The 104,118-nt window shown below is 46.3% G+C and overlaps 11 protein-coding genes, 1 long non-coding RNA gene and 4 other non-coding genes across 29 annotated transcripts; 12 read left to right on the forward strand and 4 right to left on the reverse strand.

The window, feature by feature from the left end:
- Nucleotides 1–16,068: 16,068 nt before the first annotated feature.
- Tnfsf12 (TNF superfamily member 12) lies at nt 16,069–24,685 on the forward strand. Of its 2 annotated transcripts, none has more exons than XM_078042809.1 (7): nt 16,069–16,389; nt 16,550–16,600; nt 17,180–17,255; nt 17,996–18,049; nt 18,133–18,168; nt 23,592–23,716; nt 23,921–24,685. In XM_078042809.1, the coding sequence occupies exons 1-7, from the start codon at nt 16,231–16,233 to the stop codon at nt 24,170–24,172; spliced, it is 753 nt and encodes a 250-aa protein (XP_077898935.1). In that variant the 5' UTR covers nt 16,069–16,230; the 3' UTR covers nt 24,173–24,685. The 2 variants fall into 2 exon arrangements, with proteins under 2 accessions (XP_077898935.1, XP_005332858.1); XM_005332801.5 differs by having other exon boundaries at nt 16,075–16,389; nt 16,553–16,600.
- Nucleotides 24,686–24,724: 39 nt separating this feature from the next.
- On the forward strand, nt 24,725–27,895 carry Tnfsf13 (TNF superfamily member 13). Its single transcript, XM_078042810.1, has 7 exons — nt 24,725–24,950; nt 25,815–26,044; nt 26,378–26,456; nt 26,654–26,701; nt 26,860–26,978; nt 27,215–27,353; nt 27,574–27,895. The coding sequence occupies exons 1-7, from the start codon at nt 24,725–24,727 to the stop codon at nt 27,681–27,683; spliced, it is 951 nt and encodes a 316-aa protein (XP_077898936.1). The 3' UTR covers nt 27,684–27,895.
- A 1,399-nt stretch (nt 27,896–29,294) lies between these two features.
- Senp3 (SUMO specific peptidase 3) lies at nt 29,295–36,129 on the forward strand. Of its 2 annotated transcripts, XM_005332806.4 has the most exons (11): nt 29,296–29,525; nt 30,351–31,067; nt 31,861–32,097; nt 32,179–32,290; nt 32,655–32,802; nt 32,930–32,977; nt 33,381–33,458; nt 34,585–34,722; nt 34,905–34,988; nt 35,104–35,154; nt 35,594–36,129. In XM_005332806.4, the coding sequence occupies exons 2-11, from the start codon at nt 30,362–30,364 to the stop codon at nt 35,702–35,704; spliced, it is 1,713 nt and encodes a 570-aa protein (XP_005332863.2). In that variant the 5' UTR covers nt 29,296–29,525; nt 30,351–30,361; the 3' UTR covers nt 35,705–36,129. The 2 variants fall into 2 exon arrangements, with proteins under 2 accessions (XP_040125300.2, XP_005332863.2); XM_040269366.2 differs by lacking the exon at nt 35,104–35,154 and having other exon boundaries at nt 29,295–29,525.
- On the reverse strand, nt 31,474–37,600 carry LOC120884189 (uncharacterized). The gene is made up of 2 exons (XR_005726474.2): nt 37,097–37,600; nt 31,474–32,333 (listed from the first exon to the last, which is right to left on the reverse strand). It is a non-coding gene; the product is annotated as an uncharacterized LOC120884189 (long non-coding RNA).
- On the forward strand, nt 36,944–43,310 carry Eif4a1 (eukaryotic translation initiation factor 4A1). 2 transcript variants are annotated; one of them, XM_005332807.4, is made up of 11 exons: nt 36,944–37,060; nt 38,404–38,452; nt 38,877–39,009; nt 39,432–39,571; nt 40,740–40,908; nt 41,244–41,353; nt 41,653–41,796; nt 41,876–42,013; nt 42,119–42,208; nt 42,456–42,535; nt 42,659–43,310. In XM_005332807.4, the coding sequence occupies exons 1-11, from the start codon at nt 37,038–37,040 to the stop codon at nt 42,801–42,803; spliced, it is 1,221 nt and encodes a 406-aa protein (XP_005332864.1). In that variant the 5' UTR covers nt 36,944–37,037; the 3' UTR covers nt 42,804–43,310. The 2 variants fall into 2 exon arrangements, with proteins under 2 accessions (XP_005332864.1, XP_077898937.1); XM_078042811.1 differs by lacking the exon at nt 36,944–37,060 and adding an exon at nt 37,635–37,745.
- Nucleotides 39,042–39,178, forward strand: LOC120884659 (small nucleolar RNA SNORA48). Its single transcript, XR_005727080.2, has one exon. It is a non-coding gene; the product is annotated as a small nucleolar RNA SNORA48 (small nucleolar RNA).
- LOC120884658 (small nucleolar RNA SNORA48) lies at nt 39,842–39,984 on the forward strand. Its single transcript, XR_005727079.1, has one exon. It is a non-coding gene; the product is annotated as a small nucleolar RNA SNORA48 (small nucleolar RNA).
- On the forward strand, nt 41,012–41,154 carry LOC120884685 (small nucleolar RNA SNORD10). Its single transcript, XR_005727106.1, has one exon. It is a non-coding gene; the product is annotated as a small nucleolar RNA SNORD10 (small nucleolar RNA).
- On the forward strand, nt 42,246–42,385 carry LOC120884631 (small nucleolar RNA SNORA67). Its single transcript, XR_005727054.1, has one exon. It is a non-coding gene; the product is annotated as a small nucleolar RNA SNORA67 (small nucleolar RNA).
- A 514-nt stretch (nt 43,311–43,824) lies between the features above and the next one.
- On the forward strand, nt 43,825–46,218 carry Cd68 (CD68 molecule). The gene is made up of 6 exons (XM_005332809.5): nt 43,825–43,987; nt 44,071–44,606; nt 44,742–44,861; nt 44,978–45,056; nt 45,141–45,311; nt 45,827–46,218. Exons 1-6 carry the CDS (start codon nt 43,942–43,944, stop codon nt 45,958–45,960), a joined length of 1,086 nt encoding a protein of 361 aa, XP_005332866.1. The 5' UTR covers nt 43,825–43,941; the 3' UTR covers nt 45,961–46,218.
- Nucleotides 46,219–47,183: 965 nt separating this feature from the next.
- Nucleotides 47,184–50,589, forward strand: Mpdu1 (mannose-P-dolichol utilization defect 1). Of its 5 annotated transcripts, XM_078042812.1 has the most exons (8): nt 47,184–47,471; nt 48,805–48,870; nt 49,047–49,179; nt 49,471–49,556; nt 49,675–49,793; nt 49,949–50,059; nt 50,209–50,353; nt 50,459–50,589. In XM_078042812.1, exons 1-7 carry the CDS (start codon nt 47,369–47,371, stop codon nt 50,332–50,334), a joined length of 744 nt encoding a protein of 247 aa, XP_077898938.1. In that variant the 5' UTR covers nt 47,184–47,368; the 3' UTR covers nt 50,335–50,353; nt 50,459–50,589. The 5 variants fall into 5 exon arrangements, with proteins under 5 accessions (XP_077898938.1, XP_005332868.2, XP_013217226.2 ...); XM_005332811.5 differs by having other exon boundaries at nt 47,210–47,471; nt 50,209–50,589; XM_013361772.4 differs by lacking the exon at nt 49,047–49,179 and having other exon boundaries at nt 47,212–47,471; nt 50,209–50,589.
- Nucleotides 50,590–50,961: 372 nt separating this feature from the next.
- On the reverse strand, nt 50,962–52,588 carry Sox15 (SRY-box transcription factor 15). Its single transcript, XM_005332812.5, has 2 exons — nt 51,935–52,588; nt 50,962–51,296 (listed from the first exon to the last, which is right to left on the reverse strand). The coding sequence occupies exons 1-2, from the start codon at nt 52,525–52,527 to the stop codon at nt 51,140–51,142; spliced, it is 750 nt and encodes a 249-aa protein (XP_005332869.2). The 5' UTR covers nt 52,528–52,588; the 3' UTR covers nt 50,962–51,139.
- A 1,376-nt stretch (nt 52,589–53,964) lies between these two features.
- Fxr2 (FMR1 autosomal homolog 2) lies at nt 53,965–71,097 on the reverse strand. The gene is made up of 17 exons (XM_005332817.2): nt 70,864–71,097; nt 64,147–64,199; nt 63,703–63,796; nt 63,096–63,167; nt 62,834–62,982; nt 62,467–62,560; nt 61,577–61,693; nt 57,982–58,152; nt 57,716–57,794; nt 57,242–57,351; nt 56,944–57,030; nt 56,045–56,264; nt 55,684–55,881; nt 55,397–55,597; nt 55,219–55,314; nt 54,972–55,072; nt 53,965–54,657 (listed from the first exon to the last, which is right to left on the reverse strand). The coding sequence occupies exons 1-17, from the start codon at nt 70,942–70,944 to the stop codon at nt 54,562–54,564; spliced, it is 2,019 nt and encodes a 672-aa protein (XP_005332874.1). The 5' UTR covers nt 70,945–71,097; the 3' UTR covers nt 53,965–54,561.
- A 5,055-nt stretch (nt 71,098–76,152) lies between these two features.
- On the reverse strand, nt 76,153–77,710 carry Sat2 (spermidine/spermine N1-acetyltransferase family member 2). The gene is made up of 6 exons (XM_005332816.4): nt 77,430–77,710; nt 77,224–77,275; nt 77,004–77,087; nt 76,821–76,922; nt 76,639–76,679; nt 76,153–76,514 (listed from the first exon to the last, which is right to left on the reverse strand). Exons 1-6 carry the CDS (start codon nt 77,493–77,495, stop codon nt 76,347–76,349), a joined length of 513 nt encoding a protein of 170 aa, XP_005332873.1. The 5' UTR covers nt 77,496–77,710; the 3' UTR covers nt 76,153–76,346.
- Nucleotides 77,711–77,812: 102 nt separating this feature from the next.
- Nucleotides 77,813–82,216, forward strand: Shbg (sex hormone binding globulin). 5 transcript variants are annotated; one of them, XM_078042814.1, is made up of 8 exons: nt 77,813–78,456; nt 78,813–78,997; nt 79,116–79,547; nt 79,873–80,034; nt 80,245–80,404; nt 80,534–80,670; nt 81,416–81,623; nt 82,051–82,216. In XM_078042814.1, the coding sequence occupies exons 2-8, from the start codon at nt 78,848–78,850 to the stop codon at nt 82,197–82,199; spliced, it is 1,398 nt and encodes a 465-aa protein (XP_077898940.1). In that variant the 5' UTR covers nt 77,813–78,456; nt 78,813–78,847; the 3' UTR covers nt 82,200–82,216. The 5 variants fall into 5 exon arrangements, with proteins under 5 accessions (XP_077898940.1, XP_077898942.1, XP_005332870.2 ...); XM_078042816.1 differs by lacking the exon at nt 77,813–78,456 and having other exon boundaries at nt 79,116–79,207; nt 79,358–79,547; XM_005332813.4 differs by lacking the exon at nt 77,813–78,456 and having other exon boundaries at nt 78,813–78,967; nt 79,116–79,207; nt 79,358–79,547.
- Nucleotides 82,217–92,924: 10,708 nt separating this feature from the next.
- Nucleotides 92,925–99,351, forward strand: Atp1b2 (ATPase Na+/K+ transporting subunit beta 2). Of its 3 annotated transcripts, XM_021731360.3 has the most exons (9): nt 92,926–93,661; nt 95,410–95,538; nt 95,853–95,957; nt 96,063–96,268; nt 96,630–96,686; nt 96,780–96,806; nt 97,193–97,213; nt 97,466–97,564; nt 97,680–99,351. In XM_021731360.3, exons 1-9 carry the CDS (start codon nt 93,550–93,552, stop codon nt 97,842–97,844), a joined length of 921 nt encoding a protein of 306 aa, XP_021587035.1. In that variant the 5' UTR covers nt 92,926–93,549; the 3' UTR covers nt 97,845–99,351. The 3 variants fall into 3 exon arrangements, with proteins under 3 accessions (XP_077898943.1, XP_021587035.1, XP_005332875.1); XM_078042817.1 differs by lacking the exon at nt 97,193–97,213 and having other exon boundaries at nt 92,925–93,661; XM_005332818.4 differs by lacking the exons at nt 96,780–96,806; nt 97,193–97,213 and having other exon boundaries at nt 92,927–93,661.
- The last annotated feature ends 4,767 nt before the right edge of the window (nt 99,352–104,118 follow it).

The raw sequence follows: 104,118 nt of genomic DNA on the forward strand, positions 1-104,118 counted from the left end.
AAGGTTTTCATGTTTTAAAATTTAGTTCCTACTGTGAGATATTATGTAGGTGAGAATCTAATCCTGCTGTAGTGTTGGAAGTGGCCTTGAGAAGGTGATTAAAATTAGATAAATCCCTCATGATGGAATCTCAGAGATTTTATAAGAAGAAGGAGAGAGACATGGAGAGACACGTACATGTTCACACACGTGCACAGAAACTTGCACACGCCCTCTCTCACCATGTGAAGCCCTGCACCACCTCGGGACTCTGCTAGCAAGAAAGCCATCACCAGATGTAATGCCTCAATCCTGCATCTCCAGAACTGGAAGCCAAAATAAACTGTTAAAACAGTCTGAAAATAGAAAACAGACTAATAGAGGCCAAAGAAAGAGGGTTTCAGAATGAGAATGAGAAGCAAGGACAGAGGCTTTGAGGATGTAGTAAGATGGAGTCAGTATCTTAGGAGTATCCAGGAGTTAGTAAGAGGGAGGCCTTTGGAGGAGCACATTTTCAGTGCAGCAGTGGGGAGAAGAGGACAGGAGAGTCATCAGTGAGTAGATGGCAGGTAAAGTGTGCATAATGATCTGGTGACAGGTGGGAGTGAAGAGAGAAAGGGGTCCAGGACCAGGCTGTAAGCTGTTTGATTGACTGGTTAGTTGATTGCAGTTTAAATAAAACTTTTGAATTTGGGACTGGCTTTGTGGCTCAGTGGTGGAGCACTTGCCTAGCATGTGTGAGGTATTGGGTTTGATTCTCAGCACTGCATATAAATAAATGAACAAAACAAAGGTCCATCAAAACTTTTGAATTTTAACCAAAAGTGAGTGGGACAGTGGCTTGGAGGTGACAGGCAGTCCTCCTTTGGGCCTGAGACCAAGTGATCCTAAACTGTCTTGGAAAAGTATTTAAAGTTCCTCATCCTTCAGGAGATGGTGGTGCATACCTGTAAACCCAGCAGCTTGGGAGGATGAGGCAGGAGGATCTCGAGTTCAGAGCCAGTAATGGCAAGGTGCTAAGCAACACAGTGAGACTCTGTCTCTAAATGAATATAAAATAGGGCTTGGGATATGGCTCAGTGGTCAAGTGCCCCTAAATGAAATCCCCAGTAAACCCCGCCCCCCGCAAAAATTCCTCATCCTGCTGGCATGGTGGCACATACCTGTAATCCCAGCTACTTGAGAGTCTGAGGAGGGAGGATCACATATTTGAGGCCAGTTTGGGCAATTTAGTGAGATCTTGTCTTAAAATAAAAACTAAAAGGTCTGGGGTTGTAGCTTAGTGATAAAGTGCCCCTCCATTCAATTCCCATTACTGGGTGGGGGGAGAAAAAAAGAAATTTCCTTATCCTGAGGACCTCCTTGGTTCCTGGCAAGCTGTCCAGTCCCAGGCTGCAACCACCATTTAATATTCATTGGTCACTTCAGAGTGGGAGGATTAGTCTGTATTTATTCATTCAACAAACTTCAGCTGGTCCTGGGAATATAATGGTCAGCAAGGCACTCACAGTCCCTACTCTTATAGACTACAGAGATACTAAAAAAAAAAAAAAAAAAAAAAAGGGTCTCTAAAACTAAAAAAAAAAAAAAAAAAAAAAACAGAACAAAAAGTCTTATCTCCTCTCAGGATCATGGTAGAAAATCCAAAAACTAATAAAAATATAAGGCTAGAAAAAAATCATACTGGCAGATTTCCTCTCTGTATTTTTCCTACACATTTCCCAAGTCATTTACGATAAGTGTCCTAAAAAAAAAGGCAAGTCAATTTTAACTTTGGCTGCAAACCAAGAACAAAAAGGTTAAGTGTATTGAATTAATTTTTCAAGGCAAAGTTATGGAATCTGTGGATGATCTGCCGTCTCCAAGGGTCCAATCCCTGTTTTTTTCCATTAGCAGAAGGTGTGATCACAGGCCTGGTGAAGGCAGGTAAAAAAAGCAAGTCTTCCTGCTTTTCAAGTTTTTTCTTTATTCTAAATTAAAATGCTGCATTCACCTGATAACAAAAATCGAGTAGAGCAGTGGAGATATGAGGGCAAACACAGTGCCTCACCCCTGCCCATCCCATTCCACTCCACGCCTTCTCAGCACCTAAAGGCAACCAACCCCTTTAACTGTTTGTTTTTAGATCTTCTAAAAACAAACAGTTTGTTTCCAAATCCTCACTAAAATGTTCATCCTTCTATTTCTTTATCTATTGAGTTTAGTTAATATTGATTTTCCAACATAAAATATCAGGTATTTAACTCGCTCTGTCTTCCTCTCCTCTTCCCAAAGATGACTCTATTTGTATTAATGTTTTATATATATTTTTTAAATGTTGGTGCTTTTATTTTTTATTTTTTTATCTTAATTTAATTTATTTATTTATATGTGGTGCTGAGGATCAAACCCAGGGCCTCCCTCATGCTAGGCAAGTGCTCTACTGCTGAGCCACAAACCCAGCCCCAATGTTTTATTTAATTATTTGTGTCATATAAGCAAATTCTATAGTTATATAAGCAAAATCAATGTGTCTGGTGAAAGAGGCTGGTTGATAATTCCTCATTCTCTGCCCACATTCACATGCAACCTCTTCTTGGATTCACATTTACAAAAGTCAAGATTTCTGATCTTTTGTTACAACCATAACATGTCTTCTGGGTTTTTCTATAGGGTGACTCTAAAAGTTGAAATCAGGGCTGAGGTTGTGGCTCAGCAGTAAAGTGCTTGCCTAGCACATGCAAGGCCCTGGGTTCAATCCTCAGCATCTCATAAAAATAAATAAAATAAAGGTATTGTGTCCAACTACAACTAAAAAATAAATAAAATATATTTTTAAAAATTTGAAGTTGAGGGCTGGGGATGTGGCTCAAGCGGTAGCAAGCTCGCCTGGCATGCGTGCGGCCCGGGTTCGATCCTCAGCACCACATACCAACAAAGATGTTGTGTCCGCCGAGAACTAAAAAATAAATATTAAAAATTCTCTCTCTCTCTATCCTCTCATTCTCTCTTAAAAAAAAAAAAAAGAAAAAGAAACTTGACTAAAAATAAATAAATAAATAAATAAATATTAAAAATTCTCTCTATCTCCCTCTCTCTTTTTTTTTTTTAAAGAGAGAAAGGAGAGAGAGAGAGAGAATTTTTTTTAATATTTATTTTTTAGTTCTCGGCGGACACAACATCTTTGTTGGTATGTGGTGCTGAGGATCGAACCCGGGCCGCACGAATGCCAGGCGAGCGCGCTACGGCTTGAGCCACATCCCCAGCCCTCTCTCCCTCTCTCTTTAAAAAAAAATAAATAAAAATAAAAATAAAAAATTAAAGTTGAAATCTAATAGACCACATATGTTGTCATGGCTGTGTGAATATGGGTTCAGCTCAGGCCAAACAGTGGGCTGACCTAGACTTCTTTCTCCATGCGCTCAATCCCACAATCCCTGTGTCACTCCAAAGAGAATAAATATGTCAGTCATTAAGGTCTTTTTCATTTAAATCATAAGTTTATTCTTCAGTTTTGAACTTTTCTAAAGGCCATATTGCTTTTCTTTTCTATTTTCTTTTTCCAGTACTTGGAATTGAATCCAGAGGCACTTTACCACTGAGCTACATCCCCAGCTCTTTTTAATTATTTTTAAATTTTAAAACAAGCCCTGATTAAGTAGTTTAGGGCCTCACTAAGTTGCTGAGACTACCCTCAAACTTTTGATCCTCTTGCCTCAGCCTCCCAAATTGCTGGGATTAGAGGCATGGGGCACTGCACCCCAGTTTGTTTTTATTTCTTCTTACACTGTTTACCTGTAACATATTCTATGGTACGAATAAGAATTGTCCCTTCTGAAATTCATGATAAAATTTCATTCTTATTGTGATTTTTTTAAGAGGTGAGACCAGGTGGAAAAACTTTAAGACTTGATTAGTACTCTGCTCTGAGGAATGGATTGATTCATTCATGTGACTAATGGACTTCTAGATGAATGGATTATCCCCAGAGAGGATCTGGTATAAAAGCCAATTGGGCCAGGTACCTTGGTGCACGTTTATAATCCCAGCAGCTCAGGAAGCTGAGACAGGAGGATTTCAAGTTCAAAGCCAGCCTCATCAATGGCAAGGCACTAAGCAACTCAGTGTCTTTAAATAAACCCTGTCTCTAAATAAAATATAAAATAGGGCTGGGGAGATGGCTCAGTGTCAAGTGCCTCTGAGTTCAATCCCCAGTACCCAAGGTGGGAAAAAAAGCCAGTTTGGCTAGGTTTCTCACACCCTGCCTCTCACCATGTGATGTCCTGAACCTCTTGAAACTCTGCCAGCAAGAATGCCATTATTGTGGTCCTTTGACCTTCTACCAGAACCATGAGCCAAAATAAACCTCTTTTAAGTCATCCAGTCTGTGGTAGGCAATTATTAGCCACAGAAAATACACTAAGACATCACATCTTTAATTTTTTCAAATTATCTTTTATACTATTATTCAATTCAAGTCCTTTTTTTTCCTCCTCCAATCTATATCCCAAGCCATTTTCTTTTCTTTTCCGCTAGAAGAAATATGGATATTTTTAATTTATAATTGCATACTGGGGATGGTCTTCTGAGGTATGACTCCAGACTTAGAAGATCTAAACAAAGAGTTGTCATCCTAGCAACTCAGGAGGCTGAGGCAGGAGGATTCCAAGTTTGAGGCCATCCTTAGCAAATTAGTGAGACCCTGTCTCAAAGGAAAAACCAAACCAAAACAAGCAAAAAAGGAAGGGCATTAAAAAAATTTACTTTTTTTAAAAGTATTTTTTCTTTTAGATGTAGATTAACACAATGACTATTTATTTATTTATTTTTATGTGGTGCTGAGGCTCGAACCCAGTGCCTCACATGTGCTAGGTGAGTTGATAGATTTACACTTTTCAAAAGTTGCATTAAGAACACCATAAATGGGGCTGGGGTTGTGGCTCGGTTGTACAGCGCTTGCCTAGCATGCATGCGGCACTGGGTTCAATCCTCAGCACCATATAAACATAAAATATATTGTGTCCACTTAAAATTAAAAAATAAATATTAAAAAAAGACAGATCCTCCCCCCCAAAAAAGAACATCATAAATAACACTAAAACTTTGGGGAGTTATTTGGTGTGTTCTCAGTAGAAATAATACTAAAAATTGGGAGAGTTGTTTGGTGTGTATTGAGTTTCAGTTTTGCAAGATGAAAAAGTTCTAGAGATCTATTACCCAATAATGTGAACATAGTTGCACTACTAGATGATGCACTTAAAATGGTTTAGAGGGAAATTTTTATATTTTGCCTTTATCACAATTAAAAACATTTTTCAAGCCTTAAGTAAACTGAATAATGTTGAAGGTGAGCTGGGAAAATATTTTTTTCTTTCTTTTTTTTTTCTAATTAGTTATACATGACAGTAGAATGCATTCTGACACATTGTACACAAATAGAGCACAATTTCGCATTCTTCTGGCTGCACATGATGCCATGACATGAGTCACACAGTAGTGTAATCATACATGTATACAGTGTAATAATGTCCCTCTCATTCTACCATCCTTCCCATCCCCAATGCCCCCTCACCTTTCCCCTCACTCCCCTCTGCACAATCGAAAGTTCCTTCATTCTTCCTCCCACTCTACCCCCGACACACACTAAGGACCAGCATCCACTTACTAGAGAAAACATTTGGCTTTTGGGATTGGCTTATTTCACTCAGCTTGATACTCTCTTCTCTTTTTTTAAGAGAGAGAGAGGGAGAGAGAAAGAATTTTTTAAATATTTATTCTTTAGTTTTTGGCAGACACAACATCTTTGTTTGTATGTGGTGCTGAGGATCGAACCTGGGCCGCACGCATGTCAGGCGAGCGCACTACCACTTGAGCCACATTCCCCAGCCCTTGATACTCTCTAATTCCATCCATTTATCTGCAAATGCCATAATTTCATTCTTCTTTAAGGCTGAGTAATAGGGAAAATATTTTTAAATAATTGACTTTCCTTAAAATCCCATTCTTTTTTTAAAAAAGTATTTTTCTTTTAGTTGTAGATGGAAACAATGAACTTATTTTATTTACTTAGTTTTATGTGGTGCTGAGGATCAAACCCAGTGCCTCACATGCTCTAGGCAAGCACCCTACCACTGAGCCACAACCACAGTCCTAGAATCCCTTTTTTTTTTTTTTTTTACATTTTTAGTTGTAGATGGGCACAATACCTTTATTTAGAATTTTTTTATGTGGTCCTGGGGAACGAACCCGGTGCCTTATGCATGCTAGGCAAATGCTCTATCACTGAGCCGCAACCCCGGCCCTAGAATCCCATTCTTTTCCCCTTTACTTTGGTGTTTAAAGCTTTTATGCCAACAAATGCCTCTTCAAAACCTAACCTCTCCAACATAACTCCTTCCCTTGTGCCATTAGGAGGATGTACCTTTTCTTTTTTTGTTTTGTTGTTTTTCCTTTGAGACAGGGTCTACCTAAATTGTTAAGGATGTCCTCAAATTTGGATCCTCCTGCCTCAGCCTCCTGTGTAGCTAGGATTACAGGCATGTGCCACTATACCCCGCTGTTCTACATTTTCTGAAATACATCCTCTATTTTCTAGGAAACCTATGTGGAAGCCAACTTTGTATGTCAAAGATGTCATTATATTACCTTTGCATTGCAGGATGATTTAACTGGATCTAAAATTCTAGGCAAACTTTGTTTTCTCTTAAAAACAAGCAGGCACCATAATCAAAGGCATTTCTGTATATCAGTGACAAATCCTCTGAAAGGAAAATGGGAAAACTACCCCATTTACAATAGCCTCAAAAAAAATAAAAATAAAAATAGAATACTTGGGAAGCAACTTAACAAAAGAGGTCTATATAATGAAAACTGCAGAACCCTAAAGAAAGAAATCAAAGAAGACCTTATAATATGGAAAGATCTACCTTGCTCTTGGATAGGCAGAATTAATATTATCAAAATGACCATACTACCAAAAGCATTATACAGATTTAATAAAAATCGACCAAAATCCCAATAGCATTCCTCATAGAAATAGAAAAAGCAATCATGAAATTCATCTAGAAAAATAAGAGACCCAGAATAGCCAAAGCAATCCTTAGCAGGAAGAATGAAGCAGGTGGCATCACTATACCAGACCTTAAACTTTACTACAGAGCAATATTAACAAAAAAAAGTATGGTATTAGAACCAAAATAGACTGGTAGATCAATGGTACAGAATAGAGGACACAGAGAGTAACCCACATAATTACAGTTATTTCATACTAGACAAGGGTGCCAAAAACATACATAGGAGAAAAGATAGCCTCTTCAACAAATGGTGCTGGGAAAACTGGAAATCCATATGCAACAAAATGAAATTAAACCCCTATCTCTTGCCATGCACAAAATGCAACTCAAAGTGGATTAAGGACCTAGGAATTAAACCAGAGACCCAGCATCTAATAGAAGAAAAGGTAGGCCCTAATCTCTACCATGTCAGATTAGGCCCAAACTTCCTTAAAAGACTCCTATAGCACAAAAATTAAAATCTAGAAATCAATAAATGGGAGGGATTCAAATTAAAAAGTTTCTTCTCAGCAAAAGAAACAATCTGTGAGGTAAATAGAGAGCCTACATCTTGGGAGCAAATTTTTACCCCTCACACATCAGATAGAGCACTAATCTCTATGGGTATATTGTTATGCTCGAATTCAGGACCCCCAAAAGACCACCAGAGGCCAAGATCAATGTAAGCAGCAAAGAGGTGTTTATTGCGAGCTAGCTCTGTCCTCTGTGCGCACACACAGCAACTGGTGACGCTGAGAGGCTGTGAGCCCAGGGTTTGCAGCAGTTTCATACACTCTTTCGGGAAGGCAGGGACCTCACATACATCATAGCATCTCTTAGCAAATCATCATACACCTCGGGAAAGTCATAAAACAATTCTAAAACATGATTAGCACATTCACTGGCAGGAACAAGTTGGGTAAGGGTGATTGGTTAGTACAAGAGAGGGATTCCTTTGAACTGATTGGTTTAAGCCATGAGGGGATTACATGCTGAACTACATGGTTTCCCAACATGTTATCAACCACCATAAACTACTTGGGAGTCATTTGGCATTCCAGGTATTTTCCCTGTCTCATGATGATTGGTGGTTGCTAAGGGGTTGCTATGGGTTCTCACCTAGCCTGACTGAGTCAGGGACACCTGTCTCCACAGATCTCTCCAGTTGTTTATAGATACACAACTCAGCAGGGTGGGTATGTGCCTAGGAGTGCTCTGTGGGTCTTTCCAAGGACAAGGGTCACACCCACTTCCTTGGACAGGCTTTTCTCTGAGGTAGAGGCTGGTTTCTCATATAAAGAACTCAAAAAGCTAACCACCAAAAAAAGAAATAACCCAATCAATAAATGGGCCAAGGACTGGAACAGATACTTCTCAGAAGTGGATATACAATCAATCAACAAATATATGGAAAAATGTTCATCATCTCTAGCAATTAGAGAAATGCAAATCAAAACTACTCTAAGATTTCATCTCACTCCTGTCAGAATGGCAGCTATTATTTAGACAAACAACAATAAGTGTTGGTGAGGATGTGGGGAAAAAGGTACATTCATAAATTGCTGGTGGAACTGCAAATTTGGTGCAATCAATCTGGAAAACTGGGAATTGAACCACCATTTGACCCATCTGTCCCTCTCCTCAGTCTATGCCCCCAAAGACTTAAAAACAGCATACTACAGGGACACAGCCACATCAATGTTTGTAGCAGCACAATTCACAATAGCTAAACTGTGGAACCAACCTAGATGCCCTTCAGTAGATGAAAGGATTAAAAAAAAAACTGTGACATATATACACAATGGACTGTTACTCACAATAAAAGAGAATAAAATCATGGCATTTGCAAGTAAATGGATGGAGTTGGAGAAGATAATGCTAAGTAAGCCAATCCCCCCAAAAGAAATGCTGAATGTTTTCTCTGATATAAGGAGTCTGATTCATAGTGGGGTAGGGAGGGGGAGCATGGGAGGGGAAGGGAGGGCAGGGGGTTAGAAATGATGGTGGAATGTGATGAACATCATTATCCAAAGTACATGTATGAAGACACAATTGGTATGAATATATTTTATATACAACCGGAGATATGAAAAAATGTGCTCTATATGTGTAATATGGATTGTAATGGATTCTGCTGTCATATATTTTTAAAAAATCAATTAAAAAAACCAAGCAGGGGGCTGGGGTTGTGGCTCAGCCCTAGAGAGCTGGCTTAGCATGCGTGAGGCACTGGGTTCGATCCTCAGCACCACATTAAAAAAAAAAAAAAAACCAAGCAGGCATTTCTCTATTCAGTCTTCTAGGATTCGATATTACTGACGGGAAATTTGTACTTATTCTGACTCTTGTTTCTTTATTTTTTTGTTAATTTTTTTTTTTTTAGTTGTTGATGGACCTTTATTTTATTTATTTATATGTGGTGCTGAGAATCGAACCCAGTGCCTCACACGTGCTAGGCAAGCGCCATACCACTGAGCCAAAATCCTAACCCCTCTTGTTTCTTTAGAAATGATATTTTTTTCTCTTTAGAAACTTTGCAGATCTTTTCCTCATTCATGACATTCTGAAATTTCATGAAGAAGTGTCTAGGTATGGACGATTTCCCATTCATTATCTTGAGGTATCTTGAACACTGAAAGGAAAGTGAGGAACCAGGAGGGGAGAGAGAGAGAGAGAGAGAGAGAGAGAGAGAGAGAGAGAGAGAGAGAGAGAGAGGGGGGGGGGGAGATATGAATGACAGAGACCAGGCAGAGATACACACCAGAGTTTATTTGCCAGAGCTGACAAATGAAGGCCATCTCTCCATAGGTGGAGAAAGGCAAAACAGGCTGGGGGTTGGTACTTTTGGGGGGCAGGCTCTGGGGATTAGAGCCTAGGGGTCATAATGCGGGTTGTTAGGCTGGGGATGTGGCTCAAGCGGTAGCGCGCTCGCCTGGCATGCGTGCGGCCAGGGTTAGAGCCTCAGCACCACATACCAACAAAGATGTTGTGTCCGCCGAGAACTAAAAAGTAAATATTAAAAATTCTCTCTCTCTCTCTCACTCTCTCTTTAAAAAAAAAAAAATAATGCGGGTAGTTAAGGGTGGGGTTGGTACGAGGGAGTGGTGAGCCTTTCTCAGAACTGCCCTTGGGCAGGAAAAGGAAATTTTTCTTAAAAAGGAGGCTGTCACTTAAGATGGCCATCCAGATGCTAAGCAAGGACCTTACGAACACAAACTAAACTCATTCAGAATGAAGATATGTCTTTCAGTTCTGGAAATTATCTCATATTTTTCCCCAAGATATATTGCTTCCCTCTATTTTATTCATTCTCATGATCTGGGATTCCTAATAACCACACGGCCTTCTACATTAGTCCTCTCTGTTATTTTTTTCTCCATGATTTCCATCTTTTCACATTTTTGCCCTATGTTTTTAGAGTTTTTAAATCCTTCTATTGGACATTTTATTTTTGCAACCACATTTTTAGTCTCTGAGAAATATTTCTTGTTCTCTGAGTGTTCCTTTTATTATAGCATCCAATTCTTAATTTTATGAATGTTTTGTCTTCTTGAATTTCTTTATATTATGTGGTTCTCTCCACACACTGAATTATTTCTTTCCTGCAGTAACATATTTTTGTTTTTTAATCTTGGTCTTTCTTTTGCAAGCTGATGGCCCTCCTCATTTATATAGTGATTATTGGTAATGATGAGGTTCAGAACACAGAAAATGCTACTCCAAGCTAAGTCACCTTGGCCTATGAGTATTTTAGACTGAAGGAATTTGAGAAAACTGTAGGAGCAGGAAGATGTCCTTGACCTTCTCTGACCTTCTCTGTCTGAACCAGGTCTGCCCTTTTCCTGAAACAGGTATTAAGACCCTCACATGAGAGATGCCCCTCCTATACCCCAAGAAAGGAAGGTCTTTCCATTATATTAAGTGAAATAAGTCAAACTTAGAAGGTCAAGGGTTGTGTTTTCTCCCATTTGGGGAAGCAAAAGAGGAAAAAGGAGAAGAAAGGTGGGGAGTGGATCTCATGAAAATCAAAGGGAGGGCTGGGGTTGTGGCTCAGCGGTAGAGCGCTTGTCTGGTGCGGGCGAGGCCCTGGGTTCGATCCTCAGCAACACATAAAAATAAATAAATAAAAATAAATAAAGGCATGTGTACAACTAAAAGAAATAAATATTAAAAAAAAAAATCAAAGGGAGATGAGTAGAGTAAAGGGACCAAGGAGTGAGAGGAAAGGAGGGAAGGAGAAGAGTTGGAGAGTGATATTGGCCAAATTATAATGTTATTTATATTGCATGCATGAATGAATATATAACAACAAATCCCAAATCCCATCATTATGTTCAACTATAGTATATAAATAAAATAATGTGGAGGAAAAAGAAAAAAGAGAGGAAGCTCTTTTATCTCTGAAGACACAGGGACACAGAAGAATCTTGCAAATTTTTCCCCAGTATATTACCTTTAGATCATACCCATTTGTCCAATCATATTTCCTCAAAAAAAAACAATTTTTTTTTCAGTACTGGGGATTGAACCAGGGGTACATTATCACTGAGTTACACCTCTAACCCCTTTTAGTTTTTATTTTGAGAGAGGGTCTTGCTAAATTGCTAAGGCTATCCTGAAACTTGGGATCCTCCCATCTCAGCCTTTTATATTCTCTATTTTTATTTTAATGGAAACTAGGGAGGGTTTGAAGGCCAAGGAAAGGAATAGGCCTGATTTTGAATCAGAAATCTCTTCTAATTGTTCCACACAATCAATATGAAAATTGACAGATTCCTGTGGTAATGGTTCACTCATCAAGGTTAGTGGAAATCTAAGAATTATTTACTGAATATCAGGGTCCTGTCTCAAACACAGGGCTCTGGCTTCCAAATCTCGGCCTCAGAACTGAGGAAAGAGCTGAGGTACTGAGGAAGGAGACTGAATTACTTCAAGAAAGTGCTAGCATTGCTTTTACTTGGGTCAGGCTTTTCCAGCAGAGAAGTTTCTGGCAAACTGACAGGAAGCAGGTTTCTGGCAGGTACAGACTCCTGTGGGTGAAATAATCAAGACCTTCCTCAGTCTCAGGCATGGTGGAAGCTTGAGCCAGTCTTTCTTGAGACTGGGACCAACTTGGATCTCACTCTTCTTTTCTTGAATTCTTCCAATTTTTGCTTTTAATAACCTCAGAAGGGCCTGGGGATGTGGCTCAAGCGGTAGCAAGCTCGCCTGGCATGTGTGCGGCCCAGGTTCGATCCTCAGCACCACACACAAACAAAGATGTTGTGTCTGCCGAAAACTAAAAAATAAATATTAAAAAAAATTCTCTCTCTTAAAAAAAAATAAATAATAACCTCAGAAGTCCAACTTCCAAGGGTTAAAACTCAGGGATAGAGTGCTTATTAGCTTACACAAGAACCTGGATTCAATCCCTAGCTGAGGCAGGAAGATCCCTTAAGCCTAGGAATTTGAGGCCAGCCTGGGCAATATAGTGAGACCCTATTTAAAAAAAAAAAAAAAAAAGAAAAAAACCAAGGGAAAATCCCTTTATACTCCATCATCTCTTTCCTTTTCCTTCCTTCTTTCTTTCCATCCTTCTTTTTTTTTTTTTTTTGTAGTGAGAATCAAACTCAGGATGTTTTTACCACAGATCTAGCCCTTTTTACTTTTTGAGACAGGGTCTTATTTTTATGTGGTGCTGAGGATTGAACCCAGTGCCTCACACATGCTAGGCAAGCACTCTACCACCAAGCCACAACCCCAGCCCCTGGCCTCAAATTTTTGATCCTCCTTCCTCAGCCTTCCAAGTTGCTGGGATTACACGTGCATACCATGGCACCCAAGTTCCATCATCTTTTTCTTCATTTCATTTCTATGCACCTATATAATTCACCTATATAATCCTAACCGTAGCCTCTAGGCCCAGAACAATGCCAGAGAGAACTTGCATCAATGGAAGAAAGTCACAAGTTTAAATAAAAGGAAATTTAAATCAATTTCAATATATATAGATCCTGAAAATGACACTGAATTAGACATTGAGTATAAACAGTGAAGACATACATGGTCCTCATGTTACCAAAGAAGCACGCGGAGGCAAGGTCAGAGTAGAAATTAGAAGTTTATTAAAGGACAGCAGAAAAGACTTCTCCCGGAGGAAGAAGGGGACCCAAGAGGTGGAATCCGTGGAAGTAAGGTTGTCTCCCCTTTTTATAGTTTTGGTGATGGAATGTAAGGGGGAAGGGTTGGGACACAGGTGGGCCAAACAAGTAATCTGGGCAGGAAGGACTTCATTAGCATTTCTTTGGGATGGGCTATCTCCCAATCTGTTGGGGGCGGTTTCCTGGGTTCCATTAACATTCCTTTGGGGTGGACTTTGGCCTAGGGCCTTTCCATTCCATGAGTTGTCCTGCATTTCCCGGAATCTTTATCAGCATGGCCTCCATTTTGGATTTCACTGATATTAGACCCCATTTACCTAACTACACTGACTACCTAACTTTAAATCTGGCTTCACTCATCCTCTGGAATTTTCAGTTCAACCAACAAACAAATGTTTAGCTGGGCACAGAGGCACATGCCTGTAATCCCAGTGACTTGGGAAGGTGAGGCAGAAGGATCACAAGTTTGAGACCAGCCTCAACAACTTTGTGAGGCCTTAAGCAACTTAAATATGACCCTCTGGGCTGGGGATGTGGCTCAAGCGGTAGTGCATTCGCCTGGCATGCGTGCGGCCCAGGTTCAATCCTCAGCACCACATACAAACAAAGATGTTGTGTCCGCTGAGAACTAAAAAATAAATATTAAAAAATTCTCTCTCTCTCTAAAATAAATAAATAAATAAATATGACCCTCAAAATAAAAATTAAAAAGGATTGAAGATACAGCTCAGTGCCCTGGGTTCAATCCTCAATGCCAAAAAAAGGAACAAATGTTTATTAAATATCTATTATGTCCAAGGGATTGCTGCTGCTGTAGTTTGAGAACTGAAGCCACTTACCCACACAGCTAATGCCGATATGAGTCACATTGATATAACTATTCCACTATCTTCACTGGCATAATTATTAATATCAAGGGACCATTGCTCAGGAAGATAAACTGAACATTTCAAATTAACTTCATTATTTCTGAAAGACCTGTCAATTCTTTAATAGAATGACTATCAATTTGCCCCTAAGATTGAACTCCTCACCTCAAAACCTCCCCTTTGTTGTGCTCGTCCCAAAATACTATGGCATGATCCTTTCCCACCCCTAACCAATCCCTGCCCCTACCCAGCATTAAAAGACCCTATCCCTTAACCCAGGCTTTGATATCTCAATGAATACCACAGCCTTGCACTTTTTCCAAGGAGGCACAGTCAGACTGTTGAGGGGTCAGCAATGAACTTAGCTTTCAATAGGTGTGGTAGTGACAATGCAGGAGTCAACCTTTGACAAGGTAGTGGGGATATGGTGGTGAATAATGTCCTTGCAGAGTTTGCATTCCAGAGACAGACAATAAGCAGATAAACCAGGAGATAAGTACTTTAATAATATTTTACATTGTAGCTGGGGAAATAGACAATACCCAAGTCGCCAAACGTATCATTTCAAATCGCAATAACTAAGAAAGCAATAAAGCACACCAGAATAGAGACTGGGGGGAGTTGGAAGTCTCAATTTAATTTTATTGTTTATCTGTTTATTTTTTGTGGTATTGGGAATTGAACCCATTAGGGATTGCTTTACCACTGAGTTACATCTCCAGGTCTTTTTACTCTTTATTTTGAGATAAAAGTCTCGCTACATTGCTGTGGCTAGCCTTCAGGAAGTGGCTTTCCATCCTCCAGCCTCAGCCTCCCTAGTAGCTTGTATTTCAAGTACCAGTATCACCACACAGGGCACAGTGATCTCAATTTTATAGATGACCCTCAGAAGTGCCTTAAGCTGGGGATGGATGTGGTCTGAGTATTCCTAGTATAGGAATTACATATATTGAGACCCTGAAACACACATAAGCCCTTTAGCAGGTTCTGGAACAAAGAGGAAGTCTTCAAGACAGGAGTGAGTGAGGAAAAAGCCAGGACTGACCCTGGCAGATTTCCTATTCTTACCTTACTCAGAGGCTCAGCTTCACTATAGTGTTTGTTTGTTTGTTTGTTTGTTTATTCATTCATGCAGTGCTGGGGATTAAACCCAGGGCCTCCAGTGCTCTACTCCAGAGCTACACCCCTGTCCTCTAATTGCTCTTGCAACAGAATTTTTTCTAGTACGTTTCACTGCAAATATGCAGAAGTGAACATTACAGACTAAAGTGAACATTACAACTTTAAGAACCTTGTTGTTTGCATAACTGTTTTTGGCAAAAATGGCCCAGTTTTACCAAAGTCGTGTAGGGGGCTCTTGGAGCTTTGCCTTGAGCTCCATAAGCTGTGTCATCAGCTGAAAGGGCTCCCATGTCTCCAGAGAAGCGCGCTAAGGGAACATATTAAGGATGCACCATTTCTCTGTCTTGCATTCTCTAGCTGCAGGACGTTGAAGTTTAAATCTACTACCAACTGTTTTGCTGAAAGAAGTGAAAATATGACCCAAGTTAATGGATGTTCACAGGCTCTTTTCTAATTACTTCCTGGAGAAAAATGTCTTTAGGTGCCGCTGATAAATTAAAATGTGTCCAAACTGGTGAGGAGGATGGTGCATTGGCCCTCACCTAACAGGCTGAGGGAATAACAATCCCAGACATTCACTGGCTAGTGCTGGGCTCTTGGTCGCGAGCCCGCTGGGCAGGACTGTCCTGTAAGAGTTCCAGGGGGCCCCGGCCCCATCACAATGCACACAGGCCTGGGTGGGGTTCCTGGCTATTTCTGCTTTCGCTCCCTCTCATCGGCCTCTGCCTCAAGTGTCATAAGATGCACGGTCCCATTGCGGTCGCCCTCGCAAGCACACAAACCTCAACCCGCGTGTACACGCCCTGGTGCTGCGTGCCTCTGGCCCGGTGCTGTACTCCGTGCGCTGAAATCGCTGGGGCGCACACTTGCTGGGCGCACACTTGCTGCGTGCACGGTGCTCAGTTGGGAGGCTCGGAGTTTAATCACACACAAACAGTGTCCGGCTTCCTGTCCTCATCACACCCCTCCCTCCCCGTTTCCCTTGCCCCTCCCTCTCCCCGGCCCGATCCGGCCCGCCCGCTCCCCCTCCCTCGATCCCTCGGGTCCCGGGATGGGGGGGCGGTGAGGCAGGCACAGCCCCCCGCCCCCATGGCCGCCCGTCGGAGCCAGAGGCGGAGGGGGCGCCAGGGGGAGCCGGGCACCGCCCTGCTGGCCCCGTTTGTGCTGGGCCTGGGCCTGGCGCTGGCTTGCCTTGGCCTCCTGCTGGCCGTGGTCAGCCTGGGGAGCCGGGCATCGCTGTCTGTCCAGGTGAGGCCTGGCAGCACACCCCTTCCCTGGGCACATTAGGAGCAGAGACTACAGAAGAACCTATGGGGGTCGGGTGGGCAGAGGGCCAGGGGACCTGAGGATGGGTGGAGGGAGAGATGTCAGGTGAAGAAGAACAGGGTGACGGCTGCCTCCTTCCCAGCAGGAGCCTTCCCAGGGGGAGCTGTTGGCAGAGGAGGACCAGGAGCTGCTGGTGAGTAGGTGTGGGCACTGTGTGTGGGCTGCAAGGCAGGGGAAGCATGTCAGAGCTGAGGCTGCAGCTGTGCCAGCTGTGAGTGAGGTGTGTGCCCAGTATGTGTGCATGAAGACTCACATGCATGGGTGTGAGTCTGTGTGTGTGTGTGGAGGGGGGTGCAGCAGTATAAGTGGGTATGTCTGTGTGTGAGAGAGGGTGACCACCATGTATAAGAAGTTTGTGCCCCAGTTGCCAACTGAATGCAAGTGTTTATTGGCTGTAGGTGAAGTGAGGTTATGAGATATACCATTTTGCCATGGGACATGGATGCTGTTATGTGCAGTGTGTATTGCCTAGGCACACTGACCGAGTGTGGGCATTTGTGTAGTGTATCACTGGAGTGCAGGTGCTGTGCTGTGGAGGGGATGTGAGGGCAGGAAGGTGTGGCTGGTCTCCGGAAAGGGCCTGACCCCACGCTTAATCAGTCCCTAAGACTTCTGTGTCCATTGCTGGCTGGTTGCTCTTCTGACAGGCTCTGATCATCTTTGCTTATATCTTTGGGAGGTCCTAGTTGATGCCTGCCCTTAATTCTCCTAGGAACTGAACCCCCAGACTGAGGAAAGCCAGGGTGTTGTGCCTTTCCTGAAACAACTAGTCCGGCCTCGCAGAAATGGTGAGCATCCCTCTAAGAATGACAAGAGTGGCCAGTTTAAGGTGGCTTCTGAATTCATTATTAATTTTGTTCACGTAACAGCCCTGAGAAGTGGGCAGAGCAGAAATCATTATCCTTCAAGAGAAACTGAGGCACAAAGAGTGAAGGGGGATGTTCTGAGTCACACAGCTAAACAGTTGAGGCTCAAACTTAGGAATTATAACCTTTGCTCTGAAGCTCCTTTTGTCACATAGACCTGCTTTTCATTAACTCTACCCCAGATATGAAGAGGGGATAGTCAGGAGTTAGGAGGATCCCTGGAGTCATGATGAGGACCAGGTGGGAGGGTCAGAGGCCTGGGACCCAATTAGCAAAGACACTTATGAATGGGATGTCCACATGACCGTGGATCCAGGTTCCCATGGGTTACACCTGTTATCTCAATGTTATTTCCCCTGCTGCACTATAAGAGATAGAACCCAGGGCCTTGCGTATATTAGGCGAATACTCTACTTCAGAGCTACACCTCCAGCCATTGTGATTATTAATAGCACCCCCTTTTGCTCTCAGAAGCAACCTGATTTGGATGATAATTATATAATCACTCTATTTGTGGAAGAAGATGAGGCCTGAGGTTCTGAGGACAGGAGACTAGACAAGACCAAGGACACCAGGGTCCTGAGAGGAGAGCAGGGCTGCTAAGCGGCTCCTGGGCCTCCAGAGGGATCTACTCTGCTCATCTGTCTTTCCTTGATTCTCAGCACCGAAAGGCCGGAAAGCACGGACTCGCAAAGCAATTGCAGCCCACTATGAAGGTGGGTGATGGGTGAGTCATACTTGGAAGAAAGGTTGACAGAGGGGCAGGGCAGGTCTCAATAACCCTTTCTGTGTCTTACAGTTCACCCACAGCCGGGACAGGACGGAGCACAGGCGGGTGAGACCCCATCCCCATCTCTGAGATCTCCTCTTTCATCCTATAGCACTAGCCTCCTGGGAAAGGGATTCCTCAGATCCTTTGATTTCTCAACCCCTGCCCTTCCTTCAGCCTAAGAATCTGAGGAACTGGTTCATCGAAGTTCTCAGGGTTTGGTTCTCTTTATGACCCATGCCTGGGAACCTGGGAAGACCCTTGCCTTCTCCATAATCCAGGCTGGCTATTCTACCTCCTCAGTGGCCCCAGCTTTCTCTATCAGCCCTCAGTTTTCAAATACCTGGGATTCATTTGTCCCCCAATCCCCTGTATCCCAGGGGTTTTCATGCCCTGATCATTGTTCCTCTAAATGTTTCTATTCTCTGCTCTTTTCCCCCATCCCTTCCCCACCTCCCACCTCAGCACTACAACCTCAGAACCTCAAACCCGCTTCTGGCCCCTTCTCCCTTCCTCACCCTCCTATCCTTCCATTCTGCCCCATTTACCCTTCCAAGCTAAGTCCCCTGAAACTTCCATTTCATTATTCCATCACTTCTCTGCTTGGCTTCTGGCCTGCCTCTTAATGGCCTGGTCTCAACCTTATTTCTGAGCACTCCCTATGCATTCGCCATGCTTGTAGTGAGCAGATATGTCTGCATTCCAGTGTACCCTCTTCTGGACTTTGTACATGCTGTTCTCTCACCTGAAATATCCCTCCATTGGGAAGGCCAGGAGTCAAAACATGAGGACAGGTCCAGTCCAGGGTGTTTGCAGCAGAGATGGAGAGAAGTAGATGGATTCAGCATGTGGTTTGAAGATACAAGGAGGGATTGTTTGTAGGTCTACAAAGAATAAGAGAAACTGAGGAACCACGAATGACAAATATATTTTAAAAATATTTTGTGGTTCTGGGAATGGAATCCAGGGCCTCATGCATGCTAGGCAAAGCCACTACCTCTAAGCTACATTCTCAGTTCTGCAACGGTTATTTTTGAGGGATGGGCATGGAGTAGAGAGGAGAAAGGTTTTTATGTTCTCTTATCCCTCCATACTAATGAATCCATAACCCTGACCAAATGTTATTTTCACAATCAAAAAAAAACATTTTCCCAGGTACTAGGGATTGAATGTATGGATGCTCTATTATTAAACTACATCCCCAGCCCTTTTATATATATATATTTTTAATTTTGAGACAGAGTCTTGCTTAGTTGCCCAAGTGGTCCTTGAATTTGCAATCTTCCTGTCTCGGCCTCCCAGATAGCTGGGATTACAAGTGTGCACCGCTGCACTCAACTTTTGATTTCTCGATTTGTAACTTGGATATCTCTAGAAATGAAAAAGCCACTTGTAAGACAGGGTTTACAAGAAATAAGTTACCAGGGACGAAGTAAGTTGGAATGTGTACATTCTGTCTGATCTTCATAATAGCCCTCAAAGGATGTTCTGGTAACTTCTGTTTAATAATTAACTGAGGTGCTTAATAATAAACAAGTGGATAGGCAATACTAAAGGGAATTTCACAAATAGATGGCTGGACATAGTAGACTAGCTCAGGCTAGGTGAGGAACTATAAAGACAGAAGTATGTGGCTTGAAGATACAAGGAGGGATTGTTTGTGGGTCTCATGAGAGTTGAGTATATACCCACCATCCCAGTGATTCAAGAGGCTGAGACAGGAGGATTGTAAATTTGAGGTTAGTCTCAGCAATTTAGTGAGACCCTGCTTCAAAATAAAAAGTCAAAAGGGCTGGGAATATAACTCAGTGGTAAAGTGCCCCTGGATTAAAAAAAAAAAAAAAAAGGTAATGACCATATGGATGGTATTTAAAGCTACAGAACTGAATAAGACACCCAGGGAAAGAAAGAAGCCCTAAGGCCCCAGGCCATCTGGACATAGGGTGAAGGAGGGAAGCTGGGCTGAGATTGAGAAGCAGACATAGAGGAAGAAACTCAGGGAGGGTGGTGTCCTGTAATCTAAGAGAAGACTCTGATTTAAGAAGGAGGATGTGGCCGGCTGTACAGAAGCAGCTGATGCATCACATGAGATGAGAACAGAGGAATGACTGCTGGGTTTGGTAACATTAAAGACGACTGGTGACCTTGATGACGGAGGTTTTGGTGGTGGAATTAGAGGCCCGTATGGGTTGAGTCAAGAAAATAAAAAAATAATAGAGATAGTGGCAATAAAAAAATAATAGAGATAGTGGCAATCCTTTTTAGAAGTTTCTCTAGGACAAAGAGCAGAGAAATGAACCACTAGGTGCAGGGAAGTGTGCACCAGAAAAATTTAGTCCTTTTAAGCAATACTATATTCCTCTTGAGTGCTTTTGGACTATGACTAGCTCTCATGTATTTGATTCTGTCTGATCTTCAATAATAGCTCTAAAAGAAGGATGTTCTGGTAACCTCTGTTTAAAGATGGAGATTATACAGCTTGTCCAAGGTCACAATGATATTAGGAAGAAGCAGGCTGTGAAGTCAGCTAGAGTGTGCTCATAAGCTGGACATGGTCCATATGAGAGGTACACTTGCTGGGGTGGGGTTGGGGATCCTGCAGGGGTAATGTCCAAGAGACATTGGGAGGGTATGGTTTCCATCAGGAAGAGAGGACACATCTTTCATCATCACAAGGGGGTCTAAGGAGTCTGAGAGAACAGGTAGGTTTATAGATTTTGTTGGTATGGAGGGTGAGAGAGCCCTTGTCTGAGGACTTCTAGGTCCTCCAGAGAACTAGGGAGATAGGGACAGGGGGTTTGAGGAGAGACAGTATCAAATCATTGTCTTTGGGAAAATGAAAGCTTGCTTGGTGGGGGCAAGTGGGTGGCCAGGCAGCACAGAATATCCATTTGAAGTTTTTGTGTGACCATAGTATCAAACACACTCTGCCCTTTGGTTACAACCAGCCTTTGCTCAAGCTGGTTCCATAGCTGGGATTCCTTCCCTCCTTTTCTCCCCTCCCTCTTCTTCATGGCCCAGCCAGCCCTCCACCTCTCAGTATAGTTCACTTATTTTGGCAGTTACCCAAGACATCCATTCATTCATTGACTGAACACACACGCACTAAGAACCTGCTATTTGCTAGGGACCAGCCTAGGTGACCCTAGCAAATCACACCCACACCTGTGCTCAAGAAGTCACTGTCTAGGACAGGAGACAGCATATAAATATGTAATTACATATTTGTCCATGTGACAAGGACAACACTCAGAGTAGACAAAGATCCAAGACAGGATACAGGAAGACAAAACAACTTCAGAATGGACCCAGGGACTCCTTCCCTATGACAGTGAGGCATCACTGGGCTTTGAAACCTGAGTGTAAGGTGGCCAAGGGATCAGGGTGTGGCAGGTAAAGGAATCACCATGTGAAAGCCTGGAGTTTGCCAAGGGTCTGACAGGCTGGGGGCTGTGAGAAGTTCAGTGTCCTCAGCATCACATAAAAGATAAATAAATAAAATAGAGGTATTGTGTCTATCTACAACTAAAAAAAAGAAAAGAAAGAAAAAGAAAGGGTCAAGGATGTAGTTCAGTTCTAGAGCACTTGATTTATGGGCAGCCCTGGGTTTTATCACCCCAGTATTGCAGAAAAAGAAAAAAAAAGATAATCTCCCTTGCTCTCATGGGGTAATCAGATTCCAAACAAACACATGAATGAATATTGAATAAATGAGATATATTCTCTTGTTGATGACTGCTAGGAAAGAAAGAGAAGAGGGAAGAGATTAATGGAGGCAAGGATGGGGCTGACTTTTTTTTTTTTTTTTGGATACTGGGGATTGAATCCAGAGGCCATTTACCACTGAGCTACATCACCAGCCCTTTTTATTTTCCTTTTGAGGCAGGGTCTTACTAAGTTGCTTAGGGCCTTGTGAAGTTGCTGAGGTTGGCCTTGAATATGTGATCCTTCTGCCTCAGCCTCCCAATTTGCTGGGGTTGCAGGTGTGCGTCACCATACCCAGCAGGACTGATTTTTAAAAACTGGGTGACCCAGAAGGCAGAGGTGCCAGCCAGGGAGGAATCCTGGGAAGAGGGAAGAAGCCCTACAGGGAGGGAGAATGAGCTTGGTGCCTGGAAGGAACAGGATGAAGGCCAGATGGTGGGAGGGAGTGATTAGAGAGGAGTATGAGATTAGTTTGGGGAAACAGCAAGCTTGGGCTGGGTTGGTGACTTGGAAACCACCTGATACTCCATTATTATTTCTTTAGCAATTTGCAATTACCCTAGCCCTAGGGGTTTCTTTTTTTCCTTTGTTTGTTTCTGTGGTGCTGGAGATGATACTCAGGGCCTTGCCCATTCTAGGCAAGTGCCCTGTGACTGAACTATATCCCTAAACCCTCTAGAGTTTTGGTGGGTTTTTTTTGGTAAGGGGATTGAACTCAGGGACACTCGACCACTGAGTCACCTCTCCAGCCCTATTTTCTATTTTATTTAGAGACAGGATCTCACTGAGTTGCTAGCACCTCGCCATTGCTGAGGCTGGCTTTGAACTTGTGATCGTCTTGCCTCAGCCTCCCAATAGAGTTTGTTTTTTGATAATAGATTTTTTGAGATATAATGCATATCTCATATAATTCACCCATTTAAAATGTATAACCTAATGTTTTTTTTTTTTTTTTTCTGTTTGTTTTTGTTTTTGGTACTGGGGACAGAATCAAAAACCCATGCTAGGAAAGAACTGTATCCACTTAGCTACACCCCTAACCCAACCCAATAGTTTTTTAGTATATTCACAGAATTGTGCAACCATCAATCATCACAGTGATTTTAGGATATTTTGTTCACCTCCACAAGAGGCCCCTTAGACATTACCTCCTATTATCATTTCCTAGCCTTAAGCAACCAATAATCGACTTTCTATCTCTCTAGATTCATCTGTTATGGACACTTCCTATAAATGGGATCATAAAATATGTGGTCCTTTTGGGACTGGCTTCTTTCACTTATCATAATGTTTTCAATGTTCAGCCACATGATAGCATACACCAATATTTTATTCCTTTTATGGTTAAATAATATTCCATTGTATGGATAAACCACATTTTATTCATACAGGTTATGAACATTGGGATGTCATTCTTTCTTTTTAATTATAATGATTCAAGTAATGTATGTACACATATTCAACATAAAAGAGGCAAACAATGTAGACACAGGTGAAGAAAATGCAAAAGCCCTCATTTTTCCTTAAATCCTACTCTGCTCCCCAGAAACATTCTGGTGAAAATTTTGTCCTGAATCTTCCTGGTCATATGTGTTAGATTTCTTCACACAATGTCCAATTTTACTTTGGGCTACATAGGTCATGGCTCCTCCCATACCTTGGGCAGTTGATCTCTCTTCTGGATTAAGGTGGGCCCCAAGTGTTTATTAGCTTAATGGATCCTTGGGGAATGTGTGGGAGTCCTGTAAAGGGACTTTTCCTTATCTCTGAACGTCCATGTTCAGGTGTGGATGGGACAGTGAGTGGCTGGGAGGAAGCCAAAATCAACAGCTCCAACCCTCTGCGCTATGACCGTCAGATTGGGGAATTTAGAGTCACCAGGGCTGGGCTCTACTACCTATACTGTCAGGTAAGACCCACCTGGCTACATGGGTAAAGGAGAACCTGAGGGGAGAAGGGCTTGGTTTGCGGGGGAACAAAGAGGTCAAGATCAAGGCTGGGGAGGGAGAGTTTGGGGTTTTGAAAAAATGGGATACTTGGATCTCTAAGGATATTTGAAACTGAGGCGAGGGCAAGCAGAGGCCTAGACTCTGCCTGCCCTCTCCCACCCCAGGTGCACTTTGATGAGGGGAAGGCTGTCTACCTGAAGCTGGACTTGCTGGTGGATGACGTGCTGGCCCTGCGCTGCCTAGAGGAGTTCTCTGCCACAGCAACGAGTTCCCTTGGGCCCCAGCTTCATCTCTGCCAGGTGTCTGGGCTATTGCCCCTGCGGTCAGGGTCTTCCCTGCGGATCCGCACCCTACCCTGGGCCCATCTCAAGGCTGCCCCCTTCCTCACCTACTTTGGACTCTTCCAGGTTCACTGAGGGGCCCTGCAAATTTTCCAGCTGCCAGGTCCCATGCAGCTCTCTCAGTGCCCAGTCCCTTCTGCCCCACCTAAGCTCCAGACCTGCCTTTCCCTCCATAGGCTGCCAGGGCTTATTCACTTTATCCCTCATAAACATTCCCATTCCTCTCTTACAACGCCCCTCCCTGCTCTTCACCTCACTAGCTCCCAAAGCCCTTATCTTTTCACACTCCCATTCCCATTCATCCCTTGATTCCCCCCTAGCCACAGCCCCCCCAGGACACTGTGTTTTCTGGCAAGGATGGGCAAGTAGGGGTCCAGAAGACCCTGCTTTCAGGCACTAAGAGAGGCTGGACCTGGTGGCAGGAAGCAAAAAAACCTGGGATTAGGCCAGGAGTTCCCAAATGTGAGGGGTAAGAGCCCAAGAAAAGCTCCTCCCTTGATAATTCCCTGTGGATTTTGAAAACAGATATTATTTTTATTATTATTGTAACAAAATATTGATAAGTGGATATTAAAGAGAACAAGTCATGGTCTCTCTCTTTACTGGGACCCAGGGTAGTGGAGAGTCATGGGGAGGGAGTCTGAGCACTGGGGAGCAGGGACCTGCATTCCTCCAGCCTACAGTTGTCAGAAGAAAGCAGAAATGTGCACTGCTCAAGAAAAAAACCTGTCCTCTGCTCAGGTATTGCAGAAGCAGCCTCATTTCCCTAGGAGGCGGACTTCCTCCTGCGGGGGAATCCCTGGCAGGGAGGAGCAGGGGCCCTTCCTCTTGGCGGCCTTGGGACATACAGCAGGTGCTGGCACATGCCCTGGCTGGGAGATGGGGTGGGAGCTGGCTTGAAGGGGTCTCTGAATCCATAGATGGGATGCCGGGGACCAGGCACAAGAAAACATGGGCTCCTGGGGTCCTGGGGAGGAGTCCTGCAGTGGCTGGGGGCTTAGGGCCGCTTCTTTGTCTCTATCCAGAACCTTATGTAAGAGCTTTTCTTGGGAAACAGGAAGTCCTGCTTGCCAAGTTCAGCACAGGGAGTAGTGCAGGCCTTATTCCAACACACCCGGCCCGGCCCGGCCTTAACCCCAGCACCCAGCCAGTTTCTTATTCCTGGTTCTCTTCTCCAGCGACTCCCACCTCCTTTTCTCACCTTCAGTTGCCCCTAGCAAACTTCCCCAGTGGTCTCTCCCATGCCTGAGCCAGAGGGTCTTCTGTCCTCATCCCCTGGTCCTCAACACTGCCCAGCTTGTCCCCCATTCTGCGCCTGGCACCATGCCCCATGGCCAGCCAGCCTTCCCTCCCCCAACACTGGGGCCGCCCCTGGGTTCCTGAGCTCTGGCCGCTCCTCCTGGGTGTCACTGGTAGCCCCGTCCTTCCTAGAGAGACTGGCACCAAATTCTCCTGAGGCTGGGGGGAGGGTCTCAAGGAGACACTAGCCCTAAAGAGGGGTGCCAGGAGCACCTAGAGTACCCCTAGCTTGCTTTCCTCCTCCCTCCTTTTTATTCTCAAGTTCCTTTTTATTTCTCCCTTGCGTAACACCCTCTTCCCTTCTGCACCACTGCCTGTACCCCCACCCTCCCTGCCACCTCCTTGCCCCTCCATTCCTGAAGGCACAGCTGTTAGCAGGGTCCTGGGCTCATGCCAGCCTCATCTCCTTTCTTGCTAGCCCCCAAAGGGCCCTCGGGCGACATGGGGGGCCCAGTCCGAGAGCCGGCACTCTCGGTTGCACTCTGGTTGAGTTGGGGGGCAGCTCTGGGGGCTGTGGCTTGTGCCATTGCTCTGCTGACCCAACAAACAGAGCTGCAAAGCCTAAGGAGGGAGGTGAGCCGGCTACAGAGAAACGGAGGTCCCTCACAGAAGGAAGAAGGGTATCCCTGGCACAGCCTCCGAAAGCAGGTGAGTGAGGGGAAATGAGAGTCCGGGAGAGAAGAATGGGTGTCAGGGGGTCTCTAGGTCTCTGAGCTATGGTCTGCAAAGTTTCAAATAGGTGTAAGAGAGGGTCTCAGGTTTGGAAGTCAAGGGAGCGGCCATTCTAGAAAAAGAAACTGTTAAAGATTAATGCTTCTTGTACCTAACAGATCCTGGAGGGCAGCCAGCACCAAGACACAGGGTGCTGGGGAAAGGTGCATGAGGGATTTGAAGCATTCCTAGTTTGGAGGAAAACTGAGAAGGAAGGCTGTCTGGGGTCCTTGCATCTTAGTCTTACCTTGACCCTCTTTCTATAAGCAGAGCCCTGAAGCCCTGGAAGCCTGGGCCAGTGGGGAGAGATCTCGGAGAAGGAGAGCAGTGCTTACCCAGAAGCGGAAGAGTGAGCCCTGGGCACAGCAGGGGTGGGAGGTGATCTTGTAATGTGGGGATCAGATATATATATATATATATATATATATATATATATATATATATATATATATATATATTTTAATCTGAGCTAAGTGAGGGTGGAGGGCAGACATCAGGGCACCTGAGGTAGACAATCCAACTGAGATTTCCTCTTTCTCTTCTCAGAGAGGCATTCAGTTCTGCATCTTGTTCCCATTAACATCACCTCCAAGGGTGAGCATTATTTTAAATAATGACTTTGGGGAGGGGCACAAGCAAGGAATTTTGGGGCTGGTATCTGGGCCCAAGAGAATCTTAAGAGGTGAAAAGATGAGAGATGATAAATGTCTAGGGTGTAAAGAAATCCTGACATCCACACTCCTCACCTCCAGAGGACTCTGATGTGACAGAGGTGATGTGGCAACCAGCCCTTAGGCGTGGGAGAGGCCTGGAGGCCCAAGGATACGTTGTCCGAGTCTGGGACGCTGGAGTTTATCTGCTGTATAGCCAGGTAACTCCAGGCATACCCTGAACTCCACATGGGGGCCTGGAGGCTATCTCTTTACTCTTCTCCCAGAGCCTGTATGCCCCATACTGAGGGTTCCTGATCCAAACTTGGGAGGCCCTTATTCATACCAAACTTGGGAGGCCCTTATTCATTTCCTAGCTCCTGTGAGGGCTCCAAAGCTGTCTCAGAATGATCATACCATCCTGTTTTTCTTCAACATCTTCTCTCTTCCCTGCCAGGTCCTGTTTCATGATGTGACTTTCACCATGGGACAGGTGGTGTCTCGGGAGGGTCAGGGAAGACAGGAGATTCTATTCCGATGTATATGCAGTATGCCTTCGGACCCTGACCGGGCCTACAATAGTTGCTATAGTGCAGGTGAGAATCATATAAGCATTGGAAGTCGGATGTGAGCAGAGGACATGGCTGAACTAGACGGTGGAAGCCTGGGTGTAGAGGTAGATTTGAGGAATGAAGGACAGAATGCCTAGGTCCTTAGAGGAAGCACAGAAAAGGTGGAGCTGGAGAAGGCAGGGTGAAACATCAGAGTATGTGGATGGCTGTGCTTCATTGAGCATCTGTTTTCTCCTTTTCTCAGGTGTCTTCCATTTACACCAAGGGGATATTCTCAGTGTCCTAATTCCCCGGGCAAAGGCGAAACTTAGTCTCTCTCCACATGGAACCTTCCTAGGGTTTGTGAAACTATGATTGTTACAAAAGGTGCTTCTGAAATGGGAAGACCAGTGGGGGTACACATTGGAGACAGCCAAGAGCTGGCTAGACAAAAGATGGGGAATGGGCAGAAACAGAAGCCTCTACTTGGGTCTGATTTCATCACTCAGTCCACTCATTCTTCACTCCCAATCCTAGATTTTGACTTAACGGATATTAAAGAGGCAGAATATCTTGCTTTCATCTCCCATCCGCCCCAAATTCTTGTGTGTGTGTGTGTGTGTGTGTGTGTGTGTGTGTGTAGGGGGGTTGGGAGGTGGATGCCAGGCATTGTCCAGACGTGCTGTGGGTCCTCTGGAATGCATCCAGAACAGCACTACCATCTAGCGGCAGTTTGAGGGAATCATTCTGCCTGCTGGCACAGTCCACTAAGCCTCTCTCATCTAGGGAAAAATCTCAGTCCTAATGCCACACCCCTCTTCAGGTACCCTCTGAAGAAACTGTATCTATTGGGCCCCATATTCCGTCACTATTTCCAGAGATGTATCTATTATGCGTCCGTCTGTAGGGCGTGCCCGATGACGAAGGTCCTTTTGCGACCACATTACTCTTAGGGTCCCAAGTTTTTTGTTTGGTACTGGGGACTGAACCCAGAGGCGCTTTACCACTGAGCGACATGCCCAGCTTATTTCCATTTTAAAAGACAGAGTATTGCTAAGTGGCTAGGGCCTCCCTAACTTGCTAAGGCTAACCTCGAACTTGTGAGCCTCCTGCCTCAGCCTCTCCAGCCGCTAGGACTACAGGCGTGCGCCACCGCGCCCAATCGGGTCCTAAGTTATTCCTTTTTTTTTTTTTTTATTTTTTAAAGAGAGGGGAGAGAGAGAGAGAGAGAGAGAGAGAGAGAGAGAGAGAGAGAGAGAGAGAGAGAGGAATTTTTTTAATATTTATTTCTTAGTTCTCGGCGGACACAACATCGTTGTTGGTATGTGGTGCTGGGGATCGAACCCGGGCCGCAGCATGCCAGACGAGCGCGCTACCGCCTGAGCCACATTCCCAGCCCCCTAAGTTATTCCTTTAATACTCTCCATTCCCCTAGCGTGGCAGGCTAGACTGGTGATCAGATGATCCTTGGATGTGTCGTACGCACTGGCTGGTGTTCACCTCATTCTTTTGAGCTCTTTTTGCTCGACAATCGCTAAAGTAAAATAAATGAAATAAGTCCCCTGGTATTTCGCCTCAAGTTGCTCCCTGTATCAGGACCTCCCTGCCCTGCTGCCTCTGTCCTGACGCACCCACTGGACAAGGGTCTAGGGTCCCTCAGGCTCAGGCCCACGAGCGCCGAACGCAAAAGGGCGTGAATCGAGACACAACACGCAGGCGCAAACAGCGGAGCTGGGGGGGCCGGCACGCGCGGCCAGGTAGGGAGGTGTGCGCAGGCGCAGCCTGGCGTAGAGCTCGGGGGCGGGACGCTCCCGTGACGACTACGTTCTCCGGTAGGCGGGACTGGGCGCGTGGAGGCGGGACTGGGCGCGTGGTGGCCGCGCCGGCGCCGTTCGCCGGGTGTGACGTACTAATTGTGCGCCGCCAGCGCCGGTGGGCCTGGGGCTCGCGGGAGGGGAAGGAGGAGGAGAGGGGGGGAGGAGGTGGTGGTTGTGGTGGTGGTGGTGGTGAAGGAGGTACAGGCTGAAGCCGAGCAAGAGGCGGTCGCGGCGGGGTCGCGCGGTGCGCGGCCCAGAAACCCTGTAATCCTGAATTGATACGGCTGCGCCTAAGGACAGCAGGAGTGGCGGGGCCGCCGCCGGCGCCGGAAAGATGAGCCGGGAAGCCTGAGGCGGAGACGCCCGCCCTCGGGCCCGTCCGCCCGGCTTCCCCGCTCCGGTGAGGACGCCTCTTCCCCTCCCCCCGCCCTGCCTTGGCGTCCCATTCCTGAGCCTCGCTCCTACCGAACAGGGGCCAAGAGGCCCTCGACGGGGCGTCTTCAGCCCCTGTTAGCCTAGCTGTCCAGTCTTACGGTGCTGGGACGCATTTTGGTCCCCGGGGATGGGGTAGGAGAGGGGGCTGGGCTGACCTGGCTCACGTGGCTCGGTTCTGTCCCAGTACCTTGATTCGGTACCGTAAACACCGATTCGGTTTTCTTTTAGTTTCCTTCAAAATTGTTTCCCTTTCATCAGATTCTGACCTCTGAGCCATATACCTAGCGCTTCCATTCCCACCTGTGATGATCTTAGAGTGCTCACCCCACTCCTCCACATTAATTCCAGACTGAGAGGGAGCCGTCTTCCCAGTCTGGACAGTTCATCTGTGAAAGTTGTATTCTCTCCAGATACCTCTGCACCATGTCAGGGATCTTATATTGGGCCATCTCCACTAGCAAGCTCACCTTTATTAGGCTCTCAAAGAACACCTGGTTATGTTAAAATGGAGAGTGGAGCCTGGAAATACTGGGTTTCACCCAGAGACCTGAGAAATAAGATCACTTAGGCCTGCTGCTTAGCCATTTTCCCTTGCCTCCATCTGGGTAAGGGAGAGATAATGGCTCAGACTCTAAAGGCCTTTTTGTGGACCACATTAACTAGGAAGAGCTAAAGTTATGAGTTTTACATTTTTTCTCTATTATTTGCATGTGAATCCCAAGGGCTTGCTGAGGAAGAAGAATCAGGGGCAGGATGTTTGGATTCTGATACTCTAACCTTTGTTTTACAGGGTACTGAAACATGAAAGAGACTATACAAGGGACCGGGTCTTGGGGGCCTGAGCCTCCCAGACCTGGCACAGCTTATTCGAGCCCCAGGAGGGAGCGTCTTCGTTGGCCCCCACCACCTAAACCCCCTCTCAAGTCTGGTGGAGGGTTTGGGCCAGATCCTGGGTCAGGGACCACAGTGCCAGCCAGACGCCTACCTGTCCCTCGGCCTTCTTTTGATGCTTCAGCTAGTGAAGAGGAAGAAGAGGAGGAGGAAGATGATGAAGATGAAGAAGAGGAAGTGGCAGCTTGGAGGCTGCCTACCAGATGGGGTCAACTAGGAGCCTCCCAAAGGCCTCGTCCTCCCCGCCCCACTCATCGAAAAACCTGCTCACAGCGCCGCCGCCGAGCCATGAGAGCCTTCCAGATGCTGCTCTACTCAAAAAGCACCTCGCTGACATTCCACTGGAAGCTTTGGGGGCGCCACCGGGGTCGTCGGCGGAGCCTCACACACCCCAAGAACCATCTCTCACCCCAGGAAGGGGGTGCAACGCCACAGGTGCCATCCCCCTGCTGTCGTTTTGACTCCCCCCGGGGGCCACCCCCGCCCCGGCTGGGTCTGCTAGGTGCTCTCATGGCTGAGGATGGGGTAAGAGGGTCTCCACCAGTGCCCTCTGGGCTCCCCATGGAGGAAGATGGACTAAGGTGGACTCCAAAGTCTCCTCTGGACCCTGACTCGGGTAAGGTGGGAAAGAGGTGGGGTGAAGTGGGGAGGGCTAGCAGCTGGAGCACCAGGAGACACTTGCTGTGGTGAGAATCAAGCCTAAGGAAAGCAGAGTGAGGGATCTGAAATAGCTGAGAAACATCTTCATTAAACCTCACTTTAAGCAGGAAATAAGACTAACTGACCATGCTGGGAAATAGAACCCCTAAGTTGGAGTCCTGTGGTCTTAAGTACAGATGAGAAAGGGAGCTATGGTTTAGGAAACTTATCCACTTCAAATCAGAACTCCAGCATGTACATCTCCAGAGGACACTGTTTACATAGTGGTAGAATGGGATCCCCTCCTGGTAGTGGAGTACATAATCTCTGTTTGTCTGTAACATTCTTCCTCAGAATACTTAACCTCCAGAGAACTCCAGCCAAACAATTTAACGTCTTTTATTAAGAACTCAAGTATTTGTTGAGCCATTATCATAGGTTGGGCAGTAGGCTGCATGCGAAGTGTAGAGTAGTAACATATTCCTGAAATTTATATTTCTGATTCCAGTCTTTTCTTGATTTCCTCCTATCTGCGAATAGGAACTCCTGCTTTCTCTCTCATTAGAACCTCTTGGACATCCTTATTTTATGCTTTAGTATTTTTTTTGGCGGGGGCAGGGGGTGTCTCCTTACCTTGAGGCTTATATTGGTAAATTCTGCTTTAATTCATCCTTTTTGTGGAATTATATTTGTGTGCATTAGTTAATCTTCCCATTATTCTTTCAGCTGGGCTAATTTCTCATCTCCATCCTATTTCCCTTGCCTTATAGGCCTCCTCTCGTGTACTTTGCCTAATGGCTTTGGGGGACCTGGGTCAGAAGGGGAGCGCAGCCTGGCACCCCCTGATGCCAGCATCCTCATCAGCAATGTGTGCAGCATCGGGGACCATGTGGCTCAGGAGCTCTTTCAGGGTCCTGATTTGAGCACTGGGGAAGAAGCAGAGCGGCCCGGGGAGAAAGCTGGCCAGCATAGTCCCTTGCGGGAGGAGCATGTGACCTGTGTCCAGAGTAAGCCCTAGTGGACCTAGCCTCCTTCCTTTGGTCAACTCCTAGAGCAAAGTCTCACTTCCCTCTCTCTTCTCTATCCAGGCATCTTGGATGAATTCCTTCAAACTTATGGCAGCCTCATCCCACTCAGCACTGATGAGGTAGTAGAGAAGTTAGAGGACATTTTCCAGCAGGAGTTCTCCACGCCTTCCAGGTAAGGCTTGAGGGACTGATTCTCTTTAAAGGAGTGCTGGGACCTAGGGGTTAGGAATAGAATGCTTGTTGTTTTATCTCCCATAGGTATGTACTTGGGGAGGAGGAAACTAGAGCTGAAGGGGAGGAATCTGCAGGCAAGGTGTCAAGTCCCTATAAGCCAACTGGGAGGGTCTTCACCTGGGACCCTGAAATATTATGTATTTCATGTATCTTTCTCGGGAATGAGCCCTTTCAGGTCCTCCAAAGGATCCATGATCAAGAAAAAGAAAGTCATTTTAGGTTCTTATTCTAGGCAGTAGTAGGTATTTCTGTATGCCCCAGCTCCATCATCTCTTGTGTGATTCTACCTTTGGCCTACTCAGAAAGGGCCTGGTACTGCAGCTGATCCAGTCATACCAGCGTATGCCAGGCAATGCCATGGTGAGAGGCTTCCGAGTATCCTATAAGCGGCATGTGCTGACCATGGATGACTTGGGGACCTTGTATGGACAGAACTGGCTTAATGACCAGGTGAGAAGTGGTGGAGAGGCAGCCTGAGTAGAGATTCTGGGGGAAGGGTGTCTGAGGCCCTCTGCATGGGAAGCCATGTACTCAAGCCACATCCTCCATGGCAAGTTGCCTCTCATCTTCTTCCCAGGTGATGAACATGTATGGAGACCTGGTCATGGACACGGTTCCTGAAAAGGTAGGTCCAACCACATAGTTTAGTCCCCAGAACAGTGGCAATTCTAAGCAGTTTTCAGTTCATCTCTTCCATTTTATATAAAGAGGGTTTCTGTTTTCTGGGGAAAAAGTGGTAGAAGTTATCCATTTCAAATCTCTAATCTTGGTTCTGGACTTACCAATTCTTTTCCCTTCTGCCAGCCTTTAATGTTTTTCCTTATGGCTAACTCAAAAAGAATTGGGATGGGAACCTATTTAAAAAACAAAACAAAACATTTTTTCACTCTTAGGGATTTGGAGTGGGGGTTGTTCGAACCAATCTTTAGAGCCATATGAAATGGAGTGGACTAGAAGAAGGGAGGGGAGACTTGGTGGTAGGCTCAGGTCTTTTAATTTTACCCAACTCTATTGTGTCATTGGCACAGGTGCATTTCTTCAACAGTTTCTTCTATGATAAACTTCGTACCAAGGGTTATGATGGGGTGAAAAGGTGGACCAAAAATGTAAGTTATTAATTGATAACTATTTATACAATGCTTTGCTTCTGAAAAATTAGAGTGGTTTTCTATGAGCCCTTTCCCAAGTTCATTCAGTCTTACAAATATTAAATACTTACGTGAGGCAGGAACTGTTATAGGCACCAAGGATGCAGTATTAAATGAGGAAAACTTTTATTTCATTTATATAAATGAGTCCCAAAGAGAAACAGAACATGGTTGAGGAACGCAGGGCCTGTGTGGGTAGCCTATTTGACTGGAGCAGAGTGAACAAAGGGAGAATGATAGAAAAATTGGGTTAGAGAGATCATGTAATGCACGTAGGATAGGTTAATGAGGTACATTACATGTACCAAGAAGCCATTGGAGTTAAGCAGGCTGGTTCTAGTAACAGATTAAACAGGAGCAAAAGTGGAAACTGGCAGACTAGCTAGGAGAGAAGCACAGTAGTCTAGGAGAAGTTGCTAGATGGGAGTGCTAAAAGTGGAGGTGGAGTTGGTTGGGGACACTGTGAGAGTAATTTTATCTAGAATAAGTTTCACAGGTATAACCAGTAGAATTTTATGACAGGTCAGATGTGGGAAATGAAGAAGATAGAGGAATGGAGGGTAATTCCTAGATTCTTGGCCTAAGTGAACTGGGAAAATTGGAAGAGAAGGAAATTGAGATTTTTCTTCTTTATGGGTTTCTCTGCCCTACAGTTGACAGGCGAGGAAATTTCTACAGCTTTTTATTTTATATACTTACCTTTTTATTTTGAGATGGGGTCTCATTATATCACTCAGGCTGGGCTTGAATTCCCCAGTTCAAGAGATTCCACTGCCTTTCTAGTATTTGGGACCCAATGTTTTGGGACTATGTAGTGGCACATGTCATAACATGAGACTCCCCCCCCCCCCCCCGCCCCCAGTGCTAGGGATCAAACCCAGGGTCCTGTGCATGCCCTTGCCTCCTTTTTTCTGGTTTCCTCTCTTACCTAAACAATCTAATGTCCAGATGTTGAGCCTTGCCTCAAAGTGCAGGGCCTGGGTATTGTGTTCTCTCACTTGTCGTCCTTATGTCCCTTTAGAACCCTTGTGGCAATTACCAGGACCCTTTTGTGTTCTACCTGACCTCAGCTGCTCTCTCTCAGGTGGACATCTTCAATAAGGAGCTACTGCTAATCCCCATCCACCTGGAGGTGCATTGGTCCCTCATCTCTGTTGACGTGAGGCAGCGCACCATCACCTATTTCGACTCACAGCGTACCCTAAACCGCCGATGCCCTAAGGTTTGAAAGGGGTAGGAGGAAGGTGGGAAAAATGTAGGGAGAACCAGTGGCAAGGCTTTCCTGGAAAAATGGTGGGCTTTGGGTTTCTGAGGAGCAACCTGGGCATGGTATTTGCCACTGTCATACCTTGGGTTAAGTTATGACGTGAGAGGCATCAATATTCTTTTTTCCTACCCACATAGCATATTGCCAAGTATCTACAGGCAGAGGCGGTGAAGAAAGACCGACTGGATTTCCACCAGGGCTGGAAAGGTTACTTCAAAATGGTGAGTTTCCATGGGGAGGGATATGGGGTGATGATGAGGGTAATGGTAGGAGGCAGAAATTGAAGTCATACCCCTGGGAGTCTCTAGGTGAATAGGTCTACCTTTTATTTTCTAGAATGTAGCCAGGCAGAACAATGACAGTGACTGTGGCGCCTTTGTGTTACAGGTAAGCAGATGATGGGGCCTCCTTCTTTTCCAGTTCTGAAGTCATTTGGGTTAAATTTTGGGAGGCTGTTGACTCATTTGGCTCACAGCCAGCTGTAGAGCAGGGAATAGCCTTATTTGTTAGAACACAGAAACCCTGATTTTATTGGTCCCCTCTATCCCACAGTAGAAGTGGGCTGCTTGAGGCCCTGGTACAGCTGCCTCCTAGCTCCTGATTCAATGTTTTATTCCACTTAAAGGCTAGGTATATTATGTACAAAGAACAGTAACATCTGAGCCAGGCTGATTTTGAACTCTAGACCATGGGAGTGTGGCTCCCTCTTATGTGAAATGGGTATAGTCTCTAAAAAATTGAGATCTCATGAAATATGTAGCACAGGTCCTGACTTGGGAGGGATGCCCAGTAGATGGTTCTCATGGCCTGCTTTGTTAACACCCAGTACTGCAAGCACCTGGCCCTGTCTCAGCCATTCAGCTTCACCCAGCAGGACATGCCCAAACTTCGTCGGCAGATCTACAAGGAGCTGTGTCACTGCAAACTCACTGTGTGAGCCTCGAACCCCAGGCCCTGGGCCCGTTAATGGGCAGAGGGACCTGGGAGACCCTCCCCAAGATACTCCAGTTCCTTTCCTTTCCTGCCTCTCCCCATCCAATTCCCTTTGGTTTTTTCATATTTAAATGTTTTAATTGATTTCTGTATTTTTTTTTTCTTTTGAGAGAATACTTGTTGATTTCTGATGGGCAGAGGGTGGCCATGGGGAAAGTCCTTTTCTCCCTCTCTGCAGGGGAGTGTTGCCTTGTGGCTTGGGTGGAGCAGTCATTCCCCCTTCTATGCCAAGGGGGCAGGAAATCAGTGTGGGGGTGGTGGGCGGGCAAAGGGATTACTGCCTGCCATATCTTCAAAACTTTTTTTATATATATATATAAATGCCACGGTCCTGCTCTGGTCAATAAAGGATCCTTTGGAGATACATAAGTGGTGGTCTTCCTTAAGGGGCCTCAAACTAGAGGATATGCGCTCTCAGGACTCCTTACAACCTGTGCAGTTAGCTATTCCTTTTGGGATCTTTAGACTGCAGGAGCCAGGTCTCCATACCTGATTCAGTCAGTGCCAACACCCAATCTTCATCACTCAAACAAATCCCCCAACCAGAGTGCAGAGGGCAGAAAGAAGGTAAAGTAGGTAAGCCGCAAAAAACGGGGGAGCCTGAGAAGCTGGGGAAGAAGCCAAAGGGATTGGGGAGGAGGCTGGATAGGATTTATGACAGCTACCCCACATGCCTTTAAGCCCAGAAATAGTTCCAACCCTCGTCCTCCCTCCAGCCAGGGGAATCCTCACAAGTCCTAGGATCGCTTCTGATTCTGTCATCCCCATTACTTAGAACACTCCTGGGCGGTGTCGGATCTATCCTTGCTGCCAGGGAAAACAAAACTTTGAGTCCTGTGGAAACCGGGAGCACAGGTAAAAGGAAGTGGCAGTCCCGGGAGCCCGGAAGTCCCTTGAGGCTGAGACCTCGCCCCCCTTGCGCGATAGGACCTCCTGAACCACATGACTAAGGCACGATTACCTCCGCACGTGTAAGGGTGCAGGGCCCCAAGATGGCTGCCAGGCCTCGAGGCCTGACTACTCTATGTCACTTCCGTGCCGGCGAGAAAAGCGGACCCATTAGCCAATGAGACTGCGGGGCGGGTCTTCACCTTGATAGGCGCCGAAGCTACCCAATGGTGGCTTCGAGCCGTAGCGCCTACGAGCTAACGTCACGCCGGGTTGCAGAGCGCCGGCAGGCGGGGCCGAGGCGGCCAAGCCAATGCGATGGCTGGGGCGGGGTCGGGCGCTCTATAAGTTGTCGATAGGCGGGCACTCCGCCCTAGTTTCTAAGGATCATGTCTGCGAGTCAGGATTCCCGGTAAGAAAAGCATTTGCAAGAGTTGTGGTTACTTACCCTTCCGTTCCCTTCCGAGGGCCCCGCCGGGGGGAAGCTGAGAGGCCCACCGCCCCAGGCCCACTAGGGTTGCGGGGAAAACCAAGCCGGGAGGACTGATCCGGGGGGCAAGAGGGCAGATCCATGGTCGACGCTGCCATCAGGCCCGAGGCAGAGGGAAAGAGAACCCGGTTAGGGCCGAGCGAGTGAGGCTTATTACGAGTCCTCGATCCGAGGCGATGCCGTGCGGGAAGCCCTGTAGCTGAGTGGCGAGACGAGGTCGCGACCTAGCGTGGGAAAGAGGCAGAGGCGACCGCGACTACGTGGCCCGGATCCGGCCGGTCCGGTTGCCTCACTGTGCCAGGGGAGGGTTCGTGCGCGGGGGTTCCGGAGGATTCTGACGGTACCACTCGCTAGAGGCGGGGGTGCCTGGGTCCTCAGACAGTCGCTCCGTCGCGGCTGAAATGTGGGTCGGGGAAGAAGAAACCGGCCGTTCAGTGTGCTGGTTTTCTTGACGGCCAGGACTGAGCCTAACCCCGAGGAGCGGCCGCGTGAGGCACCAGGAGCCCACCCGGCGCCGGGCGGGCGGGTCCATTTTGCCGCACAAGCCGGGCATTTGGCAAACTGCGGATGGGCAGGTCCACTTTCCTTCGGGGGTGAGCGGCCTGAGGTATGGGAGGGCGACGCCATTTCGCGACGGGGGCGGGCGGGATGTGGATTGTTCCATGGGGGGTGGAGACGCCGCTGGGTGGTCGAGGGAGCGAGCACATGGCGGCCTGAGGGGTTCCCCTCCCCCAGTTTGCTTCGCTTCTAAGTGTTGTGCAATCTCCCCCTTTGCTAGCTCGGCTGGGGCTCATTGTGCGCGAGGCCGCCACCGCCCGCGGCCTCCCACATCCGGGCATTGCGAGGGGGGGCATCGGCTGGAGGGAGTGGGGGAGGGCGCGGGCGGAGTGACGTGGGGGAGAAGGGGATGTCCTACCCTCCGATCCAGGAGGTGAAGGGCGGGACTTCCGGCGCGCTGGAGGTGCGGAGGGAGGTGCACGCGCTTGGGCTTTGAGCGGCCAGGCCCAGGACACGTGGGCCCGATGGCAAGGAATACATCCGGGCACGGCAAGCGCAACGAGCCTTCTTCCACCCTCTGGGTCTTAAAGGAGGACTAGCCCATTATGTTGGTGGCCGGGCTGGGGTAAAGGCCGAGTCCGTTGTTTTTTTTTTTAAATTGTCTTGAACCGGTGGGAGTTGGAATGAAAGCTGATGGCATCATGCATGGCTGCTTGCTGAAGTGCTTCAGTCAGGCAGGGGACAAAACTCATACCTTAAATCAACAGATCCAGAGACAATGGCCCCGATGGAATGGAGCCCGAAGGTGTCATCGAGGTGAGACTACGAACCTGCTGCTTCTACTCTACAGGCAGTGCCACTTGCAGTTTGCTCTAGTTTCTGGTAGTCCAGTAGGGACTTGGGTTTCGGTTAGACCAGAACTTGGGATTTATCTAAGTTTATTAGCTTACAAATAGCAAAGCCCCACTCTAAGGTAGAGTTAAAACTCCTTTATAGGCTTTGCAGGGAAACTTAACATTTCTGGGGGTGATTATAAAACATGTCTTTTGAATTCTCCACAAGCCTTATTATTACAGTTGTGATGTTATATCAATTGGCTTTTTAGTGATTTCTCAGTTATCTAGAACCAGTTGGCTTTCTTAGAGGGAGAGGGAGTTGTCTAGGTGCAGATGCCAGATTCTAATTGTTCCAAACTCATCTATTTCACTATTTTAAGTTTTAATTTCTTTGCTTTCTGCAGAGTAACTGGAATGAGATTGTTGACAGCTTTGATGACATGAATCTCTCTGAGTCCCTCCTCCGTGGCATCTACGCCTATGGTTTTGAGAAGCCCTCTGCCATCCAGCAGCGAGCCATTCTTCCTTGTATCAAGGGTGAGATCTCTCAATCCCAGAATAGATTGGATTGCTCCTGACCTGTGTAGAATGGCATCAGTCTAGTTGGTGGTGATCATCTCATTAGATGGAGCAAAATGATCCCTTGTTGATCCCACCTTTACTTTTGGTCCCTGCCCATTTCCTATTTCATGCCTAGGGCACACAAACTCTGCGTTTTCTTTCATACAGTTGCGTTGTGATTGTTTTTATAGCTGTAGTCTAGTTTCGAATGGTTTAATCCTGAATTAACTAGTACCTTGACCTTGTCTTCTGATTTTTGAGAAGTAAAGTTAGCAAAACACTTAATTTTTGGTTTATTAACTGTTGGTTGCTTACCTCATGAAGCTGGGGCTTGATAGTCTTAAATGTGCCAAAATTGTATGCCTTCTGACACATCTAATTCTGATTTGTCTATTCAGGTTATGATGTGATTGCTCAGGCCCAATCTGGGACTGGGAAAACAGCTACATTTGCCATATCAATTCTCCAGCAGATTGAATTAGATCTAAAGGCCACCCAAGCCTTGGTACTGGCACCCACTCGAGAATTGGCTCAGCAGGTAAGTGTGGCTTTGGCTTCCCTGCCCTCTCTGGAGGACTGGTTTAGAGATAGCAAATATAATCCAAAACTCTATTCTCTGACCCATGCTCTGGGGTAGGGAATATGGATTGACGGCTTCTAGTTCTCAGGATTTGTTGGATTAATTATAAGTTGCTTCTTCCTCCAACACAAACACTACCACTTCTCCGCCCATTTCCTGAGTCAGATAGAAAGGCTGCTGGGTGGGGCTTAGCTAGCTGGGCAAGTTTGGTGCCTATTTTATGAACAAACCCCCTGGCAATGGGCAAAGAGACACCTCACTAGTGGTGTTACTCTTATATCAGTCAGGGGCAGAGTAGAAGATAGTCCTTTGTTCATCCTAGCTTGATGCCTGTGTTGTGGCCAGAGCTGTTTCATGCCTAGGGCACATAAGATCCTAAATTGGACTGTTTTCTTGGAGTGCAAGGAGTAAATTCTGAAATGTTCTTTGGCAGATGTAGTGATTATTTTGCTGTGAACTTATGAGCACAAACAAAGTAGACAAGAAATTAGTAAATGCTGGCATATAACCTATAATCCCATCTACTCAGAAAGTCAAGGCAGGATTGCAAGGTCAAAGCCAGCTTGGGCGACTTGGCAACACTTTGTCTGAATATAAAAAGAGCTGGTAATGTGTCTCAGTGATAGAGCACTTCCCTAGCATGCAAGAGGCTTTGGGTTTAATTATACGATAAGAGTAGAAATAAATTCTAAGGCCCTTATGTTTGGGAAAATTTTTTTTTATGTTTGGTGGTGTTAGGTTTTTTTTTTTTTTTTCTTAAGAATGAACATATCACCTAGTTTAGGTTTTCTAGCAATAGACCATAGAAGTGTATCATGAAGTCATGTGGTTCATAAAGCTGGCTGTTGATGGATTCAATGGGTTGTGAGTTAAGAAAGTTAAGGGTCATAACCATCCAGCTTTAAAAACTTAATCATGCTTTGTTATGAATCAGTATATACTCAGGAAACTGTTCAAATATTATTTCTGTAATATTGAGCAGTGTGATCTTAGCGGGTTAACAACTGTTTCTCACCCAAAAATTTAATAGCTGTTGAGAAGAAATGAAGATGAAACTCATGAAAAATGGGGGGTGGGTGGCACAATTAGAGCTAACATGTAAGTATCTGTCTTTTCTCTGGTTCAGATACAAAAGGTGGTCATGGCATTAGGAGATTACATGGGTGCCTCCTGTCATGCATGCATTGGGGGCACCAATGTGCGTGCTGAGGTGCAAAAGTTGCAGATGGAAGCTCCTCATATCATTGTGGGTACCCCTGGCCGCGTGTTTGATATGCTCAACCGGAGATACCTGTGTGAGTACTATGTTCCTGTCCCCTGGTTCCTTTTTCTGCATGCTTTCCCCTTAAGCCAAGTCTTATTTCTAAGGATGCTGCTGCTGCTGCTTTTAAATGAGTTGCTCTATGATGAACCCCATGCGTGTCATCTGAGCCTGGCTTCCCTGTCATCTTAGCCCAGGTAGTGTTCTACTTCCTAGGGCTGCTGCTGTCTGGCTTCCAGGGAGGTCCCAGGCAAAGGATCAGTCCTTGTATTCTGAGAGCAGACTGCCTGCTACTTCCCTATTTTACCAAAAGAATTAATGTATTTTGTATTTCTCTGATTACTGTCTCTTGGTATTTTCCTACTCTAGCTCCCAAATACATTAAGATGTTTGTATTGGATGAAGCTGATGAAATGTTAAGCCGTGGATTCAAGGACCAGATCTACGACATATTCCAGAAGCTCAACAGCAATACCCAGGTGAGAAAGGCCCTAGTCATTATTTCTAGAATTTTTTTTTTTTAATGGACAGCATACCTTTATTTGTGTGTTTTTTTTATGTGGTGCTGAGGATCAAACCCAGTGCCTCCCACATCCAAGGCAAGTGCTTTACTACTGGGCTACAGCCCCAGCCCCTGTTTCTAGAATTATATTTATGCCAACCACACTAGAAATTATAGTGTGGTTGGCATAAAGAAAGTCCAGTGTCATGTGGCAGGGGAACCATACCAGAATCTGGTCTCACCATCCCTAGCCCTGACTTTTTCCCCCCTCATTAGGTGGTTTTGTTGTCAGCTACAATGCCTTCCGATGTGCTTGAGGTGACCAAGAAGTTCATGAGGGACCCCATTCGAATTCTTGTCAAGAAGGAAGAGTTGACCCTGGAGGGTATCCGCCAGTTCTACATCAACGTTGAACGAGAGGTGGGGCCCGGTGCAGGAGGCGGACCTGATAGCAAGTTGTTGGGTATAGCCCCTGACTGATTTCTCTCCCTACCTACAGGAGTGGAAGCTGGACACACTGTGTGACTTGTATGAAACCCTGACCATTACCCAGGCAGTGATCTTCATCAACACCCGAAGGAAGGTTGATTGGCTCACTGAGAAGATGCATGCCCGAGATTTTACTGTCTCTGCCATGGTGGGTTTTTCCCCCTTGACAGCTCTGTTGTCAGTGCCATACTAATTTTCCCAAAACCCATGTACCTACCTACCTGCTATGTAGAACCTTCTGTATGATTTCTAGCATGGAGACATGGACCAAAAGGAAAGAGACGTGATCATGAGGGAGTTCCGGTCTGGCTCTAGCAGAGTATTGATTACCACTGACTTACTGGTGAGTAAAGAGAAATGCAGAGACCTGAAAGGGGAGAATCCAAGGTGATTCCCTCTCCACGGGGCCAACTAGTGCCTCTCGGGAAAGTAGCAACTTGGAAGAAGACCTGGCATGCCTGAGGTCTGTGGGAGACAGAGGATACTTGATTTCTTTGCCTTCCTTTGGCTGCCTACATGCATATTTAAGTCCCTCTGGATGGATCATATCCTTAATTCACAGGCTGAATTTGCCATCTTTCTTGACATAGGCCAGAGGCATTGATGTGCAGCAAGTTTCTTTAGTCATCAACTATGACCTTCCCACCAACAGGGAAAACTACATCCACAGGTAAGTGTAGATCTGGGATTATTTGTCCTAACTCCTTAGACTAGACTTCTAAGCCTTTTTGTGCTTAAAAGCTTTTGGTGCTCCTTGGCCTATTTTTCATTCCCATTATTATTTTTTCCCCAGAATTGGTCGAGGTGGGCGTTTTGGCCGTAAGGGTGTGGCTATTAACATGGTGACAGAAGAAGACAAGAGGACTCTCCGAGACATCGAGACCTTCTACAACACCTCCATTGAAGAGATGCCCCTTAATGTTGCTGACCTCATCTGAGAGGGGCTGTCCTGCTACCTAGCTCCAGCCAGGGTTCAATCCTGGGGGCTAAGGAGCAGCTGGAAGGGGGAGGGAAGGGAGCCAAGGGATGGACATCTTGTCATTTTTTTTCTTTTTTTTTTTTCTTTGAATAAATGTCACTTTTTGAGGCAAAAGAAGGAACCGTGAACATTTTAGACACCCTTTTCTTTGGGGTAGGCTCTTGCCCCAGGCGCCGTCTCCTCCCAGAAAACACTAATCCATGCCCCTAACCTAGTCACCTCCAAATCCCAGAGGCTCTCCCACCCCACTTAAATCCTAAATGATTCAAGGGGTTATAACGTCACAACCTCATTTGCTGGACCAAATCTTCGCGGAAAACCCCTAAGTGAGGTTGCCCAAGGGATTGTCCCCAGGTGGGAGGAGCAGGGGAGAGAAAATGGTAGCCATTTTTACATTGTTTTGTATAGTATTTATTGATTCAGGAAACAAACACAAAATTCTGAATAAAATGACTTGGAAACTGCCTGTTTGGGCTTCTCATTTCTTCCCTTCCCTCTCCCACCTGCAACTTGGGTGTGGTGCAGCTCCCCTTTCCTACCATGCTTACCTTATTTGATATACACTATGCTGCCTTCTTATTAAGAGCTGCCAAATAGCTATTTCCTCAACTGAAAATCATAGTGTTAACACATGATGATGTGACCCTCTAAAGGGTTGGGTACACTGTCACAAGTGGCTCACATGACCCCAGCTAAGAGGAAGTAACTGGAGGAAAGGGGAGTGAAAGCCAGCTGTTTTTGCTTTCCGCTTAAATGTTTGGGAGGGGCCCACCACTTCTAGGTTAGTCCTCCAAATAGTAGATGATCCCCGAGACATACTAGAGCGCCATCTTTACTCACGTGACATCTTTTGACTTTGTCCTGTTACCTCCTACTTACACTAAGAGCCAATAATCCCCTAACTTGATTTCGAAAACTAATGACTAAGATTGGTGGCTGGAGCTGAGGTGCCTGAGTCAGGTTGGGGGTGGGGTCAGCTTAGTTACAGGAAGTAAGGGACTTTCATTTCCTCCTCTTCCAAGAAAAGGCAAAGGGAATAGGGTTGAACAACTGGTGCTGGCACATCCTAGCTGGACCTGGGGTGAAGCAGTTCTGCCATGAGGCTGGCTGTACTTTTCTTGGCTTTGTTGGGGCTACTAGCAGGTAAGGACAACGGGGAAACTGAAGGGAGGAGTCCCTGGGAAGGAGCCTGCCCCTGGATTGTTAACTAGTCTCTTTGCTGAAAGCCCAGGAAACAGGGAATGACTGTCCTCACAAAAAATCCGCCACTCTGCTGCCATCCTTCACGGTGACACCTACAGCTACAGAAAGCACAGCAAACCCTACAACCACTCAAGGACCCACCACCAGCAGCCCTGGAAATTCCACAATTCATCCAACAAGCAAAAGTACTACCAGCCCTGGACACACGACTGCCACTCACAATCCTGCCACCACCAGCAGTCCTGGAAATTCCACAATTCATCCAACAAGCAACAGTACTGCTACCAGCCCTGGACACACGACTGCCACTCACAATCCTGCCACCATCACCAGTCCTGGAAATGCCACAACTCATCCTACAACAAGCAATGGCACTTCTACCAGCCCTGGGCTCACTAGCTCCCCTCACCCAAGACCACCTCCACCCTCTCCAAGTCCTAGCCCAAGCTCCCAGGAAGCTATAGGAGACTACATGTGGACTAATGGTTCCCAGCCCTGCGTCCGGCTCCAAGCTCGGATTCAGATTCGAGTCCTGTACCCAACTCATAGTGGAGGAAAGGTAAAGCTAAAACAGTGAGGAGAGGGCCAAGTAGCAGGAGACAAGTTCAGAGAAAAGAAGGAAAAGTAGAGGGGATGGGGAGCCTCAGATGGTAGAGTCATATAGTCTTGTGATTCTCTGCTCTAACTTCCGCAGGCCTGGGGCGTCTCTGTACTGAACCCCAACAAAACCAAGGTCCAAGGGGGCTGTGAGGGAGCCCATCCCCACCTGTTTCTCTCATTTCCCTACGGACAGCTCAGTTTTGGATTCAAGCAGGTATGGTTCTATGAGTTCATCCTCATCCTTCTCTCACCCTCCCATCGTGCCATCCCTACCAACCCCTTGCCTCACTCCTTCCTCTGCTGTCCTGAGCCTTCCTGTTCACCTCCTAGGACTTGCAGCAGAGCCAGAGCATGGTCTACCTGAATTATATGGCTGTGGAGTACAATGTGTCCTTTCCTCAGGCAGCACGTAAGTAAACCTCCCTCTACTTCCTAAAAGACTAAGTTATGGTTGGGAAAGTAGATTGGACCTGACCTTTCCTCAACCCCTCAGAGTGGACATTCTCAGCTCAGAATTCATCCCTTCAAGATCTCCAAGCACCCCTGGGGCGGAGCTTCAGTTGCAGAAATGCAAGCATCATTCTTTCTCCAGCTCTTCACCTTGACCTGCTCTCCCTGAGACTACAGGCTGCTCAGCTGCCCCATACAGAGGTCTTTGGACCAAGTAAGACCTACCTACTCCTTCCCTCCTAGAATATGCCCCATGAACTGGAAGCCCCTTCCCCAGGCCCAATCTCCCCCCCCCTTTTTTCGGGGGGGGTGTGTACTGGGGATTGAACTAAGGGGTACTCAACCACTGAGTCACATATCCAGCCCTATTTTGTATTTTATTTACAGACAGAATCTCACTGAGTTGCTTAGCATCTTGCCATTGCTGAGGCTGGCTTTGTACTCATGATTCTCCTGTCTCAGCCCCCCCTGTTTCTGGGATTACATGTATGCACCACCATCCCCAGCCCCAAACCTCCCTTCTTAAACCCCAGACTTCCTTCCTCTCCTGGGTTTGTCATGACTATTGGGCAGCTCTCCTCCCTTCTTCAAAATTCTGCCTGATTCCCCCTTTTACTTGCTGCTCCAAGTCATTATGATGAGCTTCTCACCAGTATACTTAATTTCGGTTCCCCTTTAATCCCAGCTGCCTTCATTGCAATGCCCACTTGCCCTATCTTTTTCTACCAGGTTTCTCTTGCCCCAGTGACCAGTTCACCTTCCTGCCTCTCATCATTGGTTTGATCCTGCTTGGCCTCCTCACCCTGGTGCTTGTTGCCTTCTGCATTTTGCGAAGGCGCCCATCCACCTACCAGCCCCTCTGAACATCTGCCCGGACTTCAAGGCACCAGAGAGCACCCTCATTTCCTCACCGGGCCACTAACTCACAAAGTTATCTTCCTTCCCAGTCTTTCTTGAAGAACAAAAACAGAGATAATGCAATTAGGAGGAAGGAAGGGAGAAAGGTTTCATTACACATGACAGGCTTCTCCTCCCCAGTAGGAGAGTGGTAAAACCTACTCAAATCTTTGTCCTTCATTTGCCTTGTTCTGCCAGGATTAAAAGCCATGAATTTTTTGTCACATGCCTTTGTGTTTTACATGGTTCAGCTGCAAGGAGCCAAAAAAAGCTGGTGAGGAGGGATGAAAATACCAATGTGATCAAATGCCCCGCCCATGGGTTCATCTCTCCAAGTCTGGCATTAGCAGTTATTCAATCTGCCAGACCACTTCCTCCATTCTGGGGCCACTGGCCCACCCTTGCCTACAACCCAGTGGAGCCATCCATCCTGGCAGCCTTATTCCTGGTCCTCATGTACAATTACAGGTACAGCAGATAGCCAAAGCAACGCGTAAGTGACTGTAATTTCACTTCCAAAGCAGTTCAAGTGGCTCGTAAGAAAAAATTCCCTGTCATTGTGTCCAGGGGTAGGTAAGCAAAGAACTGCATCAACCAGCGTCCGGGTGCTGGGTAGCAGAGAGCAGGGCCCCTGCAAGGGTAGTCCCAATATACGCTTTTCCCAGACAGATGCTGGATCCAATCATTCTTGCTGAAATCCTTGCCCAGCACATAGTGCACCCTCGGACCACCCCAAAGGAGGTCCCTTGCTAGGTTTCCTGAAGGCTGCCACCTCAGAGCCTCGCGTGGTGGCTCAGGGGTTGCCCTCTCCCAACTAGGCTCTTCCCCCACCCCTCGCCCCCATGCTCCTTCCTCTTTATTGTTCCGGACCCAGCGGTCCCTGGGACCCGGCCCACAAGACGGAGAAACATGGGGCTAAAGAAACATGGGGCTCCGACTGGCCTGCTCTTGCCGGCGCCATTGCCTGTGGAGATCTAAAGAGAAAGGGGAATATCAAGGTATAGCGCCCCGCCCAACGCCATTTTGGAGAATCATTTCTTTCCTGTTAACTTTGAACAATATAAAGTTGGCAGGGAGAAGACAAGATGGCGTCTTCGGCGGGGGGTGGGGGGCGGTGATAAATCTTGCTTCCAAATTGGAAGCGTAAACAAAGACGCGGAAGGTCTAACTGCGCAGGCGTATAGCTTCCGCACGCTTTAAAACACTCCGAAACGTGGACTTTGAACTAGCCCTATTTTACGCGGCTGAAGCTGAAGCCGTGAGAAAGAGCCGGGAATAGGGGGCGGTGCAGCTTCGTGGAGGCGGAGTGCCTGAGCACGCATGCGCACTGTATAATGGCGGGCTACGGAGACTGGCGGAAGCTGGTTTTCCAACATGGCGGCAGAGGCAGACGGGCCACTCAAGCGAGTGCTGGTGCCGATTTTTTTACCCGAGGAATGCTACGATCAGCTTTTGGTCCAATGGGACTTGCTTCATGGTGAGTTTTATTCGGTCTCCAGTGAAAGTCTTGCTCGAGCGACCTCAACCCGTAGGTGGGACCTGACTGGCGACTAAGTGACGGCGGTAGCTCCTGCCACGGCGAGTTGGGCGGAAGGCGCTTCTGAAAGGGGCGGAAGTGTCTGGGAGTCTGTGGAGGGAAGGCGCATATTTGGGCAATCCGGAGAATCTCCATAAGAAGTACTTTATGAAGCTTGTGCTTTAGCGACAAGATGAGAAGACTTACATTTTACAAAACAAAAATGTGACCAAATAACTTTATTAGGTTATTGGCAGGGTTAACTCAATTCAAAGCTTATGATGAATCAGGTCTTCAGCACCCAAAGGCTCCTGGCACCCCAGTTACTCTCCTTTCAGCCTTCCCTTCTGGGAAACTTTCTGCTCCTGTCAGTTCATGGAACCTCCCTAGTGCTTGCAGGACATTGTGCTAGGTGCACTCAGGATCAGTGAGATTGTAATTCCAGCGACTGGGGAGGCTGAGGCAGGAAGATAGCGAGTTCCAAGCCAGCCTCAGCAATTTAGCGAGACCCTAAGCAACTCAGCGGGACCCTGACTCTAAATAAAATATTTTAAAAGAGGTTGTGGGATGTGATTCAGTAGCTAAAGGCCCCTGGGTTCAATCCCCGCACCAAATGAATGAATCCCGCTGGACCAAGCTCCTGGGGGAAGACTTCAGTGCTAGAGAAGTTGTGTATAGCTAGGGCATAAAATGAGGCCTAGGAAGGGTGGTCAGGAATAATCAGGGTTCGAGAATAAGTGGGTATATGGGGCCGGAGTTGTTGCTCAGGGGAGAGTGCTCACCTAGCACATGGGAGGCCCTGGGTTCTATCCTCAGCCCCACATAAAAATAAATAAAATAAAGGTATTGTGTCCAACTACACTAAAAATGGGTATAGAGGCCTGAGGTTCCTAGCATGTATGAGGCACTGAGTTTGATCCTCAGCACCACATAAAATAAAAGATCTTGAAGAATGGGTATAGAGACCTGCCTTTAAAGAGAGAAGCAATGGAGATCCTTGGAAATTAAGCTGAGGAGTTTAGCTGTAAATTTGTAGAAAGAGAATGAAAAACTGGTGGGAGGGAAGGTGTTATGGTAGAAGCTGTTTTGGAAAGTCCCTAGTCCAGATAGGAAATGGTTTGGAGCATTTTCCAATCCTTTGCCTTTTTTGTTTGCCTCCTCAACTCCAGATCAAACTTATTTTTGTGGATAGGATATGTGAAGGTGAGGGGTGGGGAAGGAGGCAGCCCACTGGAGCACTCCTTGGACTTGAGTTCCAGAGGACTTCTCTGCATCTTTTTTTTTCTTTTCTCAGTTCCCTGTCTCAAAATTCTTCTCAGCAAAGGCCTTGGGCTGGCCATTGTGGCTGGGTCACTTCTTGGTATGTATCATAACTGCTGTCAAGGTTGGGGTGGAGGTGCTGAAAGGTCATAAACTGCATGGGTCCCCTAACTGGAAGTGGGGTTAACTGTGCTTCCCAGTCCATTCTGTAGCTGTTGTATCATGCTACCAAGGGGTGGAGGCTTCTCAACTCTGCCCTTCTCATCCTTTCCTCAGTAAAGCTGCCCCAGGTATTTAAAATCCTGAGAGCCAAGAGTGCAGAAGGGCTGAGTCTCCAGTCAGTAATGCTGGAGCTAGTGGCACTGACTGGGACCATGGTCTACAGCATCACCAACAACTTCCCCTTCAGGTGAGGGGTCCATCATTCATCCCTAAGGGTAATTGCCCACAGCTCTAGTGGGAGTTAAGATGAGGAAGGCAAAGGGGTAGAAAGGCTGAAATCCTTCCAAAAATCTAGTTATGACTCACGGAGGTGATGAGAGAAAAGTGAGCATCACAAGAATGCCCAGGATTCCAAATGAGATGGGATTGTAGAGGACAAAGTAATCAGAGAATTGTGTCCCTAGATGGATGGGCCATGGAGGTCTTCCCTGCCTCTTTCTAGGCCCTCCTTTCTTCCTCCCAACTCTTGACTCTGCAGCTCTTGGGGTGAAGCCCTGTTCCTGATGCTCCAGACGATCACCATCTGCTTCCTGATCATGCACTACAGAGGACAGACTGTGAAAGGTGCTGGGAATTTGCCAGGAATAGGCTGTAACTCTTGGGAACCCTACTGGTTATAAGCCTGGGGAAACTGAAGGATGTACAGAGGTCGATGATGACTCCTTGTTTCCTCCACCCCCAGGAGTAGCTTTCCTAGCCTGTTATGCACTGGTCCTGCTGGTCCTGCTGTCACCACTCACACCCTTGGTAGTGATTACCCTGCTCCAGGCTTCCAATGTACCTGCTGTGGTGGTGGGAAAGGTGGGTACTGGGAATAAGGCCTTCGCGGGCAGGGGGCAGGTTAAGGGCAGAGTAGAAATGTGGGGTGTCACACTGAAGGGAATGGAGAAATCAGTGACAGGAACATGGGAAATAGTTCAGGTGACAGAACCAACAGTCTTGACTACCTCTCTTAGCTGCTCCAGGCAGCCACCAACTACCACAATGGGCACACAGGCCAGCTCTCAGCCATCACAGTCTTTCTACTGTTTGGGGGTTCCCTGGCCCGAATATTCACTTCCATTCAGGTAAGTGCACTTTCTGCCCTCCAGAGGGCACTCTAACCTCATCTACCCTTCTCCATTGAAGACTTATGTTGCCCCCTGAGGCTTTTGTCCTTAGGGGAACCTTTCTTGATTTATGCTGAAGGGTGGCCTTCTCTGTCCTTTACAACCAGGAAACCGGAGACCTTCTCATGGCTGGAATCTTTGTGATCTCCTCCCTCTGCAATGGCCTCATTGCTGCCCAGGTCCTCTTCTACTGGAACGCAAAACCTCCCCACAAGAAGAAAAAGGAGGAATAGGGTTGAGCCAGCTGTTTGAGTTGGGAGTCATTTTGTGTTTCCACCCATCCACCCAACCTCAGGGTTCTCCCCATGTGAGCTAGTCTGTTGATGTGACTTTTAATCATTTTCCATTCCTTTGCAGTTGCAACTTCCTGAGCCAGAGTCTGTTTTCGGTGAAAACAGGTAGTGGGAACCAGATCTTTAGAAAAAAGAGGACAGTGGTAGTCTCTCATGCTGACATTTTGATATTAAAGTACCATTCCAAATCTTGTACATGTGCTATTCAGTCATCTTTTTAATTGGCTGAGATTGTTTCTTTAGCAACAGTTTCTAGCTGTTTCCTCATGGGGCAAATGTCTCGCCCTGCCCTCCCACCAACCCTCTTCCCTTCTGGCCCTAGAGGACAGAACCTGAACAGTGGGATGAAGGGAACTAGGGGCTTCTGGCTGGGCCTTTTCCCTCCCCCAGCCTGGCTTGGACTACGTCTTAGACCCCAGTGCTGGGGTGGGGGAAGGGGGACAGAATGACTCAGGCAGGGCCCCAGGGTGGGGTGAGGAGGTTCCTGCTCTGGCAGGTCCAGGCGGAAGGGAGTGGAGATGGCACTGGTTCCTGCTGTAGTGAGAGGAGCACAAATGGAACAATAAAGACAGAGAAGTCGTTTAATCATACAAAACTGTGTTAAGTGTGGTTTTGCTTCTGCTTTCTGCAAATCTCTGAACTGTAGTCCAACCCAGGAAAAGGTTTACAGCCTGTGGGTAGGGGATTGTTCTGGATTGGAGGAAAGGAGAATGCAGCCCTTATGGGAGGTGTGTGTCCATGCGAGTTACAGGTGGGTCAGGGGCATGGCACCAGGATTGTATGGAGTGGGAGAACCTGGGGGTAGGTAGGGGCTATAGGGAGGTAGCAGCTCCCCCTGGAGCCTAGGGTCACTCTGTGGGAGAGAACTCGGCGAGGGGGTCTCCGGTCTACAATGGGGAGAGCTGTAAAGAGAAATGGGGGGCAGGGATTAGAGTTTGCTTCCCTGGTTGGAGGGTCTGGGCAGTGTCCCTAACTCTTATGTGGGGACTAGTCTGACCAGTTGTGAGCAGATAGAGGTAGAGCTTGCCACCCATTCAGCCACTCTGGGTTCAGCAGGCATGGAACCAGAACCTAGGATGGCTTATAGAGCAGTGCAGCCCTGTTGGGGCATGCTCACAAGCTGGTTTGCGTGCTGTGTGGCTGTTTTCCTTTTTTGGGGCAGCAGGCCAGGAAGCGGCAGGTTAGGTTTGGCCTCTCCTTGCCCTGGGGGCTGGGAGAGGAAGCCGGGTCACATACCGGCCAGAAGCAGGGGGAAATGGGGCATTCTGATAATGATAACACCATCACATCCAAAGGTCTGTCACTTGCCCCTGCAAAGCCACCACCACCTCCAAAGTGACATAGATAAGGCCCCCAGCAAAAACCCCAGCCACCAGGACGCTCCCACCCACACTTTACTCACAGGAGACACACAGCCTTCTAAGGGGAGTGGCCTTTGCTGGGATAACCGCCTCCTCCAGTAGAGCCCTCTGGCATTTGCCCCGACCCAGGCCCTAAGAGGGGTTTGCAAGGCTCTTCAACCCACTTCCCAGGCACTTACCTGTAGTTGCCAGTCAGGTAGGCTGTTGAGTAGTTGGGGGGCTGGTACCCAAAGCCTCTGCTACCTTGGGTGGCTGTGTAACCCGGCCCCCAGAGTGGGACCCCACAGGCCAGGCCACTGCCTCCAGGACTGAAGTGGGCATTGCCAGTGCTAGAACTTTTGGTTTTCCGCCGAGGTCGGTACTTATAGTCGGGGTAGTCACGCAGGTGTCTGGCGCGCAGCCGCTTGGCCTCCTCCACGAAGGGCCGCTTCTCGTCCTCACCCAGCAGCTTCCACTGTGCACCCAGGCGCTTGGAAATCTCAGAGTTGTGCATCTTGGGGTTCTGCTGCGCCATCTGGCGGCGCTGAGCGGAGCTCCACACCATGAACGCATTCATGGGCCGCTTCACCTTCTCCAAGGGAAGACTCGCGGACACCAAAGGACTCTTGGCACCCTCTCGCTCCTGAGGTCCCGAGGACGAGGAGGTAGCAGAGATGGTAGAGGTCTTGCATGCGGGAGGCTCCAGACTCCAGGCCTGGGCCTGTGAAGAGCAGGGCAGTGCCATGGGTTCAGGGGAAACCTTGAGAGGGTGTCTTGAATGCCCTCTCAACATAAAGGTAAGACGCTTAAATGGAAGTGTCTTCTCTATCGTAAGTAGTGATGAAGAAACTCGAATCCTTTAACGAGATAGATATTACTCCCCACTCCGAAGTCCTGGAAATGGAGCTTTTGCTCCCAAGTTGGCACACTTTGGGGAGTCAAGCACACAATCCACTGGTTTTGGCACCCTTATACTGGAGAATTGCTCTACTTTCCTTTTTGCTTCCAAGTCCCCCACCTCCCAGTTCCTTTTCCCTTACCCTCTGCAATGAAGGTCCGGTATTAGGGTGGAGGTAGTAAACCTTTTTGCTCTGTAGTTGTCAGCTACCAGACAAAGGAGGCCGAGGTGCTGCAGACCTATCCCACCTGCACTCAGCCGTATGTCTCCCAGGCCAGGTTCAGGAACAGCTTTTAAAGCTGACTCCTCCCCAATCCCTCCCAGAGGCCGTACCAACATCCCCCTCCATTAGGCAAACCCAGGTGTCCTTTTCTTCCCAGCTCCAATACCTACCCTCTGGGCACCACACCCCACTCCCCACCCAAGGCCTAGATGTCAGGCCTTCCAGCCCCAGTTCTACAAATCACCTCCCCTCCCTTTTTAAGCACTGACAATTTGAAGTCAATTCATTTCCACAATGGAGTCAAGTGCTCTGGGCATCAGAAACCCTCAGGGTCAGAGTTATGCTTAGAGAAACTTGGGAAGTCCCACTCCCCACCCAAATCCCTTTTCTGATGCCTATTTCTCCTCAAACCCTGACCTGCCCCTGGGGCAAGAAAGTCAGGCAGTCAAAGGGAGGTAGGCCATTTTTGTTTCCTGAGTCATTCCAGCAGGTGCTTGGGTGATGATTCAACTCTTTTCTCCAGGTGAGAAAACTCAAGCCCTCCCATTTCCAGCCCCCAGATTTCTTCACTACTACTGAATTACAGCAAGTTTTATCCTCAAAACCAGTTGAAGTTGGGGGTGGGAAGGAAACCCGGGATAGCTCCCAAGAGCTGAGAGGTATGCCCGCTGGAGCCAGTACAAAAGACCAGCTAGCAAGGAGGGTTGCACCCCTAAGTTCCAGAGGCTCCCCACTCTGCCTAGCGCCCAGCCCATGCCCTGGGCCTCAGGTAATCCGATTAAGCAGCCTACCCTGGCTCTCCGCTCCTAGCAGGAACAGGAACAGCTCCAGCTCTGAGTAGAACAGCCCTGCCTAGCCCGCACTGTGACTCAGGACACAGGAGTGGCCCAACTCCCTCTACCAGCTATCAGGGGGGAAGGGAGCAACACCCTGAGCCACCCCCTTGGACCAGGAGGGTACTTTGGGGCTGGGGAATTTAGGAATGCTAGAAATTGGAATGAGAAACCAACTGTAAAGGAATAGAGAATAAGAGCCAGGGACCAAGGCAGGTCTGTACTAGAGAATCAAATGAACCCAAACTCTGGACAAGGAACACATAGGAGACAGAGCCGTTTGGATTTTTTTTTATTCTCTTTTTAAATACTGTACAGTGAAAAATAAATACGCCTTCTCATCCACCAGACAAGGTTGGTCCCCCCTCCCTCTGGGGGACCTTGTCACCCCCCCTTCATACATACCCCTGGTTCTACTCCAAAACCTTCCCCATGCCTCCCACCCACAGATACCCTTACTATCCCCGTCTTCCACAGTGATGAGGCCCCAGAAATGGGGGTACAGGATGGGAGGAGGGATAGCAGGGGAGCCCCCTGAAATGTCAAATCTGGGTGGGTCAAGGAGCACCCCCACCAACAGGCGGAGAATGGGGGTGTTCAGAGGTTGGGGCATTAGAGGATAAAGGCACATCCAGTCTGATGAGGAAGGGGAGGCTCCCCTCACCCTGGGGGTAGGGTGGACAAGAGGGAGGGGGTATGACCCTGTTACACACCCCTCCACTAGCTCCTGGAGGTTGGGGGGGACCCAAGCTGCTGTGCCACCCCCCTCCCCCCTAGATAAGAGCAGCTCCAGCGCAGGTCAGTTGGGCCAGTGAGGGCCATGGTGGTGGGCAGCAAGCGAGATGGAGAAGGGAGGGATGCAGGCTGGAGGTTTTATGAAACCCCATTCACCAAACTACCCAACTCCAGGGGGGCAGAGAGCTCCCCATTCTCTGAGGGGCCCTTAGGAAGCTTGCTGACAGAGTCACCCTGAGGGGGAAGTAGGGAAGAAAATGAACAAAAAGGAAAGCAGATGGTCAGTAGAAGTCCAAGTATAGGCATCCCCTCACACTAAGCCCTCCACACACCAGGGGCTGGTTCCCCATCTTCACTCTTTTCACTCATCGCAAGCCATACTTTTCTGTCTGTTCTGTTCCAACTCTGCACTATTCTCAATGCAGCCTAAACTCCATCAGACACAGACACCTCAGAAATTCATTAAGAGATTTTTTTGGGGGAAATTTTGTGTGTCCCCGGCTTTAGAATAAAAAAGAGTGGAGGTAAGCTGCATCTGGCTTGCCTACCTTCTGTCCTGAAAGAGAATCCTCTGAGGGTTTAGTGCGTTCCAATGGTGGCCGCTGGCGGCTCTGGGATTCTGCTCGTGAGATATAGTCAGCCACAGTCACTGGGAAAGGCAGAAGATCAAGTTTCAGAAGGAACTTGGGTATTCAACCCCAGGATTCCCACTAAACCCAACCCTGATCTTCACACAGGGCAGGATGTGCCCATTCTATGCTCTAGGAGGGCTACTGGCCTGCAGTGCCTTCTGACCTGGCTGGCGGTCTCCACTAATAGACCCATCAGTCCGGTTACCACGGTTGCGGCGGCGACGGCTGCGATTACGACGTTGGGGTCTTGATTCTTCTTCTGTGGGGTACAGGAGAACAAATCATACAACCATTCTCCCATCCCTCATTCCACCCCATCTCTGACTTCTCAGGCCCCTCACCCAGGCCATTCTCTGTCATGTTGGGCCCATCAGACTCCAAGCCTCCATCCATGACAGTCCTGTCTTCATCAGTGCGGCGGCGACGGGAGCGGCGACGCCTGGCACTTGCTGGGGGTGGTTCCCCAGGCTCTGAATCAACCGGGGGCTCTGGTTCTGATGTGTCCAGTAGGCTGTAAGGATTACTATCTGGATCTTTCAGCACTGGTCAGAGAAAGGAAAGGAATGAGGAGTCAGGTGAAATTTGTCTTTCCTTTTGGCCCACATTCATGACACCAACCCTGTGATACCTGAGCTAATAGATGAAGAGTTGTATCTTGAGGTGGGCCGGGGAGCAGGTGGGGGTCCCCTACCCCGGCCCCCAATCGGTCGCCTCCGGCTTTCTTCCCCCCGGGTTGGGGGATCCCGGTCACCAGGCCCAGCTCGGCTGGGCTCCTCTCTCTTCTCTGATTCAGTTTCAGAAGCTGTGGAAGGATCTGAGCTGGGGCCTGAAGAACACAGTGACATCTATTCAGGGCCATTCATCCCACCCCAAGATCCAGTTCTTCCTCTCCCTCACAAGCTCCCCCAGCCAATCATCTCTTATCATGACTTTCTCCAAGTTTTTACCCAGCCCACTGCCTCTCCCCACTGGACCCACATGTGCCTTACCATAGGCAGGACCCCCGGTCCTGCGGCCTCTGCCCCGGCCCCCATAGCTGCCACCATAGGTTCTTGTTGTATGCAGAGAGGAGGAGGAGCTCTCGTCAGTGGTATAGCCAGCCTTATCACTGCTGCCACCCCGTCCACTCCCAGGAGGGCGAAAGCCCAGCCCAATCTGGCGAAGCTGTTCATCAATTTGCAACCTCTCCAAGCGAAGCTGCTCCACCTCCTGATTGGGAAGAAGATGGAAGATGAAATGGAAGAAGGAAACAGATCAGTGGACAATTCCCTTTTTTCATGCTTCTCCTACATAGCTAAGCTCTCAAGAATGCAAAGAGAAAGAAGATACTGGCTGAATAAGGAAAATTTGGGAATCTAACCCCACAGTCAAAATTTCCACCAATGGTTCTTGTTCTACAAAGACAAACTGGGTCTTTGTAGACAGTGACACATGCCTGTAATCCCAGCAACTGGGAAGGCTGAGACAGGAAGATTGCAAGTTCAAGGTCAGTCTCAAGAGCTTAGCAAAACTCTGTGTCAAAATAAAAAAGACTAGGATCACAGTGCCCTGGGATCAATACCCAGTACTTAAATAAATAATAAAAAAAGGCTGGAAGCTGGATATGGTGGCACATGACTGTAATCCCAGCAACATGGGAGGCCAAGCAGGAGGATCACCAAGTTCAAGGCCAGCTGAGCAACCTAGTGAGACCCTGTCTCAGAATGAAAAATTTATAAAAGGTTTGAGATGTGTCTCAGTGGTAGACTAGTCCTAGGTTAAATCCCCAGTACTAAGAATGAAAAATGACAGATGGGGAACCCCAATTCTGAAGCTTATCCTTCAGAACTCCTTCCCTGCCCCTTGCTGTACGCAATCTGCTCCTTTCCTGGGCTTTCAGCATAACTACCTGCAGGTAGGAGAGGTGATATTCCAGCAGAGCCTGGGCATTGCTAATATTCTCTCGGGTGCCAACAAATATGAAGGGAACCATTCCCTGGAGAGCAGAGAGAAGGAAAGATGGATCAGAAAGGAGAGCAGAACACAAATATTAACCCCACCTGGTCTCCCAGGGGAGCCCACCCAATGAGATCAAATTCCACTAGGGGTAAACAAAAATTTGTGTTCCACCCTCTGCAAATAACAAACCCTCAAAAAATAATCCCTCCTACTTCTGGAAACCAATCTCTAGGCCTAGTTGCACATACCTCCTCTCTGGGGTTCTTCTTGTCATTATCACCTTCCACACGAACCCTCACCACACCAGATTTATCCACAATCTCCTGGATCACTTTCCCATTCTTTCCAATCACTTTGCCTGAAAGGGTAAAGAAGTAATTAGGCCTTTTTCTGTTTTCTTTTATTTTAAAGGAAATAAACACTTATGAGAATCCCATATCTGGGCCCCTAATGCTTTTTTTTTTTCCCCCTTGAGACTGGGAATCACTCTATTAATAATCTGGCTGGTTTCAAACTTCTTGGCTCAAGTGATCAGCCCACCTCACCTTCCCAAGTAGGTGTCACTGCACTCAACTTTCTCCCCACCACCACACTGTGATTGAACCTAGGGCCTCATACATGCTAGGCAAGTACTCTGCAACTCAGCAACACCCCCATAGAAAGCTGCACCAGCTTTCTATGCTTTCTATTCTATTCTCTTCTACACATACACCCAAACTCACCAACCAGGTTCCTGGGCACTTGCACAGAGTCCTCAGAAAACTCCAGGTAGCTTCGGGCCTGTCGGCATGCCTCAGGAGTCTATGGAAGAAAAGTAAAGAGATGTTACTAAAACCAAGGACCTGGATCTCCAACAATTATCTCCAATCATTTTGGGGAAACTGGCTACCACCAAAGGCAAGGAAAAAGTGCACCATAATCAGGTTTGTTTGTTAGCCTCCCTTCCGTCTATAACCTAAGATCCTGAAGATAGAGATCTTTTGCTAACCTCCCCATAGATGCGAAAAGTGCAAGTCTCTTCACCCAACTCAATGGCCGTCACCCCAGGTACTTTTCGGGCCTGCTGGATATTGGCACCATGAGTCCCAATTGCCAGACCCATCAGGTCCTCTCGCACCGTAAATTCCTCCTGGAACGCTGCTGCCAACTGCTTGCTTGTCTGAGAAGAAAAGACATTGTAAGAATCACGGTGGTGAGCCAGGTGCAGTGGTGCACGCCTGTAATCCCAGCAGCTCAGGATGCTGATAGGATGATCTTGAGTTTAAAACCAACCTCAGCAACTTAGAAGCCCTAAACAACTTAGTAAGAACCTAAATAAAATAAAAAGTCTCTAAATAAAATATTTTTTAAAAGGGGCTGGAGTTGTTGCTCAGTGGTTAAACGCCCGGGGTTCAATCCCCAGTATCAAAAAAAATCATGGTGGCAGAATCTCAGAATACCTGTCTAATGTGCCTGCGTAACTTAAATAAGAAAGCCAGAACCACCCTGGAGTCTGCTCTCAGAGCTCTAAGACCTTTGTACAAAATGTAGAAACTTTTAAATACCAATGGGGTAGGGAAGAGGAGGATGGTATAATAAGGGCAGAGTATGGGCTGGAGTCACCAAAGTTCTGGAGTTGGCTTTAACACTATCAATAGGGTTGTGTGATCCTGAACAAAATACACATTGTGCCTCTGGTCTGTCACCTGCTAAGTGATTGCAACTGACCCTACCTCATTCTCAAGACTACCAAGAGTATCAGACAAGGTTGATGTGAAAGTTCTTTTCCCGTCAAGAACTTTGTAATGTTGTGAACAACCAATTAAAAAAAAAAAGAAAGTTCTTTTCCCAAGGTACCGACAAGTGTAAGAAATCCTTACCTTAACCAAACAAATAACCATTCTTCCCAAAATTTAACAAGTTGAGTAAAAAGGAGTTAAGAAAAGCAGAAAATGAGCCTATGGAATACCACAGTTCTACTTTATTTCTCAACCAGCCTTCAGAGGGATCCCTGGGTTCAGGGTCAAGAAAATAAGAAAGGTTCAAAAGTTTTCTGGAAAAGTTGAGTCAAGGTAGAATGCACCAAGTAGTGAAAACAACTGACCGGGCCACTGAAAGATCACAATACACCATTTCTTACTTCTAAGATGGACAGAGTGGAATTATTGCAAGGAGCACACTAGGCACAAGAGAGAACTGGGACAAGACACTTAGTGGGGTGTTCAAAATTTTACTAAGTTTTGGAGGAAGAGGAGAAGATCCATGACTTACTAATATCTTCTAGAGAAGATAGAGAAGGATTTTATTTCTTAAACTGCGTTGGGGGTGTAGCTCAGTGGTAGCACATGATTAGCATGCTCGGGGTCCCAAGTTCGATCCCCAGCACCAAAAATAATCTGCTTTAAGGAATAAAGGCATTTGTTGTATTAGTTCTTATATGTCATAGTTAATATCCGTGTATGTATGTATTTTTTAAAAAATAGTTTCTTGCTATGTCGACGAGGCTGGCCACCAACTCCTACACTCAAGCTAGCCTCCTGCCTTAGCCTCCTGAGTAGCTGGGTATAGTTAGAATTTTAAATAATTTTAAAATGAAATAATAACAAACAAAAGGCAAGATATCTTAAAAAGAAGGACATGTCCCTATTTTTCTTTTTCCTTTTTTAAAAAAAAATATTTGTTTTAGTTGTAGGTGTACACAATAATCTTTATTTTATTATGTGGCACTGAGGATCGAACCCAGTGCTTCATGCGTGCTAGGCAAGAGCTCTACTGGTGAGCCACAACCCCAGCCCCATGTCCCTATTTTTCACACTTTGGACCTATGCCTAACTAAGCTTATTTAAGTTACTATACAGATCAATATAGCCAAGTCCTAAAGAGATGAACAGTCTACCTTTTCATGACCAGAAAACCTGCACACTGGAAACCAGAACAGAAAGTTTGAATCATCTGACAATAATGGTGAATTTTTTTTTTTTTTAAAGAGAGAGTGAGAGAGAGAGGGGGACAGAGAGAGAGAGAATTTTAACATTTATTTATTTTTTCTTAGTTCTCGGCGGACACAACATCTTCGTTTGTATGTGGTGCTGAGGATCGAACCCGGGCCGCATACACGCTAGGCCAGCGCGCTACCGCTTGAGCCACATCCCCAGCCCAATAATGGTGAATTTTATACTGGCAGTGCCCTCAGAAGCATTCCTGGAAAGTGAAAGATTGTCATAATCCAAAATTTGCACAGGTTCACAGAAAAGCCTCCCAAAGGATCAGTTCACTTGAAAAATGAAAACAGATGTACATGTACACGTGTACACACATACACACAAACGCTCTACCATTTAGACGGTATAATACCTAGGAAAAGGGAACCTGATGATTACAGGATTTCAGAACTTAAAAATCTATAGAGAGGCGGGGAGCGGTGGCGCAAACATGTAATCCCAGTGGTTTAGGAGGCTGAAATAGGAGGATCTCAAGTTCAAAGTCAGCCTTAGCAAAAGTGAGGGGGTAAGCAACTCAGTGAGACCCTGTCTCTAAATAAAATAAAATAGGGATCAGGATGTGGCTCAGTGGTCAAGTGTCCCTGAGTTCAGTCCCTGGTACCAATAAACAAACAAACAAACAAACAAACAGAATCTATAGAGGGCCTGGATATGTATCTCCAGAGCACTTGTGGATCCCAGTGCCACAAAACACCCCAACCAAATAAATTTGTACAAATATTCTTTTCTAACTATTTCACTGTCATAGATGAAAAAGAGAAAGCTTGTTGAAATCAAATGATTTTCCAAAGGACGCTTTATTTGACAAAGCAAGATAGGATTCCAAGTCTAGCAGTGTTCCCAGTGTCCAAGTGGTTCTCACAGATATCCCACAAAGATCTCACAAGGCAGTTTGGATTAGAGGCAATCTGGGGGCACTGCTAGAGGTAAGAATCAGGATTTCTTCCTCCTTTCTTTTTTTTTTAAATATTTATTTTTTTAGGTGTAGATGGACACAACACAATGCCTTTATTTTTATGTTGTGCTGAGGATCGAACCTGGGTCCCGCCCATACTAGGCAAGCGCTCTACCGCTGAGCCACAATCCCAGCCCCTTCTTTCTCCTTTCTTTCTTTGATTCTTTTTTTTTTTTTTTTTGGTGGTACTAGGGATTCAACTCAGGGACACTTTAACACTTTACCACTGAGTTACATCTCCAGCCCTTTATGTATTTAATATTTTGAGACAGGGTCTCATTAAGTTGACCAGGATGGCCTTGTACTTTCGATCCTCCTGCCTAAGCCTCTCAGATTGCTGAATTATAGGCATGTGTCACTGAGCCCAGTACCCTCTTTGCACTTTTATTAGACAGTGTTTATCTGACTGCATTTCAAGTAAAATTTCATTTCATCATTGGACTTCCTACCTTAAAAGAACATTTGAAAATAACTGTACCACAACACGATGGAGCTCTTAACATCTGAAGGAGTATGAGATAAAATAGCTGATCCAGGTTTAACAGTCAGGAACAGCTTTAGCCTTTTTGTTCCATAAACACAAGAGCATGAGACAATAATGGGGCAGGAAAGGAAGGGGAAAATAACATTAGGGGATCAGAACTTACCTCTAGGTGCTTGGTAGCTTCTTCATTTCGGGACATAAGTAGCAGTTTGGTGCGCAGGCTTCGGAAATGCATATCACCCAGCAGAGATGCCCGCTTCACAGGGGCTTCTGTGGTTGACTGGGAAGAAACCAATGTGAAGTCATTAAAGCTGTGCATATACACTGGGAAAATGCCAGTAGCTAGAAATCAGAATGCCTGAGTCCCTGGAAAAGGTCAGAAGAAATAACGTAGGCAAGAGGAAAATCTAACGTTAGTCTCACAAGAACCAACTATCTGGGTACCTAAGGGGGTTAGTTGTAGACAAAAAGCAAGGAGCAAGTATATAATAAAAGATATACAGTCTCTTTTTCTTTTTTTTTTTCTCTCTCTCTTTTTTTTTTTTTTCCTTTGGTACTGGGGAGTAAACCCAGGGGTGCTTTATCACTGAGCTATATCCCCAACCTTTTTATTTACTCTGAAACAGGGTTTCACTAAATTGCCCAGGCTGCCCTCAAACTTGCAATCCTGCTATCTCAGCCTTCCAAGCTGCTGGAATTACAGATATGTGCCACCATACGTGACTAACACAGTCTTATTTTTGAAAATCCAAATATCCAAGATAGAGTCCCGAACTCTAGTTCTAGCTCAATGGTAGAGTGTGCGCAATAAATAGAAGGCCCTGGGTTGGATCCCCAGCACACAGGGGGGTGAGGGGCGGGGGGAAATAGGGTTATACACAAGGAAAACTAAGGCTACTGATGCCTTGGCGCCTGTAGGGTTAGGAGCAATAAATTTTTCTAACAAATAAATATAAGCCCAATTTGGCTTCTCCCTTTCTGCAAAGAGGCTAAAAAGGAAAAAGAGAAAATTGTTGAAAGGGTTTACATGAAATTCATGCAGAATAAACTCACCAGAATAAAGAGTTCACTATTTGTGATGTTGAGAAAGATGCAATTAGCTCCCAGTGCTTTCTTGAATTCTTTATGGACATTTTCATTGGAGCAGCTGCAAGAAAGAGTAAAGTATTCAGAATAGAGTACAATAAAAGGTTCAGGGGACAAAAAGCAGAGAGAGAAGAGACCACAGTTAAAAAACAGGGATGGGAAATGAAAGGGACATGAACTATAAGGGCCAAGGAAATAACATGAACCAAATTAACTATAGAGGGCCAGGGAAACAATAGATAAGACTGAATAATGGGAATGGGCCTGGGAGAAATAAGGACAGACATTAGGGCTGCAAAGAAGATTTTCCATTCCTGACCTCCCTGATACTCACGCCTCTCTCAGATCTTCAGGCACAGCCATGGTAACCTTGAAGAAGCTGCCTTTGGTTGCAAGGGGATTGGGATTAACTGGCCGAAGTCGCTCCAGGGTGACAATCTCATTGTAGGTGGCATCACAGGCAGCATATTCAATGACATAAAACTGGTAAGATGGAAAGAAAGAAGTTGCAGATGGCCTGAACATCTATCTGCTACCTATCCATGAATGAATAAAACATTTGTTCAAAAAGTTCTCCAAACTTTACAATCACTCACATCTCCCTTCATCATCCGCACACGGGCCAGCCACCAGCCACAAGGTTCCTGTTCATTGGCTCGAGAATAAACCTGAAGGAGTTGGAAATCAAAGAGACATTGAAGACCATCCCAAACATCAAGAATGGAATAAGCATTAATATACTTGGGATGCATCCTAAACCAAGGATAAAGAAAATCAGAGGAAGAGATTACTAATTAAAAATCAGAGAGCACTAGACTTTTTATTTATTATTATTACTAATAATTTTTAGAGATGGGGTCTTGATTATGCTGCCAATTCTGGCCCTGAACTCCTAGACTAATCAATCCTCAAGCAATACTCTTCCATCAGCTTCCCAAGTTGCTAGGACTACAGGCTACACTACCACACCTAACAACATACTACCACATCTAACAGCAGTGGATTTTAGATGCTATTATCACAAATGGAAGAAAAGTTAATCCCCTGAACCTGGGGAGCTCCCTGATTTTGGCTGATCACTTCCCCAAAGGCTATATGGCTGGATGTGGTAGCTGAGCTGGAGAAAAGAGCACCAAATAACCAGAGAAGAGCCTAGGATCGTGAGAATAAAAGTGATGTTCTTCTTTTCTTCCCTGCCCTTACCTCCACTTCATCCCCTTCTGTGATCTCCTTATTATAGTCAGCCGGAGGTGGTAGCCGAACATCCCCAAAAGGAATCTGTCTTTCACTCTGCCAACTGTAAGAGAAATAGTGTTATGAAAGCTATTCAAACTGATGTGGTCACCCATTTCTTTAGGAAGGGGTTACTGCCTCAGCTGGGTGACTTCCACCTTCCCTAGTAAATTGAAGCTAAACTCCAGGCCTTGCTTCATAGTGATGCCATCTTCCACTTCTTGCTAATATCTAGCAAATGTCCCCAATGTCACCAAATATTCAGCCCTTTCCTCTCCTGGGATCCATATGTTACCCACAAAAATCTTTGGCTCTTCCCTACCTATTATATGCCTCATAAGACTCAGCCGCCCCCTCTTCTCCACTCTTCTTCTAGGACCTAGTATGCTGGGTTCTCTATTCCCAAGGTCTTACTTGTTTTCAAAGAAGATGGTGACGGAGTCTTCATGGACATCCTTCACAAAGCCCTGGAAAGAATTTTTTTTTTTAATGTACAAAACATAAAATGACATTTCACCACCACTTTAGCCATCAGGGGAACAGAGACACTTGAAACCCTTAAACTAAAGTTTTAGGCGGGGCCACAAGCAGTCTAAAGACAGGGTCAGAAAGGCTGTACTAGGAAGAGAATGGTAAGTTAGAGAAAAAAATGATATTGGCATGGAAAGAGATATCTGTGGCAAAATACAGATATAAAACAGGATGCAAACTAAGTAGAAGAGGAAGTACCACCTGCAACAGAACAGTCTGCAAACTGGTGGTCTACTCTGGCTCTGACAGGGGCCTCCCTATCTGTGTCTTCCTTCTGTTGTGCTGAACAGCCTGCCAGAGTTCAATTAAAATACCAACAACAGCAAGGCTAAGAATATCCCATGAGACAGTATAAGGCTATCCTGGAACACCTAGAGGACATCAGGATCTGCTGAGAGAAGGGTCCAGCTCTCCCCTACAGCAAGAGAGCTCAGCACACTTGGTGTTCTTGATGCCCAGGGTCCTTGGAGTATAAAAAGAACACTGGAGTAGTTCAAAGTAAAGAATATAATTTTACAGAAGAAAAAATTAGGATTTAAAAGACATGACTTTTAAATGATAGAATGATTGCTGAATTTGAAAATAAAATCTATAGAAGACCCCATCTTGAGGTCACTAATAAAAGAAAAAGGGACTGGGGCTGGGGTTGTGGCTCAGGGGTAGAGCGCTTGCCTCACAGTTATGAGGCACTGGGTTCAATCCTCAGTACCACATAAAAATAAATAAAGGTATTGTGCTCATCTACAACAAAAATATATTTAAAATTAAAAAAAAAAAAAGAAAAAGAAAAAGAGATTATCAGGTAGTTGGTCCATCTCTTTCGGTCCTCACTGAAGAGGATATATTCAGCCTCCTAAATCCTAAACTACCTATTTAACCCCAAACCTAATTTTTCTGCCTTCCCTATTTTTTCACACATTCAAAATTAGGGATTTCTAATTTTGACAAAATTCAATTTGAGTTTATTCTTTTATTAACTATACTTTTGGTTTAATTCTAGAAATCTGCTTAATCCAAGACCACACAGGTTTTCTATGTCTTCTCTGGAATCTGTATAGTTTTTTGTTTTATATTTAGATCTATAATCTGTTTTGAGGGTAAATTTTGTACTGAAATGAGAATTGATCAAACTTTAGTTTTTACCTATAGGTATCCAGTTGTTCCAGAACCATTTGTTGAAAAGACTACCTTCCCTATAAATTGTCTTTTTCATTTTTGTTAAAAAAATTAATATAGAATGATATGAAACCACTCAGTTGGTGAACTTTTTGTTGGGAGGTACTGGGGGATTGAACCCATGGCCTCACACACGCTAGGTAAGTACACTACTACAGTCACATTCCCAGCCGTTTATTTATAGCAGTTCTAAAGGTTAAACCCAGTGTGCTCTATTATTGAGGAACATCCCCAGCCATTTTTTGCAATAGGACCCTGCTAAATTATGGAGGCTACCCTCAAACTTGCAATCCTCCTGCCTCAGCCTCCCAAATTGCCAAAACTACAAGAGCAGCACTACCATACTCAGCTTAAATTTCATTCTTGATACAAGCCACCTTTCTTTTTTTAGGGACAGGAACTTATTATGGAGCCCAGTTCTTTCTTAAAGCCTTACTACTGGGCTGGAGATGTGGCTCAAGCGGTGGCGCGCTCGCCTGGCATGCGTGCGGCCCGGGTTCGATCCTCAGCACCACATACAAAGATATTGTGCCCGCCGAAAACTAAAAATAAATATTAAAAATTCTCTCTCTCTCTCAAAAAAAAATACTTAAAAAAAAAAACTATTATAAAGCCTTACTACTATCCAAGGCATGTACTTATTACTACTTCTGGGTCTCTTTCTAAACCAAATTTTTATCTTTCTCTGATGATCTCTTCTCAAGAAATGCTTATAAATCCTCTTCATTCAGAAACAATATTCACTCCTACCACTATATATATATATATATATATATATTTGTACTGGGATTGATCTCAGGGGCACTTGACCACTGAGCCACATCCCCAGCCTATTTTGTATTTCATTTAGAAACAGGGTCTCACTTGAGTTGATTAGCACCTTGCTATTGCTGAAGCTGGCTCTTAACTCAAGATCGTCCTGTCTCAGCCTCCCAAGCTGCTGGGTCACTCCTACCAGTCTCTACACAAGTCTTCTGAGGGACTCTAACTCCTTATTATCTTCCTGGGTTATTTTTCCCTTCTGAATACTTTCCTTAGTTACTTCCTAAGTGCCTCCTTCCTACAACCACTATTATCTTATTCCTACCCCTTTTTCATTTTGTCTTTGTGGTGCTGAGAATTGAACCCAGGGATTGCACATGTTAAGCATGTGCTTACTTCTGAGATAATTCTTTCCACACCCCCACCCCCTTTATTTTTGTACTGGGAATTAAACCCAGGGGCCCTTCACCACTGAGCTACATCTCCAGTCATTTTTTTTTTTTTTTTTTGGTACTAGGGATTAACCCAGGGGCTTTTTACCTGAGTTACATCCTGAGTCACTGGGATTACAGGTGTATGCCACTGCACCCAGCTCTCTTATCCTCTTTATTAGGGTTTGTCTAAATTTCTAGAAATATGTCAACCTGACTCTTGTCAGATTCTTTACCCAAAATGTCTACCTCCAAGTCTTCATAATAGGTTATCAAGATAAGAGTAACCTATTCCAAAACATTTTAGGGATGAGACAAAAGGAAATGGAAAGGAGACAGAGGAGAATCACCTGTCTGCCTCTTTTATGAAGAGATTTGCACTATGCCATTATCTTTAATCCAATTATCCTCTACCATGTTGGAGTTGGCTCACAGGGTTAACAGTATTATATATATATTTTTTCACCATGATTTCCAAGGCAAAATGCTAAAACTCAGAATGGGGTCAGCCCTCACATCGTTGAGCAGTTCAAAATAAATGTCACTCACCCTTATACTTTCAAGGTCTTTTTTCCTTCAAATATCCTCCAAAAGTAGGTCTTTTCCCAATTACACATTCCAATCCTATCTCTGATCTTTAATTCTACCCATTAGCCTTGATAATGGTTTTTGTTTTTGTTTTCCTTTGAGGATACCAGTGGGAGAAAATGAGCTCCAAGTCCTGCTCACTCTATGCTCACTGGGAAAATAAGCAAATAAGGGCAGGAGCAAAATCTGTTAGAAAACCATCCAGATCCAGAGGATGACTTGATTCAGTGGCTGTACTATATACTGGTTTTTGTCTTCTGGGATCTAGCACCAGGTAGGCAGAGAAAAAAAATGTTCTAGGTTTCTAGGTATTTGTTTCTCAAATCAAAAAATACGAAATCAGTCCCCACCTTCACCCTATATTCTAGTCCTGACCTATCAAAAAAAAGGACTTCTAGGAGAAAAAGCAAGAGGAGTCCGAATTTGATGATGCCCCATTCATTAAGAAAGGAATGAGGGCTAGGTACACTGGCACATACCTATAATCCCAGCAACTTGAGAGGCTGAGGCAGGAGGATCGCCAAGTTCAAAGCCAGCCTGAGCAACTTCACATGGCCCTAAGCAACTTAGTGAGACTGTCTCAAAAAATAAAAAGAGCTGGAAATGTAGCTCAGTGAAAAAGCACACCTGGGTTCAATTCCTAGTGCCAATTAAAAAAAAAAAAAAAAAAGAGGAAATGAGGGCTGCTAGTATACTTCAGTGGTAGCATGCTTGTCTAGCATGGATGAGTTACGGGTTCAATCCCAAGCACTGCCAAGGAGAAAAAGAAAAAAAAGAATGAATAAGAATTAGAATATCTAGGCAAGGTCTAGAAAGTAGGATAACTGTGTCCTAGGAGGTGAATAGATAGTTCATTTTGAAGTGTACACGTAAAAGAAAAACAAATTACATTCTAACAGAAAAGGAAGGATTGGTGGGATAGTTACAAAATAACTTAGATGTCAGATCTGCCATCTGTCCTGGAAGAAAATTAAAATAGGACTCAATTCTCAAAGAAGAAAAAGGACCTCCACAAAATTTATAGTTCTAGAAGCAATGTAAACACTGCTTGACCACACCAAGGTTTGCTGAGTCATGAATATTAAATCAGTAGCAAGGTCAGAATGGATAAGTATCTATATGGCACTGAGAGTTGAAAAAGGATTAGTCTGAATTTAGAGATTTGTTTTTAACTCAGTCATGGAGCAGAAAATGCTAAGGTAGTCAGAACACAAAACCTACATTATCTAGCTTTAGGCTCAACTCCAACTAAACCCTATTCTGTCCCTTCTTCACTCAAGTCTATCATTCCCATAGCTCACAGGAGAAAAAGGAAAGATTCAGAGATACTTTCTGTAGGATACTCCTTTATGGAACAGGAAATGTGTCCCTTGCCAGCCTGAACTAGATACCAATCTTGCCTAGCTGTGTAAGGTTCCTATACCTCTAGGAAAAAAAAAAAATCTTGATCTTAGACTCAATTTGAGAACTGCTCTTCTTGAAAGCGAGAACTTATAGGTGAGAAGGATCCAAATGAAGGACAAGACACTATGGGAAAAAGGGCTAATATTTTATGAGGAAGGTTATTTCAACAAAGGTAAAACAAGTTGGGGGGACAGGATATGAGATAAATGTGTTCTATTAGAACCAGAAGGAATTAAGAGACTTTTTGCCAAAGAAAACAGAAATGTTATGAAGGTAGGCAGGATAGAAGAAAAAGTCCCAAGAGTTATGAAAGTATGCAGAAAATGAGAAAAGAGATCAGCTGAGAGTGTCCTTCAGCTAGAAACAAAATAAGGTGATTCCTGGGGATTACACAGGAATAGAGAATTTTAGGATAAAAAGGCAAAGACTTGCATATAAAGAGATCTGGGGGCTAGGGATATAGCTCAGTCAGTAGAGTGCTTGCCTTCTATACCCAAGGCCCTGGGTTCAATCCCCAGCACCACAAAAAAAGAAAAAAAGAAATCTGGCAAGGAAAGATAAAAATGGTAGGAATTTAAAGTGAGCTTTAAAAAAAAAAAAAAAAAAAAGACAAAAATGAACTTATCAACTGCAGTGAGGGGCACAAACAAACCTTTTCAGCTAAGCCTTCCATGATTTCACAGTCAGAGAAATTCTTCCAAGGGCATGAGAAGGTAGAAAGATCTATTGAGAGAAAATGACCTGAGAGAACTGAAGGAAAGGGGGCCCTCCTCCTCATACCTGACATTCTGAGCAGTATCTTTTCTCCCGCCTCCCAGGGTGAAATGAAAAAAAATGAAACAGGAATCAGAAAGTCTGGGACAATTCTAGGCATAAAATGCAAAAAAGTTCAGAATTCCATCAGTCACACAAAGAAAAAATTCCTGAGAGTCAAGAAGTTTTCTCTCTACCAGGAGTGGTGGCACACACCTATAATCCCAGCTACTGGAGAGGCTGATGCAGGAGAATCTCAAGTTCACAGTCAGCCTGAACAACTTGGAGGTAAGCTGTCTCAAAAATTAAAGGGTTGGGATATAGCTCCATGGTTAAGTGCTTGATTAGCATGCACAAGGCCCTAGGTCCCACTCCCAGACAGAGAGGAAAAAGAAAAGGCCAGGGTCTTTCTCTGACTAAATGGGTGTGTGTTGGGGGGTGGGGGGGGCAAGTGACCTAGAAAATCATGGTAGTAAAAGGATTAAAAAAAAAAATCCTGGGCAAGAGAAAAACTGAAATAACCAAGGTTCTTTTGAAAAAGATAGTCCCTGTCTCCTTCCAGAAAATATTGACAGATCAGAAACTGGGAGAGTTGACCAAACGACTTCCAGAAGTGGAAATCCTTGAGATAGAAACCTAAGGAATCTTAGGGTTAATTCTGGGGTCAGAGGTGGGTCTTCCATCAGGACCCATCAAACAGGCATCCTTTTAAGAGATATGAATAAGAAGCTTATTATGCTCTCAAGATGAAAAACTATATGAATGATCCAAATGTAACTGAGGTCAAAGTGAAATACCAAATACGATCCATCCCTGAGTAGAATGGCAGATCAGCTGGGCTTGGAATAAAGGTGTGACGGATGACAGACTTGTAAAAAGAATCCACTTTATGGTTGGCTGGGAGACAACTCGACTGATATAACCTGGGACTAAAGATGCCAAATGTCATAAATGGATTTTGACCGTTTCTCCTTCGGCTGGGAACGGGGATATAAGAGGAAAGTGGGGTGAATGTTCCACAGCCAGTAGACAGAAGACTCCCCGAGGAAGATTAAAGGATCCAATATGGGACAGAGGACCTTCCCAAGGGGTTCATGTGGGAGAAGAAAGAAAATTCTCCATGTGCTTAGACTGAAGGGAAGATGTGATTAAGGGCTAAGGTATGTCTTTCACTAGGAAGCAAGAAAGTCAATTAGAAGCTGGGTAAAGAGGTTTATCATGGGGGGCAAGGAGCGCGGATCCAAGCACAATAATGACCTGATGTCCATTTTCTCGGAACTGGAGGTAAAAACAGGTGTAATAGAGGGGTCAAAAATAAGAGGAAGAGGGCTAACTCACAGCGATCTGCCCAGGAGGGCTGCGGGTGGGAGCGTGGGTCGAAGGTTCTAAGGGTCAGCTACAGGAGCTTGATCCCGCCCCACTCTTCCCAGTTCCGGCTGCGGGGAGGGGGCCAAAGAGGGTGTCCAGGGTCGGCGCGCTGCCTCACCTTGTAGAAGGCCCCGTTGGAGCCGCGCACCTCGACCGGCAGTCCCGGCTCCACATCCCCCCCAGAGGACAGGCCGCCCATGGCGCCGCCACCGCCTCCGACTCCGGCGGCAGCAGCAGAAGCAGCGCTCTGAGTGCGGGCCGGGCCGGGCCCCCGGCGTCTCCCCGGAGGAGGAGCCGGAGGGGGAGCCGCGGGGGGCGGGAGCCGGGCCGGCCCCACGGCGGCCCTGCCACAGCCAACGAGCAGGGGGCCGGGGCCGGGCCGCTCCCCGTCCGCCGCCGCCGCCTTGGTCTCCGCCACCGTGAGGGGAACGGCCGCCGCCGCCGCTGCCTTCGTCACCTCAGCTTCCGCCCGCCGCCGGCCCCGCTGCTGCCTCAGTCCCGGGACCCGCCGCTGCCGCTCCACGGCCTCCACCTCCCCCTGCCTCCGCCGCTGCCGCCTACTGCGCAGGCGCACCCGGCACCCGCCCGCCGCGCGCGGGGCTATAGGACCACAGCGCAGGCGTCAAAGCTGGCGACCCCACTCGCGCTCGCCAGCGCATCAGGGCTTCCACATTCCCCTCCACTCTCTCACGCCCCCTCCTGGTCGCTTCCTTGCGCTTGCGCAGAACAAGATGCACTCTCTTTATTCGCCTCCCCATCACTCCACCGCCCGCCTCTCTTCCTTTCCCCGCCCCACAACACTAAGTGCAAACCAATCATGGGGAGGGAGGAACCAAGTTCACTCCTTCGGATTGGAGTTCCGCCGCCCGGCTGGCCACACCCACTTCACCATAGTGAGCCCCAGGGGCTCGGACAAGTTTGGGATGGGCATGCGCTTGAATGACTGCTTGGTCACTTTCTCCACCTTTGTCTTTCTTTGTGCGCACGCTCCAAAGAAAAAAAAGGAGGAGCCGAAAGGCCGAGAGCCTGGTGCGCACGCGCTAGGCTTTGCCTGCTGCGCGCATGTGTTGACTGTCTTAAGTATCTATAACTCTCTGCAAGAGTCAGGATTCTTAACCTGTGCTACAGTTCTTGTTCAGTGCTACAGTGTTTGTTCAGCATGCTAGGTCTAGGGTTCACTCCTCAGCACCACAGGGGGAAGAAAGAGCTATTGCCCTTGGCTTGAGAAGATTTTAATATAATGAAGAGTTAAAGAATAATTTCATAAGCCATACCGAAAACCAAATGCAGCCGAGCGGGGCGCCGCTGGTAATACCAACCCCTCCGGAGGCTGAGGCAGGAGGATCGCAAGTTCAAAGCCAGGCTCAACAATTTAGTGAGATCCTCTTGAAAAACAACAACAACAAAGGGCTGGGGATGTGCTCAGTGGTTAAGCACTCCTGGGTTCAATCCCCTGTACCAAAAATATAATAAATAAATAAATAAATAGGGCAGGGATGTAGCTGAGTAGTAAAGCTCCCCTGGGTTTAATTCCCGCGGGGTGGGGGTGGGGGAGTAATCCTTGCCAGACTGAGATAAACCAAGGGCATAAAATTGAATTTTTCTGTCTCCCGCTAATAAATGGCTTTACCAGCTTCACTATCTCTTGATCAAGATCATCCATCAGGAAACTGGTATCTAGGGCCATTTGTAAAATATTTATTTGGTCTATGTCTCTGTTTCCTGACATTCAACTCCTTAAATCCCTCTAATCTCCAATTGATGCCTTTATACAAATGAGTCAACGAATGACTGGCAGCTCTCAAGGCAGCTTCAGGTAGGGGGGATGGTCACTAGAAAGACCAAGATCAGACTAGAAGATTGGGTCTTTAAGCCCCATCCCTCAACTTCTGGTGTGTGTGTGTGGGGGGTGCTGAAGGTTAAGTTGATCTCCAGTGTGGTCAATGGCTTATTCAATCATGCAGGAAAAACTCCACAGGACAGGCTTGAGAGCTTCCAGATAGCTTAACACCTGGTGTGCCTTGGAGGGTGGCCCACTTGGACAAGGCAGGGAAGCTCTGAGCCTGCTTCTATACCTCACCTCATGCATGTCCCCATCTGTATCCTTTGTGGTAATTTCCTTAATAATAAACTGGTGAATGTTTTCCTGAATTCTGTGAGCCCTCTAGCAAATAGATAGAACCTGAGGAGAGATTTGTAGGAATCTGATTGATAGCCAATGGATCAGAAGCACTGGTAAAACAACTTGGGGCTTGACACTGGCACCTGAAGTGAGGGAGGAGCACTCTTGGGGACTGAGCCCTCAATCTGTGGCATCTGACACTCATGGCAGACAGTGGCAAAACAATTAAATCAGCAGGGCGATGTGGTACAGGCCTATAATTCCAGCAATTTGGGAGGTTGAAAAAGGAGGATCCCAAGATCCAGGCCAGTCTCAGGAATTTAGAGATGCAGCTCAATAGCTCAATGCTGAAGTGCCCCTGGGTTCAATCCCCAGTACCAAAATAAATAGAATTAGAAGACAACCGTCTTCTGCAGAGTTGCTTTCTTGCCCATTCATGAGGAAACATCTATATACCTTTTGAAGTCACAGAAGCCTAGTGTTGATTGTTGAATCAAAGTATGCGAGAAACTTGAGTTAGGTTTATTTCCTCTATAGTATCACAGCCAGAAACAAGTGTTCCATTTGGCTGAATTATGTATTTTCAATAATTTGATTATTTTTTCTTCTTTCTTTTTTTTTTTTTTTTTTTTGGTGTAGAGTATTGAATCCAGGGCATTGCACATACTAAGCATGCACTCTCCCACTGAGCTACACCCTGACCCTATAATTTGAATTTTTAGATGGGTTTTCAATTCTCTAAACTCCCATAGATACTGATTCCTACAACCTACATGTTTATGTTACCTGCCACAGTGTCTGAATTTTCTTCCCACTGATATGACAATTTAACCAATGGCTCATGCACAAAAGGAACAATATACCACCATCAAAAGTGATGACAGATGTACACTATACAGCCTGGAAGCATGTTTCTGACATATAGTTAAATTAAAAAACAGGCTACAAAAGTATGATCCCAGTCGGTCACAGTGGTGCACACCTGTAATCCCATTGACTCAGGAGGCTGAGGCAGAAGGATTGCAAGTTCAAAGCCAGCCTCAGCAACAGCAAGGCGCTAAGCAATTCAGTGAGACCCTGTCTCTAAATAAAAACACAAAAGGGGCTGGCATGCGTGCGGCCCGGGTTTGACCCTCAGCACCACATACAAACAAAGATGTTGTGTCCGCCGATAACTAAAAATAAATATTTTTAAAAAAATCCTCTCTCTTAAATAAATAAATAAAAACACAAAATAGGGGTGGGGATGTGGCTCAGTGGTTAAGTGCCCCTGAGTTCAATCCCTACCCACCAAAAAAAAGTATGATCCCATAAGTCCTACTCTTAACTATACATGAATGTATTCTAAAGGCTGGATAATCAATACCGAAGGGTTAATCTCGATTATGTAAGTAAGTTTATGACTTCTATTTTTATTTTACTTATTTTTTGATGCTGGAAATGGAACCTAAGACACTTTACCACACCCTCACCTCCTCTATTTTTTTTTTTTTATGTGGGGGTACCAGGGATGGAACTCAGGGGAATTCGACCAAGCCACATCTCCAGCCCTATTTTGTACTTTATTTAATGACAGGGTCTCACTGAATTGTTTAGCACCTGGCTTTTTGCTGAGGCTGGCTTTGAACTTCCAATCCTTTTGCCTCGGTCTTGCAAGCTGCTGGGATTATGGGCGTGTACCACCATGCTTGGCTTCTATTTTTATATATAAGTTTGGTTTGGGGTTTTTTTTTTTTTTTAACAACAAATCTGCATAACTTGCATAATAAAATAGTATGAAACTGGGGAATGAGAGTTAGAGGTAAAGCAACTGCTGAGCATGTGCAAGGCTATGGGTTTGATCACTGGTCCCACAAAAAAAGAAAGAAAAAAATAAGAAATGAACTTCTTTCCCTCCTTATTTCCCCTGATCTTAAAGGTTTAATTTTTTTAACTTAATTTTCCTCTTTTATAAGGCAAACCATGCTGAAAATAAGGACTTTGTGATTTTTTTTCTTTTTTTTTTTTTTAAAGAGAGAGTGAGAGAGAGAGGGGGACAGAGAGAGAGAGAGAATTTTAACACTTATTTATTTTTTCTTAGTTCTTGGCGGACACAACATCTTCGTTTGTATGTGGTGCTGAGGATCGAACCTGGGCCGCACACATGGTAGGCGAGCGCGCTACCGCTTGAGCCATATCCCCAGCCCTTTTTTTTCTTTCTTGGTGTTATGATTGAACCCAAGACCTTGAATATGCCAAGCAAGCACTCTGTCACTGAGCTACACCCCAAGCCAACCTATGACTTTTTTTTGTGGTACCAGGAATTGAACCCCAAAGCACTGAATCCCTGAGACCCATCCCCAGCAATTTTGAAAAATTTTTTGTTTTGAAACAGGGTCTCACTAAGTTGATTAAAGCCTCAACTAAATTGCTGAGGCTGGCTGTGAATCTGCGATCCTCCTGCCTCAGCCTCCTGAGACACTGGGATTCCAGGCATATGCCAATCCACTTGGCTCAGACTCTGTCTTTTAAAAAAAAAAAAAAAGCTGAGGATGTAGTTCAGTGGTAGTGTTTGCCTGGTATATGCAAGGCCTTGGTTCATTTCCCAGTGCTAAAAACAAAACACTAGGTAACTTTTTAACAGGATTAGGATGCTTCTAAACTCCTGGGCTCAAGCTATTTTCCTGCCTCAGTATCCCTAGTATGATGCCAATGCTCCCAGCAAGCTGAGCTGATTTATTAAATCTGAGGCAAAGGGTTCTTCTCAGTGCCCCTTGAAATACTGACACCAGGGGGCAGTCTGCTGCCTCTGTTGAGTGGTGGGCCTGCCTTAGTTTTGGATCTAACATAGCTCTGCCCAGACATTTGAGGTCTTTGGATTCTAAACAGACAAGCTTGATGGGCCAAGCTTCTCTTTTCTCTATATCCCACAAGCTGGAGCCAAAACTGGCCCCGGGAAGATCAAAGACAACTTGGCCCCTCTTTCACCTCTTGCTTCCTGGCTATTCCAGCCACTATCAGAACAACATCACCTAATCGGAACATAGAAGAATCGTGTCCAAGCACAATGCTGCATACCTGTAATCCTAGCTACTTGAGGGAGAGGCTGAGGCAGGAGGATCACAGATTTAAAGTCAGCTTTGGCAACTTAGGGAAACTCTGTCTCAAAAAGGGTTGAGATGGTAGCTCAGTCATAGAGCACCCATGGGATCAATCGCCAGTACTCCACAGGGAGGAAAAGAAATGATTGAAGTGATTGAAGATTTTGCCACCCTATCAACTCTTCTACCCAATACCACACCAGGACACAGTAATTCTCATTTATTTTTCACCCTCAACAAGGCCTCTCCCTCAATTCTGCTCTTTCTGTACTCCGGGCATCTGCATCCATAACGCTCTTTTCTCAGGGAGGCCTCTGGGTCCCTGTGGAAATGGTCTCTGAGAAGTGCTTGAGTGGATGGAGACAGAAACTCCAATAGAGAGATCCCCAAGCAATGGCATCACCTTCCTGCCAACTCCCTCATTGCCTCTCCTTTAAAGCAGAAGGAGTGCCAGCCCTCTGCTTCAGTCAGATCTTGGGCTCCTAGGGCCTTGTACAAATCCATGGCCGTCTTGTTCCAGTCCAGAACTGCCAGGCGGAACTGGGAGCAACCTTGATCCAGGGCCACCTGTGGAGAAGACATTCTTCATTGTTCTGAGGCCAAAAAGTTGAAGACTCTCACCCACTCCTTCAATTCACCCTCATACATCCTTACTTTTTCAGACCTAGCTTGTATCTCTCACCCTTCTCACCTTAGCCACCGTCTTGATTATTTTGGAACCAATCCCCTGACCTGTTAAAAGGAGAAAGACAAAAAGAACCATTGTTTGAGTTAAAGGAGATCAGAAAAAGCATTAGGCTCAGATGAGGGGAGAAGGGGATGGTGGTGGGTCTATGGTCTGCATCCACCCTGGTCTCAGCCCCTGGCCAGTACCCCGATATTCTGGCATCACATAGATGTCTTCCAGATAAATGCTGCGTCCCTTCCATGTGCTGTAGATGAAGTAGTAGAGCCCATAACCCACCACACAGGGTTCTAAGAGAGAAAGAAAAGAGGGGTAAGGCCTCTGGAAAGAACAGCGGAGAGGACTGAGGCTGACTGGATTAATGCTCTTACCCTCTAATTCCCCAGGTGCTGGAAGAATCTCTGCTACCAAACAGTGATAGAGAGGATTCTCTCCAAAGCCATCTGCTCTCAGGGCTGCAGAGATTGGGAAATGTGAAAAGAGGGAGAAAGAGGGCCTTGTGTGTATGCCCAATTAGGAGCTGCTGCCCAGGAAACATATCCCTCACTTCCTCCCCAGCCCCCCATCAGGGCACGGTTGCTGAGCCCCCACCTTCTTCACTGATCTTCACCTGATCCGAGAGTTTCTCGTACTCAGCCAGTTCCTGCGGTGCGGGACCGAAGCAAGATTAGAGTAGGAGGGCCCGGATGCTCCCAGAGCTAGATCCCAAGGCCTGCCCCTCCCCCACGCCCACTTCCCACTCCCGAGCTCAGGCCTCGCCGCTCTGACCCCCTGCTTTCCCGCCCCCCAGCCTTCACCCGAATCAGCCTCAGGATGTCTCCACAGTCTCCCTCCTTGGCCTCTCGGATCCGCACAGAAGCCATCCGGACCCCCACCGTCTGGACCAAGGACAACGACCCCCACTCGTGTTCGGCAGGGCCGAGCAAAGAGCATACAAGTTCGGGTCACAAAAAGCCGGGAGAGAGGGGTAGCGGAGGTGTCCCGGCTTCCCAGCCCGGGTTCTAGTACTTCCAGAAGAGCAGAGAGAACGCGAGAGCAAGTGAGTTGGTCCTCACCGCCAGGGTAACCACTAAATTTGCCCGAAGAGCCGAGCCGACCAGCCAATCAGATTGCAAAATAGGCTAAGCCCCGCCCCCAACCCCGTCTCCGAAAGCAAGGTCTCGTGACTGGGCCCAGGTCAGGGATCAAAGCTTCCAGTCCAAATGTCCATCAGAGATACCCTCGCCTTAGAAATCACCCTGTGCTCCTTTAATTGAAGTGTGCAGTGATTATCTACTTCAACTTTCCCTCACTCACCCATCCATTTCAGATGCACCCGAACCCTGGGTGAATCCCCAAGCCCCTCATCTGTCCAAGCCCCTCATCTGTTAAAGCTGTATCCTACCGTTTTGTTTTTATTTCTGTTGTTTCAGTGCTGAGGATCAGACCCAGGGCTTCTAGGCAAGTGCTTTACCAGGGAACTAAGCCCCCACCCCTATTTTCTACGGCTGTTGCGTGGCTCAAAGTGTTTCTTCTCTCAGGGACATTTGTATTTTAAAATGGGTCAGGGAGAGGGTGATGATTTTCCTCTGGTAGACTGTTGGGCCCTGTAATCAACGGATAAGGGATATCTTTAGGAGTGGGGCCAGGTTATTTCTTAGTATCCACTAAATCACACACAAAGACAATAGTTCCTTGTGAGACAAGTGTCAAGAGGCCTGGGAAAACTTAGGGAGGAGTTCAGACACTGTGCCTGCATTATCTCAGTGAACCCTCATGCACAGCAATCCCATAAAGAAATGATTATTTCCTTCATTTGACAGACAACGACACTGAAGCACAAAGGTGAGGTGACTTTCCTAAGATCATTCAGCCAGATAATTGAGATTCCATGTCTCATCTCTAGCCCTGATGCTAATTGAGCAGGGCAGGATCCTTTGCAGACCTCAGATCTGCCAAGTACCCTCTGCAAGTAGATAGAATGCTAGGTCAGGGTCATGGAATGTCTTCTCTCAGCTCATAAACTTGTCCTCTGCTGCGGGGGATGGTAATGGAGGGACTCTGTCCCTCACCCCAGTTACCTTCAGAGGGGCCGCAGGGTCAGTGTCCCAGTTTCCTGCCCCCCCCTTCTTCCCCCCCGGGTAACCTTTAACCCTCCACCACCCATGTGCAAGGCTTCCTCCCCCACACATTCTTCTCAGAGTTGTCTGAGCCACAGAGTGGATTGCTGCTGACTATGGAGAGCAGAGGCCCACTGGTCACCTCACATCTGCTGCTGCTGCTAGTTTTGCTGCCGCTGCTGCTGCCATCTCACACTCACCAGGGATGGACTCTGGAACACCTTCTTCCTACCCAGGTGCAGAAGTGGAACAGGGTTCTCAGCTGTGTGTGTATTTAAATGAACTGCACTTTGGCTCCGTTCTTTTCTCGTTCTGTAGCAATGTCTTTCTTGCCATCTCTGATGTGTCCTTCACCCAACTTGTTTTATCTTCTTTTTCTAACAGAGGGCCCAGGACCCTCCTGCTAGGCACCTCAGCAGTGGCCTAGGACAAGAGCCTGTAGCTGTAATGACCTTTGACCTCAACAAGATCAACAAGTATGGGGTTCACCTATCCTCTGGATCCAGCCCCCTGACCCTACCCTGTCTCCACCTTTCCATGTTTCCCTATTTCTGTCTCCCTGAACTCCACCTCTTCCACCTCAAAGGACACACCCATATGCAGTCTTTCCTTCTTCATCCTATCAGAACCTCCTCTTCCTTTGAATTTCGAACCTGGGATCCAGAGGGAGTGATTTTTCATGGGGATACTAATGCTAAGGATGATTGGTTCATGCTGGGGCTTCGGGATGGCAAACCTGAAATCCAACTGCTCAATTCCTTGGCCCAGCTTACAGTAGGTGCTGGACCTCGGCTGGATGATGGGAAATGGCACCAGGTAAGCTAACTCTTTTCCTTCAGGGAGGGGTGTCTTGGGCTGGTATAAAGAACAAAAACAGAACCAAATTATTGGCATCCTTTGTCATTGGTATCTCATCAAATCTACACAAAACCTCCATGATGTAGCTACTCTTATCTCTGTTTTTTTGCAAATGGAAATTCCAAAGCTTAGACAATATATAAGTGAGAAGACCTGAGTGAGCTAGGGATGCCAGCTGTGTCTTCAAGTGCACATTCTTTCAACCATACTAGGTTGTCTCAGAAGAAAGGGGAAGTTATAGACCACAGGGGCCTCTGTGTCTACTTCTCACCTCCTTTTGCAGGTGAAAGTGAAGATCGAAGGGGACTCAGTACTGCTGTGGGTGAATGGGGAAGAGATACTGCGCCTGAGACAGGTCTCTGGGCCCCTGGACAGCAAACCTCAGTCCATCATGAGGATTGCACTGGGAGGGCTGCTCTTCCCCACCTCCAACCTTCGGTTGCCGGTAACTAAATCACAGGGGTAGGAACCAAGACTAAGCTGTGGAAATAGAAATCCAAACTTTAGGGAAAGAAGATGGGATAAGAGCTGTGTGGGGGAAGCCAAATGTTTGTGTTTCAAAGGGAAATAAACTGAGTGAGGAGAGGCTGGGACTGAGGCTCACATACCCTGATTTCAATGGCCCAACATTATTCCTCTTCTGCACCCACTCCAGCTTGTCCCTGCACTGGATGGCTGCTTGCGCCGGGATACCTGGCTAGGCCAACAAGCCCAGTCCTCATCCTTTCCCTCCACGACCTTCAGAAGTTGTGATGTGGAGTTACAACCTGGGCTGTTCTTCCCTCCGGGGACCCATGCAGAATTCATTCTCCAAGGTAGACTTCTTGGAGACTATTTTTCCCTCCATGGCCAGCTCTGTCTTCCTCTGTCTCCCTCTAACACTAGGCTCTTCTCTCCGTGAAACCCCAGCCTTGAGGTCACAGGATGATCTTTTCTCCCTGCAGACATTCCTCAGCCTCACATAGAGCCCTTGGCCTTCTCTCTGGACTTGGAATTTAAGCTGGCGGCAGGCTCAGGCCATCTCCTTGCCCTTGGGGAACCAGAGACCCCTTCTTGGCTCAGTCTTCATCTCCAAGATCAAGTAAAGGGGGAGGGTGGGGGGGTGCTGCCTGTATTCAGTAAATCCTGAGAGCAATGAGGGGCTCCAAATTTTCAATATTAGGCAAGTTTAAGGATAGGGGTGGGGAGCCAGGGATATATCTTAAAGTTGCCTACAGCAAGCAAACAGTTTTAGCTTAGGGGCTGGGGATGTGGCTCAAGTGGTAGCACGCTCGCCTGGCATGCGTGCGGCCCGGGTTCGATCCTCAGCACCACTTACAAACAAAGATGTTGTGTCCGCTGATAACTAAAAAAATAAATATTAAAAAAAGGTGGGGCTGGGGATGTGGCTCAGGCGGTAGCGCGCTCGTCTGGCATGCGTGCGGCCCGGGTTCGATCCCCAGCACCACATGCCAACAAAGATGTTGTGTCCGCCGAGAACTAAAAAATAAAATATTAAAATTTCTCTCTCTCTCTCTCTCCCCTCTCTCACTCTTTAAAAAAAAAAAAAAAAAAGGTTCTCTCTCTCTCTCTCTCTCTCTCTCTCTCTCTCTCTCTAAAATTATTTAAAAAAAAAACAAAAAAAACAGTTTTAGCTTATATTAAGGGGTGGGGGAGTTATAGAAAGTCAAACCAGGAAAATTGGGGCAGGATGTAAGTGGTGAGAATAGTCGGTAGGTGGAAGTGTGGTTTAAAGACTGAATTAAGGCAGCTAGAGTGGGGCCACAAAGAATAGGTATAACCCATTCTTTCCTCCCTTACTCCTGTCCCTGTCTCTCACACTGCAGAAAGTAGTGCTGTCTTCTGGGGCAGGGCCAGGGCTGGCTCTGCCCCTGGTTTTGGGAATCCCTCTTCAGTTGAAGCTGAGTATGTCGGGAGTGGTTTTGAGCCAGGGGCAGAAGACAGAGGTCCTTGTTCTGCCTCCTTTGAGCCTTGGCCCCCTCCTCAACCTTTGGACCCAACCTCAGGGAAGGCTCTTCCTAGGAGCTTTACCAGGTAAGTGAGATGTTCAAGTTCCTCAGTACCTCAAGGGAACTCTGGGACAGAAGAAGAAAAGACTACAAAAAAGAGGGGAGTCCTTCTCTTCTCTGAGAGGACCCACTCTCTCCCCCTTGACAGTGTCTCCTTCTCCCCTTTTCTATCTCTTCTTATAAAATCATGCCTGTTACTCTGACATAAAAATAAAGGAGGGGGGAAGAGGGGATAGGGCTGGGGATACAGTTTAGCAGTATAAAGCTCGCCTAGCGTATACTAGACCATGGGTTTGATCCCCATCACTGAGAAGAAAAAGAAAAAAAAAAGATAAGGGGGCAGTGGGAGGAAGTACTTTTGGAAATTCCAGTTAGAGAACTGAAAAGTAAGGAGTTTCAGGATTCAAGGCACCCTAATGCTCTAATGCCACCTCTATGCCACCTCCCTCTAGGAGAGGACTCTTCTGCTTCCTTTTGCTTGGATGGCCTTTGGGCACAAGGACAGAAACTGGACATGGACAGGGCCCTGAACAGAAGCCAGGACATCTGGACTCACAGCTGCCCCCAGATCCCAAGCAATGGCACTGATAACTCCCATTAAACCCCCTATGAATGTGATATGTTCATTTATTCAACAAACACTGTGTACAGGCAAGGAACCAAACACTGTGTCAAGCATTGAGATACACTGACAAAAACAGTCCTGGTTCCCACCCTCACGGTACCCAACAGTCCTATTTGGTAAAGGGAGGCTTCAAATGCTAACAAATAAGTGAATGATTGGAAACTGATAAATGCCATAAAAAAAGCAGTCAGAAAGTTGTAAAAGTACCTGGTGTGGTGGTGCCCACCTATAATCCCAGCTACTCAGGAGGCTGAAGCAGGAGGTTCTTAAGTTTGAGGCCAGCAACTTAGTGAGATCTTGTCTCAAAAAAATTTTAAAAAGAGGCTGGGAATGTAGCTGAGCGGTAGGGTGCTTACCTAGCGTGTGGAAAGCTTAAAATCAAACTCCAATAATAATAATTAAAAAAAAAAAGTTGTGGAAGTATAGAGACTAGGGGGTTCTAACCTAGTCTGGGAGTCAAGGGGGCTTCCCTGAAGAAGTGGTGACCAAGGCTGAGATCCCAGCAACAGCACCCACAGGCGTGCACACACAGACACAAGTCACTTTCTGGAAACTAGGAACCCAGCCTTTCCCTCCACATCTACTCCCTCTGACACTCTATTTTCCTTCCTCTGAGATCAGATTGGAATTTTCTTGTGACCATCATTCTGGTCCTTGGACTCGCCATTGCTGCCCAGGGAAAGAGCAGCAGGGGGCGTGAGAGGGTCAGAGAGAGATGGAGCAGGGGTTCTAAGAAAAGGGGTAGAAGAAGAGAGAAATAGAAAGGGAGGGGGGACAGGGAGGGGGGACAGGATACGTAGCTCTGTGGTTAGAATACTCGCAGCATGTGCAGCAACCTGGATTCCATCCCTAGGGAGGGTGGGGTGGTGGTGGCGGTGGGAGAATAGTAGAAAGAAAGAAAAAAAAGAGAGAGAGAGAGAGAGAGAGAGAGAGAGAGAGAGAGAGAGAGAGAGAGAGAGAGAGAGAAGGGTGGCAGAGAGAGTGACCTCATCTCTCTAAGTCTTTGTCCTTGCTGTGTTCCCAGACCAATTCATCTCTATTCCATTAAATAAGAACTGACTTGCCTGGCATGCGTGCGGCCCGGGTTCGACCCTCAGCACCACATACCAACAAAAGATGTTGTGTCCGCCGAGAACTAAAAAATAAATATTAAAAATTCTCTCTCTCTCTCTCTCTCTCTCTCTCACCTCTCACTCTCTCTTTTAAAAAAAAAAAAAAAAAAGAACTGACTTGTACTGGTCCCAGTTAGAAAGCGCAGTCAGATTCAGGAAGATCTCTAACCTCAAGTATATGGGATCCAGGCCTCATTCCTTAGACCTCTGGAGAATCCTGGTGGCCCCCAGCTTCTAATCTTCAATCCTCTTTGGAATCCTTGGGAGCCCCAGTACTCCAGCCTTCAGTCTGCACCTTTTAATTCTCATTTCTTTCATGAACTCTTATTTTATTTTTGGTACTGGAGATTGAACCCAGGGGCGCTTTACCACTGAGCCACATCCTCAGTCCTTTTTTTTTATTATTTTTTATTTTGAGACAGGGTGTCATTAAGTTTTGCTGAAGCTGGCCTAGAACTTGTGATCCTCCTGCCTCAGTCTTCAGTGCTCTCTCAGGAACTGTTAAACCATTTCCCATATCTTCAGACCCCATGGGAATCCCAGTGTCGCAGCCTCCCAGTTTCTTACAAAGATCTTCCTACCAGGAAGCCAGGCAAAAGGGTGTCATTCATTGGACCTCCTGTGGCCTTTTGCAGATATCAGCCAGGGCAAGGAGACTTCTGTAGAGGCTCTTGTATGGAAGACAGAAAAATCCTAAATCTGGCTTTGTAACCTTCTAAATTCTAACCTTTTAGACCTTCCTGGGGTCTACAGCTGCCTGCTCCCACCCAGCAGTGTTTGTAAGAGGTTCTCAGAATGCCAAGGGAGTCCACATTAGATTCTGGTCCCTAGTCAATGTTCAGGGTCAACCTAGGCCAACTGGGCATAACCCTTCAACTGCTACTTACTGAGCACCTACAATTGCCCATCACTGTTGTAGACACCAAGGATGCATTGGTTAAAAAGGCACATACAATCCCTGCTGTTATGAGGGAAACAAGCAGCCCATAAATAAGAAAACAAATATATAGGCAGCATCATTTCAGACAAGTAGAGCTCTTAAGGGAATAAAATCTGTAATATAGCCAGGCATGATGGCATACGCCTATAATCCCAGCTGCTCCGGAGGCTGAGGCAGGAGGATTGCAAATTCAAAGCCAGCCTCAGCAAAAGTAAGGGGGTAAGCAACTCTGTGAGACTCTGTCTCTAAATAAAATACACAAAGGGCTGTGGATGTGGTTCAGTGGTTGAGTGTCCCTGAGTCTGATCCCAAGTATTGGAAAAAAAAAATCTGTAATATAATATAGGGAGAAGGGAAGTGGTCAGGTGGTCAGGGAAGGCCTCTCTGAAGTGGTGTCACTTGAGCAGAGACCTGAATAATGAAAAGCAATTGTCCTATAGAGGCCTCCAGTGTGAGGCAGCAGGGAGGAGTTTGAAGAGCCCAGGTACACCTGGACACCCACCGAAGAGATTATTCTGTGGTCAGCTTCCTGATCTTTTGTCCCCGGAAATTCCCAGGGCCAACTTTTTTTTTTTTTTTTCTTCTTCCACCCTGCCCTCTCCAGGACACTGTGCCCCCAACTTCTCTTTTTGCAGGCTGCCCTAGATTCCAGGATTCCTGATTACCGTCCAGAGCTGTCTGCACTCTTTCATTAATACCGACTTTGCTTTGACATTGACTTTGCCAAGCCCGCACCAAGGGCACCTACTATGCCTGCCCCACATCCCCTGCCTTTTCTACATCCCTCAAAAAAAAAACTTTCCTGAGCTTGGCAGCACACCCTGCAATCTCCAGGCCTGGCCTACCCACTCGCTCCGCCCTATCCCCTGCCTCTCTCTCTCCTTCCCTTCCTCTGGGTCTGCCCCTATCCTTTCTTTCTTTCTTTCTTTCAACTAACATTTATTGGCTGCTGACAGTATGCCAAGCACTGTGTTAGGTAGTTCAGAGGGACTCTAAAGATGAATAAGACTTGGTACTGGCCCTAGATAACTGGGGTCTTGGGAGATTGACATGTAAAATGTATTACACAGAATTATATGAAACACCAGGGAACCTGGTTGCTAGTTCTATCAAGGATCATCAAAGAAGTGAGTTTTAGATGTGTGAAGCTGGACAAATAAATAAATTTCATTAACTCTCAGTTTTCCCACCTACAAGATGGAGATGTTATCCTATCCTTAGGGTTCCTATTTGATGAAATCAGATAGGTAAAATGTGTAGTACAGTGCTTGATATATGGAAAGTGCTGAAAATGTTAACTTCATGCATAGGTCTTGACATGTAAGTCCAAGACAGCTGAATATAAATAGTGAGAAAGGAGCTGGATGTGGTAGCAACTGCCGGTACTCTCAGCTACTCGGGAAGTTGAGGCAGGAGGATTGCAGATTGAATCAGCCTCAGCAACTTGGCAAGACTTTGTCTCAAAATAAAAGTATTTAAAAGGGGCTGGGGATGTGGTTCAGTGTTACAGCACCGCTGGGTTCAATCCCCAGTATCACATTTAGTTAAAAAATAAAATAAATGAAAAGTGTTGGGGAAGGTAGTTCAGCGGTATGCCTAGCATGCACAAGGACCTGGGTTTAATCCCCAGTAATGCAGGTGGTTAAAAAAAAAAAAAAAAAAAGCATGAGAAAGAGCAGATGATGTGGCTGAACTGTGAGTAGGCTGAAGTAGAATGAAGGCAGATTAGGGAGACTCTTTGGGCCACACGGTGAAAGGACTGGTATGCCCTGCTGAGAGTTTGAGTTTTTATCTGGTCAGTGGTTTTATATGTCAAAGAATATCTGTCCTTTGTCTTTTTTTTTTTTTTTTTTAATAACATACATGCAGGGGCTGGGGATGTGGCTCAAGCCGTAGCGTGCTCGCCTGGCATGCGTGAGGCCCAGGTTCGATCCTCAGCACCACATACAAAGATGTTGTGTCTGCCGATAACTAAAAAATAAATATTGAAATTCTCTCTCTCTCTCTCTCTCTCTCTCTCTCTCTCTCTCTCTCTCTCTCAAAAAATAAATAAATAATAAAAAAATAAAATTAAAAAAATAAAAATAAAAAATAACATAAATGCAACATAAAATTTACCATCTTAGAGGCTGAGGTTGTGGCTCAGTAGTAGAGCCCATGGAGGCATTGGGTTTGATCCTCAGCACCACATAAAACAAATAAAGATATTGTGTCCACCCAAAACTAAAAAATAAATATATAAAAAAAATTTACCATCTTAGCCTGCACCTCCCCCCCCCCTCTGTCTCTCTCTCTCTCTCTCTCTCTCTCTCTCTCTCTTTCTTTCCTGGTACTGGGGATTGAACCCAGGGATATTCTACCACTGAGCTACATTCCCAGCCCCTTTTACTTTTAATTTTGAGAGAGTCTCACTAAGTTGCCCAGGCCAGCCTCAGATTTGTGATTGTCCTGCCTCAGCCTCCAAAGTAAGTGGATTACAGGCCTGCACCACCATAACCAGCTCATCTCAACCATTTTCAGGTGTACGCCTCAGAGGCATCAAGTGGCATTTTACAACCATCATCACCATCTACAGAACTCTTTTAATCTTGTAAACACTGAAACTGTCCCAGCCAAACTCCCCATTTCCCTTTCCCTCTATGTATATTTCAGAACTCTCTTTATTTACTCTTGTTTTTGCAAATTTTGTTAAGAACTGATACAAATGCATGGCTGGAGGGGCAGAGATCAGGGGCACAGACCTCAGGACTGGCTCTGGATATGGGAGAGGGAGGATAAGGACACCCATCTCCCTTTCTCTTCTGGAGAGCCTAGACAGGTGGCTGGGTTTTCAGGGAGAGGTTGGAGTTGAATTTTTTTTTTTTTAAGTACCAGGTTTTATTACCTTTTTATATGTTTTTAAAAAAATCTGTAACAGACAAGTGTGTGTGGGTGGATGGTAGGCTGCAGAAAAGGTGCTTACTGCAATCCAGACTGAGGAAAATGGCCCTGAGGCTACAGGAGGACTCAGCAGGGTGTGACCTTGGGTTTGGGGTAGAGATGGGAGCTAATAACCACTGGATGCAGAAGGAAAGTGAGTCTCTCTAACTGGTAGGGTGAGAAGACACCACCTGCCTGGGGTAATGGAGGATTTTTGTCATTGATTTTTGTTCTGGGATTAAATCAAAACCTTTGTACATGCTAGACAAGTGATCTGCTGCTGAGCTATATCCCCAGCCCCTATTTGGAGGTTTGTAAAGATTCTTTGCCCCCAAGCCACAGACTTTTCCAGATTTTGCCTTTCTCAGCTTCTCTCTGCAGAGGAAGCATCAAGTGAAGGACCCCCTGCTCCCCAACGTCCTTTCCTTATCAAAGAAGTCAGAGACAGGTATCTCACCCTTACTTCATAACCCCTTAGAGTGCATGGGGGACACTCTTTCCACCTGAGCCTGGGGTAAAAGGCAGTGTCTGAGTCAAGAAGCTGGAGGCCAGCCTCTAGGCTATTTGCCAGGCTGTAGGGAGTGGGCATGTGTGTATGCTCATCTCTCCAGATCAAGACTGGACCATTTTAGTGCTCCTCTCCTGCTGTTGGAAAGAGTTCCTTGCTTCCCTAAGCTTTCCTGTAGAAGGAGAAATTCCATGCTTAAGCCCAATTCAGCAACCAGACATCATCTTTTTCTTTCTTGCCATGCTACATGCCTGGGATGGAACCCATGGTCTTAGGTATACTAGGCAAGTACTGTACTACTGAACATTCCTAGATTCCTCCCCTGCTTTTTTTTTTTTTTTTTTAGTACAGGAAATTGAATATAGGGACACATTTCCACTCAGCTATATCCCCAGTCCTTTTTGTCTTTTTTATTTTCAGACAGGATTTTGCAAAGTTGCTCAGGCTAGTCTCGAACTTGCAATCCTCCTATCTTAGTCTCCTGGGTAACTGGTATTACAGATGTGTGCAGCTGATGATACCTATCTTTCTCCCATTGTCATTGGTCATTCCTCTCTACTTCCAAAATAGATCCTAAACCCATCTGCCAACTTGCTACTCTGTTTTAAGCTAGCTACACTGCACTTGGACTGCTCACTGAAAAGCCCTCCTAACTGGTCTCTTTGCTTCCCATGACCCAACCCAATCTCCACAAGACAGCCACCAAGATGATCACTTTCGCCCCCACCCCAGATGGAATCTTGCTATGTTACCCAGGCTTCCTTTGAACTCTTGGGCCCAAGTAATCCTCCTGTCTCATTTTCCCAAATAGCTGAACTAGAGGCTCATATAACCATGCTTAGAACTTTCATTAAATTCAATTGTGTCACTCCACAGCTTAAAGTCCTAAAACCCTAGAACTATTTCCATGATATTTGTTTTGTTTGTGGTACCAGTAATTGAACCCAAGGGTGCTTTGCCACTGAGCTATATCCCCATAGCCTTTTATTTTTTATTTTATTATTTTTTTCTTTGTGGTGCTGGTGATTAAACTCAAGGCCTTGTGCTGTGAGGTAAGCACTCTGCCAACTGAGCTATATTCCCAATCCCTTTTAGTTTTTTATTTTGGTCTCATTAAACTGCCCAGGCTGGCCTTAAATTTGTGTTCCTCCTGCCTCAGCTTCCTGAGTCACTGGGATTTCAGGCAAGTGCCACTGTACCTGGCTTTTAAATTCACCTTTTTTGAGCTGGGTATGTTGTTCAGTGGTTAAGCACACCTGGGTTCAATCCCTGGTACCAAATAAATAAATAAATTTACTTTTTTTTTTCTTTTGGAGATACAGGGTATGGAACCTAGGGCCTCCCACATGCTAGGCAAGTGCTGTACCACTGAGCTACATCCTGAGCCCTACTTCCATGATATTTTGATTAAAATCCAAACTGTCCCATTTGGCCTACAAAAACCCATAGAGTTTGGCCCCTGCCTACCTCTTGCTGCATCAATCTTGCCTTCCTTCATTAAAGCCAGCTTTTGCACTTGGACTTCCTTCTTTTTTCTGGAAAATTTGTTACCCTATTCCACACGGCACCTTTAGGTCATTTAGGACTCACATTAAAAGTTGCCTCCTTGCCAGTGTGGTGGTGCATGCCTGTAATTCCAGTGGCTCAGAAGGCTGAGGCAGGAGGATCCTGAGTTCAAAGCCAGCCGCAGCATCTTAGTGAGGCCCTGAGCAACTTAGCAAGTACCTGTCTCAAAATGTTAAGGGGTTGTGGTTGTGGCTCAGTGGTAGAGCTCTTGCCTCCAATGTGTGAGGCACTGGGTTCAATTCTCAGCATCACATATAAATAAAACACAAAGGTCCATCAACAATAAGATAAATACAATTTTAAAAATAAAATAAAATATTAAAAAGGGCTGGGGATCTGGGTTGGTGGTGCACACCTGTAATCCCAGCTCAGGAGGCTAAGGCAGGAGGATCATGGTTCAAAACCAGCCCCAGCAACAGAGAGGCACTAAGCAACTCAGTGAGACCCTGTTTCTAAAAGAGAATTTTTAAAAATATTTATTTTTCAGTTTTTGGTGGACACAACATCTTTATTTTATTTTATGTGTTGCTGAGGATTGAACCCAGCACCCCGCGCATGCCAGACAAGTGCGTTACCCCTTGAGCCACATCCCCAGCCCCAACCTGTTTCTAAATAAATTATAAAATAGGGCTGAGGATATGGCTCAGTGGTTGAGTGTCCCTGAGTTCAATCCCCAGTAGCCCCTGCCCCCCAAAAAACATAAATAAAAAGGACTGGGGATGTTGCTCAGTGGTTAAGCACCCCTGGGTTCAATTCCAAGTACCAAAAAAAAAAAGTTACCTCCTCATAAGGCTATATCTGACCAACCAGGTGCCTTCTGGTACCTTTTTTTTTTTTTTTTTTTTTCAGTATTGGGGATTGAACCCAGGCCTTCATGCATGCTAGGCAAGCACTCTATCACTGAGTTATATCTCCAGCCCTCTGGTTCCTGCTTTATTTATCTGATACCTGTTTTATTATCACCATGTTTTATTATGTTGCATAATATTTACATTGTTTTGTTTGCTTACTTTTGTTGTTTACAGGAAGGGGCTGTCAGGAACACAGGGACCAGAATAATGTTGACTCTAGGCAAATGCTCATTAGATATGCATAGAATGAATGAATGGTCAGGGGCTGGGAGTGGCCTCATAATGGCTGGCAGTCTTCTAGGATGAGGAAATAAATGGACAAAGGTGTGAAGTTGGGGGTAAGACAGTCTGTTCAGGGAGGGGCCAATTCAGCTCCAGTAGAGGACTAGTTAGGGATGAGTGAGAATGGAGGTTAAGGTCCCAAGCTGGGTATAGATTGTGGAGCACCCTCCATGTTAGACTGAAGAATCAGGAGTGGCCTAATTAAAACTGTATTTTGAGAAAATTAATCCAGAATCAGCTGCAGAATAAATTGAAGAAGGACTAGCTGCATAATTTGCAGAACACAGTTCAAAATGAAAATGTGGCCAGGAAGAATGGAGATACACACCTGTAATCCTAGTGATTCAGGAAACTGAAACAGTAGGATGGCAAGTTCCAGGCCAGCCTTAGCAATTTAGCAAAACCCTAAGCAACTTAGAAAGACCCTGTCATTTAAAAACAAAACAAAACAAAACAAAACAAAAAACACACACACACAAAAACAGGGAGAGTTGAGGATTTGGGGATGTGGCTTAGGCAGACACCCTAAGCAGACCTAGCAATAAGACTGGGGTCTCAGGGTATGTGAATGTGGTGTAAGCACCCCTGGGTTTTTGTACTGATGAATTAAAAAAAAAAAAAAGAAAAAGAAAGAAAGGAAAAGAAAATATGAAGCCCTATGCTTAAAAAGCGGGAAGAAAGTCCCAGTACTGTTAGAAGAACCAAAGCAAAATATTTTTCTTTCTTCCACAGTGACTTATCATGGTGTTTTTTCTTTGCCTATTTGATGTGTAAATTTTGAAAATTAACATTTTTCTACCTTCAACTTCCTGCTAAATAAGGAAGGACTGAAAACAAAAGGAACTATGGGTTGCCTAGCTCTCCTTTTCCTTTGATGTCATTACTGCCAGCCCAAGTGGCCAATATAGGGGCATAATATGATTAAGAAAGGATATGACTTGGGTTGGGGTTGTGGCTCAGTGGTAGAGTGCTTGCCTAGCATATGTGAGGTCCTGCATTTGATCCTCAGCACCACAAAAAAATAAATAAATAAAGGTATAAAAAAAAAAAAAAAGAAAGGCTATGATTTGATGCTTTGATCACCAGATCACCAATGTCTCCTGGAATCTATCATTATCTTTCTGTGTTCCAACAAGTTCTGCTTCTAATGAGAAGTGGGTCTCTTGGCTGTCAACTCCCACCCTCACTTATTTAGATATAGATAAAACACACTTGCCTTGTACATACTTTGAGTCTGGTTCAACTCCCACTCCTCTTAGGAATAATTAGGAATAATTATTATTCCATGTTCATAGAACATCTCAAATGGACTGGGTGTGATATTATCTCCTTTGCTCATATGAATATTCCAATATCCCCTGGGACCTTACTTACAAAGCACAAGTTCAAAGCCAAAACTTAAGAATTTCAAGTTGGCAACAGTGGAATATTAAACCAAGCAATTCTGAGCTCATGCTTCTGCAGCTGAGCAGGTCTTCCAACAGGTAGATGGCCTGGACTAAATGGAGTGAGTTTGACAAGTCAAGATGTGAGACAGTGAGGACCAGAGTCAAGAATTTAGGGAGTTGAAAAGAAAAGAAAACCTCCCCACAAGTGACATATTTGAAGAAAGATGAGGGGGAAAAAAAAAAACAGAGATAAGCATTCTGCTATGTAGGGAAAAAATCCAGGGCTTCACACATGTAACTTAAGTGCCCTACCATTGAGCCATACTCTGGCCTTGAGATAATGATTCTGGTGTGGTATTTAGAGGTCTTTCCTACTGGAAAGGGCCTCTCTAGTCCTGTGAAAGCTGCAATGTCAGTCTAAAAATTCTTGGCCTCTCCAGGGCTAAGAGCAGCACTTTGGTTCTAGTAGGTGCTTAATAAATGTTTGCTCACCCAAATAAGGCAAGTGAGGAAAGATCAGACATGGGGTGGGAGATGCTAACGGGAGAGAGACCTGGCTGTAGGGTTGGGATCTCAGGTTAATGCTAGGACTGGGAAAGCTTTGGGAAAGATGGAAAAGGCCATATGCACGTAATCAGGTGGAATGGACAATAGACTGTGAGACTGGAGGAGGAAGTGTACTATGATGGCTTCTATCCATTTCTGTGTGGCTTAGTCTAGCTTACATCCCAACTGGTCCAGCGTCTTGGTTGATCTCTTCACTCTGATTTTTCTTGATCTCTTACTCTTTCCCTATATTCCTCTCACATTCTGCCCTGTGTCCTGGAGTCTTCTGCAGCATCACTGACTTGGTCTCCTTCTAACTCCCTGCGGAGCCCCTCTCCGCCTATGAGTCGCTTTGGGGTTATTTTTCCCTCCACTCCATCCAGACACGAGTTGTATTCCTTTTCCCTACCCCGTTCCAGTCCAAGCGTGGGGGTAGGGAAGAGACCGCCTAGTCCCGAAGAGGCGGCAGGGGGCAGTCCCAATCCCTCTCCATATTTGCATATGTATGAGGTCGCCTGGGCTAGCGTCGAGGAGGCGGGGCTTCTGGGGGTGGGAAAGGGCGGGTACCCTCGGAGTCGCAGAGTATAAAGACCGCGCGCAGCGACTGGGGGCCCCCGCACTGCTGAGGAGCGGAGCCTCCGCCTGGGGGACCCCCCATCCCAGTCTGTCCCTCAACTGCGCGTCCCCGCCCCACCCCCCACGGCTGGGCCACCAGTGGTGCGGCGGTCTCCGCTTGGCGGAGGAGCTTTGAACCGCCACCTGCCGCGTTCCACAGCCTCTTTGCATCTCGGATTTCGGGGCAGCCCCCTCCCCCACCTTTCCCTGCCTCCTTGCGCCCCGCTTTTTTCTGCGTTTCGTTCGGGTTTTGTAGCCGTCTGTTCTTGCATCCCTTTTCGTTTTGCTTCTAGACGGTTTGCGGGGTGAAACTGCATTCGCACCCCTTCCCCTTGTCATCCTCCTCTGCTCTGACAGCCCCCCTTTTCATCGCAGTCGGGGGGCCTAGGATCGGTGCACCTCCGCCGGGCTGCTAGCACCCCGCAGCGCGTGGCCGTGCACCCCGGGATTTACAGCAGCTGCATATCTGAGGGGGGTCTCCCTCGCCCCCTCCGCCTTCGCTTCCCGCTCGTTCCAGTGCGTGAAGGGTTTCGGCGCGCGTCGCCCCCGCTTCTCTGCAGCCCCCGGCCCCGCCTCGGGACTCTCCCCGCGCGGCCAAGATGGTCATCCAGAAAGAGAAGAAGAGCTGCGGGCAGGTGGTTGAGGAGTGGAAGGAGTTCGTGTGGAATCCGAGGACGCACCAGTTCATGGGCCGCACTGGGACCAGCTGGGGTATGAGGGGTCTGGGGGAGGTAGCGGGGCGAAGCCTCGAGGGTACAGGGTCCTGCCAGCGAGGCCCCAGCTCCCCTGCCGGGTCCCTGGCGTCCGGCCCCCCTGCCGGGCTCAGAACTGGGAGGGGGCCGAATCACCGGTCTAATCTTCCCGGCTGGCCGCTGCGGAGGCGGAGAAAGTAGGTCACTGCTGCTTTCCCGCCCCCTGCGGAGCCCCCTCGGGCGGGGGGTCGCGAGCTCTGCGCGCGTGTCCGCGCCGCGGAGCTCCTGCTCTGGGTTTGTCACAGTACACCGTCAACCCCCAACCTCCAAAGAGTGCCCCTTCCCTCCCTCCAGCTCTCTTCAGCTAGCCAACCCCGTCTATTTTTAGCTGGAGCCCAACCCCTGGACCCTGGGAACATTCATGAGGGGGCGGGTCTGGGAGGGGGGTGTAGGAGGGTTCTTCACAGCGGAAGTTGTTTGTCTGTATCCCACTACTGGGTGTTTGGAGCCTTCGTGGCTGCTTTGTGGATAGGATGCTGCTGGGGAAGGGGCGACACTAAGGGCTGTATATTCTGCTCAAATGTCAATGGTGGAGGGAGGAGTGGTCACTGGTGAAATGGATACATCATCAGTCCTGGTGTCTGTGGAACTCCAATGGCCTGGGGAACCTTCCCCACCCTTACCATGGCAAGACTCAGGGGATGTGGAGGAACCCTGATGAGGTCAGGGGTCTGGTGATAGGCACAGGTGCAGATGGAAGGTGAAATTCTTCTAAAAAGGATTGTCAAGCTGGGGAGTCCAAGCACAAGGGATTCTGTGACAATTTACAATTTATCCACTCTGATTGGACACTGTCCTCATCAGACCACCTATCTAGGGCTTTACTGGCCCATGAGGAGAATCTAATGCAATCTTTCCCTTCAGGGAGCTTGAGGCCCAGCCCCTGAGATGTGAGGGATCTGTGAATCCTGGGACAATCTGAGGACTTCACAGAGGAAGTGTCTTCTGAGGTGGAAGGGTGGTGGGATCAACAAGTCCTTATACGAGGCTGTGAGAGAGCAGACAGAGAGATGGAGTCAAGGGAAGACTGAGGGGAATTCCAGGTTTTCTCCCAGTCTCTGTCCAGAGTTCCATGTGTGAGTTGAGGGTGGGGTGTCTGCTGAAGATCTGACAGCTGTCCCCGACACTTTGTAGCTGAGCCAGAGTGTTAGGCCCTTTATTTCAGGAGCTGCTTTGAAGATTTGGATGCTGTGGTTTGCCAAAAGAAAGATTTTGCTCTTTGAGCCTGAGGGTCCAGGCTCTGCAGGGTGGTGAGAGTTTAGCTGTGAATAGTGGCCAGTGCCAGCTTTAAAAGTCATTGCACTAGACAGCTTTGAGCATGTGTACCAAAATAGTGGTTAAAAAAAAAAAAAGTTCCTTTTCAGAACCCTGCATGATTGAGAAGTTGGAAGTGTAATTAGGGGCAAAATGACAGTGGCCTCTTCTTGTGGTTATCACAGCAATGAAAGTTAGGGTTTATTGTGGCCTCTGCAAGGTCAGGCTTCACTGTGCCCTAGGACCAGCAGTAGGCTTGGAGTCATGGCTGGAAGCTGGACACACTGCCTTTTTCCAGTTTGTTTCATTTGGCACCGCGGGGTAGGCTCGAAGACATCCTGTGGCTCAGCAGCCCAACTCAGGGCAGAACATGTGAGTGGGAAAAATGGTAAATGGGGCTAGGTGAGATCATGATGGGAAACTTAGAATCTGCTATTTCCTTCTTCGTTCTAGCCTTCATCCTCCTCTTCTACCTTGTCTTCTATGGCTTCCTTACGGCCATGTTCACCCTTACCATGTGGGTGATGCTGCAGACTGTCTCTGACCATACACCCAAGTACCAGGATCGACTGGCCACACCGGGTGAGTGATGAGGTCCCCCCTACCAGCCACTCTAACAGCCATTGTGCCCCCAAATCTTCAAAAGGAACTCACAGTTCTTTTCAGGAGACTGGTTCTGATGACCCAATCACCATGTGCTGGGAAATTCTTGAAATCTGCCTTCCTTCCTATATCATGCAGCTGGAAGTGATATGATCTGGGGGTTGGGAGAAACTCACAGGAAGACCATCTCAGATCTCTATCCCCTCCTTCATCCTGGGGTTCCCCATGTTTTCTTTCCTCTGTGTGGCCTCTCATCTTTTATATACTCCTCTTCCTGCTCGTGTTGGCTATAGGCTTGATGATTCGCCCCAAGACTGAGAACCTTGATGTCATTGTCAACATTAGTGACACTGAAAGTTGGGATCAGCATGTTCAGAAGCTCAACAAGTTCTTGGAGCGTGAGTGTGTGGCTGGCTATGTGCCAGTAGATAACCTTGGGCAGGGGATTGGGGACCCTGGAAGTAGAACATTAGGCCTGTGACTCTCTCCCTCCCACTCCTTAGCTTACAACGACTCCATCCAAGCCCAAAAGAATGATGTCTGCCGCCCTGGGCGCTATTACGAGCAGCCAGATAATGGGGTCCTCAACTACCCGAAACGTGCCTGCCAATTCAACCGGACCCAGCTGGGCAACTGCTCTGGCATCGGGGACCCTACCCACTATGGTTACAGCACTGGGCAGCCCTGTGTCTTCATCAAGATGAACCGGGTACCCATGGCCTTGGTCCCCAGGGAAATTGGAGGAGGGAGCTGGGGCCACCACCTGTTGACTGTTGCATCCTTTCATTGGGGTTAATGGAAATCAGAGAGATTTTTATTTTTTAGTTGTAGATGGACACAGTACCTTTATTTTATTTATTTTTATGTGGTGCTGAGGATCGAACCCAATGCCACACACGTGCTAGGCAAATGCTCTACCACTGAGCCACAACCCCAGCCCTAGAGAGATTTTTTGTTGTTTGAATAGCTAAAAGGACAAGAGAGGTGGGGTTTTTAGAGGCTAAGCTCTAAAGTTGGATGCCTGTAAGGTGACTTCCTCCAACTCTCACCATCCTCCTTTCTCACTCCAGGTGATCAACTTCTATGCAGGTGCAAACCAGAGCATGAATGTTACTTGTGCTGGGAAGGTGAGTTTGTGGACCTTATCCAACCATCCATCTGTTTGTCCTTCCTGGTTTCCGAGTAATTTATCCTTCTATTACAATTTTTTTTGCTCCCAGAGGCCCCAACACTACAGGGACAAGGGGGTAAGAGTGGGCTCCAGTGTGGCTTTAACTCTAAGGGATTCTCAACTCCTCTAGCTTCTCTCTAGGATGCAGAACCTAGGTCTCCTGAGGATAGACCCATCCCCTCCTTCATCAATGACTTGGCCTCTGGCTTCTCCTCCTAAGCTTTCTATCTTCTCCTTTATTTCCAGATTGTCCATTTCTCCTGCTCTCCCTCCCATCTGAGTTCCCTTTAGGTATCTGGTAGCTGCTAATCTGTTAGAACCGTCTGCTACCACCATTAAGTTCTCCTTGGAACCCTGTTGTCCCCACTAACCTCTCCAGAAACTTGTCCTTCTCCATTAGCCTTTCCTTTTCTTCCTACTGAACCCTTATTGTTTATTTGTTCTCTCTTGGCTCTGCTCCAGAAACCGATTCCCAAGGATGGGGTAAGAACTTGGGGCAGTAGTGGAGTAGGAAGTTTTGGTGTCATTAGCATCCTTCAGGAGTTCCCTGTTTGATGAGAGAGAGGCTATCCCCTTGTATAGTTATAGAGACACACCACACACAAATGCACAACTTGAGAAACAGATTCAAGATAGGAATAATTTGGGGTGAGGAAATACAAAGAGAAATCTAGTGAACTTCTGGGTGTCTGCCACTTCTAACATGCTCACTCTCTACTTTCCTGCACCCTACAGCGAAATGAAGATGCTGAGAATCTTGGTCACTTTGTCATGTTCCCTGCCAATGGCCACATTGACCTCATGTACTTCCCCTACTATGGCAAAAAGTTCCATGTAAGTCCCATGGGAGTCTGGGATGATGGCTCCTTTGAGGGGATGCTATGGGGTTTTGGGGAAGGAGGCTGAGCTGTCCTAGGATTAGATCTGCAACTTTCCTCTTCGGACTCAGGTGAACTACACACAGCCCCTGGTGGCTGTGAAATTCCTGAATGTGACCCCCAACGTGGAGGTGAATGTGGAATGCCGCATCAATGCTGCCAACATCGCCACAGATGATGAGCGAGACAAGTTTGCTGGCCGTGTGGCCTTCAAACTCCGCATCAACAAAACCTGAGGTCCCTCTTCCTCCTGCCCCCACTTCTCCTGTGGATGCTTCTGGAATGTCCCTGACCCTGCCTGATCCCTCCCTCACCCCCAAAGGTATTTTTTATAACAGAGCTATGACTTGTCTGAGCCTCACCCCCTTTTCCTTGACTTTTCAACCCAACCTGATGTCCACTGTGATTCCCTGACTATACACATTGTCCACCATCTTTTGAGCCACCTACACTTAGCTCAGTCAGAGACAAATAGATTGACTACCAAGATGATCACAGAGAAGTTAGGAGTCTTTCTAGTTCTGAGTTAGTTGTGAGCTCCCACTTCTGCCCTCATTCCCTGAGAGCATAGAAAATGCCTACTTACACACACACACACACACACACACACACACACACACACATCTAATTTCAGCCCTTTCCTTCACAGAAATGAACCTGGTACTCCCTTCTCCCATTCCTAAGCTCTAGCTCTTGTACCCTTCTCTCTTGCATCCTTATTTCCTATCTCTACAGTTGCTGTCTTGGTAGCTTTGACTTTTCTGGTTCCTCCAGCAGGTCTTTCCTCTCCTCCTGCCTATCCTTATTCCCTCCTCTAAAAGGCAGCCATTTGTAATTAAGGACAAATTGGTTCTGTGGCCTTTTCCCTCTTTCATGGCACATCCTGCTTCATCTCATGGTGACTCCATGAGCCAGCAAATGAGGAACTGAGAGAGGAGTTCATTTTGATTCCTCTAGAAAATTCTGTAGTGATCCGTGATTCCAATTCCTTCCTGGTTCCTCCTGTTATCCAAATAGCTACTACTCAGAGAAGCCCGCTTGACCTAGGCTGAATATCTACTTTGTTTTTTACCGATAGCTCCCTTCCCCCATTTGCCTTCCCAGAATATCCTTCAAGTTCTATTTCCCAGGGAGCTCTGGGGGAGGGGCAGCCATCTTGGCTCCATCCCCAGTGGCCACCTTAGAAATGTCAGCTGGCTGGGGGGACTAGTCCACCTCCTTCCCCTGAGCCCAGAGCTGCCCCCACCATCCTCTCTCTGGCTTTTCCTAACAAGTTATGGGCTGACCACAACCCTCCTTCCCTTCCCTTTGCATGCCAGCCTGAAAGTTTCAAATACTCCCCTCAATCTAGGCTCTGAATTTCTTGGCTCCATCTCCTTCAGACCCGTTTGCTTTTTAAAAAAAACCCATAATGCCCATAGAATGTTAAATGAGGGGCCTCCTGCTCTGAGTATTCCTTAGTTAGAGAGGCATTTTTAACTCCTTCTCCTCTGGTTTCCCTTCTCTTCCCCACCGTCTCTAACTTTCCTTTTCTTTATTAATGCTGCAGCCTCTGCACTCCACGCACAAGTGGAGTTTTCCTTTCCCTGGATCTCTCTCTTCCTTTTGGGTCCCCATGTTTTCCTGCACCCCCCCCAATGGTCTCTGCAGTTATTTAATGCCTGTGTCAGATCTACTGTAAAAAGAGGATAAAGTACAATAAAATAAGAGCAATTATATATATAAATATATATCATACACGGAGCCCGGTGTGCAGGCTTTTCCTTTCTGATCATTTAGAACCACCCTGGGAGGTGAGTAGAGGGTGGATTTGGGTGATCCCAAGGGTTATGCCGGTTTTAAATGGCTGCTCCCAGCTTTGACTCTTTCCTTCCAGTGTCCAAGCATCTACCCTCTTCGCCTTCAACTAATTTAATACACACTATCTTGAGATCACTCAAGAGGGAAGGAAGCCTACATTCTCTTGTACAGAGAGACTTATAAAGTGCCTACTGTAAGCATTCTAGGCACCATAGGACATACTTATGAAAGAGGCAGACTCCCTGTCCCAAAGGAGCTCCCTAGTTTAATGGGAGAGGTGAAGAGCACAGGAGAAACTTTCATACACGGTAGACCCCGATGTGCTTCAAGGAAGGTCACAGAGTTGGTAATGACAAAATTAAGAGTAGTCCATACTTTCTGTTGGGGGCTTTGAAGGGAAGGTTTCTTAGAGGAAGCAACTTGAAACTGGAGCTTAAAAGGATGGAGTAGTTTGGCACAGAAGAGTATCCACAAGTTTAGAGACAGGTGGGAAAAATTGACCAGGAGAAAGAGATTTCAAAATCAAAAGAGATTAGGAACTGTAGGGTCCTAATTTTATGTACACACACACACACACACACACACACACACACACACACACACACGTTTTCCATATAAAACAAAAGATGAATGGATATATACAATGTTTATTGTGGTTATGGGGGAGGGAATGTGTTGATAGCTAATTTTTATTTTCTTTGTGGGGCTTGTTTTTTGCTTTTTGTTTTTGCAACAAGTTGGTCTTAGTATTTACTTTGAACAACAACTTTAATGCATACATAGGTTTTCCCCTTAAGTGACTGAGATTTAACTTAGGGGTGCTCTATCACTGTGCTACACCCCCAGTCCTTTTTTTGTGGGGTATACTGGCGATTGAACTTGGACATTCAACCACTGAGCCACATTCCCAGCCCTGTTTTGTATTTTTATTTAGAGACAGGGTCTCATTGAGTTGCTTAGTGCCTTGCTATTGCTGAGGCTGACTTTGAACTCATGATCCTCCTTTCTCAGCCTCCTGAACCACTTAGATTATAGGAGTGGGTCACGGCGCCCAGCCTCCCACCCCCAGTCCCTTTTTTGTGTGTTGAGAAAAGGCTTGTTAAATTGCCAAGAGGACCTTGTGATCCTCCTGCTTCAGCCTCCAGAGTTGTGAGGATTATAGTTGTGAATCACTGTGCCCTGACTTTTTTTTTTAATTTTAGTGACAGAGTGTCACTAAGTTGTTCAGGGGCTTGCTAAGTTTCTGAGGCTGGTTTTGGACTTGCAATTCTGCCTCAGCCTCCAAAAGCTTCTGGGATTACAGGCATTGACCAGTGTACCTAGCCCAATATTATTTTTATTTTTCTAGTTGTGCTAACTTTATTTGAAAACAACAACTATAATTTATTCACATTGAGTTGAAATGTCAACTTTGGTCATATAATGATGTTTCTATATGCAGTGATCTAGACTTGTTACTTCCCCTGGCTTGTCTACCAATCCATAAGCCAAGACATAGGGATCTGATTACAGGAGGCTTCCTACCTCGCACCCCAGGAACTGGGGATTGAATCTAGAGTCTTCTATGTCTGAGCTATATCTCCAGACCTTTTTTTTTTTTTTTTTTAACCCAGGCTGGGCTCAGACCTGGAATCCTCCTGTCTTAATGTGTCCCAAGTAGCTGGGACTAGGAGTGTGCCACTGCACCTGGCTGATTTCTGGAATTTTATAGATGTTTTCTGATATCTGTCAAGGAAATAGGGCCTCCCCCCCCCTTTTTTTTGGTGTGGTGCTGGGAATCAGGTGTGCACTTCCTGCATGCTAGGCAAGCCCTCTTCCACTGCCATACCCATAGTCCCATTCTGTTTTTTTTTAAATAGTTTTTAGTGGTAGTTGGAAACAATACCTCCTTATTTTATTTATTTATATGTGGTGCTGAGGATCGAAGCCAGGGCCTTGCATGTGCTAGCAAGTGCTCTACTGCTGAGCCACAACCCCAGCATCCCCATCCTGCTTTTTAAACAACTACTGGGCATTTATTATTTTCTTTAAATTTAAAACTTTGGATGGTAATATAGTTTAGTGGTAGAACACACATGCTTAACATGTGTAAGGACCTGGGTTCAATCCCTAGCAAGCCTCCCCTTCCCCCACCAAATGGCAGTTTTTTTTTTTTTAAACCAGTGGTTTAATTTCCATTTTAATTGAAATTATCTTAGTGTTTAATTATTTAGGATAGTACCGACTTATTGGTATTCTAATACGTCCTTTATGTTTTAATTAAAGTTTTTTTTTTTTTTAAGGAATGGCTGCTGAAATTTAATGAAATTCATTTCAGCCTCTGTTGATATGATCATATAAATTTTTTCTTTGTTAATATAATTAATTACATTGATAGATTCTCTGTTCTCCTCGAATAAACTATTTGGTTATAACATTTTTAAAATTCACTATTCTATTCTGATAATATTTTAGAATCTTGCATCTATATTTATAAATTAATTTGATTTCTCATTTTTTAGTATCTTCATAAAGTTTTTAATATTAATGAAGTCAGCATAATTTTCTTCCCCCTTATGACAGGGATGGAACCTGGGGCCTCATTCATGCTAGGCAAGTGCTCTATCACTGAGCCTACATTCCCAGCCCTCAGCAAAATTTTTATTTTTTTTGATGGTACTGAGAATTGAACCAGGGATGCTCTACCATTGAGCTATATCCTTAAAACGTTTAAAAAAATTTTTTTTTTTTTAGTCATTGAGGGACATTTATTTTATTTATATGCAGTGCTGAGAATCAAACACAGTGTTTCACACATGCTAGGCAAGTACTTTGCCACAATCCCAGCCCTCTTCAACACTTTATTTATTTTTAAGACAGGATCTATCTGAGATGCCCAGGCTGGCTTGGAACTTAGAACCCTGCCTCAGCCCCACAGAGTAGGTGGATTATAGGTATGGGCCACCAGCTGTTTCCTTTCTTTCCTTTTTAACAATGAAAGCATTTAAGGCTCTATTTTCCCAGAGTACCACTTATAGATTTGGGTACCTGAGTTACTGAAATTAGTAAAGTTTTCTAAATTAAAAAATAGAATGGGGGATAGAGGGATAGAGCACACTCAAGGACCTGGTTTCAATTCCCACACTCCCCTGCCCTGCTGAAAAGAAAAAGGGACATACTGACATAAAAATGCAAACTTGGATTAGAGCCAGGAGGAAACAGCAAGATTTGATTCCAGATCTCAGTTGGATAAGGGCTTTTTCAGCTGCAGGGCAGAGTTGCCCACAGGTCCTCACTGTTCGGTAGAGTAAGGCACAGGTGAAAACCTACTGAGTAGATGGAAAGAAGATTTGACTACAACCAGAAGGAAAGATGGCAATAAGTGGAACCAGAGAGGTCTGTGACTCATGGAAGTTCACACAGCTCACTGCAGAGCTGGCTTGAAAATCAGCTCACAAAGAAGGAATCTATGGAGCCAGAACGGATCGGCTTTTTGCAGTACAACAGTAAAAAACAGCTAAGGACACAGTCTAGAGGAACATGCCAATTATGTACAAGGCTAGGGTTTGATCCATGCAATTCCCAGCACAGAAAAGAAAAAAAGACAACTTTTCTGTTTAGCAGAAATTAGCAGAGTAGATCTTGTGTCCATTGCCCACATACACACAAATGGTAACTGCATGGTAAGAGCTGTATTAATTGCAGTAATCATCTTATGATGTGTGCATGTTGACTCCTGGGCTCAAGAGATCTTTCCACTTCAGCCTCCTGAGTGTCTGGACTGCAGGTGAGCATTAGCATGCCATGCTCAAGTTATCATACTGTGTACCTATTTTGGAGTCAATTGTACCTCCCAATAAAACTGGAGAAAAAAGGAACAATGAAGCTTCTAAGTGTCCTTTGCTTCTCAAAGGAGTAAGAACTGAGTTTCAGGAGTTCTGGTTTGCCTAGTAGGTTGGGGAAAAAGACAAAATTAAAGTATCTGGGGCTGGGTTGTGTATCCCAGTGGCAGAGCACTTGCCTATCATGTGCAAGGCTCTGGGTTTGAATCCCAGCACCACCAATGAATGAATAAAGTTATTATCCCAAAGAAGTGAAGCTGGGTCTCTTGGAAGAGCATTTGATACTCATTTCCTAGTGAGCAAGAAAAATGGTGGTGTTGAGGACGGGGTGTCAGTTCCTAGGTGTCTGGGACATGGGCAAGGCAAACCCCCATAGGCACTGATTTATAGGTTATAGATGGTGGCTCCAAGGTCTCTCTGTACCTTAGACCCCTTGCTCCACCACCAGGGAAGAGACAAGAGGCCAAGCCATGTGCCTACTGACTTGTTATCCCTGTGGGCACTGGCTCAAGACACAGCCTCCAATGGGGAAAGCCTGGCCCCCAGCACCCCTCCCTAGGAGTCAGCAGCACTAAGCAACAGGGCAGGCAGGACATGCTGGGCTCCCCAACCCTGACTGTCCTCCCTAGCCCAAGAAGCCCTTTCAAAGGTTTTCCTGGCAGAGTGTAAAGCTTCAATTCATTCAACTGCCTGGCACCAGGCCCAGGATGAGAGGATGCTGGGAAAGCCCCAACTCTCACCTTAGCTGCCCTCGGTTCCCTGGGACCCCATATGACAGGCCTCCATTGGTCTTTCTATTCATCCAGTAGCACCCACTCCCTTCCCCTTGGGGACCCAGGTACCCTGCCCCTTTACTGTAGAGCAGATGGCTACCCAGGAGGCTCAGGCT

Source organism: Ictidomys tridecemlineatus, chromosome 3 (assembly GCF_052094955.1).
Source record: "Ictidomys tridecemlineatus isolate mIctTri1 chromosome 3, mIctTri1.hap1, whole genome shotgun sequence".
Taxonomy (NCBI): domain Eukaryota; kingdom Metazoa; phylum Chordata; class Mammalia; order Rodentia; family Sciuridae; genus Ictidomys; species Ictidomys tridecemlineatus.

What these genes read in the sequence shown, in the direction of transcription:
- Shbg (XM_078042814.1), top strand. Translation starts at nt 78,848, where the DNA reads ATGGAGAGCAGAGGCCCACTGGTCACCTCACATCTGCTGCTGCTGCTA. An exon ending in CCTCCAACCTTCGGTTGCCG is followed by an intron (nt 80,035 to 80,244) that starts GTAACTAAATCA and finishes CACCCACTCCAG; the next exon opens with CTTGTCCCTGCACTGGATGG. An exon ending in GTCTTCATCTCCAAGATCAA is followed by an intron (nt 80,671 to 81,415) that starts GTAAAGGGGGAG and finishes CTCACACTGCAG; the next exon opens with AAAGTAGTGCTGTCTTCTGG.
- Tnfsf12 (XM_078042809.1), top strand. Translation starts at nt 16,231, where the DNA reads ATGGCCGCCCGTCGGAGCCAGAGGCGGAGGGGGCGCCAGGGGGAGCCG. An exon ending in AGGAGGACCAGGAGCTGCTG is followed by an intron (nt 16,601 to 17,179) that starts GTGAGTAGGTGT and finishes TAATTCTCCTAG; the next exon opens with GAACTGAACCCCCAGACTGA. An exon ending in AGTCCGGCCTCGCAGAAATG is followed by an intron (nt 17,256 to 17,995) that starts GTGAGCATCCCT and finishes CTTGATTCTCAG; the next exon opens with CACCGAAAGGCCGGAAAGCA.
- Tnfsf13 (XM_078042810.1), top strand. Translation starts at nt 24,725, where the DNA reads ATGGGGAGGGAGTCTGAGCACTGGGGAGCAGGGACCTGCATTCCTCCA. An exon ending in CATTAACATCACCTCCAAGG is followed by an intron (nt 26,702 to 26,859) that starts GTGAGCATTATT and finishes CCTCACCTCCAG; the next exon opens with AGGACTCTGATGTGACAGAG. An exon ending in TTTATCTGCTGTATAGCCAG is followed by an intron (nt 26,979 to 27,214) that starts GTAACTCCAGGC and finishes CTTCCCTGCCAG; the next exon opens with GTCCTGTTTCATGATGTGAC.
- Atp1b2 (XM_021731360.3), top strand. Translation starts at nt 93,550, where the DNA reads ATGGTCATCCAGAAAGAGAAGAAGAGCTGCGGGCAGGTGGTTGAGGAG. An exon ending in GGATCGACTGGCCACACCGG is followed by an intron (nt 95,539 to 95,852) that starts GTGAGTGATGAG and finishes TGTTGGCTATAG; the next exon opens with GCTTGATGATTCGCCCCAAG. An exon ending in AACACTACAGGGACAAGGGG is followed by an intron (nt 96,807 to 97,192) that starts GTAAGAGTGGGC and finishes GCTCTGCTCCAG; the next exon opens with AAACCGATTCCCAAGGATGG.
- Eif4a1 (XM_005332807.4), top strand. Translation starts at nt 37,038, where the DNA reads ATGTCTGCGAGTCAGGATTCCCG. An exon ending in AGCCCGAAGGTGTCATCGAG is followed by an intron (nt 38,453 to 38,876) that starts GTGAGACTACGA and finishes TGCTTTCTGCAG; the next exon opens with AGTAACTGGAATGAGATTGT. An exon ending in ACATCAACGTTGAACGAGAG is followed by an intron (nt 41,797 to 41,875) that starts GTGGGGCCCGGT and finishes CCCTACCTACAG; the next exon opens with GAGTGGAAGCTGGACACACT.
- Sat2 (XM_005332816.4), bottom strand. Translation starts at nt 77,495, where the DNA reads ATGGCTTCTGTGCGGATCCGAGAGGCCAAGGAGGGAGACTGTGGAGAC. An exon ending in GGTGAAGATCAGTGAAGAAG is followed by an intron (nt 77,088 to 77,223) that starts GTGGGGGCTCAG and finishes CAATCTCTGCAG; the next exon opens with CCCTGAGAGCAGATGGCTTT. An exon ending in AGCACCTGGGGAATTAGAGG is followed by an intron (nt 76,923 to 77,003) that starts GTAAGAGCATTA and finishes TTTCTCTCTTAG; the next exon opens with AACCCTGTGTGGTGGGTTAT.
- Cd68 (XM_005332809.5), top strand. Translation starts at nt 43,942, where the DNA reads ATGAGGCTGGCTGTACTTTTCTTGGCTTTGTTGGGGCTACTAGCAG. An exon ending in CAACTCATAGTGGAGGAAAG is followed by an intron (nt 44,607 to 44,741) that starts GTAAAGCTAAAA and finishes TAACTTCCGCAG; the next exon opens with GCCTGGGGCGTCTCTGTACT. An exon ending in TACAGAGGTCTTTGGACCAA is followed by an intron (nt 45,312 to 45,826) that starts GTAAGACCTACC and finishes TTTTTCTACCAG; the next exon opens with GTTTCTCTTGCCCCAGTGAC.
- Fxr2 (XM_005332817.2), bottom strand. Translation starts at nt 70,944, where the DNA reads ATGGGCGGCCTGTCCTCTGGGGGGGATGTGGAGCCGGGACTGCCGGTC. An exon ending in AGAAGAACCCCAGAGAGGAG is followed by an intron (nt 57,031 to 57,241) that starts GTATGTGCAACT and finishes TCTGCTCTCCAG; the next exon opens with GGAATGGTTCCCTTCATATT. An exon ending in GACCGGGGGTCCTGCCTATG is followed by an intron (nt 55,882 to 56,044) that starts GTAAGGCACATG and finishes TGTGTTCTTCAG; the next exon opens with GCCCCAGCTCAGATCCTTCC.
- Mpdu1 (XM_078042812.1), top strand. Translation starts at nt 47,369, where the DNA reads ATGGCGGCAGAGGCAGACGGGCCACTCAAGCGAGTGCTGGTGCCGATT. An exon ending in CTGCTGTGGTGGTGGGAAAG is followed by an intron (nt 49,794 to 49,948) that starts GTGGGTACTGGG and finishes TACCTCTCTTAG; the next exon opens with CTGCTCCAGGCAGCCACCAA. An exon ending in GAATATTCACTTCCATTCAG is followed by an intron (nt 50,060 to 50,208) that starts GTAAGTGCACTT and finishes CTTTACAACCAG; the next exon opens with GAAACCGGAGACCTTCTCAT.
- Senp3 (XM_005332806.4), top strand. Translation starts at nt 30,362, where the DNA reads ATGAAAGAGACTATACAAGGGACCGGGTCTTGGGGGCCTGAGCCTCCC. An exon ending in TCCTCTGGACCCTGACTCGG is followed by an intron (nt 31,068 to 31,860) that starts GTAAGGTGGGAA and finishes CTTGCCTTATAG; the next exon opens with GCCTCCTCTCGTGTACTTTG. An exon ending in GGAAAGGTTACTTCAAAATG is followed by an intron (nt 34,989 to 35,103) that starts GTGAGTTTCCAT and finishes TTTATTTTCTAG; the next exon opens with AATGTAGCCAGGCAGAACAA.
- Sox15 (XM_005332812.5), bottom strand. Translation starts at nt 52,527, where the DNA reads ATGTTGAGAGGGCATTCAAGACACCCTCTCAAGGTTTCCCCTGAACCC. An exon ending in TACCTGACTGGCAACTACAG is followed by an intron (nt 51,297 to 51,934) that starts GTAAGTGCCTGG and finishes TTCTCTTTACAG; the next exon opens with CTCTCCCCATTGTAGACCGG.